The sequence below is a fragment of the Equus przewalskii genome, chromosome 14 (assembly GCF_037783145.1).
Source record: "Equus przewalskii isolate Varuska chromosome 14, EquPr2, whole genome shotgun sequence".
Classification (NCBI taxonomy): Eukaryota; Metazoa; Chordata; class Mammalia; order Perissodactyla; family Equidae; genus Equus; species Equus przewalskii.
Genome location: NC_091844.1, coordinates 34,393,255 through 34,537,433, shown reverse-complemented (window position 1 = coordinate 34,537,433; position 144,179 = coordinate 34,393,255). Strand labels below are relative to the sequence as shown.

Here is a 144,179-nt window from a genome sequence, read left to right as displayed (position 1 = left end):
ATAGATTTCCTTTTTGGCAATGCTCATATTCACTCTATTTATTCAGTAATGGAGGACCTGGCTGTTGCTCTAGAAAGCTGATGGGGAAATATTCTTTTGTGAAGATAGAAATCAAAAGGATCTTTCAGTATGTTCTTCTTAAGAATGTCTAAGCTGACACAAAGAGCAAAGAGACACTTTGTACCACTGATTTCACAGATTACTTATTTATTAAATAGATGAAACAAAATTATAGCTGTCCCTTTTCAATATTTAAATTTTTTTAATGATAATGCCTTTAAAATGCACAGAACATGAATGCAGGAGCTGGTGTGATAGGAGAGAGCCTTATTGCACATAATTAACAGACACATAATGTCTGGTAACTAGTAATTTCCTTCTAGCTGAGTAAGGAAATAATTTAATCATGTTGATCAAATGAATCCCAGGAGCCCAGTGTAACATTATGCCTAAAAAAAAAAAATCTGCATTAACTGATAAAAGACTACTTGGCTAAAAAAAATAACATGGTTTCCAACCTTGTTTAGGTATCCTTAATAGTATTTAAAATGTAAGTCTGATTTTAGTAATTGGCTTAATCTGACATTTCAAGAACCTTATTTTCCAACACTGGCAGAGGCTACAAAGATTGGCGTGGTACACTTTCCCAGAACCAACTAAAACCTAAGTGTTGCAAGATGTATATTTCCCTCGCCAATGAAAATGGTTCCCCCACCCCTGCTTATAGGAGTGTGTAGGGGATATAAGGAGGGTGTGTGTGGCAAGTGAACAGTTAGACCACACATCTATTTTCTTTTTTAAGAATGTCTTTCCTAGAATAGCTTCCTACATTCAACAACTAAATATAAACCCCTATTGCCGTCCTGTAAATTCCAGCTTAATATTGAAAACAGGCCAGGAAGAGGTTTCTATTCCAAATCATTCTCCCAAACAGATTTCTCTTTGGTAGACTATATCCTAGTCTTGATAGACTGGTGTTTCCTTTTGAACTCTTTTGTGGTCTTTCCCATTGTTCTTCGGAACAACTTAGAAAAGGCAGCGAGCCACTTTCCTGCTATCTGAAGTCAGCTCTCCATAATGAGGTGATATAATTTAACACTTACCGTAATACATTTTATCCATCTATTGTTTGCTAAATAATTCCTGCAATAACACTTTTATTCTTTCCATAATTCTTCAGGGCCATGCTGGAGGAATAATATTTTTACTGCAGTGATGGATGGCAGGTCCTGGTGCTGTATAGCCCCCCTGAACGGAGGTTATTGATAAGCATCAGGAAGATTGGAGGGAGAGGAGGGGGCAGGGAAGGCATCCAGAGGCCTGTGCTGCGTGGAGAGAACATCAGGGATCAGAGGGTTAATACCATTTTACGAGGTTGTAAAAATATACCCCAAGATTCTTGTGTTAGCAATATTCTTTGTGTAAGATGTATGTTATTAAAACAAGTAGCAGCATCTGAATTAAAGTGACAGTATGATGGATGACTACTGAAGGGGAATCGGAGCCCTTTGCAGCATTTTGGGCTAGATGTGGGAATTCTGCCTCACAGGCAAGGAACTTGGCAGACACATTGATTCCGGGCTGACGCATGTTCATAAATATGCCCCCAGAGAGGTGTGGCCTAGCAGAATTTACAAAATTATGTTCATGAATTATTTAACATTTATTTATAGATGCTATATTTAAACAGTATTTGCCAAGGCGAATGGACCATAGCTTACAGAGTGATCTTTAGATAATGCAAATTCTGCACAAGGCAGAGGTGGCGGTTGGCCCACCCAGTGATGCTAAGCCTATCAAAACTATATTAGAAATAGTTGAGTCCACTGACAATGGAGCTGCCCCTCTGAGACTCAAGGCATTTCCCTGATGTCACTGAGGTCCAGAAAAGTCTTGAGCAAGAGAAAAGGTTAAGGAGGATTTTTCCTCCTTGGGAATTCAGTTACCTCAAAAGACAAGATTGTGTTAGTGCTGATTCAAATTTTAACACAGTAATCAATTTTTCTATTTACGGTGATGCTTTTAAGAACTGTAGAATGCAGCATCACCAGCTTGAGATTGAAAAGAAGAAAGGAAAAGATTTAGAAATTGCTATAACATAGACACTTCTCAAATCATATTGAAGCCCACATTCAAACATATGCAGAAGTTAAAGTTATGATTGATGAATTCATAATTTTAGTGTCATATAATTTGACATGGTGCATATAGCAGAGATCCTGTGCTCACCAACCATTCTGTTTGCTCCCAACATTTTCTATTCTCCTTGCTGTTAAGTGGGACCTTGTGGCTAGTTCTTGCCAATGAAATGTAAATGGAAGTGGCATGTGTCACTTCTGTAGCCAAGGCTTACAGGTTTTCTGTTGTCTCTTTTCTCCTGTCGTGGTAAATGAAGAGACCATATATTCAGAAAGTTCAGCTAGAAGACTGTGAAGTCTCCAATAGCCCAGTCCCTACTTCTCTGTTTGGAGCTGAGCCTCATCAGCCTGCTTGGGATGAGTAGCATGATTGAGAAATTATAGTTGGATTGGGTTAAGCCATTGAGATATGGGAGTTGCTTGCTGATGCAATGTAAGAAAGAGGATCTTGACTAACATACTAGCTCAGTGCTACTCAAGCCACCTTACTTGATGAAATAAGATGCTTGTGTCAGAATATAAATCAGCACACTACCCACTTCCAGAAAGTCTTACGGTGAAAAAGATGTCTGCTAAATTAAACAGTGTGCTTGGTGACGTAGCTGATTTGTTTTCTGACACAAGCTCCTTAACTAACCACACCTGATAAGGAATAGTTCGCAGACACACTCTGAGCAACACTGCGGTAGACAATGGCATATATTGCCACATAGTTCCATTTCATATTTGATTGCTTTGCATGGATGATTGACATGTTTTAAGTCTTTTGCTTCTCATTATGCCCAAACCTTTCCATTAAGGCTGGGAGAGTCTCAACAGGGAATGAAAAGTGCAATCTTATGTGGACAAGATAATTTTTTTCACAAGACTGGCTTTATGATTTTGCTTTTCTCCTGGTCTGAAACCCACATCTCACCCAAAAAGAAACAGAGTTAGTCTTTTCCAATTCTGTTCCTCTTATAGAATCATTGGTATTTTCCTCCTCTAGCAAAAATCACTATAAATGTAATAATAACCTGACCAATGGCATTATCAGAGTATCCCAAGCTACACAAAGCCGGAAAGTGAGCAATACCAAGAAAAAATAAAGCAAAGAATCTGACTTTATCAGTTCCAGAAAAGACTTAGTGATAATTAAGCGAGGCAAGCCAAAATAGAGCCATTGAGCTCTATTTTCCCAAAAAAGAGAAAGAGAACAACATAGAAAAGAAGTTTAAATATATATATTGACAAAAGACTCTGAAGAAGTTCAAACTCATCAGCCAATACAAAGACCAAAAATTAAACCAGTAACTTACCGTCATGTGCTTTAAGTACCATTCAAGTGATTGAATGTTTTTCACTTTGAAAACATTGGTGTTGAAGAGGTAGAGCCGCGACTGCAGTGTCACAGGTAGCTGCCTTTGCCACACTTAAGCCAATGTACAAGCTAGGACTGTGATCAACAAATTGATTTTACATGGTCTATATGTAGATTCTGAATATGATGTCTTATTTTTAGTCTTTGTCTGATTGTAAATTCCCTAGGGTTGGTATATTATAAGCACGTGTGCGTACACACACATACATATACCCCTATCTCAATACTTAGGATAGTTCTAGTGCATGCTAAAAATTTAGCAAACTGTTGGTGACTGAGTGAATGAATGAATAAATTTGTGAATCTGTTTGTATTACCCAAAAGGGAACTACTAGAAGCACTAGCAAAACCAATAACAGAGGATTAACTATGGTCCTTCTCAAGAATGGCACTAGTATCTTCAGATGTGAATTCTATATCTTTAACTAAACTGTTGAATCAAATGGTACAAGAAAGCTCCAGAGAACTATGTGGCTTGGTCTAAAGTGATGAATTTTTAATAAACTCTCTTTGTAAAACTTTTTGGGATTTTTAAAGGATGTGGTGAGAAGTGCTGGAGCATGAGGGACAGACAGGTGTATAGACATACAGGACATTACCCGTTCTTGTCTTAGCCCTAGAAAGCAGAGCCTGAGGCAAGGATTAATGTGCTTAACCTTTATATTTGAGGGACAAAATCCCATGATGAAGGAGGTGAAAAAGAGAAACACAGCAAGAATAGACACAAAGAAATATAATGCTATGAGTAATTCAGTTGGCATCTGTTTCCCAGTGAGCCACCATGAGACACAGCAAGTTCCTCAGCATGTCTGCTAGGCACTCAGAAGAAACTGCACCTCAAAATATGCCAGGGAAGGAAGAAATGAAAGAGAACTAACTTGCCTCACTCCCTCCCACCTGCTTTTTTCCATCAGTTGAAGTTTATCCCCTGGGGAGCTAACTCCTCACACTTTTGGGTTGTGTCCTTCAGCCTCTTGGCAGCTGCACAAGCAGTCAGAGCCCAAGCCTCTCAGTGCGGTGTTTCATCCAGATTTAGAAGTGGTGAGGTGTCTTGGTACCAACAGGGCTTGGCATGAGGGATGAAAGGCCATGCTGTCCTGGGACTTCAACTCAGACTACAGCCTGCTCCGGGAGCCCAGCAAAGTCATCAAGAGCACAGGGCCAAGAGGCCAGGAGCAACTTGTACAGAAACAGGCAGTTGAGTCTTAGAAAACAAACGAGATTTTGTGCTGTGCAAGTTCTCCAAGGTTTTAAACATATTTCTATCTAAGGATTCCAAGGCAAAAATTTTTTTGATGACATTTTCCACAATGACCTCCAGATTTTCTCCTAGTCTTTTTCCTATACTCTGGCTGCACACCCCAGGTTCAGTGTTTACTCCTCCAACATTTACCACTACATCTTGCTCTGTGTGGGATCTAATGCTCAAAGCTGAGCATGCTTTGTATCCAATGATCATTGTTACTGAAAAAATACTCTTCTTTCTTCCCAGCGGTTGAGAACAAATGCCACCATTTTTCTAAAGCCTTCCTTCCACCCTTTCCAATCAGATGCCTCCCCCTTTACTGTGCTCACATATTCTTTATATTTTTATTCAGATGTGTGTCACCATCGCATATGCCCATAGCTTTTTATGGTCTGCTCTACCAAATTGTTAGCACCTTGAGGACCTAAATTATGAAAGACAGAGAAATCTAGCAGAATAAGCTTAAATTTTGGTGTCTGGCAACCCTGACAAGGCCTCATTTGCTTCATGCTCTTGTGGTTTATTTTATGGTTCACTTTTTTGAGTTTTACCTCCTCTTATGTAAAATTGCCGTTGTTACAGCTTATTCGCTTCCCAGTGAAAACTAGCAGGGACAATATAAATGTTGGTGCATAATGAGGTGCCTGGAACATAGTAGGTGCAAAATAGAGGTGAATTTTCTATCTTTATTCACTTTTTGTATCTCCTCTTCTCTCACACTAATGCAATGTGTGGCCAGTGGAAGATGTTAGTGTTTCCTAATTTGTGTAATCTTGGTGAGTGCATGTAGTACTTACCATATGCTAGGCTCTATTCTTAGCGCTTCACAAGAGTTTCTTTGTTTAATTCTATTAGGTGGATAGGATTTTTATTTAACAAACACTTACATAGCACTTGCAATATGCCAGACACAGCTCTAAATGCTTAACATATTAATTATTTTAATCCACATAACAGAGCCTTGAGGTTAGTGCTGTTATTATCATCCCCAGTTTCCAGATGAGAAAACAGAGACACAGAGGTTAAATATCTTGCCCAAGGTTATAGTAAGATGTGGGATTTAAACACTTCCAGTGTGGTTCCAGTCTTGTTCTATGTAGATGGCGTAATGTATCATCAAAAGCTTATAAGTAAATAACTCTCTTATACCTCTAAGTGTTTCATTATTTTCAGATAAATAATACTCATCTAGAAATTTCTTTGTCTAAGATTGAGCAATTCGTATTGACCACTTGGCTCAGTAGATCAGTGTTAAGCTATTGCAAACTAGCTCCGGTGGTAGATGGCAGGAGTCAACTAGAGAAATCTAGTACTAATGGCTACTCAACAATGATAAGATGGCTGCACCAGGACAAGGGAAAAAGAGAGTTAACACTTGTTTTCGAAACTACTTTCATTACTGTATCATATCGCTGTTCACATCCATATACCGTAGGATATTTCTTCCCAAATATTTTTGCTTTCATATACAGTTCTTTGGCTATACCACAAACCTCATCAGAGTTGACTCTGTGTACATGCATGTGTGCATATGGGAGGAGGAGATAAAATAAAGTTCTCTAGTCCATAAAAAAATACAGTCATGAGAACAATAAAAGTAAGAGAACATTCTCACAATAAAGTACAATGACAGCCTTGCAAATGAATTGAGATTGGGACAAGTCCCAGGTCACCAAGATTTCATGAACCACCAAAGAATGTTCATACAGTGTTGAGCACATTCCAATATACAGAGAACAAAAGCGAGCACATATTAAAAATCTGAAGAATTGAATTTTTAGTTAAGGCCTCAGTGGAATCAGATAAATTTCCCCTACCATCTCCTGCTTCCCTTTTCTTCCCCTCAGGCAAGAGTGTTATACCTTAACATAAACCTAACCTTGTCATTGTCTTAAAGGATGTATGACTCTTCCACTTATGCCATATTTCAAACACTTTTTAGCTGCGAGCAAAAATGGTTCACATTCCAGAGAGTTGTAATTTTGGCGTTATCAGAGTCCATCAGGGAAGCTGTTTACCTCAGGTAAGATCAGGAGAATTCCTTAAGTTAACACTGTTCTGCTTTGGGTTAGGGCAGATATTAATCACCTCTGACCTCCTACGAATGGAAAGGGAATAGGCCTCTCTGGCATGGCATGTATGTTTCTACCCGGGGATCTTTCCCTTTATTTTTGGTATTTCTGTATTTGAAAGAGATGCTAACGTGGTTGATAATAGTTTTAAGAGGTCACATTTCTCCCCTAAACCAAATTATAGTGAAAAAACCCCACACCTGTCTGATAAGGAAACTGTCTTTCATTCCTCTCACCAAGGTCTAATTATCCTTGAATGACAAGCTTCAGGTACATTCCGGTGTGATGAACGCTCATTCTTTTGCATCTATTTTCCCCTTGTGGATTTTGGCCTTTCTCTCCGGTAAGCTGTGCCTTTGGCAAAACTGTGGAGCAGACAGGAAGTGGGGGGCCAGACCACACTGTCCCAGGCTCTGCCTTCAGCTGGTGAAACAAAAGGCTCATTCTGCAATTGAGGTGTTCTCCATCAGCTCTTGAGCCTCACCCGTTTCCTACAATCACTAACCTGGGCTTTGTCTTTCCAGCATTGTGTTGATAAAAAGCTTATTGCCTTCCTGAGACTAGCATGGTGTTTGTTATATGCTTTACCCTGTCAATTTTTTGTAAGACTAAAAGTGAAAGGTAGAAATGGAGATAAAAGAGAAACAAGACTCTCAGACGACCGTGCTCTATTAAAAACTAGTTTGGCAAGCAGGCAGGAAAACTGGCAGGCTTGGGTTCACATGGGACCACCAAAAGTATGTGAGTAAAGGAAGTAATTGGGGGAAGAAAGACAGTTAGTTTCATCTTAGATAGATTCTCTTTGATTCTAAGCAATAAGTCGTGGAAAATCATGATAATTTTTAAAAAGCACATAATCTAAACATTTGAACATGACTGTTCCTCAATTCATTACCAAATCGTCATCTACGAATTTATCAAACAGCATATCCTGATAAGCCTACATATAAACTATATATACGTTATATAAGTAAACACTGAAACATTTGTGTTTATTTCTATATTTTAATTAGTTATAATACTGAAGTGCAGATAATACTACATTTCTTTAAATTTTCTTTTTATATTAAATTGAGTCTTGCCTTGAAGCCCAACTCGCTAAGATAGTCATTGACTTTGAAGGTATCACTTGGCCTGCTTCCTTCCAAAATCTTCCAAGGTATTCTTACAGAATCTATGGGGGCTCCATTGTCAGCTCTACGCCCTCTGTACTAAGATCACTCACGAGTCACCTTGCCAGGTTCCCAAGGCCACAGGTTCTGTGCCTGGGCCTTCTGTGCACACATCCTTTCAGAAGGTCTGCCTTCAGAGTTCCTACACTGGAACAGGCTCAGTCGCCCCATCCACTGGACTCAATATTACCTCCTCTTGCAGGTTCCTCCAATCCTCAGTTGAAACTTTGTGATCCAATTATCTATTGCCATTGTAACAAGCCACTCTAAAACTTAAAATAATTGATTAATTCCTTTCATGGTTCTGTGGGTTGATAAGGTTCATGAGCAATTCTTACCTGAGGTCTCTCATGCGGCTGCACTCAAATGATGACCGAGCTATCACAGAGGGCTCAGCTAGGCTACGTGTCCATGATGACTCCCTCCCACTTTTGGTAGTTGACACTGGCTATCAGCTGGGGGCTCAGTTGGGGCTGTCAACCAGACCACTAACATGTGGCTTCTCCAAGGAGTTTGGGCTTCTTATAGCATGACGGCTTTGTTTCAAAAGAGAGTGTTCTAAGACCGAGTATTCCAGGAGGCAGGAGACTGACTAGAGAATCAGCTGCCAGGCCATTTGAGGGCCGTGTGTAGAAATGGTACAGTGTCACTTCCACCAGTTTCTATAATTAAAGCAGTCATATTGCAGAAGAGCACAGAAGATGTGGCCACCTTTGGAAAATAGTTTTTTTAAGTGATGTTATATCTTAAAACAACAGCCTATTAACTTCTCCTTGGGGAGGATCCCAGATATCCAGAATATAAATTGCTATGTATCTTTTTGGGAAGCTAAAGGGGAAAATAGCTCAATTTCTTTTGCAGTAAATCTATAGCCTAGAAAAGAAGCCCCAGTTATTTTTTCAAGGAATTTAATCTGCTTTAATGTCACTATCTTGCCATGCCTACATGTTTTAGCAGTTAATATGGCAACTTTAGGAACTAGAATTGTAAATCATCCAGCCCAGTGTCTCCCAGCTGCCTACTTCTATTTACCCCTTTCTCATTGATAGTGATAGGGGTTCAACTTCTCTCTCTCCCAGTTGCTCCCTAACAGAGGTAGAGAATTCACATACCGTCCCACAACACATTGGGTTAGGGAGAAATCATCCAATTCTCTCTCCAACTCCCTCTTCACTTTACAAATGAAAAACTCAAGACAACATATCTTTTCAAGGATGATAACAAATGGAACAGAACCAACACTGAATCAAATAGAATCAAACCAACCCATTGAATGTGGATCTGACTCCCAATTTAGTGCTTATTCCAGCACAATAAAAGTTATATGTATTCATAGATATAGGTAAGAAAGAGAGAACTTCACCATCACACCCCCACTATTTTCTCCCTATGCACTGCCCTGTCTATACTCCCATGATGGCAGCAGGTAATGTACTTGGAAAACAAAAACATTTCAAGTGACCTCACTAGGGAGTTAGGCATCTTACAGATGTGAAAGTGAACCAAGTTCTCCATGTAAGATTCTCTGTCTACCAGAGGTTGGAGGCTAAAATCAGAGAGAAAGCAAGGACCCAAACTTGCAAAGAGAAGAGAGAAGTTCTGCAGTAGTAGATTAACAGTTCAGTTGGCTGTGTGCAATGCTTTCCTAGTGTGGAGAAGCAGAGAAAAGGGGAACACGGGACACAGGGCTTAAGCTGTGAAGAAACTGGCAACACGTCCATGCTTAAAATTTGCAGGGCCTGGGGCAGGAGCACAAATGGTAGACCATATACTTTATGACTAAATATTTAAAGGATCTAAATCAAGTTAATAGACTGTTAAACAAGCTGTATTTCCTTCTCAAACCTTTCAAACCTTGATGTATGTTCATTTATAACAATGAAATAGACAGATGTAAAACTAAAATTTTTATATCATTGAAAGTTGGCAAAATATGAAAGACTAGTGTATTCAATTATCATTTCATGTGTCTGGGTTATTCTACTGATGGGCCAATGATGTTGGATGAGTAATAATACTAAGACATAAATAATTCATAAATTGCTATGTATTTTCCATAAAATATATTTCTGACCTTCATTTCAGCCAGATCACCAATTACGTTACTTACTGTAGTCAAGACATTTGCACAATTTATGTGCTACTGACAATAATGCCAAATTTGAACACTCTTCCTGATTCGTTGCAGTTACTAGAGAGTGTTTTCTTAATTTTAATTGTAGAAATTTCACTTTGCTGTGGCAGTAACATCTTGAATTGCCAACAAAATTCTTAAATCAACACTTAGATTTAGAAATTAAATAAGAACTTCTTATATCATGTGAATATTTAAACAGTTGCTTATGATAAATTATCATTATCAAACATTATTACAAATTATTTTAGCTTCCTCATACAAATTAACACTTATATTGCAATTTTCATCACGTCTTAAAACAGTATCGAGCTTTATCCACTAATAGAAGGAATTGGTATTATGTTTCATGCGCGTTACCTGTAGGCACACCCACCCCCACACACAGACACACACACATTTAAGAAAATTGTGAATTGTTTAATGCTGAAAGATGTCCCCTCAGCCGTCACGTGCGATGGCTGCAAAGACTGTGCTATTTTTCCAAAACTTTAAGTTGGAGGGATTGGAAATTGGAAACTGGAAAGAAGGGAGAAAATGGATATTTGGAAATGATACTGTGTTCTGCAAGAATCTATTACATTCATGCTATCTTATAGGAAGGATTTGACAAGTTAATTAATTTGTCTTCTCTCTGACTAAATGCTTTCGTTGCTTAACTTGTTCCCTGTACTTGATGCGCTGCCCACAGCCTTTTTAGCATTCACATGCAGCTACCTTTTGTTTTAAAGACAGAAGAGAATAGATATGGAGAAGCATTTTTCCCCTGGGGCTTCAACAGTGGATGTTTAGGGTGATGCTGGGCCAGTACCGAGTGTCAGATCCTGAGAGACAGCATGCCCATGAGTTCCTGACCATATTTTATATGTGTGTATCTCTGATATGTAGGCCCCTCTTAAGTGCCGAACTCAGGGTAAGGCCCTGTTTCCAAGGGGCAAGCCTACTGGCTAGGAAGATTTGGCCCTCCTCATCCCTCGTTACTCAGCTGTCTCTGCTGCCTTCTCTCTCATTCTCCAAATATTCCTCATTTCCATTGTTTCTTCCTCTCTACAATATGCTGTTTTCCTTCTTTTCATCCATCTTTCCTTTCTTCCTTTTTTTCTCCCTCCCTCTTTCTTTTCTCCCTTTTTTACTTCCATTGCAATTTCTCTTTTTAAAATAAATTTTCCCAGGAAGTACATAGCACACTATTTCTTTTTTCCTTTTTTTAGGAAGATTAGCCCTGAGTTAACATCTGTGCCCATCTTCCTCTACTTTATATGTGGGACACCTGCCACAGCATGGCTTGCCAAGTCGTACCTAGGCCCACACCCAGGATTCAAACCAGTGAACCCCGAGCCGCTGAAGCAGAGCATGCAAACTTAACCACTGTGCCACCAGGCTGGCCCCAGCACACTATTTCTTAAAGTGTATGTGTATGGCTGGGTGGGGGCATGGGGCAGGGATATATAAAAGTCCAAAAGGGAATATAAAAATGCGAAAGCATTCCCTTACTTTACACTCTTCTAACACACATCCTTGCTATAGGAAATCACTATTGAGACTTTAGTTTTCGCATTTCTGGGCCATGATCTACACATTTAAAAAGTATATAATTTTTTAAACAAATAGAAATAATCATATACATATTGTTTTACAGCTCATTTGTTTTCTACTCAACAAGAAATAATGGATCTCTTTTCATGTTTGTATATAAAACTTTTAATTTGTGCATAGTATTTCATACTGTGAATATACCATTTATTTAACCATTTCTGATAGCTGTAAACATGGGTTTTCTCCAGCTTTTGGTATTATTAAAGACACTGCAATAAATATATATGCACGTTAATCTAGATGTACTTGTGTGTATAATGATGTATGCCTACACTTGGAGCTTGCAATTAAAAAATATTTTAAAATTTGATAGATCTACAAAATACCCTTCCAGAAGTTTTATACTCACCGCTAGTGTATGAAAGTTCTTTTCTTCATATTTTTCCTAACACTAATTGTTATCAAATCTCTTTTAAATTTTATTTGCATCATTTTTACAAACTAAAAATAACAAAAGAGAGAGAGTTTATTGCCCCAATGTGTATTTTTCTGAATCTCTAATGAAACTTAGTATCTTTTTCTGTTTCTTATTAATTTGTAAAGAGCTCTTAAAATATTAGGGATAAAACTTGGCTACATATGTAACAAATAGCTCTGTTCTTGTTCATCTATCTAAATCCTATTTATGTTCCATATCTATCTATGTCACAGATAATTCTCTCACTCTATGCTTTATTTTTATTTTTGTTTATAATGTCTGTTTATTTATAGAGATTTTAACTTTGTACATGGTCAAATTTGTCAGTTTTATCTTTTATGGGTTATGATCATTGTATTTTCTTGAGGAAGATATAATTGACCAAAATAATATAAAATATTCTCCTTATTTTCTTCTAGCAAGTTTATTATTTTGTATTATGTTTACTAGAAAGTTAATCCATCCAGAATATGTTATAGAGATTGGACATTATTATATTCTAGATATATATGTAATTGTGCCATTACTTTTTATTAAATCCTATGCATCCTGATTTAACATTATTCATTGATGATATATTAAATTGCATATTTATAAAGGTCTCCTTCTGGCTCCCTAATTTGTCCCATTGATCTATTTCGTTAATCAACACTGTTTTAATTACTGAAATGTTACAATTTATTTCAACATCCAAAGATGTTCTCCCTCTCATTTTAATTTCTATTCCAAATTTTCTTGACTATTTTTGCCCATTTCCTTTTCCAAATATACTTTGGAATCAATTTTACATGTTAATAAGTGTTTCCATTAGATTTTTTTCATTGAAATTGCATTAAATTTATAGTAATTTGGGTAACATTTACATTCTATAATATTTATGATATGTTTCATTTTACCCTGAGATGTATGAGATGTCAGGTTAGGTTTTATGCGACTGAGGAAAAAGTGTTATAATTTTCTTCATATTGTCAAATGAATTCCTGTGTATGGCATAGCCTTCATTCCTATTATGACTTGAGTCTTATAGATTTTGTTGCTATTACAACTTAAGTCTTATAGCTTTGTTGCTATTGTGAATTTAGTCTTAATTTTCCATTGTGTTTTCTAATTAGTTTTTCTGGTACATAGGAAAGCTATTTTTTTGTATATTTATGTTTTATCCAGCAACTTTTTGAACTATCTTATCAGATCCAATCATTTTCAGTTGATCTCTTTAGATATTTAACAAAAATAATTTTCTAAGATTTTACTATAACATTTTAAAGCAAAGGTAAGTAACATATGGCAAATGTAAATTTTCCAGTTAACTTCTATGTACTCACCATCTAGATCATACTATTTACACTGTACTATACTTGCTTTATCATATACTTTTTAATTTATACATTCCTTTTCCATCTTTCAATATACCTTAGATTTTGAAGTATTTCTAAGCAAATTGCAGACATCAGTACAATTTCTCCCGTACACTTCAGCACTCATAGCATTAACTAGGGTTCCATATTTCCATTTTTCTTTTAAAATTAAATTTACATACAATGAAATCCACAAGTCTTCACTGAATTTTGACAAATGCACAAACCTGGTGACCCAAGCTCATGACCCAGAAAGTTTTCTCATTCACTTTTCTAGGCAATCTGTACTTTCATATTGTCAGAGGCAACCACTATTCTGATCAGGACAGGGGGAGTGGAGTGGGGTTGACTACACTAGAAAATAACATTCATAATGAATCTAAAGTAACTACAAGCAGACATTCAAAGAGTCAAAGGAAAGTGTAAATGCAAAGTCCCTGAGGCAGGGATGAGCTCAGTGTGTTCAGAGAAAAGGAAAATAATTGTGATTATAGTAGAATAAGTGGTGTAAGGCATAGCATGAGGTGAGAGAGGAGAGTTAGACATGGGCCAGATCATGTAAAGCTCTGTAGGCCACAATGAATTATTTGGATTTTACTTTAAGTATGATCAGAGAAATGGTAGGATTATAAGCAGAGGAGTAACGATGAGTTACATTACAATAGATTATGCTATGTGCAGAGTAAGATTAAAAACAAAGAGTACATGTAACAGGCTGTTACAGGATTAGAAAAGACATGATGGTAGTTTGCATTAGGATCATTGTGGGCCAAATCATAGAGGAGGATATGATAGGAATTAAATATGAATCCTCCAGCTTTGGTTTGAGCCATTGAATGGATGGTACACTCTTCAGTGAGATGGGAAAAACTGAGGACAGAAGCACATTTGGAGAAGTATGATGTGAGTGTGTATTAAGGGAGAGTAAGAGGGAAGGATTCAAGATATTCTTTGAAAATGTCAAAGATGAGACATACAACCATTAGCATACAACTGGGGTGTCAAGGAAGCAGCTGTCTATATGAAATTGGAACTCAAGAGAGTGGTCAGGGCTGTAGACTAAAGCTGAGTCAACAGCACATAGATAAAGTCATGGAGTTGGATGAATTTACATAGGGACTTAGTGTAGATAAAGAAGAGATGGGGGCCAGGATTGATCCTGGAGCAATAAACACATAGAAGAGGGTAGAGGATGAGGAGGAGACAGAAAAGGAGCTTGAATTGGAGCAACATGATAAATTAAATGGAAACCAGTAGAAAATAGAGTCAGACAAGACAAAAGGACACATGTTTCCAGAAGGAAGAAATGTTCAAAGGTTTTAAATGCCCCTGAGATATATACTAAAATGAGAACTAAAAGGTTACCACTATCTTTGGTCGCATGGATGAAGCTGATAACCTTGACAAGGGGAAATTCACACCAGTGTTGGGGATTAAAAATAAACTCAAAGGATCTGTCCCTTGAATGAGAAGTAAAGATGTAGAAATAGCAAGTGGTTTTAGTTTATTTCATTGAAATACATAGAGACAATCCTCTGAATTAGGCTATTTTTCATGGTCTGTATTTAAGTAACAAAAGGAAACCAATTCTTCTAATAAATTCAATTTAGGAGATTGAGGCGATCTTATCCATTATGTTTAGTTAATTGCTCAGACCCTGCACCATTCTACTCCCAGGACACTGCCAGGTTGATGGAGTCGATTAAGTATTTAAAGCAAACAAGCAAATAAAAATTTTGACCACTTTGAGTTGATGTGAAGAATATTCACATGTCTCTCTGGGTGTATCAAAACGACACTGTTTCTATTGTGAAATATTGCACTCCTCATTAATTATCCCATTTGGGAAATAGTTCATTGCTGCTGAAACTTTCCCACCAGAAATCTTGGACATGATACAGGTCTGCACTTTGGTTCCATTAAGATTTTATTTTAATACCTAACCTTCTGTCTGACAAAGGTGAACTTTTTTTCCCTTGCTCTACTTTCAACTTTAGTGTAGTGCCAAAAATGAGGTTTCTCATGCACAATCTTGTTACTGGTAGCAATTGTATCCTATCAAGTGGCTTTCCTGGCAGCCAGCAGCAAGACTGAAAAAATAATAGTAAAAAACTTTCTTTTCACTTATAATTAGAAAGTCATGAGAGGCTTGACCTAATGTTTTCTGTCTCTTATCACCAATGATTTCATGAAAATGGAATATAGAAATACTTAGTCACTTTACAGTCCTCTCCTTTCTTTTTTACTTTACCGTCCTCTCCTTTCTTTCTCTTTCTTTCTTTCTTCCTTCCTTCCTTCCTTCCTTCCTTCCTTCCTCCCTCCCTCCCTCCCTTCCTTTCTTTCTTTCTTTCTTTCTTTCTTTCTTTCTTTCTTTCTTTCTTTCTTTTTTCTTGAGGAAGATTAGCCCTGAGCTAACATGTGCTGCCGACCCTCCTCTTTTTGCTGAGGAGGACTGGCCCTGAGCTGACATACGTGCCATCTTCCTCTACTTTATATGCAGGACACCTGCCACAGCATGGCTTAACAAGCAGTGCATAGGTCCACAGCAGAGATCTAAACTGGCATACCCCGGGCCGCTGAAGCGGAATGTGCAAACTTAACTGCTACGCCACTGGCTGGCCCCCGTCCTCTCCTTTCTTTATGAAAAAGACATTTTGAAAATAGTGTCTTCTACATACTGTCTCGATGACCCCAATGTGTGACTGATACTCATGGAGGAGATCTTACAACTAATCTTTTTAGACATATTAATTCCTTTTTCAGTCCGAAGTCTTGATTCTGTTGAATGGGACTAAAGTATAGGGGAAGAAGGCTATTTATATTTTTATTGACCTCTTTGGTCTCTTCGGAAATCCTATAGGAAAGAGATCTATTGCAAACTAGACAGAATGGACAAAGCCATGCTTTTGAAAGAAGTTCGATAGGCATTGTGAAAAGGTCACCGCACAGATACTTTGACCACATCAGTTTTGTGGAAGGCAGTTATCACTAAGGGCTTGTCTGGATTTTCTGGGTTTGCCCATGAGGAACACGAGCTCTGGCTGTTCAGAGAGGCATTCAATGGGACTGTAGAAAAGAGTAGTTGTAGTAAAGGGGTACTTTTAGCAGCTAGACAGAAAATGCTATTTGCCAAAACTACCCATGTTATAGCACTGTCATGCTATAAGTTAAAATAAATATGAAATTCTCCTAGATTCAGTAGCTGTTATATCTGCAAAGAATATATACTCTGAACAGTGCATGGCATTCTTGGTAATTGGAGCAAAATTTTAAGACTGCCAGGTATAAAACTGACTTGAACTTTAAAATGCTTGTAAGGACAAGAACTCTGCCAGCATCACACTGGGAAAGAGCTTGCTAGATTGAATGTCAGTGTGACTGGATCACGATTTGTGTGTCTTGCTACTTAACTGAAGATAAAAGTGGTTACCTGTGCATAACTCGGTTAACAAACGCACCTGAATGAATCAAAAGACCTGCTGAAATGTATGCTGGACCGCGGAACGTGAAGAACCACTGTACCAGAAACCAGTCTTGTCTGGTAGATATGTGCTAAAGTAAACCAGGAGGAAGTGTGTCTGATATCTTCCTGATGCGACTATTGTGGTCAGAAATGCAACGATGAAAATATTTCCTCCTAACTTGCGGTCACCCTTAATACGTTACCAGAGTTGATGTCACCCTTTCTCTAGGAAATAATACAGAAGTGGTTGTATCCTCATCCCAGAGGAAGTCCAAAAGGAACTTTGAATTGCTTCTAATGATTGCCTTCCATTGGCCTGAATGAATTAACAGCCCCCTCAGGGAATGGTGTTCAGTCTGTGCCAAAAAGATAGAGAACTTTAAGCTTGTAGTTGGAGAAAGCGTCTTGAATTAAAGAGAGGATGTCAGCAGATACCAAGATCTGCTGGAGGAGAAATGCATAGTCCATGATTATTCAGGGGCTGATTATCTAAGCTCTTTGTTTATCTTCCAGTTATTCTTTTTTGCATAATGGGCTAACATTTTATTAAGGTTCTACTCTATGTCAAGCTCTTTGCTGATACTCGATGTGTATTTAACTCACTGGGATAGGTACTGTTGATATTCTATTTTACAAATAAATTATTGAGACTAAGAAATGCTAGGAAACTTGCCCAAATTTACCCAGCTAGCAAGTTGCAGAGCTGAGATTTAGAATTAGGCAGTATGACTCTAACTCACGTATTCTTAACCGTTGAGCTATGCTATCACCTCTAACCTCAGGATTGGCCTGCGACACAAAAAAGGAGACAAAGCTTAAATCAATGAAGAGAAGAAAGAAACTGTCTCAACTGAACACTAGATTTGCATTTTCAATAAGGTACATTTTTCCTGCCCTCCATTAACAAAATTAAGGGAATTAGCTATGTTCAGATTTTATTTTTTTTGGAGAAATTTGGAAAACATATGGTTGTTAATTAAAGCAGTCTACTGCAAACCACATCACAATTGCTCCTTGTGAATAGAAATTGCCATTGCATTTATTAAAACTTGGATCAATCAGTACTCAATAGTTATTATCCCTTTTCCTGTAAATTTGACAATTAGAAAAAAAGTGCTAGAGATGAAGGCTTCTCACATAATCTTTATGCATGAGTAATTCCTGGAATAGACTCCAAGAAAGATAAAAGAGGATAATAGAATAGAAGGATATGAGAAACTTGAAAACCCGAGTATGTAAAAACTAATGAGAGAGTGAAATACCAGAGCATTTTATTCATACTTTAAGCTTCTGGGGAAAAATAATCAGCGGGGGTCAACTTGTCCAAGGTTATCCAATTGTGTTCTTGGCTGAGCAATTTGGTATTTGAGATTTTATTGTGTTTATCAAAACCCTAATACTGTACTTAGAATATTCTCAATCAGCTTTCCTTCATTCTTTGGGATTGGGGGAGCAATTCTACATTGTAGGATAAGTTACTAATAGACATTTCTTTCTTATTATCAGATAGTCCTTTATGAGGAATTTAGTTTTGATTAAGCAGAGGGTATTAAACATTTTTCCACTAAGAACTATTATGGCTGACGCTAAAACTCTGTTGAATGACATACAAATCCTTTACTCATTTATTTTTTCACTTTAGTGTTAGAAAAGCTGCTGTTAGATAATACCCTGCTCAATCTTTGGTTTGCTGTCAAAAATATGTTTCTTCTGGCCAAAGATAGTAATAACTGTCATTTTACCAAAAGGTCATGATGCATTCCTGTTCTCTTTTTTGCTATGGGAACATAAACTGAAGAATTAAGATTGGGCCATTTGCCTGATGGAGTTAGAATCAGAGAAAGCATAATAATGCAATAAGGGTTTTGTAATGCCTTCAAAGTCTATAAGGAGGTGCCATAGTTACCAAGAAACTTCCAAGTGACTTAACATCTTAAATTCCAAGTCACCTAGACACTTTGACCTCAGACAATTTTTACAGTTGTTCTGTTTTATTTCTTGATATTTGAAATAATAATAGACACAATTTCTTTTACATAAATTGTCCTAGGAATACAATAACCTTCAATTATCATCCAAACTGGGATACTAGTTCTAAAGAAAGTTACGTCGTTAATAATTACGTGGCTGGCGTAAAACACAACTATCAAGGTAAGTGTTGTCACCCAATGTTGGAGCAATTTCCCTAGACATGAAGTAATTCATGACTATAGGAATCGGGAAGTCTTAAAATTCGAAATATTTTGAAAAGCAGTGTTGCTTCCTTCCCTAGAGGACTTTGAGAGAATGTTAAGTAGCTGTGGGATTTTATTTCAGGTGTTTTCTCTAGATGGCCAAGTTTCAAATTCTGAGCTTGCAAAGATAATTGTATTATTTAGTTCAGCTTATTAGAACATGTTGTTTCTAAATATCCCATTGTTTCTTTCTGGCACTTATTCTACTTCCTCAGTTTAAGACGCCACCATTTCTTTCCTGGATTACTGCCCCTCTGCAGGAATGGCTGGGCCTACAAAACAACAACTATCTGTAAGCAACATTACTAGTTGGTTACTTTTCTGGTAACTGCTACAAATCCCCTTTAGGTCTTCTTAATACCTCCAAGAAAACCACGAACAAACCTACTGCTGGGTCTTTACCTTTCCCTTCATTCTTGGGTTTTTAAAACCTACCTTCCATCTGAAGTGTTTTCTGACCACTTTACTGATCTAGTGAAACACTACTGGCTCCTTTTCTGAGCTCTTACAATATGTAATGTCTTTGATGTTCATTAGAAGCACCATTTATTATTGCATTATATTTGAGCTGTATTTTCATGCACGTATCTCTGAATATCTGAGACTATAAGCGCATTGAAGATAATGACCAAATCTCACATTATTTATTTTTCTCTCTCTGCTCCTTTCCCACAACTAACACAGAGTACAGCCCAAACTCTCCTTCCTCTTTGGAATAAATGCCCCTCTGCCCAGGTCAATGAGGAGTAGGCCACACGCATAGGTGACTTAGCTGATTGCTCAAGACTGATTTTCACCAAGATGGACCCTGAGCCAAGCTGGGCCAATTAGATTCTATTTTTTAGGATTAGGGACTCAGGGAGGATGATTTGTCTCTGTTGATTGCTTGTACTAAATCAGTGTGAAAAGAGAAAGGGGATGGTCATTTTTGGTCGTGTGGATGGAGAAGTTAATATGCGGTGAGAGCAAGAAGAATAAAATTGATATTCCAAAAGAAGCAGAAGTGAGGGACCAAGTGGAAAAATAACCTAATCTCCTGCTCTTTTGGCTGAAATAGCTTCCCAGCTACTCTCTTCCATGGGTCTCAATTTTATCACCTCCATAGCATTTGTCATTGTTTGAAATTATCTTTTTAACTAACTTGGTCATGTGTGTATTTTCCCTCTCTCCTTTTCTAGAATGTGTGCTTTGTGATGTCAAGGACTTCCATGCTCAATGCTGTCTCTCCGGCACCTGGAAAAATGCGTGTACTGTAGCCACACTCAATATTTGTTGACTGAATGAATCCATGAAGGGGTATTTAAATTAATTTCTATTTCTTGGCAGTTAAAGGGATTGGAGCCACAGAACGTGTGATATCATCAGAAGAAAACTCAGAACATGGAGCATGACTCGGAACAGGGGAGCCATCGTGGGAGGTTCCTTGCCCGACGATCACACAGTGGATTGAGAAAGAAAAGAGGAGAAGTGACAGGAAAGAAGAGGCCCCAAAGGAGATGCTGGGAGGAACTCAGTGGATAAGCTCTCCATTTGGCAAGTTTGCTGTGTGCTGCCCTTCTGTGTAAACCCAGCCAGGGAAAGCACCCCCAAAAGCCAGCTGCCAGGGGAGCCTGAGAAAACAGAGGCTGGAGATAAGAGAAGACTTGGGGCCTTTTACAGCAAGTGCAAACTTTCACACCTGTCAGCAATAAATCAAGAGGTTTATGGGGCTGCAATATTTACACTCTAATTAAAAAATCATAAAGCAAGCACCCTTTCAGGTTGTGGAAAACAAAACTACAAAACTTCTACAGCAGCGGCGGTTAATCAGTGACTCTTAATGATCTGCTGCCCAGTACCAACATGGGGCATTTATTCAGCCGCAAACAGCAAACAAGACAGCAGGAGAAGGTGGGACTGGCACCAGAGATCAGCCTTCGCAGGTGGCCATGACTTGGTCAGAAACCTTTTAGTTTATGGCACAGTCTCCATTTGGGGCTTGGGAAAATATTTTCAACAAACCTAGTTAGCAGCTCAGCTTTGTTTCTCCCCTGTTAGCACGTGGCACTGAAAGCCATTTACCATAGCGTAGGTATGGAAGGGGGTTAGACACTTTGAGTGGGATTAGTGGCAGATATGGAATTCGAAGTAAGGAAGAGTCAGGGCCACCACGTGCACCTGAATTGTACCCCTGGGAACTGGGCAAAGCTAATGTTCACCTCAATCTCTTTGGTTTCTTCTGCCCTTCGGGTGGTTCCCCTCCCCACCCAGAGGCCAGGCCCTCCTGTTGCTGTTGGCTGCACAGAGTAGCCCAGGTTGGTCCTTCCACTCCTGCCTACCTTTGCATTCTCCCTTCCTCTCACTGCTCCCTCACCTCATTCCAACTCCAGGCACCTTCTTTCAGCTCCTGGAAAGGGCAGAGCTCTCTCCAATCAGGGCCTCCACTCAAGTGATTTCTTCCTCCTCATCACCTGGAGGGTCCCTTCTCATGGTTCAGGTCACCACCTGAGAGTGGCCTGTTCTAAATTGGAGAAGCCTCCCCTGTGTTTTAGTCTTAAAACACCCTATCATCATCCTCCGCAGCACTTTGCACAATCAGTAATTAGATACTCAGGCTTTTGTTTGCTTGTTTAACGGCTGTCTCCTTCGCCATGTCGTTAGCCCCATGAGGGCAAGGACCATCTCTGTTTTATTCACCACTGAATACATAGTACCTAGCACAGTGTCCGGCATATAGAACTTTAACTTATACTTTTTGAATGAATGAGTGATGGAATGAATAAATAGATGTCAATAAATTATGCTTTCCAATATGACTTTCCAACGTGACATCCAGGATGAAATATCCAGAAAGGATTGGTCCCTGTTTTCGTGCCCTGTCACTGCATGACATGGGTTACACAATACATCATTTGTTTCCTTCCCTCTCCAACCTCAAAGGGGATGCTAATGGTGGGAATTTCAACACCTGTGGGTAAGAGGACCAAGGCCACATTTTGACAGGTATTATTTACACCGCTTGGAAAATACTGCTGGGTCTGGGGGAGGAAGTCCTGGCCCTGCTTCCAGCAGAACTGATTTTGAATATTGCCTCTGATATGCATTAGAATCAGTGATTTTCCCTTTATGAGCTTCAACTTCCTCACAGATTCAGTAAGGATAAAATGGGCTACTGTGTGTGGAAGTCCTTTGTGAATGACCAAGAAGGCATGGTTATTTCATGATTTTCATTCCATTGATTGTAAGGCTGCGCTGCATTGGAGGGTGACGGTGGGTGCTCTGTCTCCAATCCGAGTCAGTAGGTTCATAGCCTTTCCCACCCTCTTTTGCCACCCAACTGGGATCTTCCCTAGCTGTGCCCTCCGTGGTGGTTCTTGCCTGTTTTCATGCACCTGCACCATGCTCTGCCTTCGGCTCTGACCATTTGATCACTTGTGGGAGGATGCTTCAGAGGCCTCTGGGAATATCACTGAAAGAGCTAACCCTGCCACCCTCGTCTGTTCTTGTTTCTTGGGCTGTATTAGTTTTATTAGCAAAATAACACAGGCCCAGTGAAATGTAATGGACTTCTACCTCCAAAGCTAATAAAAGCCCCGTTCATTTGCCAATTCAATTCAAATGCAACTGCAAAAAGAAACCAGCTTTTATCGCACATGCTCCCAGCTCAGATCCCGCTGCTGTTGTGCTGCTTTGGCACTTGTGAAAAAATAAATCCTGGGGAATCACTGGGTTGCAATAGGCTCCCGGTTAAACACAGGAAAGAAACAGCTGATGTCTGAATTTGCTAATTTCCGCTGATTCAGTTAGAGGCTGATGCAGGCAGCTAACGAGGGAAACATTCAGGTATGTGAATTAAGGTTTGGAAACAAAGTGTAGATTGTAATCAGTGCATCTTACATTAGGTTGGAATCATTGTTTAACGAGTGCTTCCCAAAGAAATTAGAAAAGAATCCCAAGCCTACACAAGCTTTCTGTATTCTTCCTTCTCGTTGACACAATATAACAAAAATACCCATCCCTTGCCTCTCTTTTAATCCTGGAATTTATAAGCAATGCTCAAGTGACCTTGTTCTCATGTGCAGTGGAAATAAAGCTGAAGTAGTTATCTTGTTTGTAAGGATGTGGAGCCCTGCGTAACAGAGAGGTGGTGTTATTGATCAAAGGTCACACAGTGAGTCACCGGTGCAATCACAAGGCAAATGGTCACATTCTCATCGCCTTGGCAGCAAATGTTTTGTTCTTCTAGGCTGGTCTATCTCCTTTAAACCCTCATCATATGCCCCTGCCTTCCGTTGCTGGTCTATTTCCAAGGAAAACACATACCACACGTGCACAACACCCATACCCACACCTGCCCTCCCATCCACACAGGCACACACCCCTTTACAGGTGAAAAATCATCCCAAAGAGTTCTAGCCCCCTGCCTATGCATCTCATCCACCCCCATCCATCCACCTATCCACCCTCCCTGGCAGTTGTAATCCAGTCCATCTAGGTTTGCCAGATTTAACAAACAAAATTGTAGGACACACAGTGAAATTTGAATTTCAGATAAACAACAAATCATTTTTAGTATAAACAAGTCTCATGCAATATTTAGGACATGGTTTTACTAAAACGTTATCCATTGTTTGTCTGAAATTCAAAGTTCACTGGATATCCTCTACTTTTATCTGGTAAACCTAATTCTATCACAAATATCTCTATCTTTTCTGTTTATGCTCTAATTCCATGATTCTTCCACCTACTTTTCTACCTTAACCCCTGACATTTCAGATTTCTGCTAAACATATTACGACCTGTTTTCCCAGTGTTTCTGAACCTGTCCAGAGCCGGAGATGACTGCAGAGATCTCCTCTGGAGCACTCAGTCTTGATTTCCAGCCTGACTCCACCATCTACTGGCCGTGCAACTTTGGGTAAGTGTCGCAATCTCTCTGCAGGTCAGTTTACTCCTCTGTAAAAATGAGAGTTCCAACAGTTCCTGTCTCATAGCCCTGTTGTAAGTATCAAAAGGCAAAATGCACAGTTCCTGGCACGTTGTATAAGCTCATTATGTGCCATTAAGTGTCAGCTAGAATTGTTGGGGTCTCTGCTCTTATGTTTACTGTCATTTTATAAGTAAAAACACAAAAGGCCAGAGCATCGAAGTGAATTGCTCATGTTTACTTAGTGACAGCCCTGCTAAGCCTTGAAGAGGTAGTGTCTGAGAGTCTGCTTCAAATATCAAATTCAATGTTTAAATTCAATATTTCAGATCTAGGTCATTTGAAGACCAATATGGTAGGCACCGTTAGTGACTTACCCAATTGCCATTCCCACTGCCTCATTTCTTCCTTCCTGGAAGACCCCAGGTTTAGGGGTGTCTCTGCCCAGTCCCTAAACATGTATGTTCAGGGAAATGATCTCCTTCCCATCCCAAGTAATGAATTGTTCGATGTGATTGGCTTTGGCATTGATATGTGACCCCTTCGTGGCCAATGGGACCAGAAGGGAAATACGCTAAGGTGCTTCTGGAAAAATTTTTCTTGCTAATAAAAGTATATACATGAGAAAAATGCTTTTCTCTTTCTGGATATAACATTGTCTAAACATAATTCTTGGAGTCAACTTGTGCAGAAAGGGAGAGCTCTCCAGTGCCCTGGAGATGGCAGAGTGGACGGAGGGAAAACACGTGTATCATTGGGGACTGTTGAGCTACTGAATTTCCTATACCGTCATGGCTCCAGATTTCCTATTTTGTGAAGTAATAACTCATTTTTCTATGTCAGCACTTTGGTCTACTACCTGTAACCAAGAGCATCATCAATGATACAAAACTCCAAACTCAGAGAAAAGTGATGGAGTGAAGGGTGTTCAGTGTCTGTTGGAGCTCTAAAACTACACATCTGCTCGGTATAATTTGGGGATACAATTTCAAACAAAAAGACTCTTTTTTACCTCAAACACTTGATTTCCTAAACTGTGAGCTATCAGCCTCCTGAGAAAGAGCTTCATCTGAACACATAACTTTAGCTCCCTAGGTAGCCATCCCTATGAGACTTTCTGGAAAGGGATTTCCCCCTAGGAAACTGCAAAGAAAACGGCTTCTTGCCCATGCAGGCTGCTTTTCATAGGCACATGGAAATCTAGGCTCTTTGGACAGCCCCGTGAACTTATCTCACTGAACTCCTTCTCCATTTAGATTCTCTCCCATGTGTTTATTTCACATCACACGTACATGCGTATATATGTGTTTTTTTTTATTACCAATGAACAAGTGTTTGTTGAATTTGTGCCCAGCTTTCTGTTAGGTCTTGTAGGCAACAAAAATACAGAGAGAAACTAACCTCAAAGTGACTATCTTCTCTTTGGGAAGATATTCTACTACTATTACTACTGATAATAATATAAGTCCATCAATTTAGAGTTTGAAAATGTTTTCAGGGACCAGCCAGGTGGCACCATGGTTAAGATCGCATGTTCTGCTTCTCGGCAGCCCGGGGTTCGCCGGTTCAGATCCTGGGTGCAGACATGGCACTGCTTGGCAAGAAGCCATGCTGTGGCAGGTGTCCCACATATAAAGTAGAGGAAGATGGTCATGGATGTTAGCTCAGGGCCAGTCTTCCTCAGCAAAAAGAGGAGGATTGGCAGTAGTTAGCTCAGGGCTAATCTTCCTCAAAAAAAAAAAAAAGTTTTCAAATACAGTATTTGTACCTGGAAGTACTTAAGAAGGGTTTAAATTTGACAGCATAACATAATACATGGAATAACAACATAAAAACAATGTATCTTGAGCTAAGATCTAAGGCATATACCAGTAATTATCAAATTTTACAGTGCATTAGAGTCACTTAGGAGAATCTGCTAAAAATTCAGATTCCTGGGTTCCATCCTTCACTAGGAATTTGATTCAGTAGGTCTGGAGTGGGGAAAAGAAATTTGTTTGTTTTTTAAAATGCGTGCGTATAATTCTGATGCAGATGGTCCACAGACCATGTACTAACGAAGACTTAAGCCATAATAATTGCGAATATTAGCCAGGAAGTGGTAAGTCCAGTGTTAGCTTAAGTGGTGGTTCTTAAAGGTGGTCCCTGAATCAGGAGTAGGGCATCCACTGGGAACTTACTAGAAATGTTCAAATTGTTGGATTTGCCCCAGACCTAAATCAGAAACTCTGGGTCTGAAGTCTAGCAATTTGTCTTTTAACAAGCCCTCTGGGTGGTTCTGATCCACATTAAAAGATTAAGAACCACTGACTTAGGGGGCTGGCCCTGTGGCCACATGGTTAATGTCACACACACTGGTTTCACCAGTTCGGACCCTGGGCGTGGACATGGCACTGTATCCAGGAAGTCTCCCTGGAGGAAGAAGAACTTGAGATATGCTTGGTAAAATTTGGATAGGATAAAAGAAGTGAGTCTGTCCTTCTCTGTCAGCTGTAACCTGAGCAAAGGCAGGGGAGGGGCATGAACACCGTGTATAAGGCTTTACGAGGAGCCTGGTGTGGCACAAGAGAATTCAAACTGAGGACTGCCTCATTGTGGTCACCTCCTGACTCTGGAATGGTATCATTTGCCTGTGTTTTAGGAGCCTTTTCTTGCAAGCAGGTGGCTTTTTGGCCACACCTTCAAATTTGGCCCAGACCAGTCACTCTGCCAAACCAGATATTGTGGGAGCTTCTTTGGAAGGCCTACGAGCCCCCTGGACAGCGCTTGTTCTGCCTCACCCTTCTCTAGCTAGAGATGATCAAATTGGGCACAAGGGCGGCAAGGGTAGCTTGGTAAAATCATCTTGTTTCTCCCTTTTGTGCTTCTTCCAGGAAGACGTTTGGAGTCAGACTCCAAAAGGGTTTGCACCATCAGGCAGATTGTCGATCTGTGCGGTTGAATTGCTGTTATTATTTCTACCACTACTCTCAAGAACCTCAGGGTTTCTCTGGTTGGACTCATTTCAACTACCGTCTTCTGTGGTGTTCCCTTTGGTCACTCCATCAAACAATTCTGGACTTTATGGGTATTGGGCAATGTCTCCTGTTGAGCTCCTTTTTAGAATTAGGGACCTTAGAAATGGGTCTTTGCCAGGGAGGAGAAATGGTACACTTCACAGGTTTGGTAGCAAGAGTTGGAGTACTCTTAATGAGGTCTTCAGAGCCTTAGTCTTGGCTGGGTTTTTCGGCCCTGTTGAGAGAAGTTGGGCCTTTCGGTGGGACCAGCTACCAGGACTGCTCTCGAACACGCGTTTCTCAGCAATAACACTCATGGAAGCTGAAGAGACCTGTTGCTTAAATTCAGGGTTTCTTGAGGCCTGAGAAGGGCATCTGGGAGGCAGCTGCTCTTCAGAACTCTTTTCCTCTGCCAGAGGGCTCTCCAATACTGAGGAGCTATCTTGCTGGTGTTTAGCTTTCCTCAAGGCCTGGGAAAGGTGTCTGGGAGACAACTGCACCTAGGAACTGCTCCACTTCTCAGGAGCACTCTCGGAACCTGAGGACATTTCTTGCTTGCCTTCAGGCCTCCGCCAGAGCTGGAAGGGCACCTTCGAGGCAGCAGCTTCTGAGAAATCACCTCTGCAATATCAGCGCCCTCTGAGCCCAGACTGTAGGCTTCAACAAAGATTTGGAAGGATGATTTGGAGACAGAACCCACATAAATCTACCTCTCAGGATCAGAGTTTTCTGAGTCTGAGATTTACTGTACTATAAACCTCATGAAAGATTGGGAAGGACCTATGGATGGCAATGTCTCCGTAAAAATGCACCCGACAAGAGCAGGACTCTCTGGACCTCAACAGATTTACTGGACTTTGTTTCTCGCCAAGGATGAAGCAGGACCTCTGGGAGGCAGCAGCACCATGGAAATGCACCTCATAATAACAGTGCTCTCTTCAGACGTCTCTGAAGGTATTCAGAGACTGGTTGCCAGACTTGAGGCCCCACCAACGGCTGGGAAGGGCATCTGGGAGGGAGAAGCTCCACACAAATGCCTCCCTTAATAGCAGTGCCCCCAATCTGAGGAGATTGGCAGGACGTTAGGCTTTGTCAAGGACTGGAGACAGTATTTGGGGGTCATTGGCTCCACAGAAATGCCCCTCCTGGTAGCAATGCCCACTGAACCTGACAACACTCGTCATTCAACACTAGACGTCACCGTGGGCTGAGAATGAAGTCTGGGAGAGAGCAGATCCCTGGAAATACTCCATGCACAGCAGCACTCTCTGAGCCTGAGGAGACTTGCTGCTCACCATCGGTCTCATCCGGGCCTGATGCCACCCTGCGGGGGAGGCAGTCTTCTTTGTAAGCACTGCTCTTTCAGCAGCATCCCAGCTTCACTCTGTGTCACACTCTTGGACGCTTACAGTTCAGTCAAGGATATAAAAGAGGCTGAGGAGTCTATGTTTGTCCAGCCATGAAATAGGCCAGTTAAGCTGAGGTCTAGAGAGAGAGGCACTCTCTCTTCCCTAAGAGGCACCCAGAGGACAGAATGGATAGGTTATAGCTGCTGCCACAGCTGCTGCCTCCTTCATCGCTTGTTTCTAAGATCACCTCCAGGACGGAATGCAGCCTTGGAATTCTGCTCCATATCCCCAGCACCACCTATGTTAGGACTGTCGCAGACTGAGGAACATTTTACTCCTTAGAGCAACATCCTGACATTAGTGTATGCACAACGAGTAATGAATTCAGAGTGCAAATTATTTATGTTTGTTAACAAATTATATATATTTTTTACAGTCAATTTATTTACCTATAGGTAGACTGTGTGATGTCTTATGAAAGCAAACCTATAATAATAACAGATGACTTGCTATGATACTATGATACTGGGACTCTTTTAAGAGCTTCTACATGAGTTATTGTTTTGAATTCTCAAAATAACCCTAGGGCAGACTTTTTCAGCCTTAGCGCTCTGCACATTTTGAGCCTGATCATGATTTGTTGTGGGGCTGTCCCGTGCACCGCATGATGTTGGGCAGCATTGCTGGCCTCTCCCCTCTGGATTCCAGCAACTCCCCCCGACCCTCAACCCCAGTGTGACAACCAAATATGCGTCCAGATGTTCCCAGATGTCCCTTGCAGGACAAAATTGCCTCCATTGATAACAACCACCCTAGAAGGAAGGCACACGTGCTAGCCCCTTTGTACAGGTGAGGAAACTGAGGCTTAAAGGGATCAAGTATTTGCCCAAATTCAGGCAGCTATCAAGGAAAAGACTCGGGATTTAAATCCTGTCTCTAGAGTCCTAGACTCTATAGAGTCTGAGCTCTCAGCCACCACTCTACATGTCGCAGAGTGATCATCTCTTTAAACTCATGGTCCTACCAAGTCGCTCAAGACACTTCCTGCAACCTCACAGTCTTTTGCTATTCATGGATAAGTGGAAGTTTTCGCATTTCCAAGGCCAAGATCACTGGAAGATTTAACATCTGTCATGCACCTCTAAACCTCCTTCAGAGAGGCTAGGAACTATGAAAACCTCTTTACCGTTGTTTCCACCCTGGATTGGGGGAAGCCTAACTTTGTCACACCCACAGAACATTTTTAGCAACCTGAATGAGGGGGTTGGCTTCGCTGTCACTGTGTTTATCGAGGTCACTGAACTGGTTTAATGGTTTAATGGTTTATGACTCACTTCCTAAGGCCTCAAATGCTTTTTATGCCACCGGTTCTGTAAGGATCAAGGAGTTGGCACTTGCCAAGCGCCTGAAGATCTTGAACACATTATTCTTCTGCAGGGTTTTTCCTTCATTTGCCAATCAGAAAGAACATAAATCTACTAGCTGAAACTAGTTACAGAACCAGTATGTAACAAGGCAAGGAGTTTCAGCTTTAGAAGGTGTTATCAAATACCATCCTTACTTGTCAACTTTGTGGAGCTCTAGAAAAAGGGGAAAAGTACACCCAGGTAGTGAATCCAAAATGGCGGCAGTCACTTGTTCCTTGTTCATGACCTTGTGGATTTTATTAGATGGATTACTGGCTTTCTGGGATTCTGTGCTTCTCAAAACAGACTTTTGTTTAGCCTCATTTTCTGGGTAATTGCATCAGTGGTATTGCTTCTATGCTCCAAAAGCATGCTATATCTAATTCTCATCATCCCAGTTTAGTAAACGGTTTGTACTTGTTATTTCAAACCCATTTTCCCACCAGCCTACCCTTACCAATGCTTTATTCATTATAGCTCATTAGTTAAATGTGTGCATTACCTCATCAAGCTTGTCTTTATCACAAACTGGCAAGATATGTCATTGTCATTGATAAGCTGGCAAGTAGGGACTTACAAAAACCCTCCAGATCACAGATCCAGGCCCTGCATTTGCTTTTAAAATTCTTCTTATCCCACCTATAATGTGATAGCCTTGATAGCAAGACTAAACAATTTTGTTGAAACCCCCCAGTCAACCAACTCTGACCAGTGACTTTTGCTTGAAATGTATTTGTGCTTATTTAGCAAATGTTATATTAACTCTTTAGGGTTAGGAATTTGGTTTAAACTCTTTAGGGTTAAGAATTTGGTTTAAATTTTCTGAGATATTTTTAACCAGTTTGATAAATGTGTGAGTGATTAATGGAGAGGGATGTGGGGAAAGAAACAGGAAAAACAGAGACCAAGCTTGTTTTGGCCTTGACAACTCTATTTCTCAACCCTCCGGACATTCATCTCTTGACTCCACGATGTCCTTTGCGGCCTCCCTGCTACTTACCTTCAGCCCACATGTTGCCGTATTTCATAAGAGCCAGCAAACAGCATGTGTAGGCTTAACAGGTGAAGCACTGTACTCTGATGACCAGTGTCCTGGTGACACACGGCAGGATCCAGCCTCCCATTGTTGAAGTGGGATCTCCACTCCAACTTGACCCAGCCAGGACTGCTCCTCCCGTTAGTGATTTACAAACCATGGGAAAAATCCAGTGCTTCTCATTCCGTGTAATGCTTCAAGGAGAAGTCTTTGACTGAGGAGAATTATGTGTTGTCTTTTATGAATAAACAAACATAAGGGGCCAGTCCCAGGTCTGACGGGATGTCAGCAAAGGCCCTCAGTAGGAAGGATTTATAATAAGCTGGCAGGAAAATGCATGGGGCTGTTAGTTTGAGTCTCAGCCCTGTACGTTCTTCTTTTTTCCTATTCCAAGCAGGTAGCCAGGCCTTTCTGCTCTGCTGACTCAGGGAGATTTCTGTTGCCAGCAGAGATCAGAAGCTACTTTAAGAAAACTCCTTCCCATGTTTGGTTTTCTACCAAGCCTGACCTGCTTGTGGCTGTTATGCGGTGGAAAGAGGACACTGAAGATCAGGAGAGCAAAATGGAAAAGACTCTGCCCCCAGCCCAGCCCAGGTTGAGAAGCAGACACTTTCTGTAAGAAGTAGGACCTATGCCTCACTCTTCAGGAGTGTCCCCCACAGGTGGCAGGGCCTCTAGACTTGCTTCCTTGGGAGGAAGTGAACTGTTGTAACGAAGGAGATAAAGTACTGTGATGAACAGCATGGGCTCTGAAGCCAGCACGTCTTGGTTAAAATTCCAGTCCGCCATTGTAGAGCCGCTGGGCCTTGTTCTACCTGGTTCTCTGTGCCTCGGTTTACTTATCTGTGAAAGAGCAATAATAATACATTAATCTCATAGAATGCATGTGAGGATTAAATGTGTTAATTCATGGAAGATGCTTAGAACAACACCTGGCACATAGTAAGCCCTCTATAAATATCAACTACTGCTCTTCATGTTTGAAATAATAGCTAACCTCATGGACAAGTTTGGCATAAAATCAGCAGAAGCTCTGCCTTCAGGGGCCCTCACATACTTGGACAGGGAGGGTACTATGGCTACCATATTGGGCTGAAGACAAGACAGCCCTTTCCTCATTTTCTGGGTCCCGTATCAGCTTCCAGGATTCAGGAGAAACAGTCCCCTAGCCCACATAATCCTGAGTTTGAATTTTCCAGCAATCCTGCAGAATGGAGCAATAAATTGGATATTCAGTAATTTAAAAGAAATAAAAAGGAATGTGATGTGCCTTGCACATTTGAGTTTTAGTGCAAATTTCTCACCTATCCACTAAAAATGGGCTACCTGCGTACTCTCTCTTCATACAAAGCAAATTCCAGGTATCACTGAAGACATTTATTGGCGTAGTCAACCTAATTACAGAGAAATCTGATAATCCAGAGTAACGCAATCCAGGAGACAGGCTTCAGTGGAAGAAAGAAGCTTTTTTCTAGGAAAGAGATGCCCAGGTGTGAGATAGGGAATAAGGGTCATTCACAATGGTGTTAACATGAAAGGACAATCTCTTCAACAACTGATGCTGGGAAAACTAGATATCCACATGCAAAAGAAGAAAGTCAGAGCTTTATTTTACACCATATTCAAAATATTAACTCAAAATGGATTAAAAACCTAATGTAAGACCCAAAGCTATAAAACTCCTAGAAGCAAACATTGGAGAAAAGCTCCGTGGCATTGGATGTGACAATGATTTCAAAAGCACAGGCAGCAAAAGCACAATTAGACAAATGGGACTACATCAAAATTGAAAACTTCTGTGCATCAAAGGACACTATCAACAGAGTGAAAACACAACCTGCAGAATGAGGCAAAATATTGCAAATCATGTATCTGATAAGGGATTAATATCTAGAATATGTAAATAATTCCTCCCACTCAACAACAAAATAACAACCTGATTAAACTGAGCCAAGGACTTGAATAGACATTTCTCCAAAAAAGATATACAAATGGCCATCAAGCACATAAAAAGATGCTCCACATCACTATCATTGCTAAAATGCAAATCAAAATTATGAGGTACCATCTTACACCCATTAGGATTACTACTATCAAAAAAACAGAAAATAACAAGAGTTGGTGAGGATATGGAAAAACCAGAACCTTTCTGTGCTGTTGGTGGGATTGTAAAGTAATGCAACCACTTTGGAAAACAGAATGACCATTCCTCACAAAGATAAAAATAGAACTACCATATGATCTAGCAATCCCACTTATGAGTATAAGTGCATGAAAAAGTTGGAAGTAGGGTCTGGAAGAGATATTTGCTTAGCCATGTTCATAGCAACATTATTCACAATAGCCAAGAGGTAGAAATAACCCAAATATAGATCAACAGATTAACAGATAAGCAAAATGGGGCATATACATAAAATAGAATATTATTCATTCTTACAAAAGAAGGAAATCTTGTCACATGCTCAGTATGGATGAACTTTGAGGACATTATGCTAGGTGAAATAATCCAGTCACACAAAGATAAATTCTGTGTGATTCCACTTGTATAAGTTACGTAGAGGAGTCAAATTCAGAGACAGAAAGTATGATGATGGCTACCAGGGGATGCAGGGAGGAGAGAATGAGGATTTGTTTAACGAGTATAGATTTGCAGGATGAAAAACTTCTGGTGATCTGTTTCACAACAACATGAACATACTTCACACTACTGAACAGTACACTTAAAAATAGTTAAGGTGGTTAAAACGACAACAACAACAAAAACAAAACAGAGGAGAGCCCAATTCTATGAGTCAGGGCACCTAAGGGTTCTCTAGGCAAGTGAGGTCTCTCACTGCAGTGATAAGGTCACAGAAGCAGGCCAAACACTAGAGCAGAGACTACTGACTTTCTTTCTGGCTCTTTCATGATGTCCATGAGGTGTGTGCGGCTTGTGTGCAGAGCCTTATTCAGAAAATGTTGCAGGTTGTGCTCCCTGGAAGCAGACTCTGTGAGGATGAAGACAGTGCACAGGAAGTTTAGTAGGGGTCAGGATACACTTGAGATCTGAGCCTAACTTTATTCCGCCCTACCTGCCCCGCCCTCCATAGTCGTTGATTGAGGGCTCCTCTAGGAAGGGGTGTGCATCCATCAGTTGGCTCTGATCTTCAGCAGAGGTAGCTTCAGGAGAGAGTTGCCAGTGGAGAGCTGTCAGTGAACAACCTTCCCTTCTGCATCACCCAGAAATCATGGCCGAAACAACAGCCATTGCCTAGACCACGTGTTTAGTGATTATAGCTGAGGCGAAGGGAGGGAAATTGTAGGTACAAGGGGTGCTCTTACATCAGGAGGAAGCGGCACTGCACAACTAATGTAAAGGCCAGCCGGAAGTTCCATGCATGAGAACATCCAACCTTCCTTCCTCCCTTGGTCCCTCCCTGCATCCTTCCTTCCTCCTTCCTTCCTCCCTCCCATCTTTCCTCTTTCCCACATCCCTTCCTGCTGGCCCTATCTCCCTCCTTTTATCTTCCCTTTCTTCTATAATCTTTGTTTAGAAACTAAATGGCATTCATCTCTTAACCAGTCTTCCTACTTGTACACAATCATGATGGATGTAGACCTTTGCAGGAATTAAATGAGGTCTAGACATGTAGCTTGCCTCACACGGACTGTCAGTCCCACTGGCCCAGAGTGGTGGCTTGATAATTATTTTTTAACTAGACAATAGAGTTATATAGACAATGTGGCTAAATCTAGAAGTCACTAATGTTTGTTATTTACTAAATTTAGGTAGATACCCTCTAACTAACTGGTTAGTGGATAATTAACAACTCATTAATTTACTTAGAATGGTGAAACGGGTTCTGTATAGATTGCCTGAGCCATCCTCCTCTTTCCCCTGAGACAGTCCCATTTCCTGATGAGATGAATTCAAACAAGCCCATCTTCACCTTTACTTTAGCAGTAACTTTTTCTTAAGAACTTAAAGGGAGATTTCAGAGGTTTATTCAAACTTTATGCCTGAAGCCATAAAATTAAAAAGATACAGCCTTATGGGCTACAAGTTAAATAACTGAAAGGAATAAACATCATACGTAATTTCTCATTTATTAACTAACATAACAAAATCAAATGTAGATATTAGCAAACATCCAAGTAAATCATAATTTTCATCTCTATGATAGCACTTCATGTACCTAGGCATACTGTAGGCTCTGACATTTGGAGTTATGGCACTGATATTTTTCTTTTATTTACAATAAAATAAAAGGAAGATATTTCTAGAACTGCTAATATGTGACTCTCAGTTTTTCCTATTTTTATGCATAATCCAGGGTCTGGCCCTTTGGCCAAGTGGTTAATTTCATGTGCCCCGCTTTTACCTTTGGGGTTTTAGTTTGACTTAATGACATAGGCATAATCTTGTATACTCTTTACTAGTGTATCTCTAAAACCGTTGACTTCCCTCTAGTACCTGTAAGAGCCCAGTTGGGAAAATTGACTTGCAGCATTCTCGTGAAAAAGAAAACATGAAAAGAAAAACATACACACACACACATGTTTGTATGTGTGTGTCTGTGTGCACATGTGTGTGTATACACGCACACACAGTTTTTGGAAGTTGGGATCATACACAGGGAAGGTCTTGGATTTCCCTTGAACCATAACGAGAACAGCCTCTGTCCAGGTTTCACGACGTCCACGAGCAGGGCTGCTGAGCTTCCCACCACTTGCTTCAAGTCTCTAACAAAAGTCTTGGCAACTTGCTGTTGGAGTTTCTCAAAGCCCCAGCAGTTCTTTCTTGCTTTTAATGAAATTCCTTTCTATTTCTCCAGGTATGACTCCCCTTGGACCGGCAGGGCATATTTTCTCCTTGAGTTAGGACAGCTTATGACAAATAATGATGAGGAATCAATAGACAGGAGGGAAATATTGGGTGAGAGGCTGAATGAATCTCTGAGATAAATTATTGACCATAGGCATGGCCAGTTCTCCTTTCACTTCTATGTTCGTATTCCATCTCACTAACAACCTGAAAGAAAATCAAATATTTTGTTTGGGGGCTTCACTAATATCAGCAACTTTTACTATCTTAATGGCATTTTTATTGATCTCAGCTTTAATGGGAGCTGTATATATTTGATGTTGGTCATTTAAAGTAGAGGTGAGTAATAGACTTCCCCACTGAGGATCATAAAGCAGCTCCTTGTCTGGCAAGCACGGGAAGCAAATAGAAGACAGCATTTAATCTACTGTTCTACTGCAGTTATCAGAGACTGAGATGAAAAAAAAATTAAAATGTAAAGGTTGGAGCTTCCCCACCCCCTTGCTCCCCCTGCCACCCATTTCCTACTCCCCTTCACCCCTCCCCATGCTGACTCCCGGGCACACTGGTCATCAGCAGACTAACAACAAAAGGCCATTGGCGCAATGACCTTGGCTGTGGCATCACGCACTGGAGGAAAGAAATGAAGCCATTAGACTGAGGCAGGAGAACAGGTTATAAATCAAGCCATTTCCAATAAGCTGCCGTAATGGCCATCCATCATTGCCAGCCCGGCACACAGCAGACCATGGAGACACTGGAGCTGCTAAAGCTGAGACATAAACAATAATAATCCGGGCTTGATGTTTCAGCCCTTCAGGAAATTTAGGGACATTTGCTTTTCTTTTGTTTGTCAGAGGTGATATTTAAAGCATGAGATGTAATAAATAGAGGATAGGTGGCACATTGGTACAGTTTACAAGCATTGCATTCTGGGTTTGATTAAAGGAAGAATAAAAAGTTGAATTCCAAAAATAGCCACTGCTTCTGGAATAAAAGAGCAGACCCTCCAAACAAATAAACAAAACATCACAATCTCCATGGAATGATGGCTAGATGTTTTTGGAACAGGTTGATAGGTCTCATTGCTTTGAGAATTATTGCAATTTATGTTATTGGAGCAAAACACAATACTGGATCATGGTTTTGCTTGTATAAGAAAGAAAGAGAACTGAGCAAGTGATTCAAATTTGTATTTGTAGCCAGGTTACAAGTGGTTAATTGGAAATAGGCATGTAGAAGTTGTGCTCTTTAATGATATCATACCACTCACTTATTCATTTCCAGTGGACAATTCACTATGGCATATGACCTTATGACAAACATTTCAAAACAATGTTGTCAACATTTTAAGTGCACTCAAGATTGTTTACTGTGGTTATGGGCCAAAAATTGCCAGGCAAAGAAATAGCTGTTCTAGTATGTCTGAGTTTTTCTGAAAGTCTTTAAAATGATTTCCTCAGGTTATTAAGATTTTATTTCAAAGCTGTGCCCATCAGATATCACCATCCAGTATGTCTTTCCAGATTTCTCGTTTCTATTCCATAATGCATGCCCATCTCTATCTTGATTTCATTATGCAAAATATCCAGTCCATATTTTTTGTTATATGATATTCTCCACTGCAAATAATAACACCAGTTTTCAAAAATATATTTCAGATCATTAAAGCAGGTAAAGGAGTTGGATGATCTTAGAATTCACAAGATGACCCTTATGGATTACGATGCTATTTCAGACCCCTTGGTAATGTATTAGAGTGAACTTGTCTCGTACCAAAAGCCAAGAGCAATTAAAGTAAGCATAACTGAGAGACATGTTGTGACAACAACAGAGTGTTCCAAAGGGCAATTCTTGGAAATATATGGGGGAACTGCAACTTTGCTATCAAATCAGTCATTGTACTTTTAAAGTTTCAAATGTGCGCATGTCTTGTAGGATGTTTGTGCAATAGTTACAGTGCAACTACGTGAAGAAAGTTAAATAAAGTCCGATCAAATAGTGTAGTAATTGAGGTGGAAATATGTGATATATAGAAATTGCAGTGAATTTCATCAGAAATAAATCAGTTACAGCCAGTTGAGGCGATCAGTCTCATTTACCTTCTTTTCTAAACTAAAGAGCCATAAAAAAGGAAAACGTACACCTAGCTTCTTATACTTTGATGAGCCACTAGTATGAAAATAGAATATTTTAATTATATTTTCAGAACTGAGTAGGATAAGGTGATGTGCTCGACAGCAGATCAATGCAGGCAATAACCATTTTTCTTTCTCGTTGAAAAATAGGACTGCTCATCGAATGTTTGAGAACTGATTAAAATAGCTGAAGATGCTTAAGCAGATACATTTAAACATGTAACATATTTTGATTTCAACTACGCCTGGGACAATTGTCCAGAATGAGTCCATTCTTTCTGACAATTTTTAAGACAAGATTTTTCTTAAAAGAAAGGATGCCTTTTGGTTTCCTTGTCAGGAAGGCAGAATCTGTCCATCTATTAGAAAGAGGAACTGGAGATGAATTTTTTTCCCCTTATGTTTGTGGCATCTATCAAATTTGGCCCCTCAGCTGAATGGGGAAGTCTAACTGGGTTTGTCCCAGACTTCTCAGGAAAGTTGGCATAAATTTCTAACAGTTTGTCTAAATATTCCTATCATGAAGCATCTGAAGATGTTTTAATACAAACGTAATAGATTTGTTTTCTCATGAGCTGCTATTTAAATAGTCATTTATAATAAATATTTATGTGTGTATAAATAAAATATTAATTGCCTGAAATGACATTTTAATGTGGTACTATCAGTGAAATGCTGCATGGCACAAGGCTGCCTCACAAAATATTTTGGAAGTTCTGACTCTACATCGGTACCACCAAGGTGGCGTAAGGGACAGGTATAGCTTTGGGTGTGTTTCGAGGGCTACTTTTGGACAGAAGCAAAACCCCTCCAGATGGTGGGATTGTTAGAAATGCCATACCATGAGCAAGTCAACAATCTCCCTCCTTTTCCTTCTGCATAGAAACTACTAGAAATGAAAACATCTAGACTGTGACTAATGCTTTACATGATGGACGATTCCATTGTTCCCTCTCAGGCACTGGTTCCACGGCCTCTAGTCTCTGGCCTTCTGGATGAGAGAACTTTCGGGAGGAAAAGGCCAGAGGCTTGACTGATATCCAGGCTGCTCCCAGCTTGTGCAACTAGCTGTCTTGTGCCAAGGCCAGATTGCATTACGAAATGGTAGATAAGGAGAAAGGAAGAAAAGACTGTAAACAGCCTCTGCTAAGTTTTGTTCTGGATAAGAAAGAAAGAAAAAAAGCTTTAAAAAAGCTAATGAAAGCCTGTTGACATTTTTTTTTGAACTAAATATCTGTCTGTTATTCACCTGCCCAGGAGCAAATGGAACCTCTATGGGCCTCAAAATCTCCATCTGTGAACTATGAAAATGAGTACGTGCTATTTACATATTTTTTTAGGGACACTAATGAGAGCAACAGTTTATTTTTATTTATTCATTAATTGATTCAATTCATAAACTTCCACCATCTGCTACAAAGATTCAATTAACTAATTGTTATATCCCAGTCTGCAAGTATAATATATTATAAAAGTGCTAAAATGGTAGAGGCAGCAGGGTACATGAGCAAGGTTGGGTGGTTTTTTTTTTGGAAGAATATATCACACTTTTACTTTGCACTTATCTTCGAGCAAATTTGAATTTTGTGAATCTTCTATGTTATGTAAAGGGAAGTCTACCCAGTGGGCAATGACAGACTTTGATTATTGGCTTAGCTTTACTGTGTACCATCTGGTGCCCTGAATGAATTTTCTAGTATCTTTGAGCCTTGGTTTCTGCATTTATAAAATGAAGATGTTGGATTAGATGCTGATCCTGGTAGGAATGTTAATAATATCTTACAGATATTTAATTTTTTATTATTTAAAAAGTTCTTTTTGGTTATAATATTTAACTTGCATTCATACCACTAGTGGGTGACAGGTCAAGGATTGAAATCTAGGCATTCTCCTTTTTTTTTTTAACTTTCAGGTAATGTTGCTTTTCTAATAATAAAGCAGGTCCCAACTGCAGATTTTCTAAGTAGGTGGTTTCCAAAAACTCTTTCAGCTCAAAACTTCTGTTATTTCTATCATTTCTAATTGTTTCTTTTGTCCTTTGACCATTTCTGCAGCAGAGTGCTCTGAAAGGCTTTCCTGTTTCTGTCTGTCATTGAAAGGTTTCTCTTTTCCACTCTAAACGTAACAGCATTTGTTGTCAGGGATGCAATTCAGTTGATGATATGGGTCTCCAAGAAAGACAATGTAGAAAAGGCAGAAATGTGCAGTGTCAATTTGACGTCAACGATGTTATGGTTGAGAATGTTGGCATTATGAGTACTTGAAAATGTACGTGGCTGCTGCTAAACCTTATTATTTACAACTCATTTCTTATGAGTCGAGTCCCAGTATTCAACATGCAATCTGCCAATTGCATTGTATCAAGTTTCATAAAAGAAGGCAGTAAACATACAGAGACCTGTTGCATGGTCCCCTAGAAACCAATCCTCTGCATAGTGCTCTATGAAATTCTGTTTTGATTAGGTTGTTGCATCTGGGACAGAACTGCAAATAGTGTTTGGCAGAGGAAAAATGCAGACCTGTATAATGCTGAGATTAAAGTCTGTCCAATAATACAAGCATGTCAGTTGGGACAGGTCCTGTATTTATAGCAGAAAGGCCACTGAGTGAGAATTCATCACACAGGTTCAAGGGAGGTAGTGTCAATTACTTTGGGAACTTTTGTGATAACACTGGATGGACCACTGAGAAAGCGCCATATTTAATCTATTTCCTGCTTAAGTGGACAAAGAAACAGTAAATACAATAGGAAATAATCCTACTTGGGCAGAAGGCAGAGAGGAGGAAGATGGGCAAAAATGACCTCATGCTGCAGATCTTCTACACTTATTTTTATGATCCTATGATGTGAGAGTCTAATTAATAGGGTGACTTCTCGGAGTATTTCATGCTCTGTGCCTTACGTAACTCTTTCAGGTGGCAAATTATATGGCTTAAACTGCCATGCAGAAAGAGAAAGTAAGAAGTGAGGGAGTGAAAGTAATGGGTTCTTGAATTAATGAGTTTGATCAGGGGCACATCCTTGGTAGGGGATCAAGCTCTGATATCTTATGTATTTTTTTATCCTACAGCAGAGTGACTTTTCTATTAATTAGTTTCTTGGTCAAGCACCGCGTGATTGTGTGGCTATAAGAGAAAGAGAATGAAAAGCCATGTGTGAAATAATCACGTGCTAAAAGGAGATTCACTAAATTTGCCTATACCGTGTATGAGGCTCTTTGTAACAGGTCGGATTATCCCTCAGATTTACAGATCTAATAAGCATAATTGACAGATCCTGCATGTGACCACAGGTGGGAACAGCTGGTGGGTACTTGCCAAGAGCAACACATTTAACCAGCTGCCAGTGGAGCTTGCCAAAGCAGGGTCACCATGGAGCAGCTGGTCTTGTGGATGTGAAGCTAAAAATCTGTCACTAGTACTTCCCGATTGTCACCAGCTAACTAATATTCCAGTAGGTCCTAACTTAAGAGGAGGGAGGGGCGTAGGAAAGTTCACACATCATTTCTGAGCATGAGCATGTCCAGAAAATGTCTTCAGCCTCCAAGAGGGCTGTTTCTTTGACTGTGGAGATGCACCTGCCACAGCGATCACCATCAGCATCAATCTGATCTTCTTAGCTGTGGTTTCTTGTACAAGGATGTGCCATCTAATTACAAGAGAAACTCCAGAGGTGATGCTTTTGTCAACAAGAGAAATCTGGAGACCTCCAAAGTGATGATTTGCCCTTGTGGACTGTAATTGTGGTTCTTTGAAAGGAGTTAGATTTTCCGGGTGTAAATAATTAGCTTAAACCTCAATGTGATATGGCATAAGGGTAAGATCTATGCTTGCTGCAGGGAAACAGAAAATAACCTCACATAGCACACATCCATTGTACGTTTCATATCTCATCCTCCTTACCACTTCCTCCTGCTTTTGGCTTTCTCTCCTACAGCTTCATAATATAGTTATTCCAGCCCAGTGTGACCCAATTGATGATTGAAATAAAACATGGAATCTGTGTGCTTCATTAATAAGATGTCTTGTTTTCTACTAATGACCAATAAACATCATGAGACACATCATATAACACATCCCTTGTTTCTTTGTGACCGAGACAGAGCTTCCCTTTACTTTATAGGAATTCACAGAAACTAATCTATTCTGGCCTCTTTTATGGCCAATTATTTTGATATAATATAATACAAGGGCAGAGAGCTGGCAATCTCTCTATGCCAGTTGTATTTAAAACATAACCCTGGTTTGGTCCCCAGTGTGACGATTTCTTAGATGCCATGAAGCCATTGTTTCAGAAGGCTATATAATACTGACCTAACAATAATACTAATAGGCCATTGTATCCATTTTTAAGTTGTACTCCTCTCTCTTTCTTGCATATCTGCCCTTTCTGCTTGGATTATAGACTGGGTTTTTTAAACCTAATTCCAGACATCCTGAAAAACTTCATTTCCTGCTACTCCTCCACGCATTAGGCAAAAGTTACACAGGATTCCTCAAATACTGCAGCAGATGCTGGTAATTGTCCCTTGCTATACATGCTTCTCTACCTCCTTTCCATAACAAAATCCCTTGGATTTTAACTGGCTATGGGTTCAGTTAGAAACTACATCTCCCAGGCTTCCTTGAAATTTGATGTTATTAAGTTCAGTAAATGGGATGGGAATGGAAGTGATGTACAACTTCTAGGTCATGATGTGAAAAGAGGAAATTGATTGTGTTCCATGTCTCTTCCTCCTTTCCTATGGGCTGGAACACAGCCCCAGTACTGGTGAATGCTGGCAAATGGCAAAGAAAGAAAGAAGGAATCTGAAACCCTGCTGACCTCATGGAGCAGAGCTGTCTACTGGCTCCAGACTGCCCGCCTACAACTGGACAGAGAAATAAATACACTGCTGTCTTGTTTGAATCACTCTATATTTCAGCCTCTTTATTACAACAGCTTAGCTTTATACCCTAATATATACCTTCCTCTTTCCGGTCTCCATATCTTTGTTTCTGCCATTCTTTCTTCAGGAAATGTCCTTAACTATCTAGTGACCATCTACTTACATTTGTAGGTCCAGATCAGGCGATTCTCCCTCGACTCTGCCATGTGAGTGCAGAATTTTTCACAGCTTTGTCTGTGCTCTTATTAAGTTCTTATCACAGTGGATTGTGCAGAGCGTGCTGTGTAATGTCTTTGCGGTTAGGCTGTTGGGTTTCTCAAGATGAAGGGAGATGTCTTTCTATACCAGAACCTGGGCCCTCCATAAATATTTGTTGGAAGAATAACTGCCATAATATCAATAATAATAATAGTAATAATATACTGTAGTCATTTTTAAGTTATACACTTCCATGGATTTCATATGCTACTTTTAAATAACTTTAAAAGTCAATGTGCACTTCTGGGTATATACACAAGGAAAATGAAATCAGTATCTTGAAGAGATATCTGCATTTCCATGTTCATTGCAGCATTATTTACAATAGCCAAGATATGGAAACAACCTATGTACCCATCGACAGATGAATTAAAAGAATGTGAGATATATGTATGTATGTAAACACACACAATGGAATATTATTCGCCTTTAAAATAGAAGGAAATTTTGTCATCTGCAATAACATGGATGAAGCTGGAGGACATTTTGCTAAGTGAAATAAGCCAGATACAGAAAGATAAATACTGCATGCTCTCGCTTATATGTGGACTCTAAAAAAGTCGAACTCCTAGAAGCAGAGAGTGGAATGGTGGTTACCAGGCCTTTGAGAGTGGGGGAAATCGGGAGGTGTTGGTCAAAGGGTACTAAGTTTCAGTTATGCAGCATGAATAAATTCTGGGGATCTAATGTACAGCATTGTAACTATAGTTGATAATACTGTATTGTATACTTGAAATTTGCTGAGTAGATTCTAATTGTTCTCACTAAAAACATGATGACTCTGTGTGAGATAACGGATATGTTAATTGACTTGATTGTGGCGATCATTTCACAATGTATATGTAAATCAAACATCACATTGTATACCTTAAATATATACAATTTTTATTTGTCAACTATACCTCAAAGCTGGGGAAAAAAGTTAGTGTGCTAATCATCATCTAGAATACTTTAGGAAAGCTCCATAACTTTTTATACTATTTCGTAAAATGAGGCAGTTGGGTTAGATTGGAGGCTACAGCTGGCAGTTGTGGATGAATTTCTGGGTTTTGGTTTGTTGGTTTGTTTTTTGGCCCATACTCTGGTTCTCAGTGAAATACATGTACTCCCTTGGACGTCATTTCCAGGTATCCCAGGCTAGTTGTCAGATGTCTATACTCTTCTCTTGCACATCAAAGACTATCATAGAGGTCTTCTGGAGAGATTTATGGTTTCTCTAGTTATGGTACACTTGCTGGGAGGGCAGTGGACGTGGGATTTCAGAGAAAGAGTGAAGATGAAGGGATAGCTGTGAAACAGACTGCTTTGAATAGACGATATCAGTGTGTACAGTAAGTCCTTGCTGGCCATATGGATGGACAAGTTCTAGCTGTAGAGTATTCCGAAATGGAAGTTCTTGTGTAGAGCTTGTTGATACATTCATTCCTCTAGCCTTTCTCCTGTGCATGACAGGCAGTACAGGGCTGGATATGGCTGTGCAGAATTGGAAAACACTTTCCAGAGCTGGAATTTGACATGGGCTGTAGTTAGAGCTAGTGGGTGCTAGGGAGCCTCAGAGATGAAAGAATTTCTTTATAAGCACAATGATGGCAGTGAAAATGGAACAGCCAATGCCGGACATAATGAGGTGTCCCTTCCCACATGAATGGGGTTGTGACTGCAGGAGGGAACACATCCATATAGTGGTGATGTGTCAAAGAAATGCTATGTAGTTATAAGCAGTGATCTTTATGGCTTCTAGGCTAATTCATGTTCTGGAAACAGATATTAAAGGTGACCAGTGATGTTGAGGGCACACCAAGGTCCTAAGGAACACATCAAGACTTGAGTGGACTGCACTGCAGTGGGCTACTGGGATGATTTACAACAGAGTGTATGCCTCTTTTGCTGAGATATGGAGTCACTTTGGTGTATTGAATGTCCTCTGGGAGTTCTAGAACCTACCACTGCTGAAAACAGACATCTATCTGCTGCTCAGTCAAGTTTGGCTTAGTTAGCTGCAGCTATTGTGTGTTGGTGATAAAGTTTTTGGCACAGAAGCTTTCTCAAGCGGGGCAGCCTCTGCCAGCTTGTGTGAGGGCTTCTTCCCTATGATTCTGCTCCCTAAAGTATAGATAAGGTAGAAGTAGAGCTAAGGGAAGTGATAGCCTTTCAACTGCATGCTCGCCTCACCGGTGTGAGCTTAGCTTCTAATTTTGACTCAGCTGCTTCTGGCTATAGAGTGAGCCTTATCTTTTCAGGTGAGTGGGATTCTGTGAAGCAGTGACTCCAAGCCTTAATTTTTGTCAATTCAAGCTTCATTGACTATTTGTAAATGACCAATAAGGTCCTTGATTTCTAATAGAACCTGGTTCTTGGGGAAGTTAGTACAGAGCTGAGTTGTCCCTGTTAAAAATCTCTAGTGAAATAATGGCCCATGGTAGTGTTGGAGAGCTCAAGGATGTAAGATTGAGTTGAAGGAGGTTTGAGGTAGACCTGGACCTTCAAAGGTTAGGATGCCCCAGCCATAGCTTCAGATTGGACATACCCCTAAAAAGATTGATAATTGGTGCAGAGAAACAGTAGGCCCAATGGACTCCAAGTGTCCTTGAATACCTTAAACCATACTCGTGGATTTCCATTCCAGGTTTCTAGATTCCTTGCCTGAACTTGGAGACTCTATGGCTATACAAGTCCTCGAAATCCCCCCTCCAAGGTTTCAAATTTGTCTCTTTGTTTGACCTCTTCAATCCAGGACTTCATGAATGATGGATGAGGACAAACCCTGAACTGTGAAGTAATTAGGAGGTCACAAAATAGGATGGATGCTTCAGATTAGAGGTCTTCTTTGATTCTGTGTACTAGCCAAATGAAGGCAGGAGTGAATTTCATGGCCCAAATAGCAATTCCGCATTGCCCAAGACATATTTCGAAGACAGGCTTCCATTTGTCTACTTTTTAAAAATCAGAATGTGCTTGTATTTAGCCTGACTGTTAAGATTCATGGAAAAAGGAGCTCTGTGAAGTTTATCCAGGAGCCTGGGATTCATCGGTGGTGAGAAGTCCTCCTGGATAGTGAGTGAACTGGGGCGAAGGGACAGCTTCCTGTTCATCTTCCACAGAAAGAGTGCAGAGGCCTCCCCAAGAAAGCTGGAGAGCCTGTAGAACTCTTGGAAAATGTTTCCTCATGCCAAAAGTCCTTGGCTTCAGATTCAGACAGCCACTTTCCTGCTTGGCAGGAAAAGGAGAACCCCCAGAAATCAGGCCTGTGGTTATCTGGAAAATAATTACTAACTTTTTCCATCTACCAGGCAGTATTCTATGTGCTTTGTATTTATTATTTCATAAAATCCTCACTTGTCTTATGAAATAGATGCTATTATTATTACTATTATTATTATTAAAATATTATTTTATAGGTAGGAAAACTGAGGCCTGGGGAGTTTAGGTAAACTGTACAGGAGTACACAGATGGTGAGGAATAGGGGATAGGATTTAAATGTGAGAAGTTTGACCCCAGAGCATGAGCTATTAACCTTTGATCTGCAGCTGCCTGGGTTCATTTTCTTTCTCTGGCCTCCAGACTGGGTCTGTTGAAACAATAAAGAGATATGCCAAGAGGTAAGCCAGATCCCAAGGTGTGCTTCAAGGATGACACCCAACTTTATAATTTCCTAGGACCTTGCTGTTCTGGTCCTGGGATGGCGAAGGAAGGATATGAAGACATATTTGGACTGTGGGGGCTCTCTGGGAATTTCTTTCTATAACAACTATCCTCTTGGTTTATTTTCTCATTTTCTCTTAAATTGCCTTTTTCTCATTTCTTGGATGTGACCAAATGGGTCAAGTCAACAGGAGTATCGTCTTCCTAGCCAGACTCCAGCACTCTTCCCTCCATCCACTCCCATCCCTCTCAGTGCTCCCAGAGTGACCTCTGCCATCACAATCCCCTTAGGTCATTCTACTCCTTAGGATGCTTGCATGAATTTCAAGTCTTTATAATATATTTCAAACTCCTTGACTGGGCACACCATGCCCTCCATGATTAGAACCCACTTACCTCTCTGGGCCCGTGTCCCATGGGTCCCCTCTTTCCCTCCCACCCCAGACCCATCTTCACTCCCATACTTAACCAAAGGAAAGCACTCTCAGCATAGCATGGTATTTTGCGTCTCCATGAAACAGCACATGTCACTCCCTCTGCTCGCAACTTGAGAATACAACCTTCCTCCACTCCAGTCCCCCCAACATCTTTTATGAAGCTGTTATTCATATTTTAATATCAAATTAAATATGATTTCTTCTCTTACATTAAAGCCTTCATAACTGACTGATGCATCTGTTCCTCCCCCAGGCTCCTATAGCACCCTGTGAAGAAGACAAGCTCTGGGGTTAGACCATGAGATTTCACACTCTAATTAGGAAATATATAAGCTTTATGAACTTGGACCTAAAAAGGTAGATTCTCTAAGTCTCGATCTCCTCATCTATAAGGTGGGGTTCCTAAAAGGATTTTCCACATTGAGTTGTTGGGAAGGGTAAATGTTGTAGAACATGGAAGTCGCTTAGCTCAATGCCAAGGACAGAGTAAACAGCAGATAAGTGATAGCTGTTATCGCTGTTATGGTCATCCTCCTATTCATCTCACTGTTGGGTAATCATCGACCCACGTGCGTGTCTTCTTCTCTAGACGTGCACTTCTTGAGGATACTGTCTGTGTAATTGGATTTTATATTCCTAGCACCTGGCACAGTGCCTGCCATGTAACAGGTGCTCAATAAACACTTATTGGATGAATTATAAGTCAATTATCTGCCATCTGGTTTGTCCGAAGCCACATATTAGCAGGATCTAGCCTACTGCTCCCCCATTCCATCATCCCATCTGCCTTTATATTTGGAGAAGGAGAGTTTGTCTTGCATCTCCTCACAGACTCAGTTCACACAAGACCTGCTGCTCTGTTCTCACTGCCTCCCAATGTTTCTTGCCAGGTTGTCTTGAGTTTCAGAGAATTTGAATATCCCCTGAAGATGCAGAACTGCTGCTTGCCCTCACACTGATGCTGATGGCACCTCGCTAGCCTCAAAGCTGGTGTGACGTGTGGAAGCCACAATTCCCTTCCTTGTCCCATCTCAACAGTGAACACTTCACACCCATGAACTCTCCCACCGTGTCACTAACACAGGCCAGTGTAAGAGACAAATCTTCAATAAAGGGCTGAGGATAACAAAGGGAGCTTATTTCATTGCATGTGGGACAACAGCAGAAATCACTCTTCCTGAAGCTAATCGACTATTTTCCCATAACCAGCCATTTCTCTTAGGAATCAGCTGGCTGACACATTGCAAAGGTGAGGCTGCTCACCTTTCTTTTCTATCTCTTCACATTTCTTTAAGACCAAAGGTCCCCACCCCATTTCTCTTGTGCTCTTCAGGCAGAATTCTCCAATTTCTACCCATTTACTATGCACAGTCTTTTATAACTGAAAGGACTATTCATAAGCTTTCCTAAATAAAAGAGAAGTCTATGCTCAAAATCCCACCTTTAGCAACATAAAGAGTCTAGAGAAGCTTTGGAACTACATTTTTCTTTAAGGACTTTGAATGTCTTAGAACAAATTTTGAACAATCTCTAAATGGAAAGGGAAATAGAAATGCGCTTTATCTTTGTGCAGAGCAAACTCCGGAGTCAAATTTTTCTTTTCTTTTCTTTTCTCTTTCTTTTCCTTTCCTTCTTTTCCTTTTCTTTTTGTCATGCGTCCTAAACCATGGAGTCTACAGGAAGCAGGGTAAATGTGAAGGAGTGACAATGGCTCCTCTTCTTTGCTGGCCCCTCCCTCTCTTAAGCGTGTGTGGATGGGTTCTATGACCTAAGTTTCCTAGGAAGCCCCACGTGGCCGATATTGCTGAGATGGGGAGAGAACAATCCCCTTTCTTTGGACCTTCCCCACCCACCAGCCATCTTCTGGCTCTTCAGCTCATCTTAGAGGTTTTTTTCTTTTTCCTTCTTTTTCTTTTCCAGGGTGTGTTCTTCTTCTCCAAGATTTCAATCATTCCATTCCATTTGTGTGGTCATGAGGGGATTATTCAGATCCTACAGCAGTAGCGTTCACAAGACAACCAGACATTTCATTCTGACAAATGATTTTCTGCTAGAAAAGGGTCTGCGTAGTCTACTTAGTCCTCCAGCTGAGGACTGATCCAATTCCCTCTTCTGTTACCCCAAGTTTGGTGTATGTCATGCTCTGAAAGTGGGGCACTACATGGCAGGGATAAATCAAGTCCTTGGTTTTTTCACGAGGAAAGCCAGGGCACCTCTTTCTCCGCTCTTCTCCATCATCCCTCGATAGACCTGGGTCAGGTCAAGTGTCTGGACTGAGATCCAGGCATATCACTCAATGGGACACGAAGGCTTTGAGAGGGGACTTGAAAGGCCAACTTTCGATTGTTCTTGCTGTGGCCTCTCCTAGGGCTTCTCTTGAAAGAAAGTGATGATGTGTCCCAACTTGGACCTGGGAGAGATTTTATTTTTGGCTATTGTATAACTTAAATGTTACCAAAAAAAATAATTCAAGGCATTTTTTTTCTTCTCAAGAGTGATTAAAAATATCCAAGACTTTCAAAGGGCTGAAAATGAGATACAGTAAGCTGGAGAGGGGAGCATAGCTGCGCTGAATTTTGAGAGAGGGTGCCTCGTGCCAAAACAAATGCTCTAGAGTACAGCTCTCTCTACGGTAAATTAAGTACAGCGCAAATTCAGTAATCTGAACATCCATTATTTGAACTGTCCTGTTATACAAATGGCTCCCTAAAGCCAATCTCCTTTACCTTTTATGACCTGACATGCTGAAATTGAAAATTTCTCTCATTGTTCCTTTTTTTAAAACTTCAAACTGTATTAGTCAAGCTCACCATATGCCTGAACACTTCTGAACTCTGATTTGTTTGAACAGTTGAGATTTCAATGTAGTTTTGAATCTAACATTCGATGGTAGCTCACCTCAGAGGTTCCCCATCAGAGGGAAGATAGATGGAAAATGGGACATGGCCAGCAAGCTGGACTGCATTAGGAGAGTGAGTTTCCACCCCTACAGTCTCATGCATGATTACAGTCAGTTAGGAAAGCCTCCATTTATTGAGCTTCCTCATATAAGCAATTGTATGTGAAGGAAGGTAGCCTAGAGGTTAGCGCTCACGTGAGTTAAATCCTAGTTGGACCACCTACTAACTGTGTGACTTTAAGCAAGTTATTTAATCTCCTCAAGCTTTACATTGCCCATTTATAAACGCAAAATAATAACCTCATCCACGTCATTGGGGTCAACTGAATAAATGAAATACAGGTACTTAGCGCAGGGCTGGCAACCCACTACATGTTTAGTAAGCAACAGCTATTGTTACTGAATTCAAAGAAGAATAAGTATAAGATCGTGGCACTACCATAAAAGGGTTTGCAAGCTGTTTGGAAAGTCACTGTATAAGGCAACACACATACATACACACACACATGTGCACAAATCAGAGCACAGATGTGCAGTCAACATATAACAAAAGCCAAATTGTCCAGGATCAAATCCTGGCTCTGGCACTTTCAAGTTGTATGAACTTGGAAAAGTTGCTTAACATCTCAGTATCTCAGTGCCCTCAGATACAAAGTGGAAGTAGTAATAGTATCTACAGCATAGAGTTTCAGAGAGGATTAAGTAAGCTAATATATATGCAACGTGCTTAGAACAGTGCCTAGCATGTAATGAGTGTCAGCGTTAATATACCAGTGGTGCCTGTGGTCCAGAGAGGACATATGTATGGGTATAAGAGAAAGAATAGGTATTAGGTGATCAGAAGTAGACCGTGGTCAGTAAGGTTGATCACATTTGGATGGGAAAGAAAGAGAACATTCTAAAATCAGGATGACATGAGATATTTCGCTGGTTGATGTTGAATAAACGCTCAGCTTTGTTGCTGTCACTGAGCAAGGACTTTTCCCTCGAAAAATAGCTGTAGCAATGCCATTTCGCATCTGAGCTCTCCAATAAGTCATGTGTTCACCCCATTTGTAAGTAACCCAGAAGTTCAGTGACATCCTCACATGTGTAAATTAGGTGGTTGTAGACTACTCTCCCCTTTGTGAAAATGCTCTCCAGTTTAAGCCCTGAGGGCCCTCTCTGTCCTGCTTCTCTTGCCTCCCCTCTGACGGCTTCTGCTCAGTCTCCTTCCTTGGCTCCTCCTACGCTTTGAATGTTGGTAGCCCATGGGGGTCTGTTTTTCTCTTGGCTCCACAGGTACGCTTTCTGTGGAGAAATGCATTCATCCCCATGACTCTGCTAGTCATAGGCAGATGTCTTCTATTATTAGTCTTCAGCCATAATATCACTATACACCAAAACTTATATTTCCAACTGCTGACTGAACATCTTCACCTGGTTATCTTGAAGGCAGTAAAACTTCAACCAAAGCTGAAATTACCATGGGAACCACCGTCCATTCTTCCTTCCATCTGTTCAATACATGCCTCCTTTCCTTCTTATGATCATCGACATCATCACTACCTACCTACGTCTTTATTAGAATTCTGACACCTCCATTCCCACACCCATTTATTCAGTTACTGAGTCCTATGAATTCAATCTCAGAAACTCCCCAAATTGATTCTCTTTCCCCTTTTGGTGTCACTGCCTAAGCCAAGGCCAGCACCACTTCTCTACTTGGCTTGAAAGCTATCCCTTCCACAAATCTCTTCCTGTTGCCAGCCCTTCTTCACACAGTTGCCAGTCCTAGCTTCTTGGAGCAAATCTGTAGTTGTTACTCCTCTGTTCAAACACTTATCTTGGTTCCCTATTGCTGAGGGAGTAAATCCAGATGCCTCTGGTCTGGTCCTCCTTGTCCAAACCGGTCTCTTGGGCCAGCTAAAACAGAAATTGGCACCAGGATGGAGCAACCCTTGGCTTTAGTAGAACCCTGTGCTTTTTAACTTCTTGTTCCAAAGTGTTATAACTTATAAATAACCATAACACAGGACATAAAGAGACAAATGACCTTGTTTCTTATGTACAAATCGTAGACTGTGAGGTACCCAAAGTATAATATAATTTATCTGAATTGACTCCTCATGTGCTGATGTCTATCCTTCCCCTTGCATTAGTGTAAGTCAAAAATGGGGGGATTTCTTGGCTGACCTAAATGAGTAGCCCAAGAGGTAGAATAGCCTTTAGGCAGAGCTGTAGTAAGAGGTTCAGTGGAGGTCTTCCAGCTTTTTCTCCATCCCTGGGCTCTGTTTCCATCTGTTTCCTTTCAGTGTCAGACAGGTTTTCTCCATGTGGCACCAAAATGGCCACTTGCAGCCCTGAGCCTATATTCTTTGTATAGATCATGAATCCTTAGACATAAAGAGAATCTTCCCGATTGGCTAGACATGAGTCACAGATCTACCACCTTGAAGTGGTAGGCGCACTCCTACTCAAACCAAATGGATTGAGCATCATTTTTTTGGGGGGAGAGAATGTGGAGGTGGAGGGAAAGGATGGTTTTCCAATGGATCAGACAAACTATATATGACCACTATGCCTCTCAACACATATACGTTTTTTCATTCATGATGATTAAATATCTACATGTCAAACTTCCAGGTATTCAGGCACCAAGAATGGAACTCATATGAATGGGAAATGTTAAAGATAGAGGTCCCTGACCGAGTGAACAGAAATATTTCCCACAATAGCATTCTGATGAGAACCTCAAAAAAGAGAAGGTTAGGGGCCAGCCTGCTGGCATAGTGGTTAAGTGTGTGTGCTCTGCTTTGGGGGCCCGGGGTTCACAGGTTCGGATCCTGGGTGTGGACCTAGCACCACTCGTCAAGCCATGCTGTGGTGGCACCCCACAAAAAATAGAGGAAGATTGGTGCAGATGTCAGCTCAGAGACAATCTTCCTCAAGCAAAAAGAGATGTTAGCTCAGGGCCATTCTTCCTGACAAAAAAACAAAAATAAAAGGACAGGTCACAGCTTGATTCTGAATTTGATTCTGTTCTTTCCTAATATGAATATGTTTAAATCTTTCTGATCATAGTCTTAGAACTTTCCCACAGACTTAGCAACACCGTGCCCAGATTTCTGAAGGCAGTTATGGTTGTAAGTACTCTCTACCAAAACCACTTGTAAATTGACTAGCATATATGAGACCATAGGAACCAACTGGGGGTTCCAAAAGCAGGAGCCCTATGTAAAAGGATTCCCTTCTTTGGTTTTCATTTAGCTCACTTAGGTCTTCAGGGCCTCCAGAAACTCCAGAAATGCTATCTTCCTCCTACGTGGGAGTTAGAGAGCAGATACAGTACAGAGATTGTCTGCAATGTAAATTGATGAGAGCGTGGGTGACTCTCCTGTAGACAAATAGTCAGACCGAAGGATGTTACACTGAAAGGTAACGAGGGAGGAGGCATGATCGTTTGTAAAGAGAACAGTGTTGAAGGGCCCTTTTGCCTGGCAAACATAAATACCCTGAAGAATAGAAAACTGTGGGTGGATGTGGGGCCTGCGTAATGTGAATCCTACATCAGGCGTTTGTAGGTGATATAAAACTCTGATGTGCTATAAAATTTATATCGCTCCCCAAAATGATCTACTGGTAGAACATATAAATTTTGCAGAAACTGTTAAAGCTGTCATAAAACCTCATTGCTACAGATACAGTAGGTGTTTCAGAAATACACAGCAAAGCAGAGATTTGTAATCATTTCAGTGTGGTTCATAAAAAGAAGCACATTGTGTTTCAACATCTGAGAAACTACAAAGTTTCCCTTCTTCCACAGGCCTGTTTTATCTTACTTTGCATACTCAAAGAAGAGGCAAGCAGAGACAAACAAGCAGTCTAAGCATTTAAAGGCAAGCATTTCCTTATATGCCCAGGTTGTTAAAAAGGTGGGAGCAAATGATAATTTCCTTGCCAAGTTCACACAGAGTTGTTGGTTCCGTTTAATAACAGTTGATCTTGTTCGGGCTGAACAAACTGGTCCCTGTGGGGTGGGGGAGCTGGGGTGGAAGCAGCAATAAATCAATACCCTAGATGTAATCTTGGTGTCTAGAATGCAGAGAGAGATTTTGGTGCATAATGGCTCTGGTTTGTCTATTGTCATTCAGACATGAGCTGCATCAGAAAAGGGCTTGTGGGAATCTGATAAAAGGTGGTCAAAAGTGGGCCATAAATCACAGAGAGGCAGTATTCTGCTGATCTCACACACACACAGTTTCTGGGGTGAAAAAAAAGTGATAGATCTGCAATTTACTGCTTATCACATCTGCTAGAAGTTTCATAATACAGAAGCCTGACCTTCAGCAAATAAACATTCTAGTTGACTACCTGCTTCTGCAGAGGACATATGGCACTCCAGCCACCTCGAGCTGGGGAGCCCTCCGATGACCTATTTAACAAGCCCCCTTTGATTGTGAGCCATGCAGTAGTGAGTTTTACTCACAAGCACCTCCTCGAACAAGGAGCGGATGGCGCTTATTGAAAGAAACTGGATACTTAACTCTAGGGGAACTAATGGCTGAAGGAATCATATGGACCCTGCACTTGTCCAGCACTTGTTAACTTTCTGCAGATCACTGGACCAGAGCATCTTCTCAAATAGTCGAGGAAGGGGGAGGAAGAGGCAAGCGGGGGTAGAAGAAGTGAGGAACCAAGGAAGTTGCTGCAGCCTGGGGAAGGGAACACAACCCTCCCAGGCAAAGAAAGAACCAACTGGGGACACAGAACAGAAAATAGTGCAAGCCTTCAGTCCACATCCTTTAACCTGCGAGTTCAGATATTTCTGTCTCATATTTCTTCCAGGGAAAAGTTTGAAAACATTGACCTTTTTTCTTTTTATTGCAGCACTTTCAAAATTAATTTATATGTGATCCTAGTTTCAACATAGGATGGTTCATTTACAGTTAAAAGTGCGTGTGAAAACAGTACATCTTTATAATTTTACCATATGTAAAGTGAGTCAGTATGCCAAAAGTCCCAAATTCTCTCCTTGCTCCTTGCTTGAGTGAATCTACATTTCCCTTAATATACTCTTCCCTGAGTTAAATGTGCTTTGAGTGGATCCAAGTTTTAAAAGAAGTAAATTCATGTTTAAAAATTGTTCATTAGCCAAAAGAAGACATCAGAGAATATGTCTTTTCAAGCATGGATTTGTAATTTCAAACGGAGTTTATAAAATTTCTCGATTGTCTTATGTTTGCGCAAATGAAAAACTCATTCATTCATTCTTTCAACAAATATTGATTATTTAGCTACTATGTATCAGACTCTCCTCTAGGTGCTAGTAATTAGCGGTAAACACAATCTTTGCCCTCGTGGAGCCTACAATTTAGTGGGGGCATTTAGACAATAATGACCAAGTAACTACAATATATAGTATGTCAAGACAATCAAAGCTAGGGAGAAGATAAGCAGAGAAGGGCCTAGAGAGTGCTGGGGTGAGTGTGGGAGATGGGAGGGGTGTATATATTATTTAAAATTTAAATACTTCCCTGTACCCAATAATTTTACATTTCTCCCTCACACCCACTAGCCGTAACTAGAACTGGAAGGGATTCATTCAATCTCACCTTTTGGCTGTGCCCTTCTCTCTGAGTGTGGTCAGAGCTGCAGAATAGCCAATAGGCCAGGACACGCCAAGTCTGTGCTGTCGATCATCAGGTTGGCCAATTTCATTACTCACCACAGCACCTCTCAAAGACAAAATTGATAACTGGGCATACATGAAAATATTAGTACTACCAAGTGCACATCATTATTAAGAGTCTCAAAGGATGCAGGACACTCCTACTGCCTTTTCTGTACAATAGGTTTTTTTTTTTCCTCTTAGCTTCTTGGCAAAAGGAACGAGATTTAGGTTCTGTTCCTAATTTGATCAATCCGGGCTTTTTTACTGTCTTCCTTTATCTGGGGGGCATTGGATAATGCCTCCTGGTGTAGAGTATTTTGAAAGATTATGAAAGACTACTTGGCAGGTTTTTGGTGACCACCTATATTTTTTATTCAACTTTTTGGAAGGAATTTTAACAGATGGTATCAAGTGAGACGCTTTGGCTGAAGTAACAAAATCCAGCTCCCAGTGCCTTAAACAATAAGGACTCTCAAGGACTCATAAAACAGGGAGTCCAAAATGGGTTGAACATCAAGTGATGAACCTATCACCCTCCTTTGTCTCACAGTATCTCAGCTCTCCCTTGTTCCCTGTGCTGCTAGTTTTGTCTTGTATTCTCAAGGTGACTGCGGTCAGCAAGGGCTAAGATGGGGAAAAGGAGAGGAGCGGGGAGGAGAGAGAGACAGACAAAAGAGAAAGAGAGAGAGCAAGAGAAGCTTGGTTTCTCTTAAGAGCCCAAAATCTTCTTTCTCAAAAGCTTTCTGGAAGACTGATTTATTTGTTTTACTGGCCAAAATTGCCATAATTTGGTCCATCTCTAAGTCAATTGCAAGCAAAAACTTTAGATAATTGGCTTAGACTCAACAGAGCCCATCTCTTGATGGCAGGGACCAGTCGTAATCATCCTTTGTAGGTGCCTCAGGCCAAACACTATGATTTGTCCATAGTGGAAACCCAATTATTTATTTAATTTATTAAGTTATCCAAAATGTATACCGAGCACCTATACTTTTCCAGTTGCAGCACTAGGGATTTATCAGTGAAAAATTTATCAGTGAAACAATTTATCAGTGGAACAATAATATGTTCCTGTTCTCATGGAGCTTACATTCCAGTGGGAGAGAGAATATATAATAAACAAATAAGTAAATCAAGTAATAATAAAGGCTTTGTCGAAGCTAATGATCTTAAAAATGTAACTCAATTCACAAGAACTAGCAATCTGTGGTAGATCCACAAGTGTCCTCCTAGACCAGAGGTGAGCTGAATACCTCTCTTGTCCTAGGGCCACAGCTGATATATATGATGCCTCCAACAGACAATGTACTACAGAATCATATTCAAATGTCCACACTCTGGTTTCTTAATCCTACTTAGACCTGGTTGGCCCTCACATACACTTGCAGGTTTAGAGTCCTTATCTCTTGCCTCTTATGATTCTTCCTTGATAATCTGTTGCATTTTAAGACTTTCCTTCTCTATGAGGACCCTCCACCCACTGTTGGCTCAGTTGGCTGATAATTATGAGCCATTTTCTTGTTCTTTCATTTCTGGTGTTAGGACCACATGAGGTGTTGTACGCCTTAATCTGACACGCAGTACTGGGAGGTGGGTAGTATCAGAATTGTTTTGCAGATGGGAAAACTGAGCCCCCATGGATCAAGTGACTTGTTCAGTGTTATACAGCTAGAAAATACCAGGGATGTGATACAAATCTGGGTCCTCTTGAGCAAATCTAATATGAAATTCTACTTCTGTTTGTAAATGTTTCTTATGTCAAATGTGTCTCTCCTAAGACTGTGGAAACCACATCATATATCTCTTCTCTCTTCCCCATACTTCTGGTACCTAACGTTGTCCTGAGAGTGAAGTAAAATCTGCTAATTGATAAAGAGCATTTAATTGATAAATGATTGATTCAGAGAGCCTCTCCCTGTGTAAAAACAATGGTGTCTTTGGAATAATGATCTTCAAAAAGTAAAGGAAACAGTTATTTTTAACTAGGTGACAGTGAAGATATCAAAATAATAAAAGAATTTACTCTGATGGTTATGCAGATAGATGTTACTGTGGCATCGAAGCATTGTCATCAGTTACATGGGCACATGTTGGCTCTAACAATGACAGCATAGAACCATTGAGGGCTTTAAAAATAGCAATTAGAGAACAACATGGATCATCATTTTAAAATAACTCTTCTTCATGGCTTAAAGTACAACTGTTACCAACAATCATAGCAACTCAAGTTTATGGTCATAGAGTGAGTTCACTGAGAAGTTGCTGGACTGCCTCACACTCATGTGGGATACAGAGACCATCAGTCTGCCTCTGCCATTCAAATAATGTGCACCCACTGCAAATGCCTCTTGGAATTTATGCCACTTGTGAATAGTCATTAATTTGGACGACCAGCACCCTGCTCAACCAAAATTAAAAAGCAAAATATTTAATATACTTCAGTATGATTTAGTACATATAAACATGGTGATCATAAATCAAGAGAATTTCCCCAACAGGAAAGGCATAAATTTTCCAGATCAGTTTTAGAAATCTAAACAATTCATGCCATGGTCCCAATAGTCATGGGATCGTGGAATTGTGGTGTTATGGGAACCTGGAAAAGTGCGTGCACCCATTCCACTCCTCTTTTACAAGGTCTCCTCTCAGCAAGTCCAGACACAGGAAAGAAATGTTCAAGACCTGCAGAGAAGGGGCTTTTAACTATTTATTTTTAAGTTATAAAATGTAATTAAATATTACATGCGTATTCTCCCATCAAATTGACTTTAGAGACTAGTAGGGAAACAGCTGCTGAAACAGAACCTGAAATGTAGAATGACTGAAACTCACTAGATGATTTTTTCTTACATAACAGAGAAGCCAGGTGTTCTTTGGTCATAGTGGTGATTTTCCTCCAACTGAGGAACCGCCTGGTCATTTAATAACCCAGGCTCACCAAATCTCTGTCATTTTCTGCACGAGTTCTCCAAAGCCTCGGTGGTCTTTTCCATTCTAGCAATCCAGAAGAGCTTGGAGACACATCCGTGGAAGATTTCCAGACTATGCCTGAAAGTGGTTTCCATCACTTCCACTCACATGGCATTGCCTAGGACTCTGTCCCATGGTGAACCTAGCTGCAAGGGAGGCTGGAGAACATGGCTGCGTCTGTGTGCTCAGAGCAAAGAGAAGAATATGCATTTTGATGAACAGGGGCCACCCCTGTCTCAGTGATAAATCTTCTTTGCTCTATAGAAACTTTCCCCAGCATGATCCCTCATCTTGCTTCTCAGTAGTCCCTGGTTCTCTCCTAGTGCATATCTGTGTTTAGTGTTCATTTTGGCACAAAAGTTAAGATTCAGAAGAAGGTGGTCAGAAGGTACAAACTTCCAGTTGTAAGATAATTAAGTACTAGGGATGTAATATAGAATGTAATGACTGTAGTTAACAGTGTCATATAGTATATATGAAAGTTTTTAAGAGAGTAAATCCTAAGAGTTTTCACCACAAGGGAAAAATTTCTTTTCCTTTTTCTACTTTTTTGTATCTCTATGAGATGGCAGATGTTTACCAAATTTATTGTGGTAATCATTTCATGATATATGTAAGTGAAATCATTGTGATATACATCTTAAACTTATACAGTGCTGTATGTCAATTATATATCAATAAAACTAGGAACAAAAAGGTTAAGATGAGAGAAAAGGGCAGAGAAGGGACCAACAGACACACTTCTTTCTCCAGATGCCTAGACCTGTTCTCCAGCCTTTATTGACACTTAAAACAGAGGACTGCTTTAATCGAATTGAAACATAAAAATGACACCTTCATGATGATCACCCATCCTTCACAGGAATGTTGTTACATTGGCCTTCAGTCTTCTCATCTCACTCTATGTCAGTGCCCTTCTCTCATAAGCCTCATGTGCAACCCAGCAACTATCTCGATAGTTCACCTCTGAATACTCCCCCACCCTCAACCTAAAACAAGCTAGTAAATTCACTCTCCTTCCGCAATACTCACCATCATAATGGAGGCACATGCAAAATATTTCCAGAAATTTGCTCTCTAATAGTCTGCTGAATGTTTACCAAGTTTGCTTATAAAAGGTCTCACAAATTCTCTGCTTAGCTCACTTTGGATTTCATCAATATGACAGAGGGCAAATTGGGTTCCTCATCTGAGAATGAATGAGAAGGTGTGATGGATTTCCAAAGTAAGTCTATTTACCTGGGTCCCTTTAAGTACATTAGAGACCAGAGGCCCAACCAGAGACTTGAGGTAAGGGAACCCCCTGAGGATTTAGCTAGACTTTTCGAAGCTAAAAGAATTGATGTCAGTCCAGTCAGAGAAAGACAAGCACGGTATGATACCACTTATATGTAGAATCTGAAAAAAGCCACTCTTGTAAAACCAGAGAGCAAAATGGTGGTTACCAGGAACTAAGGGATGGCGGAACAGGAGAGATGTTGTTTAAGGGTACAAACTTACAACCAGTAGTAATTAAGTCCTGGAGAGCTAATGCACAGTATAGTGAATATGGACAATAATTTGTATTATAATCATCAAACTTGCTAAGAGACTAGAACTTAATTATTCCAACCAGTAAAAAGAAAGGATAATTATGTAATGTGATAGAGGTGTTAGTTTTTGCTATATTGGCAAACATATTAAAATATATAAATGTATCAAATCAGTATGTTCTACACCCTAAATTTACACAATGTTATATATCAAATATATTTCAATAAAAAATATATTTTTAAAAAAATAGAAAAAAAAGAATTGATGTCAGGACACCATAAAATTATATTTGCATACTCTGTTGATTCCACTTACCCCAGAGGCTAGCTTGAATGTAGCTCATTGACTCACTGGAGAGCCTGCATACTTTATTTTTGTTTTGTGCCTATGTCATTCATGTTAGGGAAGAAATTTCCCCCATGCAAGTCTTTGAAATTCATTGAATAAATTTGACATAGTATTCCAGGCCTTCATGAGGGCTTCATTTCATTCTGCTATTTCTGAGTGCATAGAAATCATTTTCTGCAGGTTTTCCTTAAACTCCTTTTGACTTGAACTTAAACTCCTTTACTTCTCTTCCTTCTCTTTCTCTCTGCCTACCAAATTTTTCTCTTCTCTCTCTTCTCATGTATGGGGACTAGAAGTGTTCCAGAGTAAGAAGGGGAGAAGGAGAAACCCTTGAAGTGTTTCATTCCCACCCCCCACCTTACCTGCAGGAGACTGGCCACCAGGAGAGGTTTTAGTCTGGCCACCTCCCTCCCATCTTCCCTTCCCTCTCCAAATTTGTGCAGATGGAGGCAACATGAAAGATCCCGTGATGGTAGATTTTTGTCCCATAAAACTAATATCGGCAAGATCTCCAAGTGTAAGGAAATATGTTATTAAGCTAACTGCTAGAAATTTATTTTAAATAGTATAGGTATTCCTCTCCTTTATAGAACAGTTGCCTCCCTGACTTCTAAACTTGAGGAATTTATGAATTAAAACAGATATTCATTCTGGGAACGGCATACTTTTAAAGCTTTAAATTTTAGAATTCTCGTTTTATCATTATAATTTGATTATCTCATTCTTAAGCTGCTAAAAATCAGCATGGTGTTGTAGTGGAAACTGCATCAGAAGTGAGTTTAAATTTGGACTCTGTCACTTGATACCAGTATAACCTTGGGCAAACTACATATCCTCTCTGAACCTCAGTCTACACATTTCTAAAGTAGGGATGATAATTTCTATATTTTAAAGACTGGTGATTAGATTACAGATTGTGCCTACGGTGCTCAACATTTCAGAGACACTCAAATCTTCTCCTGGCAGTATGGGCATCTTTAGGGCAGTAATCTTGTATCTGATCTCTGTATTAACAAATAAACAGATGAATGGATGAGTGAATGACTAAAGCCATCTAGTTAGTGTTCAAAATTTTTCTAAACTCAAAAGACACCAATTGATACGCTAACAGCCCCAGATGAGAAAAACACTGTCAGCTAAATGAAGCTGTCAGTTAAATGAAGCAAACTTAAGACCAGAGCTTTCACAAAATGCAAAACCGTTGTCCAATCAGTGCCACAAAGCCATCTGCAAATATGTTTCTGCAAACACCAGCACAGAAGTCCCCAGAGAAACAAGAAATGCATATACCGCGTGTTGCCTTTTACCCTGCCCTTTTTGTTCCCCTAGTCTGAGGATACAGATAAAGACATTTGGAGAGATTACTATAAAAATCTAGAAAACTCGCACTCCACCACATCTCCACCCTCACCCCCTCATAATAACCTAGAATATCAAATCAGAAACTTTAAGGTCTTTGAAGCTGATTAAAACAAAATAAAACCTCCTAGCCAAATTTTCTGATCATTCAGAATTGTTTTCTTAACATCAGTTGAAATGTGTAAATCAGGGTAAAGCAGATGAAAAAGCTGCCAGAATTACCCACCCTTACATTTTTACTTCTTACGTTATTATTTGAGTGCAGAATACTTTTAACCACACCTTGAATGAGAATATTTTTTTCAACAGATACGATTTGTTCCTTTAACTAAATGTTTTGAGGACATTTTCCACATTCTGACCTGTGATTTCATTTGATTCGGGGCCAGCTGCTTTTCCCGTAGACTGAATCTCTGACATTTATAATGGAATTGAACAGCGTCATAGGATTCACTTAACAAAAATGTTGCTGTGACATGAACTTTATGGGACCTTCCATTGAACAAGGGAGGCCTGTTTTAACATCGTCTTGATTCCATTTCACGACAGAAATGGAAACAACAAAAACACCCCAGCTAGGTCTCTGCATAAATGAAGCCACACCATTTTTCTACGGTGGAGACACGATCGAAAAATGAAGGCAAAATTAAAACAGCATTTCACCTCTTACTCTTTGGTAAAACTCTCTCTACACTTATGGAAGAGAACATTTCAATATTCTGCCAAAACGTATAATGCAGTCCAGTTCGCATCCTCGTTAACCCTCCTGAGGTCTTCCAATGTTCTCGAAGTCTCTGGAGCTCTGCTACTGCTTCCAAGTAGCTAACGTGCTGTTACTTTACAACACTCTGCCAGAGTTGTTTCCCTCAAACGAGAATCTTACTAGCTTTACTCTTTGGCAGCCTGTAGCATGTTAAAAAAAAAAAAAAAAAAAAATCCATAAACCAGATGGCGGAAATACAGAGTAATCTGTTTGGGAAACCCAGGTTATAAATATGTGCATGTTGGGAAAAGGGCAAAAAGTTGAGGTAAAGCAGCTGATGCAGCTTTCAGGCTGGGCTCCCATCATGACCATTTTTAGACTAGCGCACTGAGAGATGTCTATATGTTTATTTTCTATTGTATTTTCCCTCTCGTGCTTAAAAGGAATCCATAGGAGTTAACTCATTTTCCCACACTGGAAACCAAATTGAGTCCTGACTTGGAAGGTTTAGTCAAGGTTTTATCTGCATGAAAATATAGTCTTCCATTGGAGTGGGGAAGGTGGGAGTGATGTGTTAGGACTGAGGTACATAATATTGTGACCCAACTTCCTCTTTCCTTGACCCTTCTCTAGTATATGTAAGGATTTCTCCTTCGCCTAACATAAACTTTCAGATGAAGAAAGGCTGATGTGAAAATCAAAGACAGCCTTGAAAGAACAAAGATGATTTACAGCCACAGGTTGTGTCTGTTTGGTGGGCATGAGTGTGGAGGTAGGAGATGCAGTTAAGGGAGGAAGAACGAACCTTTACCTGTGTGTGTGTGTGTGTGTCTGTGTGTGTGTGTGTAGAGTGAGTGACTCCATAAGACCATTGCATTTCTGTGAAAAACAAGATCTTTCCATGCTTCAGCTGTTGAATCACTCTCTTCTTCAAGAGTCACAGCCTAGCCACCATTGGCTTGCTCAGGCCATCAAAAAGTAATCTTCACTAATCTTCCTGCTGGGTCGAGGTGGTCCACTTTTTAGGCACTGTAGATAAACAGTTAAACTGATGTTGTCTGCCTTCTTGAGACTTACGCTCTAGAACCAGCATCAATACTGCAGTCAGATTTACAAAGACCCACAAGCAACTGTGTACATTCATTCTCTGCCCTCACCACCTTAAGAAAGTTGAAAACTCTGTGCCACATCAGCAGTAGTTGCAGGTGTATAGCCCACTGGGGAAATAGCGAGGAGCTCAGCTATTTCAGTTCTTCTCTTCAGTTCCAAGGGTTCCTGGGTTCTCTCTGAGTATTCCCGAGGACCTTCATGGAACTCCTTTAGCTGCTGCTCCTCATTCCTTGTGGCCTCTCACTGGTGGTTGTAGATATAGTTCTGTTTTTCTCTCATGACCTCAGCAACACTGGTATAACCTCATTGGAGCTGGTCCTATAGCTGCTGCATGGAGGCAAAGAGAAAATCCTCTTCCTACTGGTGTTTTCATCTTTATTGTTGAAGTAGTAACAGGCGAATTGTGTGCCTTCAGCCTCTTCCAGTACTCCTGGAGGCAAGTACCCTTCATTGTTTCCCTTGTTTCTTTCAGCTTTCTGTGTCCTTCCCCTTCTTTGGGGGTTAATCACATGCCAAAAGTTGGAGTTGGGACAAAATTCAAGTGACAAGGCCAGGGCTATGGCCATGGCCAATATCAGCCCTCTTACCAAACCCCCTACCACAGTCCAATGGCCTCCACCTTCCCAAAGACAGGGTGTCCAGGGAGTTATTATATGATTTTCTAGGATCTTCTCTGAGGATGAGCCGTAAGCTCCAAGAACTCCAAGAATCTGCCAAGGTAATCCTCCATACTCTGACAGACCCAGTTTTCAGGTGATTTTATAATTTAAACTGTTAGTCTTGCATCCTTTCCACTTCAATTTTGGTTAAAATGGTTCCAGGTTATTATTTAGAGTTCACCATGATTGAGAGATGCCCAGTCTTACACAAACTTACAGCAGAAATTAATAATTTATATTCGTAAATAAGAAAGACTTATTCACGTTAACTGAAGGAAATGAGGTATCGTAATTTTAAAGTGTTTACAAAGGCCAACTCTCTTAACTAAGAAAAAAACACAAAAACGAAACCTCAACCAGTAATCTTCAGTCCTCATGAGATCTCTAGAATCCTTCTAGCAGGTTAAACAGGTACTCAAGACCCACAGCCACTGGCTCTGGATTATTCTGCCTCTCGAATTACCTCAGCAAGATAGCCCCGCTATGGATTGAATTGTTTGTCCCCCACTCCCCACATTCATATTTTGAAGCCCTAAGCCCCAGTGTGATTATATTTGGAGAGAAGCCCTTTTAGGAGGTAATTAGGTTAAATGAGTTCACAAGGTGGGGGGGCCCTCATCTGATGGGATTTGTGTCCCTATAACAAAAGACACCAGAGAGCCCATTCTATTTCTCTCTCTCTCCTTCTCTCTGTGCTCCCCCCATCCACCCACCCCCAATCACTCCCCCCATCCACCCACCTCCACTCACTCCTTCCCCCGCCCCACCCCTCCATGCGCCACGGAGGAAAATCCATGTGAGTATACAGTTAGAAGGCAGCTGTTTGCAAGCCAGAAAGAGAGCTCTAACCAGAAACCAATTCTGGTGGACCTTGATTATGGACTTCTAGTTTTTAGAACTGTGAGAAAATAAATTTCTGATGTTTAAGCCACCGGATCTATGATATTTTGTTATGGTGGCCCAAAGGAAAGAACATAAGCTCCACCAAAATGAATCCAGTGCCTGGTTCAACCAAGCTAATTTCCTCCATCAGAGGAGCAGAACCAGAAAATCACGTTCCAATCTGTTTTGACGAAGATCAGAGGAGAGACAACCTAAGGGCTCAAGAGAGGTATGTAGCGCAGGTGAGGTGGGGTATAAGACTTTGACCGTAATGCTCTAATCAGAGACAACCTAGAAAAGCAGAGAAAGCCAGATATCCTGGAGTAGGAGGGGAAAAAAAAAGAATGTGATTTATCAAACTCCATGAATTTTAATTTTAGAGCCAAATGCAAGTTTTTTTTGTCTGAGAACCATTCCTTGTTTACAAAATGCAAGTCTGGCCCTATCTTGTGGTTCATTTTTAGCTATGGATTTGGGATCTGTAGGAGGATTTTCAAGCCAGAAGTTTTCCGCTTTCCTTTCCCTCCCGGTTTGAAAGAAGACAGAAGCTTTGCAGGCATCTATCTGTGTAAGAACAGAAGCATCTCTTTTATGAGGAATTGGGTTCTTTATTTTCTGCGTTATATCTTCTTCCCTGGCTCTTTTACCATCATGTTTCCTGCCTGGATTCTTTAGCCTTACTCCCATGGTCTCTTCTGCTTTAGCTCTAAGGGTTTTTCTGGGTAGAGAACCTAATATACTATTTCAGTCATATAACTTTATCTTTCCATATGTGGATAAATCACAAATCTGTATTTTCATCTCTATCTCTTTCATAAGTTCAAGATTTGTAAATCCAAGTGCCTTCTAGAAATTTCTAATAGAATATCACCCATCAGCCATCTCACACATCCCATGTCCAAAATGGAATTCATTCTATTTCCTCCAAAACCATTCCACTTCACACATTCAAGGAGCTGTTTAATACCTCATCCATCTCCCAGTCTCCCAAGCTAGACCGGAGCCTCAGACACCTTCAACTGGTCTTTCTCTTTGGCTGCCTTCAGTCTCATGCCCTACAATCTAGTCCTTTTGTTCCTACCTCAGATATGAACCTCAACACTTGACAATCCATGCTTTCCTACTGTCACAGCCGCTGCCTTAATGCGAGTTTCCTTAATGTATTGTCTGCACCCTCACAACTTCCTGGTTCATCTTCCAGCCTCAGTGCAACCAGAGCTAGCGTTTCCCTAAATCAGACTTACACTTCGAGTCCCCATTGGCTTTATGCCAAGCCCTCTCTTGAAATTGTTTTTATCAAAGTTGCCAGTTACCCCTCAAATGTACAGTCTAATGGATTCTTTCCAGTCCTCATTATGACAGCCTCTCTTTAATACTTGATGCTGTTGGTTACTCTTTTCATAAAAGTCTCCACTCTCAGGGCTTAGACTTATTTTCCCTTGTTATTTTCCTGCTATTAGTGCTGTGGGGTCTATTCCAATTCCTCGTGACCCTGTGTACAGCAGAATGGAACCCAGCCCAATCTTTTTGCACCATCCTCTCACCTTCCGGTGATATATCAGACAATGCTCTGCTGCTATTCATAGAGTTTTTATGGCCAAGTTTTTCGGAAGTGGGTGGCCTGGTCCTTCTTCCTAGTCTTTCTTAGTCTGGAAGCTCCACTGAAACCTGTCCACCATGGGTGACCCTGCTGGTATTGGAAATACCCATGGCATAGCTTTCAACATCACAGCAACACACAGCCACCACAGTTAGACAACTGACAGACGGATGGTGTGGTTCCCTGACCGGGAAATGAACCTGGTAAGAATGCTGAATCTTAATCACTAGACCACCAGAGCTGGCTGGTTATTTTCCTACTTTTTATTATTTCTGCCCATCTCCTTTCAACAAAGGACTCTTCTTCCTCTGCTCATCCTTTAAACTTTGGTGTTCTAGAGAGCTCTGTTGTGGTCTTCATCTCTTTTCATTCCATATGTTTCCCCAGATGTTCTCATCTTCTCCCATGGCTTCTGCTACCACTGATATTTTTATCTTGATCCAGGCCTTTCCCCTGAATTGCAAACAGTGTTTTCAACTTCCAAATGAATATCTGCAGTTTGATGATGTGTCACAGAAATCTCAAGTCACAATGCTCCAAACTGAACTCGGTATCTATTTCCCTCAATCTCTTCTTCCTTAATTATTTTTGCCAAATATTCCTGTTACACAAAGGAAATTCCTTTTGTATGTATTCAGTTATACAAAGCAGACTTTCATTCATGAAACTTTCTGATAGTTTCCATTGCCAATAAGGAAAAGTTTAAGTTCTTTAGCATGAGTGTATCAGGCACCTTTGAAGTCCAGCATCACATTCCGTCAGCCCAATGCCGATTGCAGCTGCAGCTGTAGTGGATGGCCTTGTGCGAGCAGACTTACCTTGAGTTGGCCACATCCTTTCCCAGAATGCACCACACTTGTCTTTCTGCCTCACTCTTCTCTGAAGCTACATACTTGGCCAAAGCACATGCACAGCCCATCAGTAGGGAGAAAGTTTATACTCCTAGGGGAAAACCTTAACCAATGAGAGATAGAAGCCAGTGGATAAGTGACCCACCCTCCCATCCCTCCAATTCTGGACAATTCTGTAGGCATGCTCTATGCTTATCAGAGGTCCAAGGCCAAATTATGTTTCTATTGCCCACAGCTGTGACATCAATCGTACTATTCTCCCTGTCTCATGCTCCTCACTCCCCCATACCAAGTCCTTGTCTCAGGCTCTGCTTTGGGGGAAACCCTAAATAAAGACAGTGGCTCAGAAGTATTGGTCTAGAAAGCAGACCCTCAGGCTGGGTTTCTGAGACTCAATGTTGAGACAGATGCAAGAGCCCCATTGCTAAAAATAGCCAGCCCCCGGTGCTGAAGCTTCACAGCTCTGAGAACTGCACTCGGGATGCACTCGGGGTTGAGGAAGTAGCAGGACAGACAGACTTTCTTGCACGTGGTAGTATGGAAACATTGATAATTATAAAGATATAGATTAAACTAGTTTTTGGAACTTCTTTGGAAGTCCTGAAGCAAAGGAATGGCAGGAATAGTGTAAGTACATTATGGTAAGCCCACTCCATGCAATATTATGCCTCTTTTAAAATGATTTTTGTGAACTTTTTAGCAATACCAACAAAGGCTTTTGATATAATATTAAGTCTTCAAAAAGCAGACTAGAGACATGCATCTTCACTAGAATTAAAACTTGGCGGAAAAATATCTATGCTCAGAAAAACACTGTTGAAAGGTAAAACAACTAAACACTAACTGTGGCTATCTCAGGATGGTAAAATGAAGGGTGGAATTTTTTCTTTTATCTATTTTTATTTTTATTTCTTTCTTTATTTTGAAGATTGCCTCTGAGCTAACATCTGTTGCCAACCTTCCTCTTTTTTTGTTTTTCCTCCCCAAAACCCAGCACATAGTTATATATCCTAGTTGTAAGCTATCGTAGTTCCTCTACGTGGGATCCCACCACAGCATGGCCTGAGGAGCGGCGTGTATGTCCGTGCCCAGGATCCAAACTCGCGAACCCTGGACTGTCAAAGCAGAGACCCTGAACTCAACTACTCGGAGATGGGGCTGGCCCCTCTTCTATCTATTTTTAAAATGTTCTTTGATTGTGGCTATATTACTACATAGATAGATGATAGATAGACAGATCAATCTAAAATATTTTTTTTTAATTTAAACTAAAAATACTTTTTAAAAAATATTGAACTCATAAAACTGGTCTTAGATATATAAGTAAAATTTCTGGACTTTTTATCTCTTTAGATTAAAAAAATAGTACTGTTTTTAAATTCTTTGCAAGCACGAACATTTCTGTATTCATATCTGCTAGTGGAGAAAGTCCTTGCCGAATGCCTTGGCCCGTGAACGAGCAAGTTGTCATCACTGGGATGACCCTTTTGATGTGAGATCAACGAGGTCGTAAAGTTGCTGAGCTGACTAGACATGTCACTAATGCAGACTTTTTAAAAACCGTGTCTCGTTCCATCAATGTTTTAAAATTTGTCACCCAAGTACTTCATGTTCATTGTTGACACAATTAGAAAATTCAAAGAAGAAAAATGGAAAATTCTTTAAAATCACCTATAAACTCACGTTATATCTCAGAGATTTTTCTGAATTTAAAAAATATGAAACACATCGTGCGTGCATAGGAGTAGGTGCCAGTTAAAACACGTTTGCCCAGCTTTGTAGAGTTTGACCTGTATTTTCAAAGCTCCATGTGTTCCTTCCTGACCACTCCCAACTTCTTACCCCCAGAAAACCAGTCTGCTGAACTTTGTGCTTATCATTCGCTTTCTTTTCTTTATACTTTATCATATATGCACGTGTCCCTAAGCAATATATTGTTTAATTTTGCCTACTTTTTAATCTTTATTTGAATATAAACACTCTTCATGTATTCTTTTTGACTTGCCCTTTTCTGCTTGATATTGTGATTTTGAGAACTCATGCGTCACCTTGTGGAGCTGGGCTTTACTCGCTTTCACCCCTGCATGGTGTTTCTTTTTAGATGAGTATACTAGAATTTATTTGTCTGTTTTACTCTTGTTGGACATTTGGGTCATTTTGCTTTTGTGTTATTATGACCAATGCTACTATGTCTATTATTTTACATGACTCCTCTTACACACGTGCACTACTTTAGCAGTGGTGAGAGCGGAATTGCTTAGGCTAGCAGGGTTTGAGGGTCCCTACAGCGTCCCATTTTCACCAGCACTTAGTACTATCATAATTTTACATATTTGCTAATCCAGTAAGTGTGAAATGTTAGCCTAACATTTTATTTTGATTTGTTTTTCCATAACTAATGAGGAGATTGAGTAGTCTTTATTTGTTAGATTTACTTTTGTGTGTGTGTGAAATTGCTGTGACTTTTGACCATTTATCTTTCAACTGTTATTTCCTTCTCTTCTTCCTCCTTCCTCTCTTCCTCCTCCTCACCTTCTTCCTCAAAGAGACCCTTATAATAAGACTTTGACTGTTGCATGTGTAGTAAATATCATCTTCCAGTTTGTGCTATAGTTCTGGGTTTTTTTGTTTTGTTTTGTTTTTTTGGCCCTGAGCTAACATCTGTTACCCATCCTCCTCTTTTTGCTTGAGGAAGATTGTCCCTGAGCTAACATCTGTGCCAGTCTTCCTCTGTTTTATATGTGGGATGCCACCGTCACAGCATGGCTTGACGAGTGGTATGTAGGTCCACGTCTGGGATCTGAACCCACAAACTGTGAGCCGCCAAAGCAGAACATGCAAACTTAACCACTACGCCACGAGGCTGGCCCCAGCTGTGGGTCCGGGTTTTTTTGGGGGGATGAGCAGAAGTCTTACTTTTAGCACAGTCTAATTTTTTTTACTGTTTGCCTTTTTTTTGTCTTGTTTAAAAGACACTTCCTCACTCTAAGATAAGGCTATTCTCCTATACATTTCTTCTAATAGTTTTAAATTTTTACCTTTTACTTTTATGTCCTTAATCCATCTGTATTATTTCTATATATTGTGTGAGTTATTGACCAGCCCCTGCATTCTCCACTCCTCTTCATTCTTAGCTCTGTCTTATGTCAAGTTGCCTTATAAAAGTGAGACTGTTTCTTGCCTCTGTGTTCTTCTAAATAAGTCTTGACATTTGGTAAGATAAGTTCTCCCCTCCCCACCCCCACACCTTGTTTTATTTTCTTCAGTGGTTTCTTGGCTGTTCTTTATAGTTTGCTCTATAATTATCCTGTCAAATTACACAAACACACTCTACACATAATTATTAGAATTTTGATATAAATTGTGTCAAATCTCCACATTAATTTGCAGAGTTGATATCATTACAATTTTTTTTTTTTTTTTTTTGCTTTTTCTCCCCAAATGCCCCCAGTACACAGTTGTATATTTGAGTTGTGGGTCCTTCTAGTTGTGGCATGTTAGATGCCACCTCAGTGTGGCTTGATGAATGAATGGTGCCATGTCTGCGCCCAGGATCCGAACCAACGAAACCATCCGCCACCGAAGTGGAGCGCTGGAACTTAACTACTCCGCCACGGGGCCAGCCCCTACAATTTTGACTATTCCTATCTATGAATGCGATATTTTTCTAAGTCTATTTAGGTTTCCTTTATTGTCTTTCAATAAAAATTCATAATTTTCCTCATAAAGTTCTTGAACTGATTTTTAAAAAATTACTCCTGGATCCTTTTTTGTTTGTGTTATAAGCACAGCAAACAGTATACATTCGTTAAATTAACTTTTCTAAAACTATATGGTCAATAAATTAAATTTTCTTAAAGTGTATGGTCAGTATATAGAAATACAACTGAATTTTGCACCTTGATTTTATACTTGCAACCTTGATATATTCAGTTGTTAATTCTAAGAGTTTTCCTATAGATTCTTTTGGCATTTAATATAAGCAACACTATTACCTAAAAATAATTTCTTTCTTTACAATCATTATAATTCTGTCTTCTTCTTGTCTTACTATGGTGGATAAGATTTATAACTATACTGATGAACAAAAGTGATGATTGTAGGCATCTTCTCCTGTTTCTGATTTTAAAATAAATGTTTTAAATTTCTCACCACTAAAATGATGTTCGCTGTGGGATTTCTTTTATAATTACCCTTCATTAGGATAGAGTAAGTCCTTTCTGTTCCTAGTTTGTCAAGTGTTGTTTTTTTTAATGATGAATGAATATGGATTTTATCAAACACTATTCCTGCTACATATTGAGTTGATTATATGGTTTTTCTCTTTTAATCTGTTGATGTAGTAAATTATACTATTGATATTTTTACCTTTAAACTCACCATGCATAAGTGGGCTAAACCAACATTATTTTTACACATTCGTAGATTATGTTTATTTAGAATTTTTGCATCTCTATGCTCATGAGTGAGATTGGGCAGTAATTTTGTAATTTGTGTCTTGTTACAGTAGCCTCATGAAAGTATTTGAGGAGCATTTTCTCATTTTCTGTTTTTTGAAATAATTCATGCGATATTCACAATTATGGGTTCCTAAAAAACATACAGATCCACTCTTTTCATCTTGGGAAGATATTTAGCTACTGAATTAGTTCCTTTAAAGATTACAAGATCCTTTAGGTTATTTTTTTTTCTTAAGATAGCCTTAATAATTGGTATTTGTTAATTTTGACTAAATTTAAATATTTTGACTAAGTTAAAAAATTTACTAGCATTAAGTTATTCCTAACATTCCTTTACTGTCTTTTAAAATCTTTGTTACATCTTTTTACTAATCATACTTTCCTGAAATTGATCAAATTAATTATTTTTTCAAAAACTTTAATTTTTTTAACCCTTGCTATGATACTTCTGTTTTCTAGTTTATTCATTTCTGCCTTCAAATTGTTGTCACTTTTATACCTCCTTTGGCTCCATTCTGTTTGGGTTCTAACTTTTTAAGTTGGATGTTTAGCTCCTGTATTCCTAGCCTTTCCTCTTTTCTAATATGATCATTTAAGATTATACATTGCCCTCTAAATATTGTTTTAGCTGCATTCTACTGGCTTTGATAAGTGGTATTTTCTTATTATTCAGTTATGAGTACTTTTGGTTCCCATTGTAATTTTTCTGGTACTCATGAATTATGTAAAAACATTTTTTCTTAATTTACGAGTGTTTAGATATTCCAAACATATTTTTGTTGGTACATAAATGAATTACACCGTCTGCAGAAGATGCATTTTCTATGATAACTTGTCTTTTAAAAATTATTTATACTTGCTTAAAAGCCAATAAAGTGGTCAATTTTCATAAATGTCACAGTGTGCTTGGGATCCACGTAATTCTCCAGTCAGGGGTAAGGGGAGGAGGGCAAACTTTTCTATTTGTGTCTACTATAATAAGGTTGCTAATTATATTTTAAAATATTCTGTGTATTTATTAATTTGTTGCTCTTTATGTATCAGTTACTGAGAGTTATTGGTTATAAACCTGGTACCAAGTTTTAAACTTTTGTTATTAAGTGCATACAAGCGGGGAATTGTTTAAGGTTCCTGGTGACTGGGACATTATCTAGTTGTAGTGACTCTTTTTTTAAAAAAATTTTTAACCTCTGATGACGCTTCTCCCTTAAAGACTAGTTTGCCTGATATTAATACAACCATGTGAGATTTATTTAGGTTGTTTGGTCCTGGCATAACTTTCCCTTCATTCCACTTTCATTCTTTCTGTGTACTTGGATGAGTCTCAGTCTCGTGTATGTGTGTGTGTGTGTGTGTGTGTGTGTGTGTGTGTTCGTATATATCTTTCAAACAAAATTCGTAGCATACTTTGCTGCCTTCCTTTTACATCAAAAATGTCATGAATATTTCTTTATATAAATCTTAGAAGAAATAAATATAAATATTTGGAAGATATAAATGAATATAAATATTTGGAAGAAATAAATATTTCTTCAAAAAATCCTTATGAATAGCTACATGGTAGCCCATAACACGTATGTGCCCTGCTTTGAGAAAATTTTGTTTTCCTCAAGTTTTCACTATTACAAAAAACCTTGTGATAAAATTCTTGATACATGCATCTTGGTAAATTTCTCTGATTTCTGTAAATTTCTAGAAGAGAAATTTCTGGTTCAAAAGATGTATTTTTAAAACATTTTGCAACACAGAGTCATTGGTGAATATTGCAGCTAGGAAAAATATGAACCAGCTAACACTTTCATCAGAAGTTTAGGAGTATGACTTTTTTCCCATCCCCTCAACAATGGTACACATAATGGCCTTTGTCTTTGCTGTTATGACAAGCAAAAACAAATGAACAAAAACGGAAGATGTTTTATTTTTTATATCTCATTTTCCATCTTGTATAATCATATTCTTTACTCATTTTCAAAAGAGCTTCCTTCTTTTTGAAACGTAAGAAATCTATGTATATTAACCCTGTCCTATACATTTAAGATACTTTTTCTAATTTATTTATCTTTTAATTTTGTTAATAGTGTTTTTGTGTACAGATGTCCGTTTTTATATTTCTCAGTAATAAAATATAATAATCTCTTTATTTGCACTTTATCTCTTTCTTATACTTAAAATGATGTTCCCTTCTCCAAAATGATATAAAAACTCAATTATATTTTTCTAGATTTTTTATTTCTTTTACAGATCTTTTGAACATCACTTGTGATATTTAAGTCATCGATCTATTTCGAATTCCAATTGGTACATTCCTCGAATATAATTTCTTTTTCAAACCAGTAGCTAGGTATTGTTCAATTTTTTTAAAAAATAATATATTCTTTTCCCACTGGTGTGCAGTGCCGCTTTTATTATATATTGAATACGTACAAATTCTTCACTTGTTTCCAGACTAGTTTATGTTTCACCTATTTCTTTAGACTACTTCTTTGATTGATTCTGTGATTAGTGCCACACTCTTTTAAATATCTTGCTTTATAATATGCTTTATTATCTAATGTTCAAGTGCGTGTCCTTTTTTATATTACAATATTTATTGAATACTTTTGCCCAGTGATTTATTCAGATGAACTTTAAAATTTTTGTGATGTCTTTCTCTCCAATTACCACTTTGGGAATTTGATTAGGCTTATATCCATTTCATAAATTAACTCAGGAATTAACTCTCTCAAATATGGCAGGACTTTAGTTCTCGTTAACAGAGAAGTATAAATGGCATCTAGTTGATGCCCTCTTTATGAGAAGTAGGTAAATTGCATAAATGTTTCTGTAAAAGATGCTTTCCTTGGTTTTATCCTGAATCTCAAGAAAATAAAGCATGGAAAGAAGGCTTTCTTTCAGTGACTTCCCTGCCTCTTTCCCCACGTAAAACATTTCACAGCTTGTCTCATTACAGCATTTGTAAAAACACAGTCTGAAAGCACTGGTGCATAAATGAATTATTTAAGTTTTGCAGCAAATTGTCCTGATCTTGCTTGCTGCTTCTTAATGCACTTTAAGTGAGCCCAGGGAGGCGAATCATAGAAGGCATGGGGTGGAATGTAAACCAAGTTTTATTAGCCACAAAAAGCCACACTATAACATTTATTAAGTATCAGAGACAGTGTGTTTAAATAAGTTTGATTCACTGAATAATCACCAACATTGCAGCCATCTTCCCGGGATAGGAGCACTCCCTTGTCAAAAACATTTATTTTCTTGTCACTTCTGTTAATATAATGGGCTCTTGGGGTTTTGTGAGAGTTTCTTAGCAAATCGTGATTTTCAACAAATTACTATGTGTCTCCCACTGAATACAGCTTTAATAGCTGGGGGGAGGAGAGGAAAACCACACACATCATTGACTGAAAGTATATCATCTTATTATCAGTGCCACATTTAGGGGCTTCAGCTGCCCTAGGAAAATGAGGACCCAGACGCCCTCCCAAGTCCTTCTCAGTCCTTCCTCCAATGAGGGTTGTCAATAAACTTGATGCTCTCCTAGTCAGCCTAGCCTGAGGCTAATTCCTTTTCTCTTTAGGGGTAAATCAGCCCTTACGACCAAATAATTTATACCACAGTTACCAACTTTTCCCTATCTCTTTCTTCTCCCTCATGCAAAATGAAACAGACAGATGCTGAGAGTGTTTCTGAGCCTGGGAGCCACCTTTCCACTTTTGCATCAATAGGGTGAGTGGAGGATAGGTGTTTTCCGGATAAGGTGCTTTGTACATCTGTGTTATAAATCCTTTTTATTTTTGGCTCAGGTCATCATTTTAATTCCAGACAGAAAATAACACTAAAAACATTAAATATACTGACATGCTCAATGGACAGACTGATAAATATTTGATGCAACTGAGAGCTCATTTTAGATATTTGTGAAACACTGCCTGTTTGGGTACTTGCCCTACTCTATGACCAGAGGCTGCAGAGGGTAATTTGCAAGTGTGTGTGTTTGTGTGTGTGTGCTTGAACTCTAACTCCATGAAGAAAGAGAGGAAAGAAGGAAGGGAGAGAGGGAGGGAGGGAAGGAGGATGCAAGAAAGGAAGGAAGGAAGGGAATACCCATTCGCCCTTTCTTGTATTTATTGGAAACAGTCCTTCTGACAGGGAAAGACCCACTGGTTGCCTTCTCTTCATTGCGCACAGACCTGTGGAGTTGCACTTCCAGAGTTGTTGACAGAAGATCCTAGTACACTGCTTAGGAATCATTGGATTTTACTGTCTACACACCCCTTTGGCTTCAATGAACAGATATTTTCCTCAATAAGTTGCCTACCAAGATTGTCATTGTCAGTGAGAAGTACATTGTTGGTCTTCTGGGTTTCTGACTGCCTGGGGTATTCAGATCCTTTGATTGGGTCGTGGGTTTGTCTTAAGATATTGATTTTAACTTGAGGCTGTGAGGCATTGAGATTCTTTCATTCACTCATTCACTTAATCAATCATTCAATAAATACTTCTTCAGTGCCTACTGTATATTAGGAATTCTGCTGGTTTGGGGTTATAGTCTATGTTCCAGTTGCTCATTATGTACTGAGGAATTCAGAGTAAAAAAGAGGAGATTTGTAATACAAGTTAATACCTCCTATGATATGGGTAAGCATAGATAGCTACAGGAGCATATAAGTGGGACATCAACCCAGTGTTGGCAGAGGTGTGGGCCTGGGGAGAGTCTGGCAAAGCCTCTGGGAGATATGAGATCCAAGCTGAGGCATGAACATTGAATAACAGAGAGTTAAGCAAGAGTAACCGCACGTGCAAAGGGTTTGAGGCAGGAGAAAGTGTTCAAAGTATTGAAAGGAACTTGAAGTACTTCAGTGTGGCTGGAACTCAGTGGAATAAAACATGAGGCTGGAGACGTAAGCAGAGGCTTGTTCATGGACAGCCTTAGAGCTGCCAGAATTTTCACTTAGCTCTTGAGGCCAATGTGTTGTATTAGACATTTTAAGTGGGGGAGTGGCATGGTCAGATTTGCAAAGTAGAAAAGTCACGGCTTTGATTATTTTACAAGAATGTTTTCATAGAGACCATTGTTTGCAGTGCAGAGAATAATTTGGAGGGGACAAGACTGACGTCTTGGAGAGAAATTACATGGTTAATTAGGCTGAGAGCTGATGGTCTGACTGTGATTATCTCTTAGGAAAGAGACAGAGGGGTTTTGTGTGTGTATATGTGTGTGTGTGTGTACATGTGTTTTACAACTTTTTTAAGAAGACTGATGATTTACTGGATTTATCAGGAAAGAGTCAAAAGTGAGACTAGGGTTTACGGCCTGAGTTACAAGACGGGTGTTAGTCCTTGAGTGGGGTGTGACTGCAGAAGAAACTGGTTTCTGAGGAAGACCTGTAGCATGACAACCCCTAGGGGACAACCAGGTGAAAATACCTGAAAGACAGTGGACATTCAGGTCTGATTCAGGAGAGAGCCTCTAGTTCTGGCTTTCGCTGACTTCACCACTCCACAGAGGAAATGATTAATCATGTCACCTGCCTCCCTTCAAACGACCATTTGAAGCATCTCCATAAAGAGATGAGGGCAAAAATTCAAACAAAAACAGTGGCAGACAAATGTTTCTATGTTTTTTCTATATTATATCAAATATTGAGATATTAGGAAACCCCTAGGCTTAGGGATATTTTTCGGAGTTTTTTCTCTTATGTCTGGCATTTAAATAGAAAATAAATGCTCAGTAGGTCTCGGTGGAGATAAATATACATAATATTTAGAAGGATTCTTAATTTACAGTAACATGAGACACATTTGCATTGTTATTTACTTAAATAAAGGGTTGTTATTCTAGGAAATTAAAGCACCATTAAAAAGAAATTCATCTTTATAAAGAATTTGAGGCCCGTAGAGTCAATGGGAGCAGAAAAATCCTTCTTGGAAGCACTTGGACTTATCTGATATAGTAAAATAGTGGAGAAATTCAGAAAGCGATTGGATAAAGGAAATCTGATTTACGTTCCCATCTTTTTCCTGCACAATTCTGTTAAGAAGTGAGAATGGGTTTAAAGACTTCTGCAAGAGTTAAAGCAGAAGATAATACCCAATAGTAGATTATTTTTGGTGGTAAATAGTTACCTTCTAAGGAGACGCTATTGAGAGGAAATCCTTCCCTGTGTATGCTTGTGTGTGTGTGTGTATTTCACAGTTTTTCTTCTTGTCCATATCTCGTTTTGCTCCTTGTTGGCCCTGTCTTGGTCTGACTGTATCTGTAGCACAGTGATCACTGACATCTTTTCATTTTATTCATAGCGTTGAATAATGTGCTATGATTTTCTGGAGACTTGGCTGAATAATGGTTGTGAAGCCTATTCTCTACCTCCAAGGTGATTTGGGAGCAGTTGGGGTGGGTCAGAGGACAGGTGAGTCAAGGAATTGATAAGAAAATGCAAGAAGGAAGAGGAATCATACAACAATTGAAAAAGTGCACAAGGCAAACATCTGCCTAAAGAGAATTCGAGACCACGGTTCTTCCCCAAAGGCGCAGGAGACCAGAGCATGTGCAAGAATGCAGGGATCTGTATAGACTTGGCCAAAAAGGCTCACAAAACTTTCACTATCTCCACAATAGCAAGGATTTTTTAAAGAATTGCGTACTAATTCTTCAGTAGCGTGATTTCAGTGGTGTTTAAGTCTTCGTAATCTGCCACGTCACTTTCTGGCATCGGTGTTTGCAGGCGCATAGGGTGGCAGTCCGCTCCTCGTACCTCATGCTGAGAGTCCTGACCTCTTCAGCACCATTGACAGCGTGATTTCAAGGCCTACTGAAAACTACTCTGGGTTGTGCTAAAAGTGAAATAGCTTTTCTTGAATATCAGTCGGAAGCCTTTGGCAGATATTTGTTTGGTACTCAAGTGATTGTCCTTCGGGAAATTTATGTCAGTCACATCAAACTCTCTACCTTGGAAAATCCTATGTTGTAGTTCAAACAATTTGCCAATTTCTACCAGTTTTAATTGTCTTAACTGGCTTGTACCTATTTTTGGTTTCTTAATATAATCACCTTTCCTTTCAATATTGGATTATAGTGTAACACTTTAAATATTTTTAAAGCAACAATTAAATGTCCCTGATACAAAATAACTCAACTGAGGTAAGAATGGCATGAACAGATTGTTTTCATGACAAGCATGCTACAATTGACTCAGTGTTCTGTCTGGTGACTGGTAAATTTTTTAAAGAATTGTATTAATAAATAGGTAAAACATATAAATAGTATCTAATTCCAAAAACTTAAAATAGTGAAAAGTAAATTTCCTTGTTCTCCTTCTCAGTGGCAACCATTCTTACCAATTTTTATGCACCTTTCATATATATTCTGTCAACATACCCTCATACACTTTTATATAGTGTTATGCATTACTACCCAAATGATAGATATATTCAATTTCTGTACTTTGTTTTTTTCACTTGTTACTCTAAGTCCTTCCATTTCAGTGCATATAATTGGTTCATTCCTTTTCACACTTGAATAATTTTATATCATTTAAATGTGCCATAATTTATTTAACTGATAATCTTTTATTAATGGAGATTTTGGTTGTTTCTTTTTAGTTTTTGGATTTTTGTTAATAACAATGTAGTACCAATTATTCATATATATATGAATATATATCATTATACATGTATGTTAATGCAGTTCCAGAATAAATTCCTAGAAGTCATATTACAGGGTCAAAGCAAATAAGCATTTTAAATCTTGATAGATTTTGAAAAATTGTCTTCTGCAGAAGTTGTGCTAATAGATATTTCCTCCAATATTGTATGAGAATGCCACTTTTATCAAACTAATGGAGTGTACAATCAACCATTCTGATCTTTGTCAAATTTGTAAATGAAAAAAAAAATGACATTTTAGAGTTTAAATTTTATGTTTCTCTTATTATGAGTAGAGTTAACTTTATATGTTTTAAAAGACATTTGTTTCTCCTTTGCTGAGAGCTATCTGTTCATGTGCCTTGAATAGTTTTCTATTGGCTTGTTTTTTTCTTATTGAATCATAGGAGCTCTTTATATTGATAAGGATTTATCACATTGTCTATGATATATATTTTAGGTATTTTTTACCAGATTTTTACATCTTTTGCATTTCCTTTTTACTACTTCTCTGTTAATTTTTTAATGATAAACTCTTTGATCCACTTGGCATTTATTTTGGGATACAGAATAAATTAGGGATCCAATTTTTTCAAATGGCTTTTCAGTAGCCTTGACATAAATTATTGAATAAATCCATCTTTTCCAATTGTTACAGCCTTCCTTGTGCTCCTCAGTATTATTTTTAATTTTTTCTTTTTATAGACTGTAAGATCATAGATTCTGTTTATTTTGTTTTTATCCTTATCTTTTATTGTTACTATTTTGCTATTGTAATTGGGATCTTTTCTTCCATGATACCTTGTAATTTGTTGCTGTTTCTATAAAGAAGGTCCTGGATTTGGGATATTAGTTTTGTACTCATCTACACTTCTACATTGTCCTATTGTTTGGAATATAGCATTCAGTTGAGTCTTTGGGATTTTTCATGTATACAATCATAACATCAAAAACTAATGATAATTTTATCTTTTATTTTCCAATTTAAATAATTTTTACCTCTTTTTTCCTCCCTCATTACAATGGTTAGTAGCTCCAGAACAGTGGTAAGATACAGTGGTGATATTTGACATCTTGGTGCTGTTCTGGATATTACTGGTACTGCAGTTAGTGTTTTTTCCATTAAGCATAATATTGACCTCAGAGTTGAAATATATGTACATCAAGTCCCATTTTGTTAGGAAGTATTAATATTTCCTATTTTGTGTAAAATATTTGTGCATTTTTTTCCTTATCCCAACTTCTGTTTTTAATCAACAGTTCATATAAAATTTTGTCAAATGCCATGTTGGTACCTATAAAGATGCTTATCTGACTTTTTTCCCCTTTAATCTGTTAATATGGAGCAGTATTGCTGGCCCCGTGGAACAAACCCTGCTTGGTTAGGAGGAGGTATTCTTTTCATGTACTGTTAGATTCTTTCTAATAATATATTATTTAGGATTTGCTTTGATATTCATGAAGGATATTGATCTGCACTGTTCTATTTATGCATTTTAAGGCTTTGATGTGATCTATTTGCTTCATAAAAATAGTTTGGATGCATTAATTTGTACTATTGTTAAATGCTATCCCAACATCACTTTTTTCTTCGGTATTGGAGGAAACTAAAAAGTGTTTTCCTTGTTTTTAAAACATAGAGCTTCATATATATGAATCTGATCCACCCCAAACAAAGTCCAACAAGCTTTCGTCTCTAACCCATTGTTATTAGTTTGTTGCTTACTGTTCCAGAGAAATTTTTGTGTGTATTTTAAAAGCAAAAATTGATATTATACATTTTCAAATGATAGCATACTGCGTAAACTCTCTGTGCCTTGATTTCTCACTTCATAGTACACCTTGAAAATCTTATTATGTCAATATGCATTTTTTTCTTGAATTTTTATGATACCTGCATGGTATTCCAGTGTATAAATGTACATTATTAAATTGTCTCTTATTAATGAGCTGTCCTGTTTTTCCCATCTTTATCTGTTACAAAAAATACTGCAATAAGTAACTTTATCCATACATCATATGTGTGAGTGTATTTAAAGAAAAATTCCTAAAAGAGGAATGGCTAAAACAAATGTCATAAGCATTTGAAATTTTGATGCCTTCTCATTTTATACATGTTAAATCTAAACAATATTGTCAGAATTTATAATCCCTTGCCACTAACTTAAAAAATAAACATCTTTTGTTATGCTGAGTGTGGTGATGGATGTTGACCCAAATGGAAGGAACCAAGAGTACGTTAAATTGCTCAGCAGACAAAGGATGGAAAGACTTGGAAAAGAAGATCAGATTCTGAGTAGGGGAAGATAGAAGAGCAGATATAGATACCAGGAAAGGGGAGAGAACCTGAAGGGAAAACAAGACAGAGAGAAGAGAGTATGAGGAAGGATGAACTAGAGAGGAGGTAGTAGCTACTGTAGGAATTTAAATGTTGGGGAAAGTGGAAGGTATTTAGACAAACAGAGGGCAAGTATGGTGCACAGAATGCAATATAAACTCCCTCCTCCATCTGTCCACGAGACCTTGTATGTTTTTAAAATATACCTTATTGATCATGATTTACACAATGAATTCTTCTTTCTTTTGAGAGGATATAGCAATCTATGAAACTTACCAGTTGTTTCTAAGCAACAGGCAGGCCAATCTAAGGAGAGCCTATTGCATTTGGAAGGGAAATATGTATGCTGGGGCATCGAAGGAAGTTTGTGTGTGCATGCTGTACACTTGCATGTACACGTTGTGTTCATGTATAAACATGTATATTAAAATTATTTTACAATCTCATATTAAAATTCTCTCTTAGAGTGAATAGTTTTTTTGTTTTTTGGGTTTCTTTTGCTTACCAGAATCATCTCCCTTTGGTCATTTGGTTCTAAAAAATATTGGTGATGATGGCACAACAATATGAAGGTATTTAATATCACTGAATTGGACATGTAAAAATGGCTAAGATAGTAAATTTTGTGTTATGTGTATTTTGCCACAATAAAAAAAATTGGAAAAAAAATATGTCAAAATGAATACTCTGGAAGACAGAGGAATAACAAAAATAAATAATTTACTCTCTATGATAAAGTACAAATTTTGAGTGTTTGGCAGCCCCAGATGCAAGGGACCGTTAGAGGGATGGTAAGAAGCCAGAGAGATGAGGAGAGGTGAGAGAGGAAGAGGGAAGCAGAAGCTAGAAGGAGGCCGCAGTCTGAGAACAGAGAGGCCACAGAACATTCCTAGTGGAAGATATTGTCAGGAGACTTTTAAGAATTTGGGAGCCTAATAATATTTAATTTTAAGTTGTTTTGTTATTGTTTTGATGCACTGAACAGCTCCTTCAACACACATACACCTGAGCTCTACTATTAGTAAAAATCCAGTCCGATCTTGAAGTACTTTTGGGGAATTAAAGGACAAAGCTCTGAGCAGGGTCTACCTTGGTGACACAACTAGGGACAGGATATGCAGGAAGTGAGAAGAAGCAGGAAATCCGAGCCAGGGAAGAGCTGAGGCCTAAGACCCTCATCAAGAATCCTCGGAGATGTGAGCAGGGCAATGTAGGACTTCCCACGAAATCTTGATGAAGACATGAGCAAATTGTAGCAAAAAAGATTTAGACCACATGATTAATAAAGTCCTTTTATTTTTATTTTTTTGACTTAAAAATCCATAGTTCTCTGATTCTAAAGATATGTTGCTGTTCTTTTCTTCACATATGGTATACTTTGGTTTAATTTAGCATTTATCATTCAATGAACACTTAATATTAATTGATGATAATGAGGAAGATAATGGTGGTGGTGGCAGCTGTGATAGAAACAGGGTCAAAAAGCCTAATTAAGAAGAGCATTGCTATTGTTATGGACAAGAAACACTTGCACAGTAAGGATTCTTACTTGGCATAAGAAAGCATCACTCAGGAGATAAAGATCCACAAAAGAGATAGAAATCATCATCTAAATCTCTTATCTCCAATCTGCTCATCAGGTCTGAAGAAAGAATATCACCCTAATTTACAAGTCACACTTATTTAAGGTAGCCACTTTCTAATATTCAGGTTCAGGCTTCTATTTAACCGGTAAAGAAACTCCACATTCTAATTTATGCATCACTTATGTTCAAATTGGACCTTCTGTGGAAACATTATATTTGATTTGTGGTTTACACTTTATTTACATTGTCATTGTTTTGGTTTTTCACTGTGAATAATAAGTATTTCCTTTTTTCAAAGATAATCTATTACGTGGCTTAAAAGAGATTGGAGGAAGGGGAAACTGGTAAATTCCCAGCACCCCACAGGTTCTTAATCCAGTCCTGGTGGGTTTTGGCTAAGAATTCTACCCTGTAACACTGTAAAACTAGGCATACGATACTGCATCATTAGTGCTGTGCCCCAACACCCATAATTGTGATTATTAACATTCATAGATTTACCTTTAACATATGAAGTCAAAGAAAAACAAGGTCCATGACTAATTCTGTCACGTATTTGGCTTAGAATTTCAATATTTCAGAACACGAAATATAGGCTATTGCCAAGTTGTGGCATGGAGAAGGGCATGTGGCTGTGTGTCAACTGGTGGTTATAGGATTATGTGGTCATACAGAGAGACCTTTTCTTAAATCTCAGTGCTATTGTGCTGTGTGGGAGCCAAGTCGTAGCTATCCAGGCAGTCAAATGGTATTAAAAACCCAGACTACATCTAATTTGCCCCATTTCAAGAGTGAACCTGTTTTGAACAAGTCTGGGTTTATTTTTAATTTTTCTAGGCCTGCAAACCTTTTACTGTAATTAGAAGGGAAAGTTCTAGCATGGGAGACACGAGGAGAGGTTGAATTTGGCTGGCATCTGGTGTCTTAGACAAAGCTAGCTTAGGATCTGTTGCAAAATATGGTCTGTCATCTGAATTACCGGCTGGTTCTACTCTTTCAGAGCTAAGGGCATGGATTTGCTTTCTGCTAACTGACTCTTCTCAAAAAAAAGATTTTGTTTAGCCGAACTCTTCAAAGAAAAAAATCATATCAACAGTTATTCCAGCTCCTAAAAACAAAAACTAAACCAAGAAAATTCTATGGGCATGAATGTTCACTCACAGCATTTCTGTCAAAAATTGGGGAAATTGTGCAAAGAATAGGAGGTTAAGAAAGGTTTGGGGAAAAGATGAAAGGTGGGTTTAGTTTATAATGATAGCTACTGGACTCACAGTTCCATTACGTGATTACAACCCCTGGGCTGGTTGCCAAACCTTTAGAGAAAGCCAGCAATCGGGCCAGGAGGTCTAGACTTGGTTTGGAAGTCGTAAGATCAGAAATGGAAAACTAAATGTGCTGGTTAAGAACTTGGACTGTCGAGTCAGGCAGATTTGGGTTTATGGCCTGAATATAACAATTGCCAGTTCTATGACAATGGGAGAGTTGACTAACCTCTCCAAGCTTCAGTTTGCTTCAGTTTCTTTAGCTGTAAAATTGAAATGATAGTATTGATCTCATTTATTAGTTGATATTTTATTGTAAGGTGGAAATGTTTGTTAATCTATATTGGTCTTAAATTATGGATTCCTATTTTATTCCAGTGGTTATGGTCCATTACTATAAATATTTATTTTAATGCTCAAATTTGGTTCTTTTGACATAATCCTGTCTCTTTTTTTAAGCACTTTCTTACTTTCTGGCACAAAATCTTATTTCAGTCAATCTTGCTTTTTCATGTCTACCCCCAGGAATCAGTCATTTTTCCAAGGAGCTCTAGTTCCTCTAGTGGAGAATGGAAGTAGAAACGAATAGCTAGGTGCTAGGTATGCTCATTGCTACTGGGATGTCACTACTCTTAGTCTCTCTTAGCAAACAGAGCTAGGAAATCATACATATTATATGGCCAGTTAATACTAATCTCTTCATTTTGAATCCAAAACCACAGAGTTTATTCTAGCTTTCTCCTTTTCCATATTTGTATTTCTTACCTCTGACAGTGAAGACCCTGACTCTTAGTATCCTCAATATAATTATTTACATGTGCAAGTCTCTGCACGTAGCAAACTCCTGGTTCTATGAGTGCTTCCTGGCTTGAATGCCCTCCTTAGACGGGCTGCCATGATGCTGCCTTCCTTTCTCTCTTGGGCCTGCCTAATTGATTTTCAATTAAGAAGGAAAGAAGGAAGAAAAGGAAGAAGAAAGGAAGGAAGGAACAGTGGGAGGAAAAAAAGAAGGAAAATATTTTTAAATAGGATTCAGTACACCCTCACAAATGTCTAATCTGGGAGGAGGAGTGGATAGTAATGACTGGTTCTTACTGATATAAAATTGTCAAGACTCTACATTTCAATTAAGAAAAGGAAAAAATGATAAATGCTACAAGAAAAGAGAGAGAAAAGAAAGAAACACAGATAGACAGAGACAGAGAAACAAAGAAAGTGAGACATAAAGTGAAATAGAAGAAGCTACTCAGGACCAACACTTTTAGCCTCAGCCTTACTAGAAGCATGTGTGTTAAAAACAGAAATAACTGAAGAAAAATCAGAATAGAATCTTTGAATTGCAGAACTAATAGAGAATGGATGAGTTGCTTTCTGGAAAAGAACACATTTACATTAAGAGACTATCATATTATTTCAAATCAGTCTCTTTCATTATTCAATCTATTCTCTTTCACTCTCCCTTCATTAGAGATATGTAGTTGGAAATCATATTCCCCTCTACCAAAACTTTAGAATTATACGTGTTATTCTTATATCCTGATTTCAACTAAGAATTGAATTCTTGAGATTCAGATATGCTCTAAAATATAAGATGGTCTATGCATCCAGTTTGCATAAATGTTAGAGAATATAGAAGGAGTGTTGTGAATCACAGATTTTGTCCATATTTGTATGCTAGCCACCTATATGCCACTAAAATATGTTAAAATGTCATGAGATAGATTCACTTAAAAACTTATAAGAACCATTATTCTGTTTGAAAATATCAGATACCGGGCTGCCCCTGTGGCCTGTGGTTAAGCTCAGTGTGCTCCACTTCAGTGGCCTGGATTCACAGGTGCAGATCCCAGCTGCAGACCTACACTGCTCATCAGCCATGCTGTGGCAGCAACCCACATGTAAAAGTAGAGAAATATTGGCATCGATGTTAGCTCAGGGCTGGTCTTCCTCAGCAAATAATAATAATAATAATAATAAAATAAAATATCAGATAAAATTATGAAGCCGATGCAATATGTCATCATTTTAATTTAACATTATACTACATCAAAATTGACTACTTCAAAAGTGGTTATTGATTCAAAGAAACATATATACAACTTTGTAAGAATGACATCAAAACAGACCTAATTTTTTAGGGCAAGAATCAAACTAGTGGGGCTGACCCCGTGGCGGAGCAGTTAAGTTCACACACTCCACTTCAGCGGCCCAAGGTTTCACCGGTTTGGATCCTGGGCACGGACATGGCACCACTCATTAAGCCATGCTGAGGCGGTGTCGCACATGCCACAACTAAAAGGATCCACAACTAAAATATATACAACTACGTACTGGGGGGATCTGGGGAGAAAAAGCAGAAAAAAAAAAAAAAAAGAAGATTGGAAACAGTTGTCAGCTCAGGTGCCAATCTTTAAAAGGAAAAAATGAAGAATCAAATAGTAAGAGAAAGTACATATTTTAGTGTTAGACACATTTAAGCTCTAATCCTGGCTCTGTTACTTAGAAGCTACGTGACCCTGTCCAAAGCACTTAACCTATCTGAGCCTCAGTTTTTTCATCATAAAACTAATATAACAAAATCTTTCACAGGAGACTATTGTAAGGTTCAAATAAAATCATTTATATAAGTACTTTTTAGCACAAGTCTTGGCATATATACCAAGCCCTAAGTAAGAATTAGTTATTATTACAGCTAGTCAAAACTTTTGTGCATAAACACTTATTCCTGGACTTCCAATACTGAGAAAGGCAGACTAGAAAATTCATGCCAGTCCTCATATAGAAAACAGCTAAAAATGCTGGGTGAGATTTTTTCAAGTCCAAAAGAGAAAAGAAAATAACATTGCTTACACACATCAAAGGTCTAATCAGACACTGAAAAATTGCCAGACCGAAATCATGGAGAGGATGGAGATCTAGAGAGAGAAGTCTGGAACTTATTGATTTTTGCAAAACCAAAGACACAGCTCAGAGGCTGAGCTGTACTCTTAATCTCATTAAGTCTATCGAAACAGAAGTCACAGTAATGGCCCTGTCATGACTGGGGACCTGGTATGTTTTTGTCTACTTTGGGATGATATGTAGAAAAGATGAATTGTAAATAAAGCAGTCCTTGTACAGGCTGCAGTCCTGCTTTTAGTCATCTAGATAGTCAAATCTTGAATTTGGATTAAGGTGATTCTGGATTCCTAAGGCTCTCAAGTACCTGGAAAGAGCACAAAAAAATTATCATGAGAAAGAAATAACATTACGCTAGTCTTCAGGTTATTTCTACATAAAGTTTTATTACAATGCCCAGCACAAATTCAAAGATTATAAGATACATAAGGAGACATGTATATATTTAATAACAGCAGTTTCGAAAATGAAACAAACTGAAATTTTAAAGTTAAATAAAGCAAATTAGAAACTATTTAATAAATAATTAGAATCAGATAGGTGAAAAGAAAACATCAAGAAGGAATTACAGAGACACAGATAAATGGAAAATATCAAAGATTAGGTACAAGTATAGAAGATACAGTTTAAAAATCAAATATTCATATGATTGGAGTCCCATAAGACAATGAGAGAAAATGAAATAGAAGACTATTGAAAGTATTACGGCTAGTAATTTTTCAGAACTGACAAAAAAATCAATTTACAATTTCAAGAATCCCAATGAATCTCAAGCAAGACAACTAAGAAGAAATTTACAGAAAAATACATCATAGTAAAGTTGCAAAACACCAAAGACAAAGGGAAAATATGAAAATCAACTCGGGGAAGAAAAATGTCTGCAAGATTCACCAGTTAGATTGACAGCTGACAATTTAACAATAATGAAGTCAGATGACAACAGCAGAATAACATATTCAATGCATTAGGACAAAAAATAAACACATTTGCAATAGTCTTCAAAAATGATGATTAAATACACACACACACACATACACACACAAATAATTGAATGTGCTAACTACTGCTGACCTGCAATAAAGGAAATTCCAAAAGATGCTCTTCAAGTAAAACGAAAATTGTGCTACAGGGAAATAGAGGGAAGGTCACAAATACAGGAAATATCGAAGAGAAAATAAAATGCTAGATGTATTTGTAGACCTAAATAAAGTTTGACTTTAACAAACAACATTTTTTGAAGTACATGGATGCATGGCTAGCTACCAAGAAAGAAAGACAGACAGAGAGACAGATAATTAAAATGCACAATCAAATTAGCAGAGGTGTCAAATTAAATTATTTTAAGTTCCTTGCTTGGTCTGTGGAAAAGGTAAAATTCTTGATTAATGTTAGACTAGAATAAGTCTACTGTCATTAATACATAATGTAATTTCTGACATAACTGCTAAAAGAATAGTAAAACGGTACCTAACTTGAAAACAAATAGGAGGAAGAAATACGATAACAATTAATTCAAAAGAAGCAATAAGGAGAAAAAAGGAACATTGACAGCCGGACAAATATAAAATACAACATTAGATGGTTAAAAATATATACACACATATATATTTGTTTATGTATACATACACACAATTACATTAAATGTAGAAGGAGTATACGCTATAGTTAAAACGTAAAGAGTATTACATTGTACTAAAATAGTTATTTACTGTAAAGAAAAATCACTTCTAAATATAAGGCAAACACAAACATTATATATATATGCCTAAACATCTATGTGTGTATAAAAGTCTAACCAGAAGAATGTTCGTGTAGATACATTAATAACAGGTAAACTAGATTTTAAGGTGATAGCATTATTATAGACAAAGAAGTTCCCTATATAATGATAAAAATTTTAATTCATCAAGAAGATAAGCAATTCTAAATGTCCACATGCCCAATAACAGCTAAAATTTATATAACGCGCGACCTGACAGAACAGGATGGAGATATACACACATCTATAATCCGAGTAGGAGACTTTAAAACATCCCTTTCAGGAATTGACAGAATATGTCAAAATATCAGTAAGAATGTGGTAGAGATGAACAACATGACGGCCACACTAGACTGAATGAGCCAGCAGGGCAGCGCTATTCAAAAAGTGGTCCAGGCATCAGATTGGTGCAGGTCCACAAACTATTTTTCCCACAAGTTAAGTACAGAAGTTGAAAGTAAACCCTTAGAAACCTTTATAGACATTTAATGGAAGAAACTTTGTGGGTTTTTTAAAGTCTAATAATTAAAAATTTGAGCTTGTATTTTATGTCTTTTTCCATTTCACTTTTCTAATGATTTATTTTTATTGTATTTCACAAAAATGTTGGTTCATAATAGATTTGAAATTTAAGTCTGGTCCTTTCCTGCAGACAGTTTGAGAAACAGTGATGTGTAAAAAAAATGCTCCCTTTAACAACTGAGAAATAAAGCATTCTTTTTAAGTACATATGAAACAATTATTAAAATAGACCAGAAATTGGCCCATAAAGCAAAAATCAACACACTTCAGAGGACTGAGAGTATATATGGTATGAAGCTAGAAATCAATACTATAAAGGACAACTTGAAATTCCCATATATTAGGAAATTAAGAAATGCACTTTTAATTTCTGGGTCTGAAAACAAGTTATCTTAACGTCATGAAATGAAACTAATAGAATATAGAAGAAAGAAAATAATAAATATAAAAGAAAAAGTAGAAAGCAAACATGCAATAGAGGGGATCAACAAAGCTATGTGTGTTTTGTTTGAAGACAATAACGAAAGTCAACAAATATTGCGTAACACCAATGAAGATAAGACAGAAGGCACAAGTACCCATTATCGAAAATGGAAAGAGAATCATTACAACAGATACTGCAGAAATTGAAAATTAATGAATAAAGATTATAGACTTTATGCCAAAAATATTGCAACCTAGATGAACAAATTCTTGGACAAATACAACTTACTAAAAGTGACGCAAGAAGAAATAGAAAACCTTATCAGTTCTATCAGTATTAAATAAATTGAATTGTTAATTAAAACCTTACTATTAAGAAAACTCCAGACCCAGATGGCTTCACCAGTGATTTCTACGTAACACATAGGGGAAAATATCGCAGTCTCATACAAACCTCTCCAGAGAATAGGAAAAAAGGGGGTACACTCCCTGACTCGTTCTATAAGGTCATGGTAAACTTGATATCAAAACCCAATAACGACACTAAAAAGAGATATGAGATGTCTCCCTCACTAATAAACCAAATTTTAGCAAATTGATTCCAGCATATCTAAAAAGGTTAGCATTATGAACAAATTGGTTTTTTCCCTAGGAATGCAAGCTTTTTAACAATAAAAAACAATGATAACAAGCAAAGTAATTTAATGTAACTAATTAAAACTGAAAAACCGGGTGCTGATAGAGGCTGACAGAGCGATTGATAAAATTCAGAATGTACTAAAAATAAAGACCTTTAGCAAAGCAGGAAAGAAGAATCCTAATCTGATGACTATTATCTATAAAACTACATCAGTTTAATGGTAAATACTGAAATCTGTCCATGAGAAATTGGGAATGAGGAAAGGATGCATTCTAGTACTATTCTATGTAAAATTTCATTGGATATTCTAACCAGTACAGTAATACAATACATATATACACACATACATAATACAAGTATACACACACACACATACATGATACATAAATGTGTAAGGGTTAAAAGAAAAAGAAAACTTTCACCAAAGATATTATTTGTACACAGGAAATCCAAAAGAATTTGAAAATAAAATATAAGATTTCTATGAAACTTCCACAAGTTTTCTGGATACAGCATTAATACACAAAAATTAATTTTCTTTTTATATACTAGCAACAATTGGAAGATTTCAAATAAGAGAATACTAATTATAATAGCATCAAGAATATAACGTACCTAGAAATAAGCCCAGCGTAAGATGTGCAAAATGTCTGTGAGGAAAACTACAAAACTTTATTGAGAGATATGAAAGAAGTCAAAACAATTTGAGATATATACCAGAATTATGGACTAGAAGATTCAACAACATAATGATACCAATTCTCCTCAAATTACTGAATAGACTTTATGCCACCTCCAACATAGTCATCAGAATGGCAAATTTCAAGATCTCTGACAACGCTAAGGCAAAGCTAATTCTATTGTGTAAGAATTTTTACTTACGTAGTAAAACCATAAAAGTCAGGAAACCCATGAACTCAAGGAGTGAAAGGACTGTGGCACGTGGGGAACTCTTGGGAGGAGAGCAATGATCTCTTTCTGGACCAGAGTGTTTTCAAGGGTGTTTGCTTTTCAATAATTTGTTAAGATAAATGAATATTTATGTTCTAATCATGTTTCCTTGTTATATTTCACAATATAAAAAAAATTTTTAAGAAGAGTACTCACACTAAATTATTTAGAAAAAAATTCTGTCATTATTTTAACTTTGTCAAAACAGAAAAACCTAGACAGCAGACACCATAAAAGCTATTTCATTGGCCACCTGACATCTTGCCTTCACCTCCCTTGGATAAAGTTCTAATAACTATTGGTTGATAAATTTTAGACACATAAATAATAATTAAACCTGGGTATGTTAGAAAATTCCTCTAAAAATAAATGGTTATATTATCCTTACTCTTCATCCTTGGACTATGTCAACACGTAAGATTCATGGCTTTGAGGAAGGTTTCAGAAAGATTGGAATTAAACCTTAAGTCAATATTGATGGTGAAAAACTACTTCTCCATCTAGCTCCTTGTCTTGCTTTACCTTTCTGTAGCATCTATCACTACATGACATTATACTTTATTTATTCTTTTTTCCCTTTTAAAAAGTAAACTCCATGAGGGCAGGGGCTTTTCATTTGTTTGCCACTGGATCCACAGCACCTGGAACAATTCCGGAGACATAATGGGCAGTCAATAAATATAGTTGAAAGAATAAATGAATAAATTAATCCTTTTTCATTGTTATATTTCTGAATAAAGCCATTCGTCTATGACTTGGAGAAATGCTCCTATTTATTGCCTGCAAGAGGTTTTTTAGTTTTTCTTCTTCAAAGAAATTCTATCTTTGGCCTTAAGAGAACTATTTCAGCTGGTTTATACTCTAGACATTAGCCCCATTACAAAACGGTACACAGATAAGTTTTAAAGTAAATTAGAGAAGTCTTGGCTATTTGATATTCAAAGCTCTTTGGCCATAAACATCTCACCAATATCCTCATTTTCTTGATGTCTATTGATTTCTATGAGGTATTTTTGGATAATGAAAGGCTAATACTAGCACAAGGTGAGCCTGTTCGCTCTTGGGAGGTAGCTGAGATGGACCTTGGTCCTAACTCTTGCCTGCAGTACATGCCCAGAAACGGAAAAGTTTCCAACCCAAAGATACCCATGGGCATTGTGCAGCTTTTTAAGGTATGCTCATTCTAATCCCAGATAGTGACTAAGCATCAGTTATGGTGATCCTGGGACCATCCTACTGCTTTACTAGTAATCTTAAAGAAGCTTCTACTTGCTTTTCCTCTTAAAAAATATAATTCCATGAGACATCTTAGTATATGCTTTAAGTCTTTATTTAGTTGATGACAATCTTTTTAAAGCTGACTTCCATTTTTCAGGATTATTTGTTCCTTTCAGCAAACAGAAGAGTGATCGGCACACTTTAGAATCTGTCTCTACTAGAACTTCTCCCTGTGTGACTTGAACTTTCTACTTACTTTGCAGAGAAAAAAAGAATTCCATCTTTACCCTTTTCAGTGTTAGCTGATTTTCGTCCCATCCTTTTGTCTGCATTGAGAGGAACGAGAATATTAAATGATTTGAGTGGCTTATTGATTTTTTCCCTCTATTAAAAGCTGAAGATATAGTTTCTAAAAATTGCCTTGAGAAAAGAAACCTACTTTCAAGAGGAGACATTTTTAGAAAATGCATGATATGCAAATAAGCTTTTAGCCAACATTAAACATCCTTCTGGGAAGCTTTGTCTGCATAATAACTCCATTAAGACTTCAACAAAAATTGAGATCCCAGCTACTCTACATACACTGACAAACTAAGTAAATAAAAACTGTCGCAAGGAGGAATGATCGACATTTGAATAAAGTGTTTTTAATAATGTAAATCTGTTACATATTGTTCAATCACTCCAGTTTGTGTCTTAATATAACAAGTTCTGAATGCTGAGGATCTTGTTTCCTCCACCCCTTGTGCTCTCACTTAAAAGCTTTCTCCGTCTTTGGTATGACTGGATGCTTTTATATATCGTTTTCCCCATATATCCTTTAATTTTAAAATGTCTTCCAATAACTTTTTGGAAGAGTCTGATCAGAATGAATATTTATTTCTTCCTTATTAGATCTTTAATATAATGATGGGGCATTGGTACAGTATATTTATGAGGAAGAGAAGAAATTTTGTTATTCGTTACTCAAGAACACACACCTCTAATATGTACAAATGGCAATAAACACATAAAAAGATTTTCAACATCATTAGTTATTAAGAAAATGCAAGTTAATAGCACATTGAGATAATTCTCATTCATTAGGATGACTACAATCAAGAAGTCAGATAATAGCGAGTGATGGAGTGGATGTGGAAAAATCAGAAACTTCACACGCTGCTGATGGAAACATAAAATGGTGCAGTCATTTGGAGAAGTGTGACAGTTCAACGGGTTTGATAAATACGTAAAGTTGTATGTACCACCATAATGATATAAGACAGTTCTCTCTCCCAAAATTTCCACCAACTGCTTCTTTGTGATCAAGTTGTCCTGTAACACTCAACTCCCAGCAACCACTGCTCTATAATGTCACTATAGTTTTGCCTTTTCTAGAATGCCATGCCAGCCAAATTACATAATATGCAATCTTTTGGTTTTCACTTCTTTCACTAAGCAAGGTGAATTTGAGATCCAGTGTTGTCTGAAGCAACATTTTGTTCCATTTTGTTGCTAAATTGTTAATATTCTGTTGTATGGATTCACCACAGTGTTTTCATCCATTCACCAGTTGAAAGACGATTTGAGTTGTTTCCAATTTTTGGCAATTACAGTTAAGCATTCACATTCAGGTATTTTTGTGAACATAAGTTATTATTTTCTCCTTGGTAATCAACTACGCATGGTCATTCTGGTTTAACATGATAAATGTATGTTTAACTTCATTTAAAAATTGCCAAATCTTTTTCATAGTACATTTTATTCTGTATGTTTGCATGGACTGTACAGTTTTCTGATAGATATTATACTCCTATCAGTTGTGTGTGAAATTTCCCATGGCTTCACATCCTCATCAGCACTTGGTATAGTGTTATATCATTGTGTTTTTAATTTGCATTTTTCTAATGGCTAAGGATCTTTTGACATACTTAATGGTCTATCGTCTTCAGTGAAGTGTCTACTCAGGTCTTTTACTCATGTTTTTAATGGTGTTTATTTTCTTATTGTTGAATTTTGAGAGTTTTTAAAAACATATTCTAGGGGCCTGTCCCATGGCATAGTGGTTAAGTTTGACATGCTCCACTTTGGCAGCCTGGGTTCGTGGATCTGGATCCCAGACGTGAACCTACACCACTCGTCAACCATGCTGTGTTGGCAGCCCACATCTAAAGCAGAGGAAGATTGGCACAGATGTTAGCTCAGAGGGAATCTTCCTCAAGCAAAAAAAGAGGAGGATTGGCAGTGGATGTTAGTTCAGGGCTAATCTTCCTCAGGAAAAAAGAAAAATTCTAGGTACAAGTCTGTTGTCAGAAATATGATTTGTATGGACATAGCAATTCATTTCATTTGAGTAAATACATAAAAGTAAAGTGGCTTGATTGTATGGGATGTTCGACTTTTCAAGAAACTGTCAAACATGACCAAATAGTATTTATCCCAGAAATGCAAGGTTGGTTTAATATTCAGAAGTCAATTACTGTAATTCACCATATTAAAAAAAATAACTAAAAAAGAAAAAGCATATTATCATCTCAATAGCTGCAGGAAGGGCATTTGGCAAAATTCAACATCTTATGAGAAAAACTCCCAACAAAATAGGAATAGAAGAGAACTTCCTCAACCTGACAATGGCATCTATTGAGAAACCTAGAACTAACTTTATATGCAGGAATGAAGACTGAATTCATTTCTTTAATATTAAGAACAAGGCAAGGATATGCACTCTCACCACTTCTATTCAATGTTTATTGGAGCTTCTAGCCAGTGAAAACAGTCAAGGAAAAGAAATAAAAGATATCCATATTAGAAAGCAAGAAGTAAAACTCTATTTGCAGACAACATGTGTAGATAATTTGATAAAATCTGCAAAAATGCTAATAGAACAAGTAAGTAGTTTAGCCATGTTGGAGAATACAAAATCAATACACAAAAATCAATTATATTTCTATGCACTTGCAATAAATAATCAAAAATTGAAATTAAAAACAATACCATTTACAATAGCATAAAAATAGGAAATACCTACACATAGAGATGACAAAAGATTGAAAGACCTGAACACTGAAAACTGTAAAATATTGCTGAGAAAATTAAATAAGACCTAAATAAATGTAGAGATATACCATGTTCATGGTTAGAAAGACTCGGTTTTGTTATGATATCAGTTCTCTCCAAACTGATCTACAATGTAATCTCAATGAAGATCCCAATGAATTGTTTTGAAAAAATTGATAAGTGGGTTCTGAAATTTATGGAGAAATGAAAAAGACATAGCATAGCTAAAGAAACAATGAAAATGAAGAAACAGTCTTATTTTATAGACACATTATAAAGTTATATTACAAGTGTATATAATAATAGTATAGTATAAGTATATATGTATATTTAAGATACTTATGTTTGTAAATATAAAATTTAAAAGTATAAAACTTTCAGAAAAAAATGAGAATACTGACCTTGAAATAGGCAAAATTTTGTAGATATGACATAAAAGTCACAATCCATAAAGAGCAAATTGATAAATTAAAATTCACCAAATTTTAAAATGAGTATTTTCAAAAACACTGTTAAAAGAATGAGGACCTGAGCCAAAGACTTCAGTACAATATCAAATAGTAGTAGTGATAGTGGTAATCCTTATCTTGTTCCTAATCTTAGGGCAAAAGCATTGTCTTTCATCATTATGCATGATATTTCCTGTAGGCTCTTTTGAAAAGTCTTTTACCAGGTTAAGGTTCCCTTTTGTTTTGTTTTGTTTTTTTGGTGAGGAAGACTGGCCCTGAGCTAACATCTGTTGCCTATCTTCTTCTTTTTGCTTGAGGAAGATTGTCACTGAGCTAACACCTGTGCCAATCTTCCTCTATTTTTCATGTGGGATGCTGCCACAGCATGGCATGATGAGTGGTGTGTAGGTCCACGCCCAGGATCCGAGCCTCAAACCCCAGGGCTATTGAAGTAGAGCATATGAACTTAACCACCATGCCACCAGGCCAGCCCCTTTTATTTTTATTTTACTGAGAGTTTTCATAAGGAATGGATGCTGGATTTTGCAAAAAAAAAATTTATTTTGTCTATTCAGATGACTATGTTTTTATTATCTTTTTTAGTTTGTTAATATGGTGAATTGCATTAGCTGATTTGTGTGTGTGTGTGTGTGTTTTCTATTTATTTATTTATTTATTTTTATTTTTTGAAGAAAATTAGCCCCGAGCTAACATCTGTCACCAATCCTCCACTTTTTGCTAAGGAAGACTGGCCCTGAGCTAACATCCGTGCCCGTCTTCCTCCACTTTATACGTGGGACGGCTACCACAGCATGGCTTAATAAGTGGTGCTAGATCTGCACCTGGGATCTGAACCAACGAACCCCAGGCTGTTGAAGTGGAATTTGGGAAATTAACTGCTGCACCACTGGGCTTGCTCTTCAATTTATTTTTATTGTGGTAAAATACACATAAAATAAAATTTACAATCTTAACCATTATTAAGTGTAAGTTCAATGTTATTAAATACATTCATAATATTGTGCAACGATCACCACCATCCATCTCCATAACACTTTCATCTTATAAAACTGAAACTCTATACCCATTGAAAAATAACTCCCATTCCCCACTCTCCCTAGCCCCTGGCAACTACCATTTGACTTTCTATCTCTATGATTTTGACTACTCTAAGCATCTCATAATAATATTCGTCTTTTTGTAACTGGCTTATTTAACTTAGCACAATGTCTTCAAGTTTCATTGATCCTGTAGCATGTCAGAATTTCCTCCCTCTTTAAAGCTGAATAATATTCCATTGTATGTATATATCACATTTTGCTTATCCATTCATCTATCAACGGACATCAGGTTGCTTCCATGTTTGAGCTATTGTGAATAATGCTGCTATGAAAAAAAAAAAAAAATATGCTGCTATGAAAATGAGAGTACAAATATCTCTTTGAGAGCATGCTTTCACTTCTTTTGGCTATATACCCAGAAGTTGAATTGCTGGATCATATGGTAATTCTATTTTTAATTTTTTTTTAAATTTAATTCTTTTTTTTTAAGGCATGCTTTTTTTTGGTAAGGAAGATTGGCCCTGAGCTAACACTGTTGCCAAGTTTCCTCTTTTTATTTCCATCCCCAAAGCCCCAGCACATAGTTGTATATCATAGTTGTAGATCATTCTAGTTCTTCTATGTGGGATGCCACCACAGTGTGGTTTGATGAGCCGTGTGTAGTCGCACACCCAGGATCCAAACCAGCAAACTACAGGCCACTGAAGCAGAACTCACAAACTTAATCACCTCGACATGGGGCCAGCTCCATATTTTTAATTTTTTGAGGAACTACCATACTGTTTTTCATAGTGACTGTACTATTTTACACTCCCACAAACAGTGCGCAGGGTTCTAATTTCTTCAAATCCTCACCAACTCTTGTTATTTTCTGTTTGTTTTTTTTTTATAGTAGCCACCTTAATGGGTTTGAGGTGGTATCATATTGTAGTTTTGATTTGCATTTCTCTAACAATCAATCAGTAATGAGCACCTCTTCATGTACTTGTTGGTCTTTTCTGTCTTCTTTGAAGAAATATCTATTCAAGTACTTTGCCTATTTGTGAATCAAGTTGTTTGTTTATTTGTTGTTGAGTTTTAAGTGTTCTCTATATATTCTGGATGTAATTACATATAATTATATTATATATTACGTATTATTATATGTAATTATATCCTACATTCTGGATATTACCTTAACAGACACATGATGTGCAAATTTTTTTCCCATTCTGTGGGTTGCCTTTTTATTTGGTTGACATTGTCTTTTGGTGCACAAAATTTTTATATTTTCATGAAATCTTACTTGTCTGCTTTCTCTTTTGTTCTCTGTGCCTTTGGTGTCACATCCAAGAAATCATTCCCAAATCCAGTGTTATTATTTTGCCCTATTTTCTTCTAAGAGTTTTATACTTTTAGGTTTTAGATCCATCTTGAGTTAATTTTTGTCTATGGTGTTAAGTAAGGATGCAACTTAATTGTTTTGCATGTGGATATCCAGTTTTGCCAATAACATTTGTTGAAAAGATTTTCCTTTTTCCAGTGAAAGGTCTTGGCACCCTTGTCAAAAAACATTTGACCGTATTTGTGACAGTTTAATTCTGGGCTCTCTATTCTATTCCACTGGTGTATATGTCTGTCTTCATGTCTGTACCACACTGTTTTGATTAATGTAGCTTTCTCGTAAGTTTTGAAATGGGAAGTGTGAGTTCGCCAGCTTTCATCCTCTTTTTCAAGATTGTTTTGGCTGTTCAGGGACGCTTGAGACTCCGTATGAATTTTTGGATAGATTTTTCTGTTTCTGCAGAAAACATCATTGGGATTTTGATAAAGATTGCATTGAATCTGGAGATCACTTTGGGTACTAGTGACATGTTGACAACATTAAGTCTTCCGATCTATAAACATGAGATGTGTTCTCATTTATTTATGCCTTCTCTCTCTGCAGATTTCTTCTCTCTAGTTTTCTTCTCTGAAGTCTGCCGACCTCAATCTCCCTGAACTCCCAGTTCTATCTCCTCAACTCAAGGAGTCCACCAGCCTCCACCTCAGTCTTTCATTCCTGTACCACTGCCTGGATATTCTCTCAAGGCAGTAACCTGGACAATTGGAGGCTTTACTTTTTGTGTTTCTCATTATTCAGGGATTACTGACCTTTTTGCCTGGTGTCCGGCGTCTTGAAAATCATTGTACAATATATTTTGCCTATTTTTCTTTATTGTTTTAGGTGAATAGGTAAATTTAGTCTCTGTTACTCCATTGTGGCTGGAAACAGCAGTCTTAAATCAGGCTTCCTTCCCAGTCATAAAAAATTCAAGGATCAGCTCTTTCCTGGATGTTAGCCAGTCCATCTTGCTTTGGTACCTCTCTGATGCCCTCAATTAGATAGTTTTAGATTTTTTTCCAAGCATTTCTATTGCTCTAAGCAAGTTTTGGTCTAAAATGAACTAATCCACCATTGCTGGAAGCAGAACTCCTACTATGCAATGAATTTTCATCTTTATAATATATTCTACCGTGTACTAAGTTCTTGTTCTATTCTCTAAGATCATCGATTGGTTTTTCCAGCCATAGTTGGAGCAATTCAACAGACAATTCTTTAATAATAAGAGTGTGTAAGGCACTATATGAAGTAATGTGAGAGTCACAAAATGATGGAAGTTTTGGTCCCTATTCTTGTGGATTTTTAAGGGCTAATTTCAAAAAATCATCATTAATTGGGTAGAGGTACGTATATAACAACACTGTATATCATAATAATGTTAAAACCCACTTAAGTGCCTAAGAAAATAGGGGTAAAATATTTGCAAAAGTGCTTGTTCTTTAGTTGTCAAGGTAAACTTTTGCTATTTGTTGGTGTCAGAGCCCATAATAAATCAAACTGTTGCCCTAACTTGAATTTCTTAAAGCAAAATTAAAGACTTATGCAAATAATCTTAGTGGATGTAGCCTTCTTTTTCCTACTAATTAATTTATTTACATAACATAAAAATATTGAATGCCTACAATGTTGTTCTAAGCCCTAAGGTAGCAAAGATCACTGAGATAAAGTAAAACACAAAAATCTGGAATAAATTAATGCATACACATATTCAGTAATTAATACTAAAACTAAAATTTCAAATGGAAATCAAAATGGAATTTTTCTAATTTTATTTCAGTTCAATAGGTGTAAATTAACATTCATCAAAGTAATCATTTGTGAACTCACACAAATGTGTACACACTTGCATATACACAGAGACACACAAATATATTAATTTAAAGTCAAACAGGAGAACAAAGATGCACAAGTAAAAGTCACAAAAAGAACTGGTTATTGGAGCCCTTAATCCACAGGAGATATTGGAGTAAATATCTATGAAGGCTTCAGAGTAGTAAGTTTAGTTTTGTTTAATAAATCAAAGTTTGAAGACACTTTTATCTTAGGACTATTTCAATTATTCTTTTAAATCAGGTGAAATGAAATGCAAATAAATTTGATGTGACTCTCAAGAAATTATCTGCTGACAATGCTGAATGGCTTTGAGAGCTGAGGACTTAGCCCTTTGTAGATGACTCTTGTACCTCCATAGCAGACACTTCACTGGCCCTAAGTCAGGCAATGGCTAGTCAATCGTGAAGCTCTCACCACCCCAAAGTTCCATGTACGGAAAGTGCATCAAAGACCACTGAGAACCAAATGCCCTGAAGCTCCAAGGCCCCGATGGTCCAAATTTCAGTCGAGACACAGTTGAGATTGCAGATTATTTCTCTGAACAAGTCATTGTGATTAATTCAGTGGCTAGGAATATAGTTTGCAAGGAACTTTTAGTTGTCTTTGACAAATCAGATTGAGAAAGGTCAAGAAAATAATCAGGTCAAAGCTGGCTGCCCCAAATTTTCCAGTAACATGATAATAGTTCTTTATATTTTCATCCATATTTATTCCAAACTGCTCTGCACAGAGCTTCTTTTGCAATTATGATTTTAAATTTAGAAAAATAACGGTAAATTGTCTTTCAAAACCATTTTGAGTAACAGATTTATGAGAACATTTCTCCTGTAAGAAGAAGATTATTCAGTTATAGGACTTTAATTTCAAATTGTACATTCCACTCAAAGAATGCAAGGTTCTTAATAGCCATGATTTTGTGATAAATATTACGTTCATGTTATACTCATATTGCATCCTTCCAGTCTACCCTTAGTTTTTAGAAATATGAATACAGTGGCCTTAATGGGCTCAGACATTTCCCTAAGTACATATAGAAAAATAGCAATCTCTCTTGATATATATACATGTCTATATGGCCAAATGCCTGTGAATATGTGTTTGTATATATGTACAGAGAGCTCTTGCTTCACGACATCAATTTTGAAGCCAGATAAAGTGTGACAAGGAATTCATAATGTTCGGATATTCATTTAAACAAATTCTTCACTCCATAAACATTGCCTCAGCTTTCAAACATAAATAAGGAAAGATGAACTGTTCATATCATCTCTCCAGATGTTTTGTGTTTTGAGACTGCATATCACAGCTGGGCCAGTGATCTCTGAATCCTGGGAAATGAAGAAGTCTGTAGCTCAATTTTAATAGAGAGAAGGTTCTCTGGCTTGTGCTGTGGAAGCAGGTGGACCCCAGGTTCTGCATTTTTTACCCATAGAGCAAAATTCTTCATCAAACGGTAGAGGAAAAAATCGCCCCAGCTATTATTTCCTAAATGCGTAAGAAAAATCTTAAATAGAGAGTTTAAATTTCTGATATTATCTTTTTATATCTCAGAATAAATACTGACAAAAAAAGTATATATGAAAACCATGAAACTAATCCTTGGTCTCTAAGACTTCGGTATAGTCCCAGCTATTAGTGAGCCTCACTAAAATTAGCCCTCGGGGTTAAAAATCCAAATATATCAATTACTCATTGAATTAGACTTGTCTGTTAATTTTCAGATTAATGGAGGTTTTAACTTCATATAAGGAGCTAAAACATTCTCCTGGGAAAGGATTTGCCACTTAAAGTTCTTGTGATGGTGGCTAAGTTCCCAAGGAAACTCTCAGATAACCAAAGATGATGGTGAATTTGTCTTTCATAGTAATGTGGCAAAGAATTTAATGCTGGGGGTGTGGAGGGATATCTAGTGTTCTAAAGGATTCAGAAGAGTTGGGCACTTGGAGGAAGGGTGAAAGATGGCAGAAAAGTCTCACTGGGCCATTTGGTAAAGGAAGGACTCTGCATTCTTTCCCCAACTGATAATGCATCAACTTCTCTGAGATGCCTGATCAAAATGCAGGTTATTCAACATATGCCAGACTTACTGGATCAAAATCTCAAGACAGAAAGCTTCTTAATGTTGTTTTTCAATATACTTCACAGGTGATTATTACACCTAAAATATACTCCTAAGAGTCACTGGAATCAGAGAAACAGAGATGCTGGGTGGGAATTTGGGGAAAACAAATACTGTATGTACGCTGGTACAGTATAAATACATCATCAATAAAGAAGATAAATTGAGAAATGTTAGATGGGAAAGAGTTTCTTGTGGAAATCAGTGAAAAAATTGATTTCTGCTAACTAAGTTTTACAGTACCCAAACAATCAGCCCCTGTGAATGAAAGATAATTGTCACTGGAATTACAGAAAAAATATTTTGGTTCATGTTTTGTTTAAGAAAATTTTCTCTAATATGAATCTACTATTTTGTTAGGAAGAACAGCCAAGTGAAGATAATCTAATTTTTCTTTGCTGATTGAAGATCTTGCACTTTCTCAAGGCTATAATTGTGATCATCATTTTACATTTGTCAGTGATGATAACAGTAGGTGTAAATACAATAGGAGATTGGGCTAAATGCATATTGATGTCTGTAGTATTCTCAGAGAACAAATGGCCTCAGGAAGGTAGGAGTGAGTACTCAAACTGTTGAGAGAATTGGAGTCTGTATTACCGCAACCTCAGAGGGTATGAATGTGGCTGGAATGAGCTGCTGCCAAAAGCAGTCAAGTTACAGAACTAGGTCGGAAAAAAGATGAAAAAGAAGGAGCACCATGGCCGGTGGGCACTGAGTGCAATTTTGAATATGAATAGATTATCCTTTGGCCCCAGTTTGTTGCTCCTAGCAGATATCCAGCACTTTTGTGCACTATACCAACTAGCAACTATCTAAAAATGACTCGAGGCATGAACTTGACCAATGTATGTGAGTGTGTGCATGTGTGTGTGTGCGCGTGTGTTAGCCAAATTCTTTATATTGCTTGGGAAGAGACAATTTGGTTAGTTGAAGGTGCCAGTCAGTTCATTGGGCATCAAACCATGTATTCTTTTTTCTTTGGTCACATTTTGCTGGCTATTTTTTAGAATACCTACCCTAGGATGAGGGTTGTGTTCTTTTATGAAAGTAAAAAGAAGCAGAATCCCGGCTGAATAAAGGATAACAGCAGAAGGAGTTATCGTCACTAAACGAAAAGAAGAAGAATTTATAGCATCAAATTCTTTCCCTTTTAATTTTTTTAAAATGAAGTATATGTCATTGTTTTTCCTTACTTATAGTAAGGACTATTTAAAGAAAAGTCTGAAAATGTGGAAGAGTAAAGATTACAATAATAATTATCCAAAAAATTAATAATAATTGTAATAAACCTCTTATGCTTATTATCTTGAAGATCACTATCATAAACCTTGGAACATATATTTTCAGAGTCTTTATGTGTACACAAGCACATATAAGCAACAGTTGTTTAATTTTTTTATTTACAAAAATGGGATCATACTTTGGTAATAAATTACTGATATTCAACCATTTTTGACCTACCAAAAAAATTTCATATGGTTCAATTTATACATCCTACTTTTCAATCTGTTTATTTCCCCTTTAAAAATATGTCATGACCATCTTTCCATAATAAATTGCCATAAGTTCTGCATAGTTTTCCATTAGATGGAAATTTATTAACTGATCTCCTTTTATTGGACATTTCGATTTTCATTTTTTCCTATACTAAAAATACTTCCATAAACATTCTCATAGCTCAATCTGGCTCACCTACTTCCACCTCCCCATGCTGAGTTATACATTCTCATAAGTAGAATTCTTGGATGAAAATACACATACTGCGGGGCTGGTCCAGTGGCACAGTGGTTAAGTTTGCACATTCTGCTTCGGAGGCCTGGGGTTTGCCCGTTTGGATCCTGGGTGCGGAAGTGGAACAACTTGGCAAGCCATGCTTTGGTAGGCACCCCGCATATAAAGTAGAGGAAGATGGGCATGGATGCTAGCTCAGGGCCACTCTTCCTCAGCAAAAAGAGGAGGATTGGCAGCAGATGTTAGCTCAGGGCTGATCTTCCTCAAAAAAAAAAAAAAAAAAGACATGTACTGCAAGTACATTTTTTGAGTCTACTATTTTATACATATTTCTATAATTTCTACTACATTTCTACAAATGTTCTCTAATTTTGTTTACTTTGTATGGCTTCATCGACACGCAAAAACAGGTTTTGTTATTCACTGCTTATACTCGCTACTAACATGTTGGATGTAATACAATGTTTTGGAAAAAAGCTTTTTTTTCCCATCTGCTTTGTGTGTATGTGTGCTGGCAAAATTATAGGCTCTAAATGTATTGATATCATTATCTTTTTATTCTATTGGTTCAAAATTATTAACATCGTGATATTTAGAGACTATGAACAAGGTTTGCACTAACCAGATGAAACCTCTTATTCTTCAAGTGAACCCCTCAGATAGAAACAGGCATTGAGTGAGAAGGATTTAAATAAATTCCTCTCTTCTTTTCCACACTGGGACTCTAGAAACCTTGTCTATAATTGCCTTTTCATTTTCTAGCGTCCATGTTTCAGATGCCCATCATAAACATCAACTAAATCTTAAAGAGTCTTTCCTCACCTGTCCTTGACTATTTAGTCAGAAAGCAAAGATAATAAAACTTTCAAGATCAATTTGTGCCATAACCCCAAGTCGGACTTCATGTTGAAAGATCATAGAATTATAAAGTACCGCTATCAGTTGTGTTGAAGATAACAATTGAGTAAGTCCAGCCATAACTCATTCAGTGGTTCAAGACAGCTGGGGCAGCAATTATGTGACTGATTAAGAGTTAAGGTAAATACCAAAGAACACAGTGTCTTCCCAGAAGCTTCCAAGGTTAGATTGGATCTGATATTCCACTCCTGGTGGTGAGCCAGAACTGGAATCGTATGAGCGGCTGGAGGCTAGACACCTCCTCCAGCAACTTTCTGACATCCACTCTCTAACTCGCCTTGCCCTTTCTCCAGGGTTAATGACTTGACTTTTCACTGCCTTAAATTTCATACATGCCTCTTTGACCTGTCATGGAGTCACTGTCTGTGTGTCTGTCTCTTGTATACTGTGGGAGCCGTGAGGCTGAGGACCGTAATGTGTTCATCCCTCTCCATGCAGCCCAGGGGCTAAAACTCTGGAGGCCCCAATGAATGGATGAAGAAAGCAAAGCTAATTTTTTTTAAAAATCACAATTCTTTGTCAATATTAGTCAAAGCCTGAGTCAATAGGACTAGCCCATGTGCTCCCAAATTAGCAACCAAAACGAGGAGTGTCAGAGTCCCCAACAAAAATAACACTACAATTTTATTAATTCAATCATTGATATCAGTATGTAATATTTAAAAGAAGCATGAAGAGCAGCATTGAATGGGAAAGAAGGTACCAAATTGTGACAAAAAGACAAATTATTAGAATGCATGGAGTTGGGGGAAGGGATGGATGGAATGGAGTAGAAAAGATTGGAGGAAAAACTGCTACCAGGAAAGCAGCTCCCTTCCTTCCCGCCATGTACTGGTCATTTGCTCTATGAGAGGAATGAGCCATATGCTTCTGACTCATAGATTGTATCTCAGAGAAACTTACTCTTGATTTTAGCTTTCTTGATGATCAGTTTCCATGTGCGATGTAGGAGAAGTAAGCAGAGAAATCCAAAATCCAAGAACCCGGCTCAGCTGGACCATGGCCACTCTGAGAATCAGAGCTGGAGGTCAAAGAGTGTAAGTGGTTCCTTCAAAACACAGATGTACCCGCAAGTTCCTCATCAAAATTTCAACTGACAGAAACGCCAAGGCGGCCATCCAGAGAGTTCATGCTCACAGTGCAAAAGCCACACTGGCTTTTATACAGTTTCTCTAATATTCCAATTTCCTGATTCCAGGCCTTTGTAGTTGCTGTTCCCTCTGGCTACAATGTCCCCATCCCCTTGTACACCTAGCTCTTTCTTCTCATTCAGCTCAAATGTCACATTCTCAGAATGGTCTTCCCCAATCATTCCATCTGATATTAAACTACTGCTCCCCAAATCCTTTTTTCAATGGCCACACTCCAGTTTATTTTCTTCAAGGTACCCACCAATATCCAAAACTATGTTACCTCCGTAGGTATTTAGTACCTGTCATTCCCCACTGGAATATAAGTTCTAGGAGAACAGGGACTCTGTGTTTCGATGCTGGTGCATGGTAGGCACCCAATACATATTTGTTGAATGAATGAATGTGTATAGAACCTCAAGATCTGGGGTTTTTTTGCTAGGAGTAGCACCACCCTTTACATCAGGCTTGTTTACTCTCAGTATCTTATCACTTAAGTGAATTTTGTTTCATCAAGGTAAGACAGGCCATGTGGAACAAGCAAGCTCTTCTTGGGAATTCAAGAAATAGGAAATAGCAAAAGGGGGACACCTGTGCTGGCCCCGAACACGTTTCCTGGATGAGGGTAATGAGATGGAAGCTGCCACAGGAGCAAAAGCAAGTATCCCACCTGAGATGTAGGGAACACTAATTACATCCTTGGTCCAAGGAGGAGATGCAGTTGAAATGCCAAGCCAGTGTGTGGATGAAGGCCATGCAAGAGTCACAGAAGACATCAGGGCCCTAAAGCAGTTCAAAGGTAGGTCCTAATTCCGTCTCGATTTTACAGGCTTGTAAAGGAAATGTCTAGATAAGAGCAGCTTTCATCCAAGAACACAAAGAATCTGTGTTTCTAGAGTCTGAGTAATGTTTTGCTAAATTTTGAGTAGTTTGGTGTGAAGACGAAGAAGCACAATGAGATTAATAGCCAAAAATTGCGGGTGGGGGAGCATATCAAACTGGAGCATGAAGCTGAATCATGTTTAGCCAGGGGTAACAAGGGCAGGAGGATTTATGAGAGTTCCCATGTTCTCGAGATCGACGTTCCTCTCAGAAGATTCTTAGGGTTCTCTCGGTTCTCAATATTGCAATTATTAACAAGAAAACATCGCATGAGGGTTATTTTGACTGTTACTCAAACAATTACATATCCTAATTCCATACTGGTTTATATTCTGAACCTAGGTCATGGAAAATTCCTTCTAACATCAATAGAGTTTAGTCACCGAAGTCCTGATTAATGAAAGGAAAGCCGTAGCATTGGCTGAGAGAGAATGTTGTTCTGCAATTAGGGCACACATGAGCTCTCACTGTTCTCGGGGCAGATTATTGACTTTGGGCATATTCATAATAACCTGATAGATGACAAGACTTATGAAACTTGAACAAAACTTCCAAAGCATTCACATGAGCGTTGCTGACCAGCTGGAATCTCTCAGTGTAGTCTGCACAGAAACAAAGCCACACGTTTCCACGGTGCAACCAAATAGTCATGTTGTTAAAATTTTGCTGAAAATGCAAGCTTTTCTCATGTTAGCTCCCCTCTTAAATCACTTTCTGTTGATACTTGATATTAATTAGCAAGGACCGCTGTTTATCCTGGATGGTATGAATATACAAACCAAAACATTGGCTCTCCTTACACACACCCATGTATGTCTGTGTATAGGCAGATATACATATCTATGCATATATATATGTGCCCACATATATATTCATGAAGATCCACATATGTATATAATAAATACAAAATAAGATTGACAAGTAGAAAGTTTGGTCACACCAGCTCTTCGCAGTATATAAATAATTAAAGTTTGGCTTTTTAAATTATGTTGATTCTCATACTGAATTCAGAGAATTGACTATCTTTGAAAACAGAACCATTTTGTACAACAGGTTCTTTAGTGTTTAAATTCTGAGTTTCTTCCAACCTATTTTTATATACATCTAAGTTCGTACATTTTTTGTTCTTGTGAGGATTGACCTAATTTTCAATTCATGGAGATATACAGTCTCTATGTCTATGTGTATACATATTAGTGGCCATGTCTTTTCTGGATTATATATTATTTTTATAATTTTTAGTGTAAGTATCTTTTAGGAATACATGGAATGTTAGTTAAGTATAATAATGCCACTTTTCACTTTAACTGCTTCTATATTTTATTTAAAAATAAAGTAATAGATCACTACTGTTTGTTAGCATTATCCATTACAGGTAGTGTGAATATGCCGTTCTCATTTTCAATGTAAAGTTACCATTCGCTACAACATCTTGTTCTCATTCATTTCCATCAATATTCACCGGAAAAAAATGTTAGGTTTAATCATACCATGCCTCATTGGAAGTAAAAATAATTATCTATTTATGGGTAATGTTATGACAGTTTTTTAAAACAAATTTTTTAAACCGAGGTTAAAACTCTTAATTGGAATTTTCTAGCCTGAATGAAAATTCCAGAGAGTCATTTAAATGACTCCCCAATTCCTAATTATCCCATAATGTCTTCCTAGACTGAGCAGAGAAGTTCTTTTTAATTCATAAGACAAATCAATTGTTTGATGGAACGCTTAGCTCAAATTTTAAACACTACTCTCGTCAGCAATCCTAATGTTTATGCTGTTTGCAAAAATAACACACAATCACTGAGAACGTAAGCCTAGATTTAATATTTTTCTTCTCTTGTCTATGTTTTATCTAAACATATGTATTCATCTGAGGGTTGTTTGAGGGGGGAGAATTAATATTTACCTAACAGCTCTCTGGCACCAGGGCACGTTTAGGAAGTTATATACTACCTCTGGCGCTTACTCCTCACAACAGCTCTATGAAATTCTTATCATCCCCTTTTCATAGATGATAAAATTGAGTCTTATAAAAGTTCAATAATTTACCTAGAGTCATGCATCTAGAAAGCAGAATAACCAGAATTCACATCTCTAATTAAGAAAAAAAATCAATCAGCCTTAAAATCTTCGATTGTAAACGTTCTATAAGGTGACACACAGATCTCTTTATAATATCAAGAGTAATAATAAAATGGACAATTTCTGATAAAGAGAATGCTTTTGACACTATCACTTCTTTATTTACTGACCTTAGCACTTTCATATTTACTGTGAGGTTTTCAAGTTCACGGGGAGTGAAACGATGCAGTGGCAAAATTAATCAATAAGTGTTGAAGCTGGTGGGACCTCCAGGGCAGAGAAGCTGCTACAAGTCTAAGGCAGAACACGCTCCAACTGAAACAAGAGCTGCCACAGAAATGCTCCCGTAGCACTGCAGGGTCACATGGCCCAAGACTGATGGAGGAGGCAGAGGGCGCCAGAGGAGGAACAATGGTAGAGCCGACGGGCCAGCCCTCTTATAAGATAGCAGCCCATTGTCTTGGCTAAGAACTTGGACTGCCAACTAGCCTCCCCAAGGTGTTGGCTCCATTCAAAAGGTTCCCTTGTGGTGGGGAACAGTTTCGTACAGCGTTATTAGAGATGAGGTCTGTGGAGCTAGGCTGCCCGGACCTGAATTTCAATCAGTCACTTATTATCTGTGTGACTTTCACAAGTAATTTTGAGTGCTTCAGTTTTCTCACCTGTGAAACGGGCATGAAGCAGTGAAATGAAGTAATGTGTATGGAATATGAAGAATAAAGTGTGACACATAAGAAAATCCCACAACTGATCATTATTCTTCTTAATAAAATGCCTTTCCACTGCCTCTGAAACCAGCACATCCACTCTTTTTCTGACGGTAAGTTCATCTTTGAGGGGGAAAAAAAGCAAAAGAACAAAAAACCCTCTCTCCTACTCCATGGCCTTGCACCTCCAGAATGTTATTCTTACTTAGCTAGACCTGCTACACCTTTGAAAAGAAGGAAAGGACAGACCAATTAGATTTCCATCAGGACCTGATCTTAGTAACTGCATCAGTGTATTTGCCTTTTAATTCTAACCTCACTGGTAGGGTAAAAAATGGCCATTCTTACACACAACCTTGAGAAAGCAGAACTTAGATCCTCTCTCCGAAAAGCTAAGCAAGTTTCCGACAACCAAGGCAAGCTGTGTTACAGTGAAATCATTCTCATGGAACCTAGAAGGAAAACAAAACAATTGAACAAATAAAACAATACACACTCATATCTAATACACACACACACACACACACACACACACACACACAGATGTTAGAAGAATCTATGACACACAGCATAAGCCTTTAGGATAAGATCAAAATATTACTCTTGTTGGCATTTGGGTATTATTACATGTGGTAAGAAAGGATTCAAGAATTTAGTTGGAAAAATACCCAGGTGTTAATGTGCTGGATCAGTCAAGCGTGCCCTAGAGACCTGGGCCCCCCCAGGGCTGCAATACTGTTCTGGTCTAGTGGGTACCGTCATCAATGTGACCTTTACAGAGGTGGCCTGAATAAGCGATCACTATAAAGCTCTGGAAATGAAAAGCACCACATCAGTACTTATTGTGCTTTGCATTTTTTATGACTCAAATCTTTTACAAGGGATGAGCAGCTCCTGAAGATATTAGAGGAGTGGTTTATAAATAGGAAGTAGCCATACTTGCAATTCATTGGTTTCTGAAAAGTTGTAATTGCTACAGGAATATTTTTGTAGCAGAAATATTAATTGAAGCATTCACTAAATAATAGAAAAAAGGCAGGCCTATAAATAACAATGCTACTTAAGGAGTGCAGTGGCTTACTTTTAGAAAATGTGAAGGTGTGGTTTGTTTCCTTTCTACAGGAAGGCTAATAAAAATAAAATGCTCTCTTGGAATAGACTACCATCACTTATGGCGTATCTCTTCACGTGTTGCCAAACCAGCAATAACCATTGATGCCTCCATCTGGATGCCAACATGGCTGCCATTTTGGTGTTTCTTCCTGCTTAAGTACAGGCCAGCTTTCTACATATAGCTGTTTTTATCGGCTATAAAAGATAATTTTGCTGTATTAACTCCATAAATTTGATACAGCCAGCAAAGCTTCCACAGCATAATGGCTTAATTTTTCATTCTAATAATAACTGCCTGCCGGTTGAAATGAATAGGATAAAAAAAACAAACAATTCTGTTCTATAACGTGATCCATGACAGATGTACTGCTTAAGAGGCCCTGGGCAGGGGAGTTTGGCCCCTTTTCCAGTTCACCCCACGGCAGTAAAAGCATGAACACCAGGGAGAGAGGCTGACAGTAAAAAAAGCTTGAGGGAAAGTGACCTAGCCGTCCTCTTTACTTAAATCCAGAATTGGATGTAGGCCTGATTTAAGATGAAGCACATTTTTAGATCTTTACATAGTGCTGTGGTTGTTTCTCAGTCACCATCTTCCTCAGCTTTGAATAGCTCCCTGGAAAATTCTCATCCATTTTTCTCTCTCCTTTTCTTTTCTTCCTCTCCCTTCCACCCTTATATACATAAAAAGTGAATAATTTGATTATTCACTTGTTTGTATAGATTTTTTGGTTGACAACTTTAAAATGTTTCTTTCTAAGTGCCAGAACAAATCTTGATACATTTAAGTGAAAATAAGGTCATGCGGGTTTGTGCCAACAAGCTACTCAAGCTTGATGTAGTTATTGATTTATCCACTTAATGAAACTGAATATCAGCAAATTGTTTTTCATTTTTTACAAGGGAGCTCACTTTCTGGAAGGAAAATTTAGTGAATTCAAATGCAAATTTCCTATTTTTAGAACACAGTGCATTTGTCTTCTTCAATAAATCAACATTTTCATTCTACTCTTATCTTTCCTATATATCCTTTTTTTGCAAATGATTTTGACACTTCAGCCAAAAAAATGCAAAGTATTTTTAACTCTCTTCTCCTTCAGCAAATCATTACTCAATGATTTGTCTTTTCTATTTTGTATACTTTTCTATATTTTCCAAGGTTTTCATCCATCACCTTAACCAGTGAATCATGACTAGACATTTCCAAATTTTCTGAAGAGAATATCTTTTACTTCTAAAAGTAGAGGGACATGTACATATGCAATTTTTTTAAATACCTTTCAATTTTTTTCACAATTTAATATTATGCTTGTGGAAATTTATGAAGAAAACCTCTCCATCACTGATAAGCGAACTATGTACAACCCCCTAGAAAGAGAGCTAAGGTAGGAAGAGAGTAAAGGATCATGTTTAGGTCAACTGATTTAAAACACCCATATCACAATAGAGGCAGTATTTTTGGGGGCTGATTGTAAAAAGTTTATACTTCTCTCCATCCAGTAGATATTAATCTTTACCAATGTAACAAAACACTACAGAAAATATTGCCTGAGTGAGAGTCTCAAACACAATTTATTTTCTATACTTTTGTTAAAAAAAACTTTTTTCAAAATAATTTCAAATTCACAGAAAAATTACAAAATGATTATGAAGAACTTCTGAATATTCTCACCCAGATTCACCAAGTTTCAACACTTGGCCACATTGCTTTATCATTCTCTCTGTAGACATTTTGTATTTTTTTCTGAACTATATGGGTGTAGCTGCATACATTATGCCCTTTAACCCCAAATATTTTAGCATTTATTTTCTAAAAACAAGTATTCAAATTCAGAAAATTTAACACTGATATAATGCTGTTATCTAATATATAGCCCATATTTCAATTTCTTCAATTGTTTCAATAATGTCCTTTATAACAATTTTCCCTGATATGGAATGCAATCCAGGATCTCTTTAGTATCTTTTTTTTTTAAAGATTGGAGCCTGAGCTAAATCTGTTGCCAATCTTCTTTTTTTTTAATTCTTCTCCCTAAAGTCCCCTAGTATGTAGTTGTATATTGTAGTTGTGAGGCCCTCTGGTTGTGCTATGTGGGACGCCGCCTCAACACGGCCTGATGAGCCGTGCCATGTCTGCGCCCAGGATCTGAACCAGCGAAACCCTGGGCCGCCAAAGCAGAGCAAGCAAACTCAACCACTCAGCCACGGGGCTGGCCCCCCGGATCTCTTTAGTGTCTTTTAATCTGTAACAGTTCATTAGACTTTGTCTTTCATGCCTCTGACATGAAGAAATATTTTAAAAATACAGGTGAATTGTTTTATCTAACTTCATTATTTGGGGTTTTCTGATGTTTCCTTATTAGGTTTCGGTTATGCATTTTGGCTGGATACTACATAAGCAATCTTTCCATCCAGAGTATTATATCAGGAGGGATGTGATGTCTGTGTGCCCTTTACTAATGACATTGATTTTGATTCCTTGATTAAGGTACCCCCACAGCAAACATCCCTATTACAAATAGTTCAAGATTTGTCTGCAGGGTTTTTTTATTCTTCTTCTTGCCTTTTTTTTTTTTTTTTAAGACTAATGGTATTTAGTCAAAGTACTGCATTGAAAAGTCACTTGCATTAGTTTTTTCTCCTTAAATGTAGCTATTCTGTTTGAAAAAAGTTAAAATCTTGTATCTTTCCTTGAGTTTAGTTTTAGAGTTTTCCCCTAACCTCATTAGTTTTACTTTGTTTTTTAAACATGCAGAATATTTACATGATTCCAAAGGTCAAAATTATACAAAAAATTAGAGAAAATTACTCTCTCCCTTATAACTTCCCCCCATAAGAATCAGTCCTATAAATTTCTGGTTTATCTTTTCCTATGTTTCTTTTTACAAAAATAAACATATTTTCTTATTTCTCTTTCTTTCTTGCATAAAGGGTAGCATGCTATAGAAACTCTTTTGAGCTTTGCTTTTCTCCCCTTAAGATGTATTGGAAATTGGTCTCTATCAGTTCATAGACATCTTCCTCACTCTTTTTTACAGTTGCATAGTACTCCACTGTGTCTGTGTACCATAGCAATTCAATCAATCTTCTTTGTTTGGACAATGTAGAATTGCCAGTAGCTTGTAACTGCAAGTGATGCTTGTTAGAGGTATATCTTCAGGGAAAATTCCTAGAAGTGGGATTTCTAGGCCAAATACATTTGTAATTATGTTAGATACTGTAAGATTCTCCTTCAAAAGGGTTGTCCCATTTTGCATTGCCACCAGCAATGAATGAGAAACTCTGTTTTCCAACAGCCTTGCCAATGATATATTGTCAACCTTTTGAATTTTTGCCTATTTAACCAGTGAGAAATAGTATCCAGTATAATTTTAAATTTGTATTTCTCTTTTATGAATGAAGCTGAACGTCTTTTAATAGACCTGAGGACCATTTTAATTTTTTTTTTTTGAGGAAGATTAGCCCCGAGCTAACATCTACCACCAAGCCTCCTTTTTTCTGCTGAGGAAGACTGGCCCTGAGCTAACATCCATGCCTATCTTCCTTTACCTGATATGTGGGATGCCTAGCACAGCATGGCTTGCCAAGTGGTGTGTAGATCTGCACTCGAGATCTGAACTGGAGAACCTCTGGCTGCCAAAGTAGAACTAGCAAACTTAACCACTGTGTCACTGGGCCAGCCCCCATTTTAATATTTTTTTAAACAATTATCTGTTTAGGTACTTTGCTCATTTTGAATGTTTAGTCTTTTTTTCTTCAATCTTAAAAAGGTTTTTTGTATAGTAAAACATTAGCCCTTGCAAATATTGTTGAATTTCGCATTTGTCTACAACAATTTTTATGTAGTAAATTGTATAAATCTTTTATTGCTTCTGGATTTTGAATCATAATTCTAAATCTTTTCCATAAACCTAGGTTATAAAGGCACTTACTTATGCTTTAGTTTCTTATTTGTACAATTTCATTTTTATATTTAAATATCTAATCCATTTGGAGTTTATCTTGTATAGTTTGAGGAATATGTTCTTTTTTTAATTCTTTTTCTAATCTCCATCCAATTGTCCCAACATCGATTATCAAACTCCACTTTTGTCCTTGATTTGAGATGCCACTTTATTATATAGGAGGTTTCCATATGAACCTGAGTCTATTTCTGGATGCTCTCTTCTATTGCATTGGCCTATCTGTCTCCTCAGGAACCAGGACCACACTGTTTTAATTGTAGAGGCTTTGTAGTACATTTTAATCCTTGTCAGGGCCAGCAGCTACACCTACCCCTAAAAGCTTTTCTTTTTAGTGTTTTCCTTGGTCTTCTTGCATGTTCAATTTTTCATAAGAACTTCGGTAGCAATCTTCTAGCTCTAGAAATAAATAAATCTAGAAATAAATTGCATTAAATTCATAAACTAGGTAAAAGTGACATCTTATTGATGTCAAGAGATTGTTTCCATTTCAAGTGTACTTTTCGTTTTTAAGTTGTGTTTTATAGGTTTCTTCTTACGTTTTTCACATTATCTTAAGTTTATTTATCAGATTTTTATTGTTGTTACTGTTGTCAGTATAACAGACTTTTCCTCTTCATATGTCTTCTAACTGGTTATTATTGGTATGTGTAAAGACTAATGATTCTTGATGTTAATTTTATAGCCTGCTACAATGATGAATGACTTTATTGTTTAAATTCGTTTTATCATGGATTATTCCGGGTTTTCCAGCAGGTATACTGTCATTTCATCTACAAATAAAGACTGTTTCACTTCTTTATGGATTTGTATGCCTCTAATTATTTTCTATTATTTCATTACAATGGCTAATACCTCCAGGATAATAATAAACGTAGCGGAGAGAGTGGACATACTGGCTTATTCTTGATTTTAGTATAAATTCTTCTGTTTTCCTATTAAGTAATATGCTGGCTTTATAACTGAAGCATATTTTTTATCATGTAGTCATCTATTCCTGTAGTCTCAAAGATTTTGGTTAAGAATTGGTGTTAAATTTTGTCAAAGGCTTTTTCAGCATCTATGAAGATAATTTTTCTCCTTAGACTAACTAAAATGGTGATTTATATTAAGAAATTTGCTATTATCAAATCTTGCATTCCTGATATAAATAACACTTGGTCATGGTCTAATATTTTCTCGAATAATTTTCTATTTGTTAATATATTTAAGATTTTTCTGATATTTATAAGTGATACTGGTTTGTAATTTTCTTTCTTTTCCCTATCAATATCAGATCCAAGGATTGATGTTATACCAGCTTCACAAAAAAAATTTCACTGTTTCCCTTACTTTTTATGCTCTGAAACATTTGATACAGGATTAGAACGAGCTAGTCACTAAGGGCTTGGAAAAATTATGAGATATTTGAGCATAGTCCTTTTTTGTGGAGTAGTTCCTTGTTAACTTTCTCCTTTAAAAAAAATCTCTCTGTGGGTTAATTTTGGTAAACTCTATTTTCTTTGGAAATTATATACTGTATCTAGTTTTTCAAATTTACTTGCATGGAGGTATGCAAAGCAATTTCTTATGATTTTTTAATATTTCCTCTGAATCAATAGTTATTTGTTCCTTGTCATTTCTTATTTTGTATAGTTGTGATTTTTCCCCTTATTTCTTGTTTAAATAGTGCCTGTGTGTTTTGTTTTTCAAAGAAACAGGAGTTTGGTTTATTAAATTGATCTACGGCTTTACTAGGTTCTGCCTCATTAATTGCTGTTTTTATCTTTATTGATTCTTTCCTCGTGCTTCTTTTTTGTTTACTTTGTTTTTTATTCTTTAGACTTTTGAGTTGGAAACTGAATTCATTTATTTTTATTCTTTCATTTACATTAACATAGGTGTTTAAAACTATGAATAGCTTTCTGATTGCTACTTTAAATGAATAACACAAATTCAAGTACATAGTATTTCATTATTTTTCAGAAATACTTTAATTCAGTTTGCATTTCACCTTTCAGCTAATAGTAAAGATATTTTTAATAATTTTCAAGTAGAAGGGACTTTATATTAATTTTTTATTCTTAGTTTTATTCCATTGTAATCAGAGAATGTTGCCAATGTTTAAATGTTCTATAACTTATAGAATTTTCTGAGTAACCTATTATATGATCAATTTTTGTGAATATTCTATGTTCACTAGACATGAGGGTACATTCTCTATCACCAGGATGTAGTGTTTGATATATGTCCATAAGATTTTATTATTGATTATGTGGTTTACTTCTGTTATATTCTTACTTATTTTTCAATCCAATTGACTTGCTTTTTAATTTTTTCTTTGTGGTGAGGAAGATTGCCCCTGAGCTAACATCTGTGCCAATCTTTGTCTATTTTGTATGTGGGATGCTGCCGCAGCATGGCTTGAGGAGTGATGTGCCTGGGATCTGAACCCATGAACCCTGGGCTGCTGAAGTGGAACACTCAGAGTCAACTGCTACACCACTGGGCCAGCCCCAGTTGACTTGTTTTACACTAAGGGTGGAAAGTCAAAATATCCTGTTATCAATGTTTTATTTTTGTTTGATTCAAAGATATTCATAACTGTTAAATCTACGTTATGAATTACAGCTTTTAGAATTACAAAGATGTCTTGTTTAATGCTTTTTGGCTTAAATTCTCTTTATCTGATGTCAGGATTGCAACCCCTGTTTTTTGGGGGTTTTTTTAATTGCAGTATGGTTGACATACAACTTTATATTAGTTTTGGGAGTATAACATAGTGATTTAGTATTTATATTTATAGTGAAATGGTCAGCACAATAAGTCTAGCTAACATCCATCACCACACAGAGTTACAAAATTTTTTATTCTTGTGATGAGAACTTTTAAGCTTTACTTTATTAGCAACTTTCAAATATACAATACAGTGTTATTAATTATAGTCACCAAACTATACATTACATCCTCAAGATTTATTTTATAACTGGAAGTTTGTACCTTTTAACTCCCTTCACCAATTTTGCCCAACTACCAATGTGTTCTCTGTATCTATGAGCTTCATTTTTTTTTTAGATTCCACTTGTAAGTGAGATTATGTGGTATTTGTCTTTCTCCATCTGCTTTATTTCACTTAGCATAATGCTGTTAAGATTTATCCATGTTGTTGCAAATGACAAGATTTCATTCTTTTTTATGACTGAATAATATTCCGCTGTATACATAAACCATGTCTTCTTTATCCATTCATCCATCAATGGACACTTAGGTTGTTTCTCTATCTTTGATATTGTAAAGAATGCTGCAATGAACTTGAGGGTGCATAAATAGTTTTGAGCTAGTGTTTTTGTTTTCTTTGGATAAATACCTGGAAGTGGAATTGCTAGATCATATGGTAGTTCTATTTTTAATTTTGTGAGAAACCTCTATCCTGTTTTCCATAGTGGCTGCACCAATTTACATCCCCACCAACAGTGCACAAGGGTTCCCATCCTTGCCAACACTTGTCATTTTTTATCTTTTTGATAATAGTCATTCTAACAGGCATGAGGTGATATCTCATTGTGGTTTTGATTTACATTTCCCTGATGATTAGTGAAGTCGAGCATCTCTTCATGTACCTGTTGGCCATCTGTATGCCTTCTTTGGAAAAATGTCTATTCAGACCCTTGGCCCATTTTTTAATCAAATTGTTTGTTTTTTGCTATTGAATTGTATGTTCTTTATGTATTCTGGATATGAACTCCTTATCAATATATGATTTGCAAATATTTTCTCCCATTCTGTAGGTTGTGTTTTAATTTTATTGACAGTTTCCTTTGCTGAGCAGAAACTTTTTAGTTTGACATAGTCCCTTTTGTTTATTTTTGCTTTTGTTGCCTTTGCTTTTGATGTCAAATCCAAAAAAATCATTGCTAAGACCAGTGTCAAGCAGCTTACTGCCTGTGTTTTATTCTAGAGTTTTATGGCTTCAGGTCTCACATCCAAGTCTTTAATCTATTTTGAGTTAATTCTTGTGTACGGTGTAAGACAGGGGTCCAGTTTCATTCTTTTGCATGTGGCTGTTCAGTTTTCCCAGCACCATTTATTGAAGAGACTGTCCTTTTCCCATTGTATTCTTGGCTCTTTGTCATAAATTAATTGACCGTATATGCCTGGGTTTATTTTTGGGCTCTCTATTCTGTTCCGTTGATCTATGTTTCTGTTTTTGTGCCAATACCATACTGTTTTGATTACCACAGCTTTGTGGTATAATTTGAAATCATGAAATGTGATGCCTCCAGCTTTGTTCTTTCTCAAGGTTGCTTTGGCTATTTGGGGTCTTTTGTGATTCCATACAAATTTCTAGGATTGTTTGTTCTATTTCTATGAAAAACACCATTGGAATCTTGATAGGGATTGCATTGAATCTGTAGATTGCTTTGGGTAGTATTGACATTTTAACAATATTAATTCTTCCAATCCATAAACACAGAATATCTTTCCATTTGTTTGTGTCTTCAATTTCATCAACGTCTTACAGTTTTCAGTGTACAGGTCTTTCCCCTCCTTGGTTAAATTTATTCCTAGGTATTTTATTCTTTTTGATGCAACTGTAAATGAGATTGTTTTCTTAATTTTTCTCTCTGATAGTTTGTTTTTAGTGTATAGAAACACAACAGTTTTCTGTATATTGATTTTGTATCCTGTAACTTTACTTTTTTCATTTATTAGTTCCAGCAGTTTTTTGGTAAAGTCTTTAGAGTCTTCTATTTATAACATCATGTCATCTGCAAATAGTGACAGTTTCACTTCTCCCCTTCCAATTTGGATGCCTTTCTTTTTCTTTCTTAATTGCTCCAGCTAGAACTTCTAATGCTATGTTGAATAAAAGTGGCAAAAGAGTGGACATCCTTTTCTTGTTCCTAAATAATCTTTGCTTTTTATTATTTCCCTCTCCCAGTTATATTTTTGCTGTTTTCTATTTAGCCGTTAGCATAGTTAGGTTTTGCCTTATGAACCAATTTCAATGTCTGTTTCTTTTAAAGGTCTAATTCAGCCCATTCTGTTTTTATATGACATTTACATTTTATTTAAACTCTGTCATAACATTTTGTGTCATAATTATTGCGCACATTATGTTATATTTAGTGTGGGGTTTTTGCCTCTGTGTGGTGTAACTTTTTGCTCTCCTTTTTTTCCTTTTTATTTCTTTTGTCATTAAGAAAAGTTTTTATTTTTACTGTAGTGGTTACTTTTGTATTTTTACCTTTTACAGTGTCTTCAAGACCCTCTTTGCTAAACCTTTTCCTAAATGACTTTTTAAATTGTTTCCTTTGAATACCACCTATTTTCCGCATAGTAGAATTAGCAATCTTATTCTATTTTACTCTTTTTCTATCCATTTTCTTCACATTTTAAAAGTTGCATTCTATTTTTCAGTGTATATCATTTACATGATATTATTCCACCCATGTTCCCACTCTTACTTTATGATTAAACCTATAATTACATATATTAAATACTCACCATTATTCCTTTTACCTAAGCTTTCCCAGTCATCTCTTGGTCAGATAAAGATCTGCTTTTAGCAGTTTCTTTGGGAAGAATTCATGGTTAGATTATTCTCTGAATTCTTGCATGTTTAAAACTGTTTTTCTATAACACTTGATATTTGAAAGTCAACTTGGCAGTATATAAAATCCTTGATCAAATTTTCTTCACTTGAGTTTCTTGAATTGAGTTTCTTACTTGAGCTGTTCCATCGCTGCTATGCTTTGTACGTAATGCTTGAGAAATCTGAAACCAGCCTTTTTAGCTGTTTAAGTAATTTGTTGCTTTTCTCTGAAAGCCCTGAGTGTATATGTATTTTGTCTTTAAATTCTAACAATTTTGCTAGGATAAGTTTTAGAGTTGATTATGTCAAATAGGTTTTCCCAGATATATAGTAGGCACTTTTAATATGCACATGTCTCTTTTCTTATTTCTGGAAATACTTTGGGGATTATAGTTTAAGTAGTTGTGGGTATTGTTTTGTATTTCTTCTTCCGGGATTCACTTATACACATGTTGTTTCTTCTTTTATGTCTTCCATTTCAAGCACTTTTTCGATGACCTTTTTTACTTCTTTCTTTTATTTTCATTCTCTTCATAGTTTTCCTGTTATTCTTCAATGTCATATAAAATTTTTATTTGAATATATTCTTCCTCAGTCATCTTGTAATTTACATTTTATTTTTGAGATTGTGAGATAATTTTATTTTTTTAAATTTCTTTCCTGAGTTCTATCAATTCTCATTGCATTTATTGTCATTCTATTATTTTCCAATTTTGTTCTTAGCATTTGAATTTCTGATTATAGATGTGATATATATATTACAGAAAGAAATATGTGTATACATATATATCTCCAATTGCATGTTTGAAAATATTTAAGTTGAGAGTATTGTGTTACAGCAGGTCTCTTCTGCTTTGTGATTTTAGAGGGTGAAATTTTCATCATCTGAAATAGTCTACTTATTTTCTGTTTTTCTTCTTAAAGTAGTATTGTAGAAAGTTGGCTCCTATTTCTAGGTAATTGGACAGGGGTCCTCATTCAAAATCTCCTCTTCTGTCGGTATAGTAAGATGCAATTTTTAAAGGGATGATCTTGTTGGTTGGGGAGAAGGGGAGAGGTTGTCATATCTTACTCTGTCTTTTTATCAGGATCCTTAATTTTCTTCTACTCGTTCTTTCTCTTCACTGCCACATTTTCAAGGGTCACATCATTTCTCTATTCTGTGAAAAGTTCATAATATTCTTAATTTCCTGGTAATAATGCTGGAGACATGGGTCCTGTGCTGATGTGATGGGTTTTTTAGGAGGATATGCAGAGGGATATACATTCAGGCAGCTGCCAATTTTTCTTTTGACTTGAATTGGATGCTCTGCCTAGAATGTGCTTTTCAATGTGGCATTTGATGTAAAAAGTAAATTTCCTTACTCTCTTTTGTTCAATTGACCCTTCTAATATTGCTCTCCTCTGGCACATAATCAAATATTTTGAAAGAAGCTTTGTGTTAATTTTTGCCTCATCATTCTTCTCTTCAAATTTGAGTGTTTCTTTTTGGATGGAATACACATTTTCTGACCCAGTTTGCGAAGGATGATTATTCATTGGCTTGTGCAATTATTGTCTATTGGCTTGAAGAAGGTTGTAGGAAGACTTATATTTTCTATCTAAAAAAATTTTATTCTATCACTCTCATCCTCCCATGAATAAAATTAGAATCAATATTAGAACTACAGGAAATGTGAAAAGCTTGGGCTCATATAAAATTAACATGAATGTAATGTTTTATGCAAACCATTACAAATGATCATTTGGAGGTAAATAAATTCTTTGCTCATTGTTAACATCACCCAAAACCTGAGCATAAATCTATGCTATTTGATGTGGATAATCAGCAACCATAGGAATAGCAAGAGCTAATGAGGGAGAAACACAAAATAACAGTACAACGAATTAATGTAGGTTTAAAGCTTCCCTTTCTTATTTGGAACGTGCTGTTATCTGCTACTGTTTAAAAATATATACTCACAATGGGTCAAGGAATACAGCTCCAATCTCAAGTGGATAAAACTAATAGATATTAAATTCATAAAATAAAATTGAAGTAACATCACTAGGTGAATTTATGCTGACAAATCTGGGGAAATTTAGAGTTCTTTTGAGTTTTATATTATCTTCTGTATGGCAAACACATCTGAAACTTTATCATCTTTGAACAGCAGATCACTTTGTAGACTTAAGTATTTAGAAGCACTATTTTCACTATTTTGAAGATATTGGTCAATTGGTTAGATTTTCACCAATTATTTATTGCATTAAGAATGGTGGTGATAAATATACATTGTGTGCAATCCTCTTGTGATTGAATGGTTGATTCAACTGAACATATGCAAAAATGAAACAAAATAAATTGCTGAGCTGTTAAATAGGAACCTAAATAACATATGACATAGTATCAGTAAATGTCTAAAAGATAGTTTGTTCATTTATGTTATGAAGTTTAAAACCTCACTTTAGCTCTAGAAAGACTTATCTTAGCAATATAGTGAGCAGTAGGAATTTTGCCTATATAAATCCCAGTACTGAAGAATCTGGTAAGGTAAAAGATCCTGAATTGAATAATGATATTATAACAATATCTATATCTCTGGAAGAAAGAAGATAAAGCATGAGTAACTTACTCTACCACCTACCGACTCCAGTGCCGTCTCTTTCATTTTACTTAGCTACTGCAAAGCCTGCAATTAGTCCACAGATCCTTTTAGGTCCTGTGGTGCCAAATAAAGTAAAATCACAATCGATCCAGGATGGAGCCCTTCGGTCATTAGAAATTCCGGTTAATTGTGTTGCTGCTATTGTTTTTGTTTTTAATTTAGAGTAATCACTTTTCTGTTTCAATATTGTTGTAGAAATTCTTTTTGAAAGTAAATCTGCATAATTTCTTCACTTAGTGAGAAAGAGAATATAAATAAATGTGTACCAAATACTAGGACACGTATTGAAATTATTTCTTTATAAAGAAGGCCTGAGCTTAGGATCTAGAACAATATTTTACACATAACAAAGCCTTTAATAAATATGTTGAGCAAGCGAAGTTTTATTGCTTATCCATATAAATTCAGTGCAAAAACAGTTAATTATGATTCTTCTTAATAAAGCTATGTTAGAGGTATTTCAAGGTAATTGGTTCTAAATCCTCCCTACCAAAGAGAGAATGTTTTTATAACATCCCACTTAAGATCACAATAGTGTCAATTCATTATGATGCCTGTGAAATAAGGGATTTCTATGGAAATTTTAGGGTTCATTAACGATCTCCAATTTTAGAATAATCTACTTATTGTTAATGATAACCAAACTCACATACAAACTCTCTGAATTAATAATAAGCCTGGCACAACATGTGTATTAATAAGCTATATAGTAGATAAGCCAAGTGTTAGTTGATGAATCCTAAAGAGAAATAGATTTGTTCCTGTTGAAATGACATAATCCTTGGGGTAGAAGATGAAGGAAGGGAAATTCCCCTTGTTAATAACACATAGCATTTTAAAGCTCCCAATAGGTCATTCTTTTATATGGCGCTTGAATGACTACCTTTAGGAAATCCCAAATGATTTCAATTAAAGTGGCCCATTATGTAAGTCAATAATTACGGCAGTATTTGAGAGGCAACTCGTTTGTAATATGATATAGATGAAAAAAAGATATCATTAAAGCCTTAGGGGCTTTGAGAGTGACAAGAAACATGCAACAATATTAACAAATGTACATGGGAGGACATATTTGGAACATGGCTTTTCTCATTGTGGGCTCATCAAAAGTCCCCTGACTTGATGATCCTAGAACATGTGTGAATGTAAGTATCTGAAACTAAGCAGTGTTGTGGGACAAAAGCAGTGGCATTGGACAAGAGTTACTGAGGGAAATGAAATAATGATAATCCCATGCATGCAAAAAGTAATGTGGCAGAATTTGTTGAGCTGTTCCTGGAAAGAACCCATGCTTCCATCTTCTGATACCTGAATACAGTCCTTTCACAGACCTCAGCACCTTCCTTGTACTCAATTCCAGAACTCCTTCATATGGGTCCAGTATTAACTTTCCCTTGCCGTCTCACTCTGTTTTATCAGCTCACAAAACATATCTGTTTATTGCTGGTAACAGATTATTAACAGTATCCCTAACATTATTACAGAATCATGTGGTGCTAACTAAGCATGCCAGCATATTTTTTTCTTTCCATTTTCTGAATTACATGGATCATGACATAATTCTACAAAAATCTGCACACTCCTAGCTAGTTCACTGCACTATGTTTGATCTGTTTACCAAGAATTGTCTATTTTTTTGCCAAGAATCTGGGCTACAGCAAACAGGTACAACTCCTGACTCAGGAGGAAAAGTTCTTCATGACAACTGAACCATGCCTTCACTTGTGTTCCTGGAGCATCTCGAGAGGTTTTATGAGAATTATCCAAAGCTTCTCATTCAGTTAATTGCCATTGGAGGGCCCTTGCTTTTTTGTGTCACTTAGATGAGACTCAGGTTCTGTTTAAAACCTGAGCCAAAAGGATAGATTAAAACTTTTATGACTTTCTTTCTGAACATAAAGGTAACCTAAAGTCATTTCAAAACATTTTGGAAAATGAAAATTTGAACACTAAAATTGCTCATCAACAATATAGAATATGTTTCCACATTTTTCACTGCATACTTACTAGTAATATATGAAACGATCAAACTTCTGAAACCTAAACCAAGACTTGGACTACAATGATTTGGGCTTTTTCTTACTTAATCAAGACAATGATCACCCTATTCAAGAGAAATTTATGCCTTTGGAGCATGGCAACAAAACCTCTGACCCAGTTAGTTGGAGTAGCCTCTTGCAGGCACAGTTTCATATTAGGTTGATGATCCAACACACAGACTAGATGTCCCCTGGATGACTCAAGACCCACGAACTTACTCATGAGTGTCTGCCAATATCACAAGGTAATGCTGTGTCTTGTGATGTCACTATCCCATCCTCTTCCAGAAGTTCTAGAATAGACTTTTCCTTATTCCTGAGTAGAAAAGATCCTTTATGACATCTTGGCCTGTTTTATTACCTAGCCTCACACTACCAATTTATTCAGGGAAGCTGCACCAACACTTTCCAAATGTAAGCAATTTGAGGCATTTAAGTTTGTGCTAAATCAAGTTCCTAGAGCACATCATCGTGTTATAGAAATCCAGATGTCCTCTCCACATGGTCCTGTGTTAAAGATGGTTAGAGCTCCTGAAATATGAACATCCAGTCCTACCTGGCTTGCTTTTCAATACCTATACTTTCCTCAACAACTGTTACTCAGTGAGTACTGCCTCCTTCTATAACCCGCACTGGCACTTCATTTTAACCTCTGTTGTGTCACAGCTGCTTGTAAAGAAGATATCAGGTCCAACAAGGTCTGTGATGCACAGGGACAGTTCTGTCCAACAACCACAGGATGTACTGATCTTTCTTATTATCCAGCATGGAGTTCTGCTCCCACAGGCCTGTTATGCCTCAAGGCAGCAATCCACCATAATGGTTTTCATTACCAGTGAAGTATGCGGCACTACTTCGGCATCTATGTAAATAATTATCTAAAGCAGAGATCTTTAGAGTACTTTTAATGGTCAAGCCCTTTATTCAGGTGAACTGTTATGTGGAGTCACTCCAGTTGAAGTAGAGGTGGAAGATCCAGAGCACTTCCTCTTGGTTCTTCTCCTTCCTGCCCCATCCCACCCCTAACTATAGCATTTCCTGAGGTACTTTGAGAAACTCCAGGTATTCTCACAGATGTATTCTGGTGAAATATTTGCTATCTATAAGCAATGCCTCCTCAGGTGGAAGACTAAGTCTGATCGAACCATTTCTGGATCATCTGTCTATCCCAGAAGAGCAATGATTGATACCTAGAAGTCTTTTGCTCCACTGCTGTTCCCACCCACGGTTTCCCAACTTGGATTTTGCTCTCTTAGTCATCTGTCTCCACCTAACCCACAACACACACTCTGCATCAGGGTGTGATCCTAGTCTCTATTAAATACCAGCCCTGACCCACATTAACCTGAGTTGAATTGGACTAGACTTCTGATGGCGACAAAGTAGAACTTAAATACATGGTAGATTTGGAGAGATTTTACCCTGAGACCCAATTGTAAGATGAGTGATCCATTTAAGTCGACAGAAAGTAGTGAAATCTGGATAGAAACAGTGCAAGAACAACAGAAAGTCATTAGGAAAATTTCTCAAGAAGTAGCTGAAGCCAGTTTCTGGTATCTAATCAAGCTTTTTGTTTTTTAATTTCAATCCCTCATTGAACTACCATTTTTGGAACATTTTCTTGGTGCTACTTCAACTTTTGATACCAGTTGCTACTCTTTTTTCTGAATTTTGCTACTTAGTCACAGATCGTATCTGCTGACCGCTGGCCTTTTATCTAGGACAGACCCATGATATTCCCCATCTCTGCACGGCCACCACCTTGAGCCACCTCAAGCATTCAAATTACCTCACTGTGGAGCATTCTTATGATGAGTGCTTAGAAAACTATTTCAGATTTCTACAAAAGCTGGTGCATCTTATTGCAAATATATTGGCAGTCCGTGAAAAGTGATACGAGAGAAATTTTTATTCTTTGTCTAAGTATACTTTGAAAATAAAATCAGTATACTTCTGAAAACAGAACATATAGGACACTGTAAAGTTATAAAGGAAGAAGGGGGAAGTTCTACATGGAGAAGATTTAGAAAATTTCTATAAGTACACTTATAAGTATGTGAAAGATAGAGATGAATAAATACAAAAAATATATACATACACATATCTATAAAGAACATCCATATATGTACATACAATGCACTTCTATAATTGAATATGCAAAGTTCCTACTCCTAACCATACCTCTAGATAGTTGTTTCCATGTTCAGCTGCATTTTTTCTCATACTAATTTCACTTGAGTATAGCAAGGCTGTAGTATAAAGGAAAGCTACTGAGTATGAATAATAATGCCAAACTCTACTGCCCATAAAACAGACATAAAATCAAAGACAAAGTGTACAATACCTCCAAAGTGGTCCTTTTGTAAATATTAAATAACAAGAGTAAAACAGACATACTGCTAAAGAGGTGTCATTCCATCCAAAATTCCATGTCCAGACAAAGTAGAGCTTGTTTCTTGGCCATTGTACTTAAAATCATTTTATTATATGTAGGAATGGTCTGTGAGGAAGGCATTTTGTCTTCCTTGGGTCTTAACCTGAGCATTTGGGGTTTCTCACAACTTCTTTTCTCTACAAAGAACATACCCATCCTCGTTAAAAAAAAAAAAAGCCACACAGAAGTCGTAAAAACATAGAAGTCATAAACAAACACAATAGTCATTAAATGGTTTCCTCGCTATTTAGTTTTTAAACATTGTATTCCAACTGCCTGAGGAGTCATCATTTTTCTTGATGTGATAGATTGCGGTGCCAGACATTTTGTTCCTCTTGAGTTGCTAAACAAAGCAGTGGGTACCACACATCTCAGTTTCCAAAGTCTCCGTGCAAATCTGTTTTTGGTTTTGATTTGTATGGGTTCACACCCACTGAGCTGCATTTGCAAAAAGGAAAATCAAAGTAAAACTATTAAAATTATGAAGTTTCACATGACTTCTAAGTTATTATACATCGAGTTTGATTTATTTCAAAAAATGGGCTTTTGGTTTATAACAGTTAGGAAATCTTTGAAAGAGTGTTGGCTAAATTTCCGCTCTGTGTTACAGGCCAAATATAACCCAGAGTAGCCCGAGTGTCATTTTAGTAAGCAAAAGGCCTCACAGTCCTCGATGAGTCAGTTCTTCTTCTTTGGGTGATTATTTTAAATTGCCCTCATAAGAACAAGTCCAACTGCTCTGAAAAAGTTCCATCCTTTTGAAAGAATAACATCACAAAATATCATCTATGTCTCTCTTCCAAGATGTTAGACTCACACCATGTATTCGATAAGTGTTTCTTGAGCGCCTAGGAGGTACCTGGCACTGTGGTAGGCGGTAGAGACATAAGGATGAGCAGGGCACCAACTTGTCATCTAAAAACTTACAGCCAACTAGGAAACAGATATGTGCAATGAAGAGCTGCAGGTGCAAAAAAACCTGGAAGCATAGCACACACCAGGGATATAAAAAAGGAAGGGGAATGTTCAGCATTACTTTGACGCTGAATAGTGGTTGCAGTTAAGAATGGGCAATTCTTCTCAGAATAGACTCTATAGATTTTGGGTTTAACCTTAACTCTACTATTTAATAACATGGTAACTTGAGTAAATTACTTATTCTCAATCTCTACAGCTGAAGTCCCTTACTGTTAAAAAGTAACTGATAACAGTGTTTTCCTCATAGAGTTATCGCGAGGACGAAATGAAAAATCCAAAACATAGAGAGTTTGGAACATAGTAAATTCTCAATAAATGTACGTTGTTACAAATCTTAAAAGATAATCAGTTCACCAGGCAACAGGAATGAGGGGTATTAAATGGTACTTTCTTAGAATATACGGAAAGGAAGTCTTTCCCAAAAATCTTTTCCTGCTAATCTGTCTGCCAATATTAAAGCAATAATACATTTTAATAGAGGCAAATATTTCCAAAGTTTCCCCTCTCTGTACTGTCTGTTCACAAACTGCTTGAGAAGATGCTAAAGGTGGGTTGCTGCTGGGGTGGGGATATTTTGCCAAGTTATTGACAACAACTTGTAGAATCTTACCAACAAAATTACACAAGGGAAATTGAAACACTGATTTTAGAACAAAACTAGAAATAAAGGTGTCAAGATGATCTGGTTTCATATCACATGCCAAACACCGTAGAAATATTAAGGAAAATCAGGCCTTTTTTGAAAAGAGCATAGCAATATAATTTCAAAACCCTTTCAAAAGTTCATATGTTTTGACCCAGTATTTTCTCTTTGTAATCTATTTTAAGCAAACAACTTAAAATGTAGAAAATGATTTAGGTGCAAGGATGTTCATCATAGCATCATTTATAATGGAAAAAGTGTTATTAGAGTGACTGTTGATTGTGGTCTAAGAGGTTTTTAAATTCATAAGAAAATGCTCACACTAAAATATAAAATGAAGAAAGCACAGTACTATCTAGATTATATAAAAATCCATAAAAGAAAGACTAGAAGGAAATAAGTCAAAATGTTAACAATGATTTCCTCTGGCTAATGGGAAGGAAGATCATCTTTTATTATTCTTTGTTCTTCTTCATACTTTCAACATTGCTATAAAGAACATGCATTGCTTTTAGAGTCAGGCAAATAAATAATTAAAAGACTGAAAAAGGAGGAAAAATACAGCGTAGTTCTATGAAATTCTTCAGTAGAGGAATGTTCAAAGGAAGAATTTTAAGTGAGGTTTCTGTTTGGCCATCCATCTCTATACATCAAACTGTCATTTGTGGCCTTACACATCCTTTCTTTGCTCTGAGTCATGTAAAATCATTTGCTTTCCCGACAATGCATCCACTGTGTGGTGCCATCTTTTTTACATTTACTCATATCCTCATGTGCTGGCCTGGGAGGCTCTGGAAAATCTGTCCCCTGAGCATAGAATGCCTTTTCCAGCCGAGACTCAAGATAGGAACCAATCACTGGCCAGAGTCTGTACTGGCAAAATGATGCTCCTTTTTTTGTGCTGTGAATAAAGTCTTGCTCAATTTGACCACCAAAAATTACTCTTGTGTTTTCTTTTTCTTCTTTCTGTCATGGTTAACAGAGAGGTATTTTCCTTGGCCATATTTGAATTTTATGCATAAATGCATAGATGCTGAAATTTAGCCTTAGGCCTTCAGGAAACTCCATATGTCAGCTTTCCATTTCAATCCTACATGCAGCTCAGGTAGAATATGTGTTGTCAAACTGCATGTGGCCTGAAGAATGATCACTGGATTGTTTGGTTTTGCTTTGTTTGGTTTTCTTTTTATGAGAATAAACATGCACTGTTGACTATTACAGCCACAAAGTAAAATGAGATGGTAAAAGCAATGAAAAATGCAAACTCAAAGTATGACTGAGGTTGCAAAGCAGAAAACACAGTCCATACCTTCAAGGCACTTATAGTCTGTAACTATACTGTCCGATACTGTGGCTTCTAACACCGTGTCGCTACTGAGCACTTAAAGCGCAACCACTCCAAATTAAGATGTGTTAGAAATGTAAAATATACACCAGAGTTTAGAGACAAAAAAAAGAAAACAGAATGTGAAATATCTCAATAATTCTGTATATTAATTACACATGGAAATGTTAATATTTGGGGTATATTAAATTAAATAAAATATATTATTAAAATTAATTTCACATTTTTCACTTTATAATGTGGCTCTAAAAAATTTCAAATGACATGTTGATTGCATTTATGATTCACATTATATTTCTACATAAATTTTCACTCACATGAAAACTAAATGACCAGACAAAAATAAATCACACTATTGAAAAATAAATCTGAGAAATGTTAAAAGGCATATATAATACATTTATAAATTAGCAATAAAGACTGTAAATACTTTTAGTCCAGAAGAAAAAGAGATGGCCGTGGCAAAAGGGAGGACAGGTCTTGGAAAATGTGTCCGGACATTCACCAGGGTCCTTCAACTTAAGAGCCCAATAGACTCTGGTAATTGTTTGATCTGGGTTCTTCCACTTACGTTTTAGTCTAATTCCTAACTTTTTAAACATTAATTCAATGTCTTGGACTCCTCTTCTACACTATGATGCTGTCTGTCTGACTCACTTCTAAATTGAAGTGCATATATAAAAAAAATTGAATCACTTCAATGATTTTAAATCACTCTTCAATGTGCAAAGCAATTGAAAATTACTGGAGTGCTTCCAATTTTTATTAGTCCTTGAATTTGGAAGCGATCTAGGCTTTTCTGGGCATGTGCGATGCACTGTGACTTAAAATTATTGAGCTCTCGTGCCACCCCCCGTCCCCCTTATTTTTAAGAAGCTGATTCAACTTTGCAATGGAAACCCTCAGGAGGGTATGGCATGGAAATGGTACAGATAACAAAGAAGACAAGGGGAAAATAGCTTCCATTTAATAATGAGAAGTATACTTTGTAATTAGATAGTGTCTTGCCCAAGGATCTCTAAGTGCTTCATAAACATTAGCTCATTCATCATGAAGACATCTTAAGAGGGGGGGAGATATTTCCAGTGTGGGAGGGCAGAGGTAAGGATGGGTAAAGCCATTTAGACTGGCTTCAAACAATGAGTTGGGTAGTTTGAATTATGTGAGAGCTATACCTAGGACATTTATTTCTGGTACTGCTTTTTTTCTCTTTTTGCAAAGAGAAGGAGGTAATGTTACACTGTCAGATCCATCTGCAAATGTCAAAAAAAATTAACTTGGCAATGCAGAATCTACTGAATAAATTGCTTATCCCAAATAAACTCCAAGAGCAAACAGAAAGTGATTGGTTTCCTAATTTAATTACTTTAGTTAAACTTTGGGAGAAAATACATAAACCTTTCTACCATTTTCTTTCAAGTTGATTCTTCCTGTTTGACATATACTAAATACACTGAAGCTAAAACATTTACCTATAAGATGATTTATCTGAGAATTTTCAAATCATAGATTTTTTTCTCTGCTATTGTAATATGAGAATTTTCCATCAATATAGGGGTCTAGTAAAGCCTTAATTGTAGGAGTGGCTGAATTCAGGAACAAGAATAAAAAATTCTGTTTTAAAATTTAGTCTAAGAAAGAGTCGTCTGCTTGTCCTTCACTGTTATGCAAGATGACTGAGACTTCCTATGACATGAGCACCACACTATGCGTTGAAAATCATAATAGTGTGTCTGATGAAACAGAAGCACAATCAATCAGGCTTACTTGGAAGGCAAGATTTCCAGTGGGCTCACTATATGATAACACGCTGGAAGGACTTTATATAGTCTGAATCTTCCAAATGTGAGAAACAGTCCCTTTGAAACATTATGCACTATGATGAAAAAGCTCACTCACCTAACAGCATCTAGTCCACTGGCAAAACATCTGACGCAATAACAAGGAGACTTATCCAGTAGCATTGACTGAGTCCCTGACAAAGGCCATTTGTTCCCTATCTGTTATAAACAAACAAATAACAATGACAATAAAAAGTACAGAGGAGAAAAGATTTAAGGCCCCACCCCTATGAAAGGCTGGAAGGAATAAAAAATAGGTCAAATGAAGTGACCTCCATAGAAATGACTGAATAATTGCCTATCTTAGACCACTGAGAAAACATATAAAACTCACATATATGAATATGAAGTGTTAGCTTCAACTGAGGCAAAGAATCTCAGTTCGTTCTTCCAAATTCACAGTGGCAAGGTCCTGTAGAAACTCAGAGCCATACCTCTTTCATCCAAGAATATCTTAGCAAAGGTGATCTTAAAGCAAAACCTAACATGAAATATGAGCGTGTTGTTGGAGGTTCTTTAAATCCCATTTTGAACAGTATGACCTATAGGCGGAAATAGAATTTACAGTAATGCTGAGGATTAAAAGAAATGAGCCTCTTGTTTAGAAAATTAGCTAATCAATATGCCAAGCTTATTTTTAAAAATGCTTTAATTTTTTAAAATACAGCATGTCCGCTCCAGTTTCCTGTATTTGACTCTGATAATAAAACTTTCAGTATGACTAATGCAGTTTAGCTAAACAAATTAGGGAACTGCACAGTTTATGCTGAGGAGAAAGTTTCCATTAGCCAGTGTGATGCTCTCTGCCTGGTCAGCGAATAATGACTGCAAACCAGGCGAGGCAAGCGAGGCTTACATTCTGAGATGGAGAGACAGGAAGCAGCGGGTAAGGACTGCAGGAGAGGGAGGGCCGTTGTTTCTCCAAATGCAGACTGAACTGCTTTGGGAAGAGAAGAAGAGAGGAACAGAGATGCTCATCCCTCCTATTTTCTTGGTTGCAAAGCTCGTCCCATTTTTTGTTAAGGGAACACAAGTCGAATGTCAAAGGGAACCACGGCAAGCAACTGAGGGACACCCAGAAGAACTCACTTTACTGACCTCTCCGTTCTACCTCCAGTCTCTGTAGACCTCAATGTACGTGTTGTGAAGTATGGTATGAGTTGAATTGTGTACCCACTCACCCATCCCCCAAAAAGATCTTGAATTCCTAACCCCTAGTACCTCTGAATATGAACTTATTTGGAAATAAGGTCACTGCAGATATAATTAAAGTTAAGATAAGGTCATATTGGAGTAGGGTAGGTCCTTAATCTAATATGTTTGGTGTCCATATAAGAAGAGAGAAAATGATGTAAAGACAGACACACAGGAAAGACGGTCATGTGACAGTAGAGGCAGAGTTGGGATGATGCAACTATAAGACAAGGGACACCAAGAATTGCTCCCCCCCCACCAAAAGCTAGGAAGAGGCAAGGGAGGAGTCCACCTGCAGGCTTTGGAGGGAGTGTGAACTGTTAACACCTTGATTTTGGACTTCTCACCTCCAAAACTGTGAGCAAAGATATTTCTGCTGATTTAAGCCACACAGTTTGTGGTACTTTGTTATAGCATCCCTAAAAAATTAACACAGAGTATGAGGAGTTACAGAATTCTCTGGAAATTACCCGATGTCACAGAAACTGAGTATGAGTAGCTGTGACTGAACTGAAAATGAGACCTGAGTTTTAGTTATGATTTCGCCAACAACTAGCTCTGTGACCCTGATCAAATCAGTTCGCTTCCTCAGCTTCTGTAAAATGTCATTTCTATTGTCCCTTCCAGTCCTATTGTTTTATGGCTCTATGAGTCACTAACTGCAATAGATCACGTTTGGGAAGAGCTAGGCTGGGAGTGGGGGAAATCAGGTCAATTTCTTCTTATCTCCATGTCAAGTGGGCAGATAGGAAGTATGAAGAGAAAGGATGTTTGATGTGGCTGCTTATTTAATCTCTATGTCATTCTTGAGGCCTATTGATGATGTCTGTTGTCCCACATCCTCCCATGTCACTGATAATATGGTCTGTATTCAATAAGTGCCCATTGATATGTCATCCTTTAAAACAGTACTGTGTTCATCCTCTCGGTGTCTCTGGAATGATATCTCTGTTTTCCACAGAGGAAGGAGAAAATCCCAGCTAAAAGATGTAAAGGAATTTTTCTGAGGTCCACTAGAAAAATAATGACCTAAAAGTAAAGATAAATAAAAGATAATCATAGTGGAGAACTACAGGAACATGGGCATATCACAGAGATTTCCACTACTTTTTATTCACATCCAAAAAAGTCAATCCTTTAGAGAGAATTTTGTCTGCTTGGGACCCTGAAAGACTATAATTTTGTCTATTTGACACAATGTTCTGGTTGGAAACAGTAAGATTTCATAAGTAAATCATATTTTGATTAGGAAAACCTAGGTTCGTTCAATCAGTCTGATGTTTCTCAAACAAAATCTAGCTTAGTGTGCTTGTCCCCAGCGTCCTCTAGTCGTAATTCTGTGTTCTTCCTCAATACGAAGCCAGAAGAGAAGCTATTTCTCCCCTTTCACCCTCGCACACTTAGAGACTCACAATGTCTCCCAGTCACTCTCTGGACGGAAAAGAAAACTGACCTGAGGCCTCGAGTCCCTTTGCTAAGTCAGGATGAGTCAAGCCCGTCAGTTTGGCAAACTACATCTTGGAGGAGGAAGACTAAGACTAAAGTGCAGTTTCTCTTAAGATTTCTGGATGTTGTTCTAAGGATTGAGATTGTGGCTATTCCCATCACTTCCTGGAGTACTAGAGAGTTGAGATATAATGTGGCCAGAAAAATGGAGAACTGGCAAATTTCATAAAATGTGTCAGCCTACCAGGAAGTCCAGCTCATCTTATAGTTGACAAATGCTGCTTAAATGGCCAGTAAAGTTCAGCTGCCTTACTTTATTTTACAAAGGAAGAAACTTTGAGCCAGAGAGGTTATTACTTGCTCAAGAACATGTATTTAATAAATTGATTAACTTTTAACTGTTCTGTATAGTTTTGATTGCCACAGGCTTAATATATTTCTTCCTTTCCATCTTAATAAAGATTTTAGAAACATTTGAGGCCCTGTTAATTATAAACATGAAGCAATTTACCCTAAATATATAAAAGTCAGAAATATAGCAGGATTTCTGTAACTTTTTACTGAATAAATGAATAGAAGACTAAATAATTGAGGAAGAGAAAGATGACTTTTACTAATAACTACATGTAATTCATGACTAACTACAATTTTTGGAGGGAACTTTTTGCTTTTTATTTATTTATTTATGTTTTTTGCTGAGGAAGATTTGCCATAAGCTAACAACTGTGTCAGTCTTCCTCTATTTTGCATGTGGGTAGCCACCTCAGCATGGCCATCATCAGATGGTGTAGATCCACACCTAGGAACCAAACCCAGGCCAGCAAAGTAGCACACTGAACTTGACCATTAGGCCATGGGGCCCGCCCCACTAGTTACAATTTTTTAATGTTTCTAAGTGATTTCCAACTCTCTGATACTCATGTTTGACCCTCTCTTACATTCCATCCCATTCCACTAAAATTTTATCCCCCTCAGATTATTACATTCTGGTGAAATACTCTGTCCATGTGCTTTAAATTGCCCTACGTCTTATGAAATGGAAACAAGATTTTATTTTTGCTGCTGTTCAAATAGTCCATGAAGGCCCTAAATTAATTTAGATTATCATCTTCTTTGGAGCAACCTGGCATTGTTTTTGTACTTAATACATTATTGTAGTATTTATTTTTAAAACGGTAATTAATGATAATCACATCTGCTTGAGTTCTTCCTTCTCACCTCTACTAAGAGAAGTGTAGATTCTTTTCCACCTGTGGAATTCTAATGCTATAAGATGCTACAATACACCCCATTTCAAAAAGAAATGAAAAAAAAATGTAGAAGTAAGTGTTAACACATTGATCTTCAGAAGCTGTGGCTGAGTATGGTTAACAACATATTGAGCATTTTATTTGGATTTCAAAAGAATAAATCTACTATTGATTTTTTCCCTACCGACGTAATGTAAACTGTCTACACTATCAAGATTTTCCTAGAATATGGACTAACATAATCTTAAAAACTACAAAGAAACTATTATTTTATTAGTTACAATTTATTTGTTCTTTAAAATGAGAATATTTATGCTAAAGGAAAAGTTTTCATCATTATCTTTCAGTTACCAGACTCTGCAGCTATTGCTGGCTTCTGGGCACATTATACAATTAAGTACAATGCAGTTCTCCAATGGTTCTAATGCCGTTGGCAAAAAGGCCTAGAGAGTTAGGCAGTAGCAAATTCTCTTGAAAGAAGGAACGCTTAAAGGAAGACTCATAGGAGAATAACAAAGTCTAACCACCCCCCGGAAACAATTACTAAAGAGAAAACATTTTTTCTGAAGTTGAAAATACTTTGTTTAACCTGTTTTCTTTAAATTTTTTTTTAACATTTGTATTTTGTATTTTGTGCTTTTTTTCTCCCCAAATCCGTCCAGTACATAGTTGTATATTTTAGTTGTGGGTCCTTCTAGTTGTGGTATGTGGGATGCCGCCTCAACGTGGCCTGACGAGCGGTGCCATGTCTGCGCCCAGGATTCCAACTGGTGAAACCCTTGGCCGCTGAAGCAGAGTGTGAGAACTTAACCACTCGGCCACAGGGCTGGCCTGAAAATACTTTGTTTTACAGTAGGCATTTTGCTTATCTAAAACAACTAAAAGAATTAATTGATATATTTTTGTTTTATCTCATAATCTCATAACATTGACAATAAAGAAAGATTTGCTAATGTATTTGGTATATAAAGTTTGAAAATAACTCATAGACTAAACAAATGTTTGAAAATATGCTTGCAGTAAAAATAGTATCACTATAGCAAATAATCTGTATAGGATAAGAAAGATCCAAAGAAACTATAGTAAAAATTTATGAAACAGTGTCCAGTCTCTCTAAACCAACCCATGAGGAAATTTCATCCCTCTAACTTTCCAACCTGAGTCAAGTAAGACAGGGACTTGGACATTGTCCATAGAGTTGTTGATGCATAGATACCCAATCTAGAATACTCAGGAACTCAAATTCATCAAATAATATTCAAGTTTCTCTTTTGCTTGATTTTTGACGTGCCTACTATTTGAGCAAAACTTGAGTTCTCTCCAAGAGGCCACATTTCACGTTGCCACCTAGAGAAATCAGGAAAACATGCTTTGGAATGACATTATACGCCTCAGATCTCTTTACAAAAGCAATTCTTCAAGTGACCGTAAATTAACTATGGTTATCCTCTGGAGAATTTCAAAGGTTCCTTCCTGGAGCACTGTAGTGGTAAAGAAATATAAGAACTCACTTGAAAATTACGTCAACCCAATGTTTTTCAGCTGTTAAAATGAGATTTCAATGATTCTTCCATTGTATAATTTCTACAAGCAATTTTTCTAGTACTTTTATACACTATAAATAAAAATGTATTATAACTACTTATACCCAACGATTGAGCTGCAAGGCTACGAATGTCAATTTTATATTCAAAATCAAATAATGTATCTTTTGTATGGATTATGTGGCATGGTTTTTGCTGTTGGGAAGATTTTATGGGAACAAGATGATCTCTTTCTAGAATTAGTGTAGTATTAACTCACCTACTAAAATAGAATACTATGAGCTTTTCCTTTAGATTCATTGAAAAAGTTCCTTGGAGAGAGTAACTCACTTTGGACCCTGTGCCAGGATCCTGGCTCACTTCTTTCACCAATGGCTTATGGATACCAAAGGAAACATGAAACTGCTGACATTGCCAGCACTTCCAGGAATTATCTTAATTAAGACATACAGTACCAAGAAGGGTTAATATTATTGGAAAGTAAAAGCTTTCATGCCAATAGCAAGACTACTCTTTGTACACTGCTGGGTCAGCACTATAATTAAGAAAATTGCCTCTAGCGTGCTTGTTTGGTAATGCTATTATCATCTTTTTTTCCTTTTAACAAGAGTAAACTACTTGGAGATGTCCCCATTTATTCTTCTTGCTCCCACTAACCCTTGATCTCACCAAGGCCATGCTAGTCTAGAATTTAAATGACTAAATGAGTTACTTTATCATCAGTTCACCCTGAAGTCTTTTACATATTTTTCTTGACCTCTAACCCACAGCCTATTATTTTGACAGCTATCATTAATGCTGTATCCTGAGTCACCACACATGGACGAAGATGGATAGTCAAAGAGCTGAGGAGTTGAAAGAAATGGACACCCACTCTCATCTTCCTCTGGATTAAATCGAAACTATCCAAAGCTATTGTGCACAGAGTGTCCTGTGTCAGTGTCCTAACATATTAACTGAGATTTTAGTGGGATCCCCACTCAGAAAGAGGAAAACAATCCAACTATAAAACAAGTAGATTACATAAACTAAACATGTAGAACTCTATCAATTTGATAAATTTTTACTATTCAAGTATGAAATTAGATGAATCAATATGTGGTTAGAATTAAAATACTCCACAATGCTCTGTTGAAGAGGAGCCTAGATGGTAAATTCAACAGAGTCCCAAGTCGAGGCATGAGCTAAAATGACATGGTTAGCTCCAAATTTTGTCATACATCATTAAAGTACAGGCTGTCATAGGAAAGGCCATGTTGGTCTGCTGTGATCATTTATATGGAACACCATGGTCTGTGGTTGCTCTGTAATTGTGAAGTCATTACCAGCTTTGGACCCACACAGTTTGATTGCCTCTCTTTGCCAGGAAATGACTATAACTGAATTCAGGGACTTAATTTACACTATAGGAAAGGACTTCAGTGAACTTGGCCATGATAGCACCTCAGAACCTGGCAACCTTCAAATATGATAAAGAAGTTGACCAATATGTTAAATGTGATAAGGTAAAAGCACATACCAACTGCAGAGGCTACAGTGGTAAGAATAAAATTGTTGGGGAAGGATGCATGGTATTGATAAGAAACTGTAGTTAAAATTGGGATATTAACTTTTACTCAGAAATGTTGTCATGCCATAAAACAAATTAAGAATAATTATCTTGGGATTGGGAGACAGGAGGAAGAAAATAAAATATCATATACCATACTCAGGGAATGAGATCTCCTGAATAGAAAAATTATAGGCTGATTGCCCCTAAGTGTATTTCTTCCTCTAACACTTTTTAAGACTTTAGCAATATAATGTCTCCCAATCCCTCCCATAACTAAAACATCAACTTGAAATTTTATTTATGGGCAGTCAGAGAATCATCTGTCTATGAAGCTCTTTGAAAACTTATAGATAAGAATTCATCCAAGATGGCTTGGTTATATTTCCTAAAACCTTGGAAAATGGACTAAATTGCCTCTTAAAATAGCAGCTAGTTACCAATTTTTCTATGCTTCTAAAACACATTTCTTGGAAAACACCTTAAAATATGAAATATTTAGGTTAATTTGAAGTTTATCTATTTATTGATTCTAAGGAGAAAACTGCTAAGTGCAAAAGTGCCCGGAATGCCCCCTTGCCCATTTTCAGAGTCTTCATCAACAGTTATTCAGACGAAGAGAGAAGTTACCTGATAATGGCCATGATTTTTTCTGTTCATGACAATAGCCTCTCATATTTGGCAAATCCCTCAACGAACAAAAGTCACGAATGGACACATTCCATGTTCTGAATTCTGGATAGCCACTGTGGTATGTTACTTAAAAAATATATATATATATATATATATATCGTAAAAGAACTTGCTTTTAATCAGAAAAAAGAGAGAATGCTTTCGTGACTTCTTTTCGTTGTTGGGTGAGAATAGGGGCAAATAAGCAAATGAAGCTAGTTTATTTTTCAGAGGCCCCTAAATGAGTTAAATTCAAGCAAAATAGAAAAGTTCAACTTTGTGGATTGTAAAACTCTGAAAATCAGACATAATTCTAGTTTGGCCTTGTGCTACTGCACCTTCGGCTGCTCGTTGATTCTCTGCTGAACATTCACTCCAACAAGTAACTTTTACTGAGCTCTCGGGGTATTGTCTCTATAGATTTAAGGGAGAAAATGCGCTTCTGGAAAAGACTATAAAGAAAAAGGAGTCCATTCATATATATTTTTAGGCACTTTATGAGACTCTTCTGTAGTCTAACAAGAAAAGGTAAGCCGACAATGAAAAGATTGGAATAAAATGTTTACCACATGAATGTCCTGGAAGAAGTATGGTAAGGCCCGAGTAGAAAGCAAAGACTTAAACAAGAAATGGATTTTTTTAAGAAAACAAATATCTAGATTGAAGCAACTCTTTATCTTTTCAGCTTTGTAGGTTTTGCCAAAATACTTGAAAAATAGAATTTATGAGAAACATTTATAAGAACTAAGGCTGTTTTGCTGAACAGCAGCATCATGATGATGATGATATGTTTTAAAAAGCCAGGCTAACCAACAAATTTTTAAACTCTACAGAGGGCAGAAATTGAACGTGATCTGTATTAGTTTGCTAGGGCTGCCATAACAAAGTGCCACAGATTAGGTGGCTTAAACCACAGAAATTTATTTTTTCATGGTTCTGGAGTCCGGGAATCCAAGATCAAGGTGTTAGTAGGGTTGGTTTCTCCTAAGCTCTCTTTCCTTAGCTTGTGAATGGCTATCTTCTTCTTGTGAATGGTGTCTTCACATGGTCTTTTCTCTCTATGTGTCTGTTCCTAATCTTCTGTTTTTATAAGGATACCTGTCATATTGGATTAGGGCCTACCCTAATGACCTCATTTAACCTTAATTACCTCTTTAAAGGTTCTGTCTCCAAATACAGTTGCATTCTGAGGTATGGGGCAGTAGGACTTCGACCTGTGGATCTGGGGGGGACACAATTCAGCCCATAACATAGTTTAAGTTACAGCATGAGTTTTGGGATTATAAATGTTAGAAACATACTCGTATTTAAGATATAAGAAAACTTTGTAGATACAGAGCGATTCAATTTTAAAACAATAAAAAAACCTGCTTTCAATAACTTATTTGGCTCTGTAATTTAACCTATGTTCGTTTTTGTTCTAAACAATGTGCTTCCAATAAAAGAATCAGATTCCTTTTTACTCATTCCTCACTAAATGGTTCTCGGCACAATGGCAACCCGAGATTTCCATTGAAATCCTCATCTTCAACATCTTCATCATTATCTTCCTCCTCCTCATCATCAAGCTAACATTTGCCGAGCACTTCTTCATGTCAGCCATTGTGCTATACACATTACAAGCACTACCTCATTTAATCCCTATAATAATCTTATAACTTAAGTATAATTACTATTTCCTATTATAGATGAGAAAACTGAGATTTAGAGAGTTAAATTATTGCATGAACGCGTAAAGCAAGTAAATGCTGGAAGCTTGACTAGTGTTCATTTGTGTCTGAATCTGGAATCTTGATGCAGGACTGCTTCTCAGGGCTGACATGATAGACATATAAAGACAAATCCACATCAGCAGTCTGAACTAGGGATATTGGTATACAAGTAGCAAAAACTTCTAAGAATTTCTGCAAGATGCAGACCACACTGAAGCATATCAGTTCTGACCCATATGTGAAAGAGCCTAGGAAAAGAGAGGAAGAGATTCAAGCAGAAACTTCCAATATTTCCTGGAATAAGGAGTGCTGGAGGCAAAAGAGAGATCCACTAGTAAGAGAGGAGCTTGCCCTGGTGTTTATTCCCAGTCCAAATGACTCTCATACTGATGGCCAAAGGATGAGTGACAAGAAAAAGCAAAGCAGAGAAGGCAGCTTTTTTAAAAGAAAGAAGGAGAAAGCATAAAATGGTATGGAAGAAAATTGCGCTTGAGAAATACTAAAATCATGATGAATGGTTTAAAGTCCCCAAAGATTTGGGCGGCCCAGTGGCATAGTGGTTAAATTCGGTGTGCTCTGCTTGGGCAGCCCGGGTTCACATGTTCGGATTCCAGGTATGGACCTACACCTCTCATCAGCCATGCTGTGGCGGTATCCCATAAACAAAATAGAGGAAGATGGGCACAGATGTTAGCTCAGGGCCAATCTTCCTCAACAACAAAATTCCCCAAAGATTCTAATCTGGCATCAAGGAACAAAATCTGCCTACAGACTCTTTGAAGCAAAAAAGAAAAAAACCACCAACCTAAATGCCCCCAATAGGAGACTGTTTAAAAAATTACATATTCAATGGAATGCCAAGCAGCCATTAAAAATTATGAGCTACAAGATTACTTATAAGTATTGGAATTCTTCAAGATAAAACTTTTCAGTTGAAATCTTGATTATAAAAGATATTTTGATACTGTAGGTTTCTCTAGGCTTGTAAATAAAATATTAATCTGTCTATTAACACACAAGAAAAGATTGAAAATATGTGCCACAGAGTAGTACTGCCTGTTCTTTTAGGAGATTAGCCCTGAGCTAACATCTGCTGCCAATCCTCCTCTTTTTGCTGAGGAAGACTGGCCCTGAGCTAACATCCGTGCTCATCTTCCTCTACTTTATATGCGGGATGCCTACCAAAGCATGGCTTGCCAAAGAGTGCCATGTCCACACCTGGGATCCAAGCTGCCAAACCCCGGGCTGCTGAAGTGGAACCTGCGAACTTAACCACTTCGCCACTGGGCTGGCCCCAGTACTGCCTGTTCTTGCAGTAACCTTTGCTTTTAATTTTGTCTGGCAAATTTTCTATAAAAACGTATATTTTATATTTTACAATTAAATAATATTATTTTCAAAAAGTAAGGAGAAAATTGAAGCAGTTCACAGTGAAAAGGCATGTTAAAAACTGGATGAGGAAACCTGCGCAGAATAGGAGAAGCAGGCTATTATACTAGAAGAGTTATAACCGGCTTTCAAGGAAAAGAGAATAATGTAAGGAGAATAGCAAGTCTTCTGAGGCTTCAGCAAAAGCTGTGGTGGTGAATTCAGGCTGTTGCGTAT

The 144,179-nt window shown here is 37.7% G+C and overlaps 1 long non-coding RNA gene across 4 annotated transcripts; it reads left to right on the top strand.

The window, feature by feature from the left end:
- Positions 1-23,423: 23,423 nt before the first annotated feature.
- On the top strand, positions 23,424-139,554 carry LOC139075744 (uncharacterized). Of its 4 annotated transcripts, none has more exons than XR_011526495.1 (3): positions 23,424-23,556; positions 23,979-24,085; positions 139,428-139,554. It is a non-coding gene; the product is annotated as an uncharacterized lncRNA (long non-coding RNA). The 4 variants fall into 4 exon arrangements; XR_011526496.1 differs by lacking the exon at positions 139,428-139,554 and adding an exon at positions 42,584-42,712; XR_011526498.1 differs by lacking the exon at positions 23,424-23,556 and adding an exon at positions 23,587-23,662.
- The last annotated feature ends 4,625 nt before the right edge of the window (positions 139,555-144,179 follow it).